The sequence below is a fragment of the Acomys russatus genome, chromosome 32 (genome assembly GCF_903995435.1).
Source record: "Acomys russatus chromosome 32, mAcoRus1.1, whole genome shotgun sequence".
Taxonomy (NCBI): Eukaryota; Metazoa; Chordata; class Mammalia; order Rodentia; family Muridae; genus Acomys; species Acomys russatus.
The window spans coordinates 45,208,831-45,353,009 of record NC_067168.1 but is presented as its reverse complement, the minus strand read 5'-3'; the positions used below and the strand labels follow the sequence as shown (position 1 = coordinate 45,353,009).

General features: G+C 47.3%; 1 protein-coding gene across 1 annotated transcript; it reads left to right on the top strand.

Moving 5' to 3' along the window:
- The first annotated feature begins 65,127 nt into the window (after positions 1 to 65,127).
- On the top strand, positions 65,128 to 136,203 carry Scn11a (sodium voltage-gated channel alpha subunit 11). Its single transcript, XM_051140166.1, has 26 exons — positions 65,128 to 65,394; positions 71,229 to 71,347; positions 73,465 to 73,557; positions 75,617 to 75,745; positions 77,835 to 77,929; positions 81,379 to 81,552; positions 83,999 to 84,065; positions 86,385 to 86,526; positions 87,535 to 87,732; positions 88,589 to 88,762; positions 96,689 to 96,818; positions 98,279 to 98,517; positions 99,932 to 100,114; positions 104,308 to 104,667; positions 107,952 to 108,350; positions 109,903 to 110,016; positions 111,100 to 111,217; positions 112,149 to 112,303; positions 117,031 to 117,204; positions 119,805 to 119,906; positions 120,329 to 120,598; positions 121,886 to 121,939; positions 124,080 to 124,221; positions 130,247 to 130,347; positions 131,731 to 132,001; positions 135,185 to 136,203. The coding sequence occupies exons 1-26, from the start codon at positions 65,128 to 65,130 to the stop codon at positions 136,201 to 136,203; spliced, it is 5,289 nt and encodes a 1,762-aa protein (XP_050996123.1).
- Positions 136,204 to 144,179: the final 7,976 nt, after the last annotated feature.

Genomic DNA, 144,179 nt, shown 5'->3' with positions numbered 1-144,179 from the left:
GTGGGATACTCTCCTGGACTGTTCTCATTCTGGACGCTTACTGATGTCTCACTTCCTCTCCTCCTAAGCCTGAAGTCACCTCAAGCAAGGCCTTCTCTGACCAGCACAAAAATTCCACTGCTGCTTAGCATGGTGGCACAGGCCCTTACAGGCAGATGCAGGAGACAGAGGCAGGCGGTCTCTGTGAGTTTCAGAACAGGCAGGGCTCAATAGTGAGACCCTGTCTCTTTAGTCTATTTGCTGTTTGAAAGAATTACACAATTTCCCAGTCATAGCCGCTGAAGCTAACACTGCCTACGTTCGCTGCTTTATTGAATCCGTCCATTCATTTGAATCATCCTATCCTCTCACATCTCTCACAACACCCAGCACATCAACGACACTGCTCTTGAAATGTGTGTCACTGTTTAGTTGCTTAAATCTTTACCATTATCCTCCAACTGTTCCTTCTGCCCAGCCCCGTGTTATGACTTTCTGTTTGCAACTCTATTTCAGCTGATATTTAAAAGGTATTTTAGGGCTGGAGAACTGGCTCAGTGGGGTAAGTAACTTTGCCTGCTGTGTAGTAAGCCCAAGCACGAGGTGGAATCCCCAGAAGCCACGCAACAGCAGGCTGAGTAGCACACATCTGGAATGCCAGTGCTGAACTAGTGTGATGGGAGGTGGAGACAGCAGAGGCCCCGGAAGCTCGTGGGCAGCTACACAGCACACCCACTGGCAAGTGACTGTCTCAAACAAGGTGGGAAGTGAACATGGACACCAGAGGTCATTCTAATCTCACATGTGTGCTGTGGCACACAATCCGCATTCACATACATGAAGGGACACGCATACACTCTTTAGGACACATTCTAGATTGCCTTTTCCCCCCTTTTTATTAATTCATTCATATTACATCTCAATTGTTATCCCATCCCTTGTATCCTCTTATTCCTCCCTCCCTCCCGCTTTCCCCCTACTCCCTTCCTCTATGACTGTGACTGAGGGGGACCTCCTCCCCCTGTATATGCTCATAGGGTATCAAGTCTCTTCTTGGTAGCCTGCTATCCTTCCTCTGAGTGCCACCAGGTCTCCCCATCCAGGGGACGTGGTCAAATATGGGGTATCAGAGTTCGTGTGAAAGTCAGTACCCACTCTCCACTCAACTGTGGAGAATGTCCTGTCCATTGGCTAGATCTGGGTCGAGGTTCGATGTTTACTGCACGTATTGTCCTTGGTTGGTGCTGTAGTTTGAGCAGGACCCCTGGGCCCAAATCCGCCAGTTGTAATGTTCTTCTTGTAGGTTTCCAGGACCCTCTGGGTCCTTCTATTTCCCCATTCTCTCATGCTTCTCTCACCTACAGTCCCAAGAGGATGTCCTCCCCTCTGTCCCACTTTCCTGGTAAGTGAAGACTTTCATGGGACATGCCCCTTGGGCTAGTGTCCAGATATAAGTGAGTATATACCATTTGACTTTTTCTGCTTCTGGGTTAATTCACTCATTATGGTCATTCCTAATTCAATCCATTTGTCCACAAATTTCGGAAATTCCTTTTTTTAAATAGCCGAGGAGTATTCCATAGTGTAAATGTACCACAGTTTCTTTATCCATTCTTCTACTGAGGGACACTTAGGCTGTTTCCTTCTTCTTAGTTTGCCTTCTTCTAAACCAGGAGTTAGTACTAAGTGCCCGAACAAGAAATCCAGTCTAAACCTTGTTTCTGTGAACTAGTCTTGCTGGAGCACAGGCATCCCTGTACAATTATAGGCTCTCCATGGCTGGATTTGAGCTGTAAGGGCAGATGCTACGGCACAGAGCTGAATGGCTACAGCACAGCAATGCCCCAAGAGCTGAGAACACTTCCCTCTCATACTCACACAGCGTCTACACTTGAGGAGCACTGTGTGTGGGCCCTTCCCCACTGTGTATTTAACAACATTACAATCCCAAGGCCTGTCTGTACCTTGGTTTTGGAACCCAGGGTTACTGTTTTCTTCACCCACGACACTTTAGCCAAAAGGCAAAATATGTTCACTTTCCCACTTTTCCAAAATGGAAGGTTTTATTTTTTTATAATTTACAAGCATAAACAAAAATACATGTAAAGTGATAAAAACCAGCCAAGTGAGGATGCCTATAATCTCAGGACTCAGGAAGCTGAGAGGGAAACAGCCAGCTAAAGGACAGGAGGGACCACATGGTGGGACCTCATCTCCAACAAACCCAAAATACAGCAGCAACAATAAAACACCAAAGTATATACTGGTGAATATTAAACAAAGATGTCTATTATTTTATGAGCATGTGCCTGAGCATACATATGTACACCACATGTGTGCACATATGCATTCCAAATGTGTGCTGCAGAGGCCAGAACAGGGTATCAGATGCCTGGAACTAGAGTTACGGATGGGTGTGAGGTACCATGTGGGTGCTGGGAACTGAACCCACGTCCTCTCAAGAGTAGCCAGTGCTCTAACTGCTGAGCATCTCTCCAGCCCCATGTTCTATTTACCCAGACCACCCGTCTTCCCAAGGCGCCGCACTGACACCTTCCAGATTTTTGTTTGTTTGTTTATTTTCTTGAGACAGTTTCTCTGTGTAGGCCTGGCTGTCCTGGAACTTGCTCTGTAGACCAGGCATGGTCTCTCAGAGTCTGAAGTTTCTCACTTCCTTAGGACTAGGTGGCCAGCAAACGCCTGTCCTCCTCCTGTCCCTGCCTTCTCAATGCTGACATTTTGGCACACAGCACCACACCTGGCTTTTTATGTGGCACCGATGACCTGAACACAGATCCTCATGTGGCATGCACTTTACCAATTACACAATTTCCCAGCCTCTGGTTTACTTTTGATAATTGCCATGTGACCTGCTACATGCATAAAAACTACATAGAGTTCCAAAGGTGGGTAATTAGTATCTTGTTTCTCACAATAACAATATTCCTGTAACAAATACCCTTAGGTAAATAGACAGATTATAGGCGTGTGTGTGATGTCGTGGAAAGGCAGGTCCTCACTCTGCAGCCCTAGGTGACCTAGAATGCAGTGTGTACATCAGGCCTGTTTCTGCTTCCTGAGTGCTAGGATTAAAGGACGGTGCCACCATCAGAGGAGAGACACATTTTTAAAAGTAACTAACTGGGGGCTTAAGGGGACACCTTTAAGTTTTGGCAAACAAGACACAAAGTAGCAAATGCTATGTCTCTGTTTAAAGTAACAGGTCAGGAAGGTGGCGCATGTGACAGCAACGTGGAGAAGCACCGGCAACCTGTAGCTGGGGAGTTTCCGGTGTCACCACCATGGCAGAACAGGGATCTGAAACAGCCGAAAGCACGTAGCACAGGATGCTCAGCTCCTGTGGGGAGACTGTGCTAAGGCAGAGTGAGCCGGCTGAGCAGCCCCAGGATAGCGGGACACAGGAAACGCCACACAGCTGCTGTCCTGGGACAGTGAAGGACAACTAGACTTTATACTTTTGTACCACTTCTGGGTTCATCTTGCAAGAAGCATGCACGTACCCTTCTCTGCACAAGGAGAGGAAATCAGTCTCCTTGGCTTCTAACTTTGCTTCTGTACCTACTAGACAAATTCTGAACTTTCTCTTTAGCTGGCTAATTTCAGCTGTTTTTTGTTTTTGGTTGGTTGGTTTTGCCACCACGCCTAGCTTAATTTCAACTCTTGATAGGGGTAGTGTCTGATCACAGTGAACGTGCTCACACCAAATCTAGCTTCCCTGTCTGGCTGGGAAAGAGTGGAATTACCTCCTCTCTCGCCTACACCCAGCTCGGCTAAACACCCTTTCCCACCCGCTGGGGCCCATTTTCACCTTCTCCACTCTTCTCTATTGCACTGTCTTGAATTTTTTTTCAAGACACTAAAGAGTGAAATAAAGGGCTTTGTGAAAGCCAGGCGAGTGCTCTCTACAGTGAGTATAAAGCATGCATATGTGTGTGTATGTGCCGTAAAACACCTTTGGAAGTCAGAGGCAACTTGGAACCAGTTCTCACAATTCTACCATGCAGGCCCCAGGAATCAAACTCAAGTCTTTTGGCTTGTCCACAAGCATCACCCTCCAAGCCCTCCTGCCAGCCCCTGTCTTTTAAATCTTTACCCCCAAACCGAGAGAATCGTGATCCTTACTCTATTAACAACCACCATCTTAGTGTGTGGAAAATGACTAAGTTAAAACTTAGCTGGAACCAGCATTCTCATCACCTGGCCTGGAAGCTGGGGTTACGTCAATCCCATTGAGGATGCCCTTTAAAAGAAAAACAACACCTATTCAGGGACAGCTAAGGGATTTTTAGATTCTTTTAATTTCACTCATTCTGTAAGATTTATTTGTGCATGTATATACACATACAGACACATGTATGGACATGCATGTGGAGGCTACAGGCTAACCTGGGTGTCTCCCTTTATTGCTCTCTCCACTATGTGTCCACTGGACCTGGAGCTTACCCCCCAGCAAGACCACCTGGCCATCACTCAGGGGTCCTCCTGTTTCTGCCTCCCTAGAGCTGAGATTACAATGCCAAGCAACATGCTAGCTTTTTAAGTGAGGGGACAGAAATGTCTAAGTGGGGTAGGAATTCAGACCCTCATGTTTGCACTACAGGCCCTTTACCAGTCTGAGCCATCTCCCCATCCCAGTTTTAATCACTTAACACCCATCTAGTGAGCATACAAGAGCAGTGAACTGATCAGTGAGACCAGCAATCTAAAGAGGACACTTATTCAGAAAACCTCACAACCTTACAACCTTATGTGGGGTTACTGTCCTTTGGACCTCACTTCCGAACACTTAGCACTCTGTGGAGTGTTTGGTGATCGATTGCTAAACCTTTTCAGTCTCTTCCCCTCCTTGGGGCCAATCTATGCACTCAGTACCCACCTAATGTCTAATGACTGAATGCATCTTTTCAAGCTGCATACAATATACCCGCAGGCAAACACCCATAGTGGAGCTTGAAAAAAATCTCCGGTCCCTTAAGATAAAAGGCAGCAGATAACTTTTTTTTTTTTTTTTTTTTTTTTTTAAACGCATAGGTCTCCTGTAGCTCAGACTGATCTCAAACTTGGTAGGGACTGGAGGATGACCTTAAATTTCTGATTCCCTCCACCCCACCCTCACTAAAGAAACACACACACACCCTTGGTAGGAGTACAGATAGGTACTGGGCAGGCCTGGTTTTAGGCGGTGCAGGGGGCACTGAACCTTGCTCAGGAGAGGAAGCACTCTGCCAACTGAGTTTCATCCCTAGCCCAAAAGGCAGCAAGCAGAACTCAGCACATACTGAACCAAAGTGATTCAGGGAAACCCAAAGCACCCACTGTGTAGGGTAGGGAACTCATTCATCCCTGGCGATTCCCATGTTTCGGAGACTAGGACTAAAAGGAAGACTGGAAGATGCACAGTGAGTATGGAAGGGGTCAGGTGGGAGGCAAAGCCTACAGCGAGGGAAGGGAAACTGTCATCTCCTCCAGCGCAGAGCTCCCACGTGCGACCCGGCCCCGCCACGCCCCCGCAAGGCCCCTCGCTTCCCGGCCTCACCCACCCGCGGGCACCGCGCGGCCTCCGCCGCCGCGTTGCGGCTGCTCCCGAGGAAGGCGGCCGAGAGCAGAGGCAGGTGAGCCGGCAGCAGGCCCATGGCGCCGCCGCACGCCCGGTGCCCCGGGACGGCGGTTCCCGGGGACAGCGGTTCCCCGCGACCGCTCGCGAGGACCGCGCTCCTAGTCCGCCCGCCACTGCCTCAGGCCGTTGGCGCCGCGGCCCCACCCCTCGCGCCGCTGCGCCCCGCCCCGCCATCCTCCGGCCGTCGAACCCCGTCGGTCGCGGCCCGAGGCGTCCGCCCGCCCGCGGGGGAACCCTACCCGACGGCAGCGTCGCCAGGGCCACGGAGCCGGGCCGCCATACCTGAACTTTCCTCCGCCCGGCTGTGTTCTGCCGGTGATGGGCCGCCATCTTGCATGTTGACACTCCAACGTCACTTCCGGAAGAGGCTAGGCGCCGGCGGATGTCCCGTCCCATTCCATTGGTTGCGTAGACGGTAGGCAGGGCGTGGGCTTTATTGGCGTCTTGCGAGGGAAAGTGCCTGTGGAGAAATAAGAGTGCAGAGCCGAGGGGCGCGTTCTTGTCTGGCTCCCTGTGACTGAGTTCCAGGGCCGCCCCAGACGCCAGCATGTAGAGGGAAGCGGTCAAGAGAAGCTTTATTATTATATAGTCTTTTAAAAAATATATTTAAATTTTATTTTGTACATTTGTGCTTTGCCGGCATGTATGTATGTGCACAATGTACACTCAGTACTCACGGTGGTCAGAAGAGGGCATCGGATTCCCTGGATCCAAAACTACAGCTGTTTGTAAGTCATTACGTTGGTGCTGGGAATAGAACTCAGGACATCTGCAAGAGCAGTCAGTACACTTAACTGCTGAACCATGTCTCTAACTCCATATTTATTGGTTAAAAAAAAAAAGTTGTTATTTACTAACTTAAAGCATGGTTTCACTCTGTAGTCTTGGCTGGCGAAGAATATGCTACATACACCAGGCTGACCTCCAACTCCTGTGGTGGTCAGAGGACAACTTGTGGTAGTCAGTTCTCTCTTTCCACTATGTGGATCTCAAGATTCGGGCTTGGCAGCAGGCATCTTTATCCAGTGAGCCATCTCACCAGCCCCCTCAGGATCTTGCCCCAGACTCAAGTGCTAGAATTACAGACTTGTGCCTCTACAGCTGGTAATATGGAGCTTAGGAAGTTAAGTGAAATAATGTTAGCATAGACCCTATATGTAGGAGATATATAGAAGACAATCAATATACTTTAAATGATCACCTTGGCCAAAACATGGCCAAAACATTATAGCCTCTATGGAAACCCACTGCCTTTGTAAGCTAACTAAAAAAATACAAAGGGGCTGGAGAGACGGCTGAAGAAGTTAAGAGCTCTTGCTGTTCTTACCGAGGGACCTGGGCTTGGTTCCTAACATACACAAGGAAGCTCATGAGCATCTGTAACTCCGGTTCTGAAGGTCTCCTGAGATACCAGAGGAAATAAAATTAGATTTCAGGGTCACCTGGAGCAAAGGTTAAGAAATAGGCCTACAGGAAATAATCTGGCCAGCTACAGGGAGTAACCAGGGCTGCATTCACTCTTGAGCTAACAGGATTCTGTTCCCTAGCAACCCACCTGGGTGGCCACTGAAACTATGGCCAAAGGCCATATAGCCAGGTAGACCGCCAGAACCACAGAACCACGTATGGCCTCGTCACCTACTTAAGCGTCATAAAGTCCTTTGAAGAAACAGAGATTTGGGCTCAAAGCTGCAAGGAAGAGCCCCAGGAGAAATAGCATTACCTAGCAACTAACCCGAAGGGTCCCACTGGAGAGAGTTGCTAAGAGACCCAGTTTTATTGCCACATTCCTTTCTGCCCACTGGAGATAGGGTTACTATGAAATCAGACACTTCCTTGGACAAGGTAGTGAACAAAGAGAACAAAGAAAGCTAAGTGATGGGCGGTCTTGGCGCCTTTTTCTTTGGCCTGTCACTTTAGACATTAGGCCTGCTTATGTTACACAACCAATAGGTGCTTGCCAGGCTGGAGCTCCCCTGCTTGGGGCACTGGAAGGGATAGGAACCTATAAGTTTACCCTTAGCTCAGAGTTCAGGACTCTTTCTGGATACCACTGTTGGTGACCACAAGAGCCTAGCTTGAGTCAAAAAAAAAAAAAAAAATTAAAGGTCCTTGCGTGTATTGCATCAGTATTGAGTCCTGGTGGTCTTTTTGGGGATTTTGCAATCTGGGCATGCTGGGGACCATCTCAGTCAGATATAGGTCCTTGGGAACCAGAGTTCATGAAGTGTCGGTGGGCAAAGATAGGCAAAGTGACAAACAGAGACAAACCCAAGGGAGTGTTTGAATCTGAGTGTTTTTTGCAGGCAAGCAAGCTAGGTTTTTATACATTTTTTTTTTTTTTTTTTTTTTTGGAATGGGGAGTGTTTTTGTTGTTACATTTTTCCATGCAATTCAAAATACAGGATGCAGAGTAATAATATTGTCATCAATCTTGAATCATTCTTAAGTCATTAGATTGGTATCAGTACTCATGTGCCCTCTTCATCAAAGGTCAATGTTCTCTCATTATGCCAAACATCTGTGAGTCAAGACAGTTTTTTCTTAGCTCTTCTCATCACTATCTGGAGCGTTCTTAAACACTTTATTTGTAAGTCATAATATAAACTATTAACTGATGACTAATTCTTAGCCATGTCTGTGTTAACAAGTGGAGTGGAACTTGGTGGTAAACTAGCCGGAATAACCCTTGGCTGTAGTCCCACGTCACGGTGTCTCATAGCAATAGAGTTATGTTTGAAAAGTTCTGATATGAAAGAAAAAACAAAGGCAGAATGTTCTAAAACAATGAGAAAAAGAAAGGCAGCCATCAGTTACTCCTGGCAGGAACATCAGACCCTTTTAGGAGGCTCTCCCCGGGTAGGGGTTGTCGCCTCGGGTTGTGCAGTGTCATTTGTCACACAGACGCCACTGGAGGGGTCATGACAGTTCTTCTTTTTTTATTTTTTAATCGTAGCTAGTAAATTTCTCGTTTGGCTGTGGAAATAGACATGAAGATTAGACAAAGCAAAAGTGAAAACACAACGCCAGCCAGGACTCCAATAGAAATTAACCAATGCAGCCAATTGTCAGGATTTAAGTTGGCAAGTCCCGCTCGTAACCTTTTATCTATAATTTGTTGTTCAGCAAGGGCCTGAGAAATATTTATGTTTAAGTTATTGACAAGATGAGCAGTTTGTACTTCTGAAACTAATGCAGCAGTTGACATTGCAAAGGTTGTAAGGATACCTATCAAGGTGCTAATTCCTAAAATATGAACAGCAACAAATCTCTCAGGCCTAATGAGTTCATTGACCCTTTCCAAAGTTTGCAGAGCTGCATTATCAAACCATGGATCTTCTTTAAGGTCCACTGGCAGCACAACATATTCTGGTCTTTTTAAAAGCAACATGGCAGGATGAGGTATGTCCAAAGAAGGATCTACACAATTAGTGAGAATACGCTCAGGACAACGTATATAGAAGGATTTTCTTACATTAGTGATATGAAAAATTTGAGGTTGTCCCATCAAAATACCATATGGATCCCCAACACAAGCTCTAATAGTGATGAGTCAGTGAAGAGTCAGGCTGAGCCTGGCTGAGATTGAGATTCTTCATCTGTAATATTGTTGCCTGAAGTTCTTTCTTCCTCTTTTTCTTTTCCCTCCTGGACAAAGGCCCTTTGATTGAAAGGTCTGGGATCCAGATGGGTGATTCTGCATTCTGTGGAAACACACAAGCATATCCTCTCCCCGAGGTGATTAAGACATCTGGCCCTTTCCAGGTGCCGATTAAAAGATCTTTCCATATTACCACAGGCATAGCAATGGATTGGGTGTTTCTGCATGGGAGTCAGACCTTTATCGTCCGTGTTAAGATGACTAGTAGTTGCCTGACCCTGTGGATTATAGGGAATACCTGTTGTGTGTTCAATTTCCCATTGTGCGCAGAACTTAGAAAAAGCTTGTGGGGTATAAGCTGGGCCACTGTCAGTTTTTATTCTTTTTGGTAGTCCCAAAGTAGAAAAACAGATTAAAAGATGTTGAATTACATCCTTTACAGTTTCACCAGCTCTAGGTGTAGCCATTAATGCATGTGAATAAGTGTCCACTGTCACATGTACATAAGCCAATCTCCCAAATTCAGGGATATGGGTAACATCCATCTACCAGAGGATCTGAGCCTTCACTCCCCTAGGATTAACTCCCATCTTTAGTGGATGATAAACATCAGGGCACTGTCCAAAATTTTTCACAATTTGTCTAGCTTATTCCTTGGTGATAGTAAACATTTTTTTAAAAAGCTAAAGCATTTTGATGATGTAAAGCATGACTATCAATAGCCTGTTCTAACAATCCTGTGATAATATGTTCTTTATTGAGCATATCTGCCATATGATTGCCTAAAGATAATGGTCCTGGTAGCTTAGTATGTCCCCTAATGTGTCCAATGTAGATCTTTTTTTGATTGCTCTTGTAACAACTTTTGCAATTTCTGTAACAGTAGGATGATTTTTGAGTTTCCAGACAATAAAACAGTTGCAATGTCTGGAAAAAGAGGAACTATATATCTTGAATCTGCATAAAGGTTAAATGTTTCATGTAAAATTTATAGAGCAGTGATAACTGCGATGATCTCTGCTTGTTGAGCAGAAATTTGCTGTGAGTTTATTATAACTGGGGGTCTACCTTTAACATATACTGCTGCAGTTCCATTTGAGGACCCATCAGTAAAAACCAAAAGGGCTCCTGCTATAGGATCCTTTGTTATTTTAGAAGGAAAAATAATGTCTGTCTCTTCCACAAATTTTAATATAGGATTCTGAGGCATATAAAATTTTATTTGACCCATATAATATGATAGAGCAATTCACCAATTGTCACATGTTTGTAAAAGAGTATCCAACTGTTCTTTATTATAAGGAATAATTATTTCTTGCATTTCTTTTCCAAATAACTCTCGAGATCTTAATCTTCCTTTTATAATTAATTGGCTACACATATATGGATAGGAAGAAACCATTTTTATTTACATATGAGGCAAGTAAATCCACTCTAAAATCCCATCCTGCCAGAGGCAGGCAGTAGGCATATAGCTAGTCTTTAATGAAATGAGAGACCAAGGCTTAGTATAATTAATTAGTTGCACTCTGGCGTCCTGCATCCCTTGATCTATTAGTTCTAGCTGTTGCGAGGCTTCTTGAGTTAACCGCCTGGGCGATCTTGGATCTGGATCTCCTTTCAGAGCTTTAAACAAATGATGTAATTGTCCAGTAGTAATTCTTAAATAGGGTCTCATCCAATTTATATTTCCCAATAATTTTTGAAAATCATTGTTTTTAATTTACCAATCGTAAGTTGTAACTTTTGTGACATAATAAAGTTGTCATGGATAGTTTTTCCCATGTAACTAATATGTTGTATTTTGTCAGGGGCAATAACCAATCCATATTGAGTTAAAGACTCAATCATATCTTTAAGAATGAATTCAGTCAATTCTTTTATCTTTTCTGCTATAAGAATATCATCCTATAGTGCAAAATAAAAGCCTTCCCATATTTACTTCTAGCAAAATTTAATGCTTGATCCACAAATTTCTGACAAAGAGTGGGAGTATTTTTTCATTCCCTGAGGCAAGACTTTCCACTGATATCTTTGATAAGGTCTCTGAAAGTTAACTGAAGATATGCTAAATGCAAATTTGTGAGAATGTTCAGGATGTAATTTAATAGTGAAAAAAACAATCTTTCAAATCTATAACAATAATATAATAACCTTCAGGAATAGCTACAGGAGAAGGGAGGCCAGGTTGAAGGGCCCCCATATCATGCATAGTCTTATTTACAGCTCTTAAATCTTGTAAAAAAAAAAAAAAAAAAAAAAAACTCCATCTCCCTGATTTTTTCTTAATAACAAACACGGGAGTATTCCATGGATTGTTTGATTCCTCTGTATGTCCTGCATCTGACTGCTCTTTAACAAGTTGCTCTAATGCCTGTATCTTTTCTTGTGTTAGGGGCCACTGATTAATCCAAACAGGCTCCTCATATATCCATGAAATTTTATCTGCATATAAGTCAGTATTCCTTGACTATGTTTTCCTTCTACCTTTGTGGTTATTAGAGGTCTTTGGATATTTTCTGAGTCTAGGCTACCACTTCAGTAGACCCAAGCCCCTCTTCGCCTCTGTCTTGCTTTAAAGTTGGATTAGGCCGTTGAACATAGGGAAGCAACAGAGTCTGAGACACCCGCTGGTTTTTGTGTAATTGCACAGTCTCTTTTAAAGGCCTAATCAGAATTTTTACTTCCCCCTGGAAGTCAGAGTCAATTACTCCCTCATAAAGAGAAAGCAGATAATCTTTGTCTACTGCAAAGATCTAACCCTGTGCTTCCTGGTGTTGCTCTTGGCAGATCTAAGATGTTAAATTCAGGAGCAAGAGGATTCAAGTTACTTTGTTTCTCCTCTTTATGCCCTCTTTTTACTTCGTGGCTGAGGGCTTGCCCCTCATCCAGTTTTTTGTCTCCCCATCTGTAAGGGGGAGGTCTCATCTTTGTGAAATTTTGATTTATACTCATGTTTCCAATGCTTTCCTTTCTTACACCGAGGACACAACCCCAGAGGCTTGTTTATCTTAGCTTTATTATTGGAGGTCTGCTTTCCCTTGGTGCAGTCACAACTAAAGTGACCCTACTGACCACAAGAAAAGCATGAAAATTTTTGGTTGTTACCTCCTTTTAAGTTCTGAAGGCGCAAAAATGGATTTTTCTTCTTCTTCTTCCTCCTCCTCCTCCTCCTCCTGAATAGCACTTCAGGATGCATTTAGCCAAATTGTTTATTTAGCACAAGCCCATCCAGGCTATCGATCAGACTCACAGAGAAACCAAAACCGGTATGATTTCCTTATAACATAATCTTCCATGAAGGAGCAAGGTACGGCGATGTATGACAGGCTATACAGTTGCCACTAAAGAGTGGTGAACATGCCAGGCGTTGGTGGCATGCACCCTTAATGTCAGCATTGTAGGAGGAGGTTTTCCCACCTGTCCTTACGCTCCCATAATAATGACTCATGAGATTCAATTACTGTCTTACAAATACCTAGGCCATTTAGCTAGGCTCCTCTCTGACTAGCTCATCACTTAAAATAACGCACCTGTTCTAATTCACACTCTGCCACATGGCTGGGTACTGAAGCTCAGGCGCTGTTTGTCCTTTCCTTCTCTTATCTTGCCGATGACTCCTGTGTGTCAGGCTCTTGCCCAGAATCCCTTCTGTCTGCCAGACTTCTCACTTATTTCCTGCCTCAGCCATAGGCCATAGGTTTTTTCTTTTTTCTTTTGTTTTTTGTTTTTTTTGTTTTTTTTTGAGACAGGGTTTCTCTATGTACCCTTGGCTGCCCTAGACTCGCTTTATAGACCAGAGTAGCCTTGAACTCACAATGATCTGCCTGCCTCTGCCTCCCGAGTGCTGGGATTAAAGGTGTGTGCCACCACACCCAGCTAGGTCATGAGTTTTTTTAATTGACAGGTGTTGCATCCGTACAATACACACAAGATTCCTTTTACATGTCAGCACTTGGGAGGCAGCGGCAGGCAGATCTCTGAGTCTGAGGACAGCCTGATCTACAGAGTGAGTTCCAGGACAGCCAGGGCTACAGAGAGAAACCCTGTCTCAAAAACCCAAACCAAATGAAACCAAACCAAACCAAAAGATGTAGAGGCCAAACAAAGTTGTATAAGCAACTTTAGTAATGTAGTATGAACCTAAACTTGAGATGTCGGAGTTTCTGAGTTTGTGATAAGAGTCACACCCACTACATTTTTTTTTTTTTTTTTTTTGGCTAGTATTTTTGGAAGTTTCAGCCAGTTCAACTTCTGTACAAAAGCTTACACTACATAAAAGGCACATTTGTGTTATTTTAATTTAACTTATTTAGTTTTTGTGTGCATGTGTGAATGAATATACACGTGTGTGTTGGGGTGGCCAAGGATGCCAGAAGGAAACACCTGCCTTACTCAGTGTTCTATATTGTGAAGAGGCATCATGACCAAGGCAACTCTTTTTTCTCCCCAGACATGGTTTCTCTGTGTAGCCTTGGCTGTCCTGGACTCACTTTGTAGACCAGGCTGGCCTTGAACTCACAGCGATACACCTGCCTCTGCCTCTGGAGTGCTGGGATTAAAGGCATGCACCCCAACTGGCCTCCAAGGCAACTCTTATAAGAGAACGTATTTAGTTATGGCTGCTTAAAGTTCCAGAGGCTTAGTCCGTTATTATCATGGCAAGGAACATGGCGGCACACAAGCAGACATGATGGTGGAGAAGGAACTAAGAGTTCTACATCCAGATACAGAGGCAGCAGGAAGAGAGAGCCAGTGGACCTGGCTTGAGCATTTGAAACCTCACAGCCTACCCCCAGTGACACACTTCCTCCAACAAGGCCACACCTACGCATCCTTCCTAAATAGGGCTGCTCCCTGATGACCAAGCCTTCAAATATATGGACCTGTGGGTTCCATTCTTATTCAAACCACCACAACACCTGATGCCATGGAGGTGGAGTTACAGGCAGCTGTGAGCTGTGAGCTGCCTGTCACAGCTGCTGGGAACTGACTCTGGTCTTTTGCAAGAACAGCAAAAGCTTTTAATCAGTGCGACATCTCTCTGTCTGCGTGATACATCTTTTAGATTGTTTATATTTTGCTCACTTGATAAATACAGTGCCCCAACTTTGCAATCTCTGTGGGCAGTCGGTTCTCCCACAAAAGTCTAAGAAGATGCTGGAGAGAGAGGTTTATGTAAAAAATAGTATGTTTATTTCTTGTCAGAGAGAACTGTAGTAAATGCTGTCTTGAAAATGTCCCTTCCAAGTGAAAAGAAGTCACAGTGTTTAGCAGGTAGCTCATTTATGACCACACTGAGAAGAAAACAGCCTCCTTGGCCTCTGTGTCAGTGTCCCTCTTTACAATGGCCCTATTAATAGCACACACCATTTCCCGGTCTAAAAATGTTCTGTCTGGTTTTCCCACTGGAGGGCAGTAGAGATCCGTGTGTGTGTGTGTGTGTGTGTGTGTGTGTGTGTGTGTGTGTGTGTGTGTGTGTGCGCGCGCGCGCGTGCGTGCGTATGTGTGTGTATACATGGCTCTTGATTTTGGAAGTCACTGGCTGTCATCTGAAAGACCTTAGCATGTTTGATGCCTGCTGATGAAACATCTCAATTAAAGCACTTCTACAAGAAATGGATTTTATCTATAAAAACAAAGATTTTTTTAAAGATAAGCTATATAAAAATAAACCACAATTTGTGTGTTTTTAAGGTCAGTGGGTCAGTGGGTTTTGGATTAAAGCAACCCTAGATTAACAGTGTTTGAAAAAAAGGTTACACTTTTGCCAAAAACAGTTTCTTACCATTATTTTTTTAAAAATCAGACCAGTTGTGTGTGTGTATGTGTATGTTTTCAAGACAGGGTTTCTCTGTGTAGCCCTGGCTGTCCTGGAACTCACTCTTTAGACCAGGATGGCCTTGAACTCAGAGATCTGCCTTTTTCTGCCTCCCAATTGCTGGGATTAAAAGCATGTACCATCACCTCCTGGAAAATCAAACAGTTTTTACATAGCATTTACATTTTATTAGATTATCCTAGGAGTAACCTAGAGATGGCTGAGAGTGTACGGGACATTTTACAGATATTCCATGGAGTTTCCACACTGTTTTGTATAGGACTCTTGAGCATCCCAGAATTTTGGTACCCAAGAGAGTCTTGAAAGTAGTCTGGATACAGGGGATGATGTGTACAAAATAACAATAATATAATAACTGTGCTGCAAATGTTTCTTTTTTGGCAGTATGGTTTTTACCCAGGATTTAAATGGGTAGAGGATTTCCAAAGTTTAGTACAAAAAAAGTGTAGTGGGTGTGACTTTTACCCAACACACTTGAATGTGTCTAAGTTGATGCCATATCAGGTTATTAAAATTAAGTGTAATTCTGAACCATCAAGGTGGCTTAGCAAGAACAGGTGCTTGTACCAAGCCTGATGACCAGAGGTCAATCTCTAATCCACATGCTGGAAGGAGAGAAGTGACTCCAACAAGTTGTCCTCAACCTCCACATGTGTGCTGTGGCATGCACGTCCCTCTGCCCCAGAAGTCAGAAGAAAAATTTAAAAATTAAATTAAGTATACTTCTGAGCTCCCACATAATCAAAACGATGGGGAACTCATTCTCAATGGTAGTTAATACACCTGTGGCTACGTCAGTCTATCTTAAGGTCACACATCAATTTTAGGATCACACTCGGGGACGGGGGCAGGGTACCAGGAATCCTGAAGCAACAGTGTTTAGAAATGTACTCTCTCGGAAGTGACAGGCCAGTGGCCTTTTCTTCCACTCTGAGTGGGCCATTATCAGGGCTGGGAATCCTAGAGCCTGTGACCTAGCCCTAAGAGTACCAACCATCATCTGCCTGGATGCATTCTTTGATGGTCATGGTTTTCTTTTCTTGCAGAACCTCTCTACTCTCACTAACTCCTCCTCTGGCCTCTTAAGGGAATTGGGTTGGTTTTCTGGTTCCCCACCCCACCCAACTTTCTAATGTAGTGCCTTCCGTGGTCTTGGGCTTTGACCAAAGTCCAGGTGACAACCTATCTTTAGGAGCTCCTGCTTTTTGCTGGGCAACATAAACACCCCTGAGATCAGCAAGCTCTGTGGATTGACGAGGGAAGGGAAGTTACATGCAGAGCTGGGACACTCTAGTGCCTTAACAGATTATCCTGCCCCAGAAGCTGGAGTTGAACACTATTTGTTCCTGGTACTCTCCCAGGGGAAACCGCAGGCATTCTGTATGCCTCCAAGCACCTTCAAACTGCATTCAAAGCCAGGCCTACAAGTCTGGAAATCTCTTAGCTAATTTGTTGTACATGAATGCCTGGAGAAGCCTTTGAATGGTAAATGCAGTGGGAGGGGCAGTTTCCATGGCAACAGTCCAATGCATCTTTTTTTTTCCCCCTGTAAGTCAATTAGGTCTTCATTGCTGAGCTGCTGTGCTGAGCAGGTGAGGCCTGTGTCTTGGTGCAGGGAGGAGGGGTTGTAAGAGGTGAAGTTCTAAGCATGTGGAGCTACATCCTGCACCCACTGAGCAGTGCTACCCGAGCTTTGGCTTCCTGTGGTTGCCCTGGACCATTTGGGGAAAATTCATTGGCAACACTCATGACAAAGAACCAGTTCCTTTAATAATACAAAGAATGATCACAAGCTAACACAGAACACAATAGAAAAGAAAAGAAAAAAAAAAGATGAGCAAAGGGCACTTATAGATACCTTACAGAAAAAGATGAGCAAAGGGCACTTATAGATACCTTACAGAAAAAGATGAGCAAAGGGCACTTATAGATACCTTACAGAAAAAGATGAGCAAAGGGCACTTATAGATACCTTACAGAAAAAGATGAGCAAAGGGCACTTATAGATACCTTACAGAAAAAGATGAGCAAAGGGCACTTATAGATACCTTACAGAAAAAGATGAGCAAAGGGCACTTATAGATACCTTACAGAAAAAGAAGAGGAACGGTTGGTTTTATATGGGAATGCCCTTAATCTCATTCATAATGAAGAAAATCCGTGCGGAAGGGAACACCACTTTTTTTCTCCTACAGCTCAGAAAAGACCCGAAAGTTTGGTGACTCACAGTGTTCAGGTGATGTGGGGAAGCTGTCGTTGCACTGGAGGGGTGAGAATGTAAAGCGTTATCATCGCCCAGGAACGTGACTCACAGCAGTTCTGTTTCTAGCAATTCATCCTCCGGCTGCACTTACAGTCAGTACAGGGAAAGTGCTGGGGACACGTGAAAGGAATGATTGACAGGTCCATAAGAATGCATGCAGACAGCTAGTGCTGGGACAGGGCAGAATAGGGAGACCTTGTCTCAAAACCAGAAACCCCAGTCCTGAGAAAAGCATCTTGAGGATGGAAGGCTTTATCTTGGCTCACAGTTCAAGGGATACAACCTATCATGGCTGACAACTGGTGGAAGGAGCCTGAGGGCACAGCTGACCACACTGGGTCTGCAGCCAGGATGCAGCTGGCTTTCTCTTCTCTGTTGTTCAGGACCCAGCCCCACATATTTGGGGGTGTTCCACCACCATCTTCTGACCCAGCTCCTAGGGGAGGCAAAGCCTGTACTGCTTGTTTAGAACAAGTTTTAAAAATCTGGAAAGAAGGCCAGGCGTGGTGGCACACGCCTTTAGTCCCAGCACTCAGGAGGCACAGGCAGGTGGATCACTGTGAGTTTGAGACCAGCCTGGTCTACAAAGAGAGTCCAGGACAGACAAAGCTAACACAGAGAGACCCTGTCTCAAAAAACAAAACAAAACAAAACAAAAACAAAAAACAAACAAACAAACAAAAAGAATCTGGAAAGAGGTCTGAGTCACTTACTAAAATATACAAGGCCTTCAGTGATTTTTTTTTCAAAGATTGACGCCAGCCGTAAATAGAATAATATCAGATTCAGAAGCCAGAGAAATATTGATTGAATCTTTGGCTTCTGAAAATGCTGATTCAGAGCTGGCTGCCTTTAATCCTAGCACTCAGGGAGGCAGAGGCAGGTGGATCTGTGTCAGTTCAAGGCCAGTCTGGTCTACAAAGCAAGTCCAGGACAGCCAAGGCTACACAGAGAGACCCGGTCTTGAAAAGCAGACAAACAAAGCAAAACAAAATGCTAATTCAGAATGCAAAAAGGTGATTAGCCCTTTAGAGGCAAGATCAGCACCAATAAAGGAATGGATTAGCATAAGGCTGACATTGGGTCTCATGTTTACGATGCTAATCTGATAGAAGTAATTTCTAAAAGTCTTCAGAAAAATAAAAATGGCAGATGTTTTAATTGTGGTAAGCAAGGCCTTTTGAAAAGGGATTGTAGGCAAGGGGTTCCTAGAAACAGTGTTGTTTTTTTTTCCCCCCTAGAAATAATGATTAAAAAAAAAAAAATAGAAAGAAAGAAAAAAGGCCCCAGCCTGCTGGAATATGCAGAAGGTGCGGCAGAGGCCAGCACTGGACTAATGAGTGCAGATCAACAAGGAATAGGCAGGGCAACCCTTTGCCATCCAGAACCGCCTGAAGGGGCCTGATATTAAATTTGACTTAGTCATTCCCTGTCAGCATCAGAGAAACTCATCCACAAAGCAATGAAAAGATTTAATGCCTGTTGTTTAAAAAAAAATTGCTATGTATATAATAAAGGACAGGTCAGCTTCAGTAGATAAAAAAAATTCAGGAGAGATCACAAAACACATATTTTGGTAAACTGCTATAAATGATCAGAGACCTAAGCTGAAAATACAAATAAATGGCATTGCGATAGAAGGTTTAGTAAGCATAAGAGCATATGTAACAATAATTTCACCAAAGTCTTGGTATCCAGATTGGCCTCTTTGGGATGTAAATATACAGCTTCTAGGGATTGAAACTTTATCTCAGATAAAATAGTGTGCAAAATGGGTCCAATGTATAGGCCAGAAGGACAAATAGGAAAATGAAAGCCATGTGGCTAACATAGCTGTGAGTTTATGGGGACATGATTTGTTGCAGCAATGGAAAACACAGATTAACATTTCTCCAATCTCAGAAACAAACCATAAAATAAAGAATTCTTCTGAGAAAATTATTAAAAGGTATTATCAAGAATAGTCACAGATTGTTTGGGTTTTCCATAACCAGGACATGAAAAAAAGCTGGTGGTCTTTCAAAGGTACCTACTGCACCATTTTTAAAATGGCTAGCTGACAAGCCTGTATGGGTGGATCAGTGGCTCATGACAGAAGAAAAATTGCTCAATACATTGAAGAATATACCAGCCCATGAAATTTCCCTATGTTTGTTATAAAAAAGGAATCAGGAAAATGGAGGGTGTTAACAGATTTAAAAGCCATAAATAAGATGATTGAGCCAATGGGCTGTTTGCAGCTTGGAATCCCGTTGCATTCTTTATTACCTAAGTCAAGGCCTTTGATAGGAATTGATTTAAAAGACTGTTTTTTCACAATCCCTTTGCATGAGCATGATAGGGAAAGGTTTGCTTTCTCAGTTCCTACTTATAATAATAGTTGTCCAATAAAGAGGTATCATTGGAAAGTCTCACCACAAGGAATGTTAAATAGTCCTACTTTGTGCCAATATTTTGTACAACAGCTGTTAGAAATAGTTCATGGTTTCCTCAATCTAAAATTTGCCATTATATGGATGACATCTTGCTGGCTGATTCAGATGCAGATGCCTTAGAAGAAAAGCTTGATGGGGTAAAGAGAATTTTGCCTTGCTGGGGATTACAAAATTATCTTGGGGAAAAAAAAAACAAAAAACAAAGAAGAGATTCTATCAATTATCTAGGATATAAGATAGGTTTACAGAAAGTTCTACCACAGAAAGTACAAATCAGGAGAGGCCAATTACAAACTCTTAACGATTTTCAAAAATTGCTGGGGGATATTAACTGGCTATGGTCCATAATTGGATTAACTACTCAAGAGCTAAGTAGTTTAGTTCAAGCCTTAAAAGGTAATAAGGATTTAAATAGTCCAAGAAAAATTACCAGCTGAGGCTGAGATAGAATTGGCTCTGGTGGAAAAGAAATGACAAGAGTCACATGTGGATTGCTTGAATCTAAAGCCGGGCTGTATTTTGGTTATTTTGCCCTTTTACTCATTCTCCCACAGGAATTCTTATGCAGAGAGAAGATAATATCTTAGAATGGATATTTTTAGCACATAGAGTTAAAAAAAATTAAAGACCTATGTAAAATTATTTCTGAATTGATTCTGAAAGGGACAATGATACTTCATCAATTAGCAGGAATAAACTCAGCAGAAATGGTGGTACCTTTTAATAATATTGAAATTGCCTCATTATGGGCAGAAAATGGCAAAGAGCTTGCAGTAATGTTTTGGGAGAGATTAACAACAAATGTCCCCAAAGCTACAGACTTTAACTTATGAAAAGAGCTAATTGGGTTCTTCCTCCGTATAGTAAAAAGTCATCAGTTTGTGGAGCACCTACACTCTATACTGATGCAAATAAATCATGAAAGGCAGGAAAAATAAGTAAAGTAGTTCAGAGCTCTTCTGGTTCAGTTCAAAAATCAAAGTTGTATGCCTTTTTTTGTATGCCATTCTTTTGACATGTGATTTTCATGAATCCCTTAATATGGTTCCTTTCTTCTTTCCTTCCTTTATCCCTTCTTTCTTTCTTTTGTCTTTTGTTTGAAGATTTATTTATTTATTTTTGGTTTTTCAAGACAGAGTTTCTCTGTGTAGCCTTGACTGTCCTAGACTCACTTTGTAGACCAGGCTGGCCTCAAACGCACAGTGATCCACCTGCCTCTGCCTCCCAAGTGCTGGGATTAGAGGCGTGTACCTCCACACCTGGCTAGATTTATTTTTATGTGCATTGGTGTTCTGCCTGTATTTATGTCTGTGTGAGGGCACCAGATCCCCCTGGAACTGGCATTACAGACAGCTCTGAGTTGCCATGTGAGTGCTGGGACTTGAACCTGGGTCCTCAGGAAGAGCCTCCAGTGCTCTTACCCAGGGAGCCATCTCTCCAGCCCAAATAGGTGCTTTCTGGTGTTTCTTCTTTGTACAGGTCCCTGAACTGAAGCAGGTACTTTAGCCAGCATCCCACACTTCATCTGTCTCTAGGGATTGCCCATGAACAGTTGAAGATGGTCTGCCACTAACAGCTGGGAAGTATGGTAGTTGCTTTCCTGACCTCGGTCGCTTATGACCAATCACTGAAAGGGAGTCCCTTTGGAGTTCCCTGTGGGATCAAGGCCAAGACAGAGCTCACCTGAATCACACTAAGTGTTCCTGCGTGTTAAGACTGAAGAACGAAGGAAGAGAGACTACAGGGTCCTATTCTTCCTCTCTGTCTGGGCGTTATCTCCAGCACAGGCTGAGTCTCTTCACAGCTGTAGCATTGAAACACTAATTATGACACGGGACATTTGTGTGTCCTATACCTTTGAAATGCTCTCTGGGCCACTTCAGTTCTGTCTGCCAAGGCAGCAGATCCGTAGCCTCTGCTATTGATGCCATCTGTTTGAGGCAGTTATCTCTAAGTGGTTTTATCACTGATGAATATCTTTTATTTTGGTCCTTTGTTAAAGAAGCAAGAAATGTGCCCCCACCTCTTCTCGTGCACTTTGATGCTCAGTGCCAACCGTCACCTGGTATTTATTTTCGGGAACCCCTAATTGCAGCTCATCAAGCATTTATCTTGCGTTTACAAGTTCTCCCTGCAGGTACATTTTTAGCCATCTTCAGTAACGCAGCAGCATAATTGCAGGAGAAACTGTAGAACTTAGCCAAAGAGGAAATACGTGATGATGCTGTTGCTTATTCCTTAAGCACACTGACCTCCGCAGGGATGGGCAAGACAAAACAGCATCTCCAGTGGACCACAGAAGCCAGGGAAGGAGCTCAGGCAAAACCACAGAGGGGTGTGGAAACCCACCCAGCACACTGGTTTTATTCGACAACAGGGCGCTGCTTTATTTAATTTGTGCATCTCAAAGTCCCAATTAGGCATGTTTTCCTTTTCTATTTTGAGAATGAAAAAGTTCCTGTGTGTGGATCAGCTTAACCTGCCTTTGCTGTTCAGAATGTGAGTGGTTGAATTCGCAGTAAGTTTTGGAATTGATTTTAATTCTGAGACAGCCATATGCAGTTGTCCACCTGGCTGAGGCCTGTGGTTAGTTAGGGGAGCAAGTGGCAGAGCTGGGACTGTGCGTCACTCTACTAGCTCTGCTGTCCTTGTTTCCCGTGGCCACAATAGTTCTTACATGAACAGTAGGGTTTTTCTTTTTTCACTTCAAACCACACCCGTGCTTAAGAGTCCCACCTCTGTTCTTTCACACTCATCCTCTCTCACCAGATGAAAGACTCACATTAACACCTTCCGTCTGCCGAATAAAATCTAAAATCCCAGCTTCTCTATGATAGCAGTCTGTGCCTGGAAAACTAGCTTGCTGTCTCTCTGGAGCTGGAGTTACAGAGGGCTGTAAATCATCTCATATGGGTCCTGGGAACCAAACTTGGGTCTCCTGCAAAAGCAGCAAGAGATCTTAACCACTGAACCACCCGACCCACCCACCCCATGGTGGGATCTTTTACCGTGACCTTTTGTGTAGTGTTAAGAATGGAATCCAGGACCTTGTGCATGTGACATGGGTGTTCTGCCCCTGGGCTGCATTCACAGCCCACTTTAAACTGCCCTGATCCATTCTCCAGGTTCTCTTCTTTTCCTACATGGAAAATAATAAACATGTTAAATAAACGGCTTGTCTCCAAAAGTCCGAAGCAAATTATGAGGTATGTACAAGTTAGGGAGTTAAAAATAACTTGAAAGGTTGTGGCAGGTGTGAGTGGTGCATGCCTGTGATTTCAGCTCTTGGGGGGAGGGGCTAAGACATCATGAATACCAGTCAGCGTGGGCGACATAAAGATCCTGTCTCAAATGAAAAAGCAAGGGCTGGCAGGGTGGCTCAGTGGTTAAGAGTACTTGTTCTTGGAGAGAACTTGAGTTTGGTTCCCAGCACCTACGTGGTGGCTCACAACCATTTGTTTATTTGTTTGTTTGTTTGTTTGGTTTTTCAAGACAGGGTTTCTCTCTGTAACAGCTCTGGCTGTCCTGGAACTTACTCTGTAGACCAGGCTGGCCTCAAACTCACAGAGATGCACCTGCCTCTGCCTCCCAAGTGCTGGGATTAAAGGCGTGCGCCACCACCACCTGGCTAGTTATTTATATTTTTAATGTGGGATCTTAGAGATGAATAAGAGAGGAAGGGTTATGGCCTAATAGTGATGTGTTGTGTGTCAAGTTGACAAGATATCAGTTGTGCTGGCTGGTCTTTTGTCAACTGGATATAAGCTAGAGTCATTGAAAAGGAGGGGACTTCAATTGAGAAAATGCCTCCATAAGGTCCAGCTGTAGGGCATTCCCTCTCTCTCTCTCTCTCTCTCTCTCTCTCTCTCTCTCTCTCTCTCTCTTTATTGGTGTTTTGTCTGTATGTCTGTGAGAGTATTGGATCCTGGAGTTACAGACGGTTATGAGTTGCCATGGGGTGCTGAGACTTGAACCCGGGTCTTCTGTCAGTGCTCTTAACCGCTGAGCCATCTCTCCAGACCCAGGGCATTCTCTTAACTAGTGATCAGTGGGGGAGGGCCGAGATCGTTGAGAGTGGTACCACCACTGGGCTGGTGGTCCTGGGTTCTGTAAGAAAGCAGGCTGAGCAAGCCATGAAGAGCAAGCCGGTAAGCAGCACCCCTCCATGGCCTCTGCATCAGCTCCCCGTTCCAGGTTCCTGCCTTGCTCAAGTTCCTGTCCTCACTGCCTTTGATGACGATCGGTGCTGTGAAGTGTGAGCCAAATAAACCCTTTTCCTCCCCACCTTGCTCTCTGGTCATGGCGGTTGATCCCAGCAACGGGAACTTTAATTAAGACACTAGGATCATCAAATGTCACAGCTACTTCATTTCTAGACATATTAACTGAAGAAAACAAGTGTATGTTCACAAAAACTTGTCCACTAGAGTTCTAGCTGTATTATCCACCTTAGCCAAAAGGAAGAAACAGCTCAAATGGCCATCAAGTAACTAGTGAATGGGCTCATCAAATGTGTATAGCCAAATGTGAAAGGCTATGGAAGGTGTGGCCTAATTTATAAGGAATATCTATAATAAGAAAATGAAAGGGCTACTGAGATGGCTCAGTGGGTTTAGGCACTTGCTATCAAGCCTGGTGACTTGAGTTTGACCCACAGGACCCACACGGTAGGAGCAGAGAACCAACTCCCAGTTATGACTTTCATGTGTGCTGTGGTGTTCACATGGGCACATGCACACACATTGGTAAGTAAATAAACACTGAGCAACTTAAAGATGCTACCACTTAGAGAGAAAGAGAGAGAGAGGGAGGGAGAGAGAGAGAGAGAGAGAGAGAGAGAGAGAGAGAGAGAGAGAGAGAGAGAAGAGAGAGAGAAAGAGAAGAGAGAAGAGAGAATTCATATAAATGAACTAATTTCCTTGTTGCTAAGAGTTGGAGGTTGAGGAGTCGAAGGTTGACTGTTAGGGGTATGTGCTTTTCAAGTGACAAAGTGTAGTGGATGTAAACATGTTTTTTGTTTTGATCCCAAGTGTGAGATTCGATCCAGACTTGTGTGTGGGTGAGCTGTGTTTGTCCACTGGAAACAGACTTGTGAGAAGCCATGTGGTGTTTGTCCACTAGAAGAGGAACTGCCTCTTGTGGACTGATAAACATTCTAGTACGGACTCTGAGAGGAGATAGATATATGCTTGTCTTTTTGGGTTTGGTATTGCTTCCTATTGTTTGGCTGTTCATATTCCAATTTGAGACGTTCCTAGAGAGAAACATTCCAGAGACTGCTTCAAGGTTCTGGGTTCCAACTTCTGCTCCCGCTTCCAGCTGCCTCGGTTGCAGTCTCCTTTGCTGAATTGCTGATTTGTTGTTTGACGGGTCTGCTGAAATCTTGACCACGAAGAGTGGAATCTTTGCAATGAGTCTAAAGAGGTCTGCTTCTCCTCTTCCCATTAACCTCTTTTCTCTCCTATCTAGGGTAGGCGAGTTGGAAGGGAGGTATAGATATTAAAGAACCCCAAATTAAGTAGGTTTGAAAAAGTTCAAAGCCTACAAAAAAGGTTTTAGACTAATGTAGTGATAATGCTGTGTGAGACTTAAAATACATTAAAAACCACTAAATACAATTGCATATTTTAAAGTGATTAAAAATGGTAAATTTTATGTTGTGTGGCTTTTGCCTCATTAAAAAAGTTGAGTTCTAGCTGGGTGTGGTGGCGCACGCCTTTAATCCCAGCACTTGGGAGGCAGAGGCAGGCAGATCTCTGTGAGTTCAAGGCCAGCCTGGTCTACAAAGCAAGTCCAGGACAGCCAGGGCTATACAGAGAAACCCTGTCTTGAAAAATCAAAACAAATAAACAAACAAACAAGCCCCAAAAAGTTGAGTTCTGTTCTAAGAGATTTGATTATACTGTGAACCCTGAGGTTGTGTATTGGAAAAACCTGTTTTTAGTTGTGGGTTAGCCCTAGCACACACCTTCAATCCAAGAGCTATCTGAACACAGGACTTAATAAAGTTAACCCTAGGTCAAGAGGTGGAGCATGAACGCAGGTGACAGGGATTAGTAGAAAGGAGGGACTTCGAGAGAAGAATATTTAAGACAGCATGGAGAAGATGAGGGAGCTTCTTGGGATTTTGGCTTTTGGCTTAATCCTCCTGGGCCTTCAGCTGAGCTAGCAAGCTCAGCCTTGAGCTTTTGGTTTTTGGCTTTTTCCTTTGGGATGTCAGCTGAGTAGGAAGGTCAGCTGGGCACTTTCTCTGCCACCCTGAGTTAGCAGGTTTTCACCCCAGGATCTGACTCCTGAGTCTTTATTGGGAAAATCAAACGATTTGGGATTTTCTTTCATTATAAGAACAGAGTTGAGAAGACTGATGTAGCTTTGACAAATCAAGGACCCTTTGGCACCATCATGGTTGTTGCTCATTATTTTAAAGGCAGGGTCTTGAGATGTAGCCCAGGCTAGCTTTGAATTTGGAAACTTCCCACTTTAGCATGGGTGCTGGAGTCCAGGTATGCAGCTCTGCACCGGTTAGGTCAGCATCCTTGGTGCGGAAGGTAGTGCGGGCTTGTCCTAAGAGTAAGTCCTGAGAGTCAGCTCCAGACATGGAGTCTAGAGGGGAAAATGAACCACGGAATGTTTAAGGTGCAGTGCTGTGATGCAATCGATAAAATTTGATCCAAAGCTACCCTCAAAAATGAGAACAGAATTGAGGGAGTTGAGGATGTCCTACATAGGACATTTGACCTTGAGTTCTTTCCTTTTTTGAGACAGGGATTCATTGTGCAACCTTGGCTGTTTATAGACCAGGCTGGCCTTGAACTCACAGAGATCTGCCTGCCTCTGCCTCCCGAGTGCTGGCATTAAAGATGTACACAAGCCTGTCTGGCTTGACCTTGGGTTTGAGGAAGTGTGAGAGAAGAGTGAACTGGTCAAGTGTCAGGAGCCCTTGTTTCTGACTTGGGTTCAGTTCCCAGCACCTCCATGGGGGCTCACATCTTCTAAATCCAGTCCTAGGGGAGCCAGTGCTCTCTCCTGGCTTCCCTCAGGAGTCAGGCGCAGCTCCCATACACGGGGCTGCAGATGCTTAGCGTGCACGAAGCCCTGGATTTGACCCCAGCCCTGCACAACGGGGCGGGGGCCACACGTCTGTAATCTCATTTCTCAGGGAAGGAAGGAAAAATACAGCGTTACCTTCAGCAAGGGACATTTGGGCTATAGGAGTCCCTGTCTTAAAAAAAAAAAAAAAAAAAAAAAAAAGAGGAGGAAGGGATTTAAAAACTTCTTGGCTTTTACAAAGGACCTCCTCATACTGTAACTTCATTTGTCACATGTATGCAACCTGTCATTCCACCTGTCACATGCATGCAGCCGTCACTCCACCTATCACATGCATGTAACCTGTCACTCCACCTGTCACACGCATGCAACCTGTCACTCCCACCTCTCACATGCAACCTGTCACTCCCTGGAGTGAGTCACAATGATGACAAAGTTGCTAAAGAGTGTTGTATTCAGCAGATGGCAGTAGCACAAAGCAGATTTTTACATTGCTTTACATTCTCAGTGTTCTCTCTTTAGATGTGGGACCCAATTGCAGGGTTTACATCTCCAGGCTCTGCCTGAAGGACAGCATTGCAGTCTAGGGCTGACCACCTTCCTCATTATTGGACATTTACTGTTGGACTATCCATAGTGCAAGTCAAGAAGCAGAGGCCAGCCTATGTAAAACATTCGCTCTCCAACAGATCTTGCACAGCTGGCTCCACGCACAGCTCTCTGTAGCTTCTCACTGGCACTCTCTGCTGTGATCACTATGCCGACCAACTGCAAAGTGAATTTGCCCGTGTGACAACAGATGCAGGGCTTCCCAAGGGAGGTGGCAGTGATGGCTGAGGGGTGATGTGGTAAGGGGATGAGGGTCTGCCGGAATGTCTGCTTACACCCGAGGAAGAATCCTCAAGAAGCCCTTGACCATCTTGCAGAATTTGCCCCCTTTAAAAATTGTGGGGATCCTGGGGAGATTCTCAGTGTGGCTCCTAGCACTCACATGGCAGCTCACAACCACCTGCAGCTCCAGTTCCAGGGGTCCAACATCTTCTGGCTTCTGTAGGCTTTGCATGCACATGGCGCGCGCGCGCCCGCGCGCGCGCGCGCGCGCACACACACACACACACACACACACACACACACACACACACACACACTCTCTCTCTCTCTCTCTCTCTCTAAATCTTAAACTCTTGCTGTGGTCAAACAAGCAATGGGTGTCATAGTTATCTACCTTTTAAAACATCTTTGCACTTATTTTTAGTTATGTGTATATGTGTGTGCTTGTGTGCATGTGTGCATGTGAATGCAGGTACCAGAGGCTGGAAGGGCTAGAATTACAGGTGTGGTGAGCCTCTTGACATGTGCACTGGGGACCACACTCTGATGTTCTGGCAGGGCAGAGCAGAGCAGGCTTTTAACTGCTGTGCCATCTCCCCGGCCTAGGAATCAGCTGTGCTACATTCGTCTTCTGAAAAAGCAAACCCCAAACAAGTCTTGATTTGTCTTCTGTTCCAAAAAACTGTCCCCAGGTGTAATTATAATAAAAATATGGCTAAATGTATATAATAAATCAAGATTCTTCGTTTCAGTTCCTTTTAAAATTACCCCCCCCCCCCCGCCTTATTCTCACTGTTTGTTATAAATGTCGCTTTCCGTCTCTGCAGATCTCTTTCAGTGATATTTTCCCCAGGACCTATTTTATCATCAAATAGACTTTCTCTAAGCCTTAAATCTTCCGCATCAGGGATCTCAGGGCCAAGGCACAAAAGCACCCCGGACATGTGTGTTCACTGGAAATTATAAGTCTGGCTTCAAAGTAACTAACCCCACTCCTTTGTGGAGCAGAGCAGACCTGGAGGGGATGAAATTTCCCTCCCTCTTCTCCCTGTGACACGGGAGGGACCAGTTTCCCAGGGCTTCCGAGTCCAGCGCAGCACTGGCCACAGCTCCTGAGAGTCAGGGACAGAGCTGGCTCATGTCCAGTATGTCCCCCACCCCTGCAGGGAAGAGAGCAACCATGCCACTCTCAGGGCGATGCCCTATGGTTTGCGGTCCAGCCGGGGATGGTAGTAGATGCCTGCTGTCTCAGCACTTGGGAGGTAGAGGTAGGAGGACCAGGAGTTCAAAGTCATCCTCAGCTATGGAGTGAGTTGAGTCCAGTCTGGGGTACATGAGACCCTGTCTTAACAAATAGACAACCCCCAAAATGAAAAGATTAAGGGTTAGGGAGATGGCTCAAGGCAGAAAGATGTCTTCCACCATGGCTGGTGACCTAAGTAATAATTCCTGGGACCCATGGGGAAGGAGGAGGGAATCAATTCCCACAAGCTGTCCTGTGGTCTCCACACAAGTGTTGCGTTATGCATCCCGCCTCCCCCTACGGATCACTATACTAAAATGTTTTAAAGGATTGATATTAGGCTGGTGAGGTGGTTTGCTGGGTAAAGGCATTTGCCACCCAGCCTGATGACCTGAGTTCAAACCCCAGCAGCACACGGTAGAAGGGAGAAGAGAACCGGCTCCCACAAGTTGTCCTCCACAGGCGTACACATGTGTATATGTACAGACGTATGCGGAAACACACACTAAATAAAAAGACACAAAAGCACTTCAGTAAGATAGGCAACCATGAGGAGAAGTTTGCTATTCAAAAGGAGTCAGGTCACCCTGCTGTAGCCGGGCATGTAGCTTAGTGGTGTAGACCACCTATTCAGCGCGAGTGAGGCCCTGGGCTTAATCTCTGCGGGGGCAAGCAAGGAAGGAGCGAGAATGATGTGGGCGTGTACACGTACAAAAACCTGCAAAGAATATGAAACAACAACAACAAAAAAATGTGTCTGCAGTTCTTTCTGTGATCGCTACAGACACAAGGTGTGAGGTGCGAAGTGGAAGCTCTAGAGAGGGGGAGGGGCGGGGGAGGGATGAGCCTGCTCTTCCAAGCCTGGAGCGGTCCTCTGAGCTAGTACACTGGACCCCCAGCTCCTTCTGGAACAGCCCAGAGCTCGTCACTCCTGCATACACCTGCAGCCCAAGGCCCGGCTCTGGCCACACTCCATACACTTCACACCTGCTTGTCTTAGGAGACTTGTACTTTGTATCTTGCTGCCTTCTCAGGGTCAGGCGCTGTGCCTTTCACTCCACTGCATCCTAACAGGCTTCGGGTCAACCATGGGCAGCAAATAAGCAAGGGCAGCCATGTCAGTCCAGCTGTGAGCCAACAGCACAGGCCAGTGAGATAGGACAAAGATCCAAGTCCCAAGGGGTCCTCAGCTCCAGCGCTTAGGACAGGAGAAAAAAAAAAAAAAAATAACACTTGCCTTACTTTGAGCTGTTCTGTTGGCTCCCTAGAAAGTGCTCTTCCAAAATGTAGGCCCATGGTTTTGGAAGCACTTTGCAAGTGCCAGGGCCCCTGGGCAGCACTGCTGCTAGGCACTTTCCCCTGCTCCCCAGGGGGCACCTCTGAGATCATCTCAGTAAAACTTTAATGCCTGGGAGTCAATTAGGGCAGAGCACTCTTCTGTAATCAAGAGGCAACCGATTTTATTGGAAAGGTGCAAACTGCTGAGGAAGGAGGTGCCTGTGCGAGGATCTGGAGAGCTAAAGGCTGGAGAAGGTTTTGACAGAGTTGGGGTGGACCTGCCAAGGTGAGGCAGGCAGGGAGCAGATGGTGGGCAGGGGGCTTCACAGCTCTTCCGAATGCATTTGCACCTTGCCTTTCCTGGACTCTCCCAACAGTTCCATGGAGGAGAACTCACTCCCTAACTTACTTTAGAGAGGAGGGGCAGGAGTTGGGAGGTTAAATTAGGAAGTAGAGTCCAGTCCCTGGCATAACCACTTACAGAAACCAGCCATGGATGGAGAAGATGGATGCAGAGGGGTTCCCCTAAAGTCTGCTCTCTCTCTGAGTGTGGGCCTCCCCAACAACTCCTTTTCCTACCTGCTAAGGGAATCCTGGAAACTGCAGGAGGAATCCCGTGTTACTCCTGCTGTGTGACAGATCCCATGTTACTCCTGCTGTGTGACAGATCCCATGTTACTCCTGCTGTGTGACAGATCCCATGTTATTCTCGCTGTGTGACAGATTCCATGTTACTCCTGCTGTGGGACAGATCCCATGTTACTCCTGCTGTGGGACAGATTCCATGTTACTCTTGCTGTGTGACAGATCTCAGGTTCCACGAATGGGTCAGGCATTTGGGCAGAACTGGGGTGGAGATGGCTGAGCTCTTCTCCAGGGCTTCTTCCAGGAGCTTCAGCTGGGAAAAATGTAGAGGCAAGGGGCTGCAAATGCAACCCACCTGGCTGTATCTGATCAGTCACCCAGATGTGGCCTCCTTAGCATGACAGGCTTAGGATAGTCTTTCAGATATCCAGCCTTGTTTCCCTCCCAGTGAGCATCCTGAGAGGACCAACAGACCTCTGAACTAGGGTTGTGCTCACCTCAGTCACAGCTCAGGGGGAAGGACACAAGCACAGAAGAAGAAGAGCCAAGATTTTGGGGGTGTGGGTGTGATGGGATGGGAGGGTCATGGTCTCACATACCCTCATACTGTGCAACCAAGGATGACATTGCTTTGATTCTCCTGAGTGTGGGATTACACGCATGTGCTATCACACACAGTGCATATGGCGCTGGGACTTGAACCCAGGCTTTGTGTGTATGCCAGGCAAGAACCCTGTCAACTGAGCTTCATCCCATCCCTCAATGATGCTTTTTTTTTTAAGCTGCTAGATCGTCCGTCCTACTCCTTCATGCCTGATCTTATTGTCTCTATGACTTCATCAGTCTCTAATTACCTTAGGAATTAGTAAAAGTTGGGGTCCCACCTTGGCTCTGCCACTATGTGGCCTGGAGTCGGTCACTTGGTCTATCTATATCCATATTTTCTCATCTTATAAAAATAACAGTGGCAATAGAAATCAACTTTTAACGGGTTCTCATCACGTACCAACGGTCTTTAAGATACAGTCACCATGATTTTCTGAGTGGGGTTTGCTGAGGGTTGAGGGCTCCCCAGCTTTAGTCTGGACTTTGCAGAACAGATGCTTGGGACTGCAGAGGGAGCAATGGAGGGAGCTGGAGTGAGAGACGGACGGATGGGACAAGTATTTATATAGGCTGCCTGAATGTCCCTTTTGAATCCACATCCAAGATATTTTAGCTCTCCCCCTCCCCCACCATGAACCGGTAGTTGGCACGGGGATGGGTGAGGGAGGGAGGGCATGGAGAGCTGCCGAAGGTGACTGGTATGGACTCTTTCCCAAAGCAATGGGATGGAAAGCAGTTAGAGACAGGGCCAGCAGGAATCACTTCAGCCGGTTCTCTCTGGAGCAAATCCATGAACTGACCCAGTCACCGGCAGCCAGTTTAGAACAAACCACGTGGGAAAAGCACAGAACCAGGACCTGGCGATGAATGACCGTCCTCGCATTCTCTGGGCATGCATGGGATGCTGGCTGGCTCAGACATCAAAGGTTTTGTCTTCTCATCACGGGATGGCAAACTGTCACAAAGGGACAAAGGATTAGGACCAGAAGCTCAACAGGCATAAACAACCCAAAGAAATCTGTATTCTGCCCCTCACAGCCTCCCCACTGGGCAGGGCAGTAACTTCAGATGACTCTGGGTACTGTGGTACAGCCTGTAATCCCAGTACTTGGGAGGTGAAGACAGGGTGATCCTTGGCTACTTGGCAAATTGGAAGGTAGCCTGGGCTATCTAAGACCCTATCTCCAAACAAAGACAAACATATCGGGAAACTGAGGCATGGTGACATTGCATACCTTGCTTTTATGACAGAGTCTTCCTTTGTCCTGTGAAGTTCAGAGGTTCTGTGTTCAGAGTGAGACTCCCAGAGCCTTCCCAGCACTGTATAAACTGGGAAGGTCAAAGGTTATCCTTGGCTCAGACAGAGACAGACAGAGAGGAAGAAGAAAAAGAGGAGGAAGAGGCAAAGAAAAGAAAAAGTAAGTGCTTGGAGTGTGAGTGGCATGTGGGAGGCACCTCTGACTAGGTGCTACCCTATCCAGCCCAGATGGATTCCCCTAAGACCAAATAGTGGGTACTCAAGGTCATAAGCCGCCTGGCTCCTGACCCTGGATGCAGGATGCTTCCTCTAGACCTCACCCTGTTTCTCAGCTGCCCCATTTCAGGTGACTCCACACTGCCTCGCTACCATATCCTCTCAGCATCGTTTGTGCTGATTCCTTGCTCTCAGAGACATTTTCTCCCTTTTAATACACAAAGTCTTTCTGTAAGCCTGTTTCAATGGAACAGGCTGCAGGGTGCCTTCATCTCTGCAGTTCCTGTGGAACTAGAGGCTTTACAGCAGCTCCCACCCCGCCTTATTAGCACCACAGGGCTGATTATCCAAGCCCAGGCTTTCCCATTTAAGTCAGGGGCTCACCTACTGTTTACTCAGGGCCCATTAAACTATTAAGAAAAAAGAAATGGTGCCTTCAGGAGCCAGGAAGGCTTGTGCACTTTGTTGGAGAGGAAGCCAATTCCCCTTGCTCTGTGCAAACAAATGCCCTGCACAGCCATTAAAAGTTCCAGGAATTCTGTGCCGTGGGGTGGTCCAGGTGCGGAGGTACAGAGCAGGCAGCAGGGGCTGCTGTTCATGCACAGCACTCAGCACCTTGGGCCCTCACAACTTCAAACGGGGCTGAGTGTGGTGGCGCACGCCTTTAATCCCAGCACTCGGGAGGCAGAGGCAGGTGGATCTCTGTGAGTTTGAGGCCAGCTTGGTCTACAAAGCGAGTCCAGGACAGCCAGGGCTACATAGAGAAACCCTGTTTCAAAACAAAACAAAACAGAACAAAAAACAAAAAAACAAACAAACAAAAAGGACAGCTTCAGATGGCTTAGAATGGCTTCTGTGGGCGTATTTGTGTGTGTGTGCACACGTGTGTGTGCATGCACACATGTGTTTGCCTATGTCTCTGTGGAGGCCAGAGGTGTCTTTCCCTATCACTACCAACTTTGTTTTGGAGCAGAGTCTCTCACCGAACCTGGAACTCCTTGATGCCGCGGACTAGCTGGCACATGGACTCCAGGGACCTGTGTGTCTCCTTCCTTCCCAGGGCTTGGGTTACAGACCTCTAACTCCGCACCTGGCTTTTTAGGTAGGTCTTGGGGGTTCAAGCACAGAAGGTGCCCCGCTGAGCATCTCCTCAGCCCAGTTAGCCAATTAAACAAACACGGATAGCGAGAAGCATAGGAGGCGATTTTTCCGTGTGCCCCTCAAGTCCGTGTCTTGGGGTCCAGACAGGAGGTTTATGGTGAGATATCAGCGAGGTCCTGGCCCCACTCACCACCATTGCCTGGGCTCCCGTCTGTCTGGCAGTTGTCAGAACTGTGTAAAATCTCTTCCTTAAGGGACAGGCTCCCCCTCTGCCTGGCACCAGGCTTCAGCCTTTTCCTCCTCCCATCATGGGATTCTAGGGGAAATTCCAGTCTATTTCAATAGTCTGATGGCCACAAGGAGGGACACAGCATCTCTTTAGACTGCTTACTTCTGCCAAGATGGCTATAACACTGGCCATTGTACTAATCTACTGTGCTGACCTATTCTGCTGGCCACTGTAGTGACCTACTGTGCTGGCCACTTTACTGTCCTACTGTGCTGGCCTACTGTGCTGACCTACTGTGCTGGTCACTATATTGACCTACTGTGCTGGCCACTTTACTGTCCTACTGTGCTAACCTACTGTACTGGCCTACTGTTCTGATTATTGTAGTGACTTACTGTGCTGTCCTACTGTGCTGGCCACTTTACTATCCTACTGTGTTGGCCTACTGTACTAGCCACTGTGCTGACCTACTGTGCTGGTCATTGTAGTGACTTACTGTGCTGGTCACTGTACTGACTTACTATGCTGGCCACTTTACCTTCCTACTGTTCTGGTTATTGTAGTGACTTACTATGCTGGCCTACTGTGCTGGTCACTATAGTGACTTACTATGCTGGCCTACTGTGCTGGTCACTATAGTGACTTACTGTGTTGGCCTACTGTGCTGGTCACTATAGTGACTTACTGTGTTGGCCTACTGTGCTGGTCACTATAGTGACTTACTATGCTGGCCTACTGTGCTGGTCACTATAGTGACTTACTATGCTGGCCTACTGTGCTGGTCACTATAGTGACTTACTGTGTTGGCCTACTGTGCTGGTCACTATAGTGACTTACTATGCTGGCCTACTGTGCTGGTCACTATAGTGACTTACTATGCTGGCCTACTGTGCTGGTCACTATAGTGACTTACTGTGTTGGCCTACTGTGCTGGTCACTATAGTGACTTACTATGCTGGCCTACTGTGCTGGTCACTATAGTGACTTACTATGCTGGCCTACTGTGCTGGTCACTATAGTGACTTACTGTGTTGGCCTACTGTGCTGGTCACTATAGTGACTTACTGTGTTGGCCTACTGTGCTAGTCACTGTAGTGACCTATTGTGCTGGCCTACTGTGCTGGCAACTGTAGCTGCACTCAGCCTTTCCCAGTGCACAGAGCAAAGATCACATTGGAGCCAGCTTTAAGCCACTTCCAGCTTTCTGAGTGACTTCTTGGGGTCAAAGGAGATGGTTGCTTTCAGACTTTGCTCACCAGCTTGGGAAGTGACAGTCCTGAAGACAAACACACCGGACAAGAGCCTCTCCTTGGAGGAGGAGGCCTGTAAACACATGGCAGGAGGCTCGCGTTAGGACTTCCTGAATCAGGAAGATAAGAAAGAAAACCAAGAGCTACGTCAAATCAATGGTAGTCCTGGAAACTATGAGTTCCTGCTGAAGGATGCTGGCTGCCGCTGGGCGTCTTCCTGAGGGTGGATGAAGGAAGATCAGAGAAAGACAGAGATGTTCAGCACTGGTGACAGAGTGAGGCGCTGAACTCCAGCGCTGCATTCTGGCCATAGACAGCCATCACTCACTGTGTTGGAAGATTTAGGTTTTATATATATATGTGCTCTATTGCATGTATGACTGCATGACAGAAGAGAGGATGCCATCCCATTTTATATGGTTTGTGAGACACCATGTGGTTGCTGAGAATTGAACTCAGGACCTCTGGAAGAGCATCCAGTGCTCTTAACTGCTGAGCTCTCTCCAGCCCAGATATATTTTGGTTTTAAAACTATGTCTAATGCTGGAGAGACAGCTCAGCTGTGCAGTCCTGGGGACCTGAGTCTGGCTCTCCCAGAATGCATGTAAAAGCTAAGTATGGCAGCACCTATAATCCCAGACCTGGGAAGGCCAAGACAGGAGAATCCTGGAGTTCTCTGGCCAGGCATGTAGGCCTTCCTGGTGTCCAGTGACAGACCCTGCCTCAAGAACAATAAGGTGGAGAGAAGAATCGAGAAATACATCCTAGTGTCAACTTCTGTACTCAACACAGGCCCATACCAACAAGTGAACCTCCTCCTCCCAACGTGTGTGCATTAAAAACATTATTAAAGTTTATTCAGAATACATCCTGAATGTTATCTTCTCACTTTTATTTTCCTGTTCCACCCTCCCTCCTCTTCTGCCCTATTCTCCTCCCCCAGGCCTCTGACAGAAGGAGACCTCCTCCCCCACACATATGGCCACAACATATCAGGTCTCATCTGGATAGCCTGGTTCCTCTTCCTCTGTGTGCCACTGGGCCTCCCCCGCAAGGGGAAGTGGTCAAGTTGGAGGCACCAGTGTTCATGTCAAGGTAGTCCCCCCATAACTGTGGAAAATGAGCTGTCCGTTGGCTATATCTGAACGGTGTGTGTGTGTGTGTGTGTGTGTGTGTGTGTGTGTGTGTGTCTGTCTGTCTGTCTGTCTAGGTTTACTGCATGCATTGTCCTTGGTTGGTGCAACAGTTTGTGCAGGTCCCCCTGGGTCCAGATCCACCAGCCTTGATGGTCTCCCTGTGGGGCATGCATGCATTTTAAAATTATGTGTACATATTGTGTCTGTATGTGGCTATATGCATGTGAGTGCAGTGCCCCAGGAGGCCAGAAGAGGGTGCCGGATCCCCTGGAGCTGTAGTTATAGGGGCTGTGAGCCACATGACATGGGTGCTGGAAACTGAGCCCAGGGCCTCTGAAAGAGCAGTAAGCACTCCTGACAGCTGCACGACCTCTCAGGATCCCGGGGTAAAGATCTTCTAAAGAGACTCATGCTCCTCCCTTTGGTTATCAGACTCCTGAGGCAATGGGCATCAAGGCATTGGAATTCCCTAAAAACTCTCCTGTGGGGAAAGGAAAGGGCTGAAGCCTAGGTCGGGGCCAGAATGGGAGCTCGTCTCTCTCATCTGACAACTTGTCAGAACACCTTGACGACAGAGTGGGGCTGAGAATGATGAGGGATGATGGGACCACATGGTGACAAGGACTGCTTAGCTGTGCTTAGCCCTTGCTCTCTGTTTAAACCTAAACCTTGTCAGGGCCCCCAGTATGACTTGGACGGGTAACTCAGCCTGTTTGTCCATTTTTCTCATGTGGCCATGCTGAGCAATGTCCCTTTTCCTGCTGTTGGCTCTCACTTGTTTGTTTAACTGGCCTGTGGCGAGCAGAATCTTGTCCAGACATCTCTGCTAACATCCAGATGCTCAGAAGAGACTCTCTACCAGCAGCCTTGTACATGAGTGTTCTGTCATGTGAACACAATGCTCTGGACCCCAAAGCTGAGGACAAGATTCTGGGGCTGGCTTGGCTCACCCACGATCTGCTCCCAGCCAAGAACAATCATCAGAGGCCACTTGGAGAGCTGCCAGTTCTCTGGACTCAGGTGCACCAGGTGTCCAGCTACAGTTCACACAACCTCCTCCAATGTTCATCCTGATCTGTGAACCTTCCCAGTGGGGGTAAGTTCTCGGTGACTCTGGGAAGCCTGGGCTCCAGCTGTGGTGCGGAGGCTGTCCTGGTTTGCCTCTCTGTTGCTGTGATAAAACACTCTCACCAAAATCAACTTGGGGGGATGAAAGGGTTATTTTCCAAGTCACAACTCAGCATTAGGAAAAGTCAGAGCTGGAAGAGCAGACCCTCGGGGCAGGACCTGAAGTCGAGACCATGGAGGTACACTCTTACTAGCTTGCTGTCAGGCTTGCGTTCAGCTGCCTCCTTATACAGCCCAGGCCCACTGGTCTAGGGATGGCACCACCCACAATGCCTTGGGCCCTCATTTATTAATCAGCAATCAAGAAAGAGCCCCCACATATGCCCACAGGCCAATCTGGGGGTAGCAATTCTTCTAGCCAACGATGTCCAGAAGATTACCCAGCCATCACAGAAGCTAAGCATCAACTCTTCATTACCATCCATCTTGTTTTCTTTATTTATTCACTTTACATACAGATGGAAGCCCTCTCCTTCCTCCCATCACAGTCCCACCTCCACCCCTTTCTCCCTCATTCCCCCTCCCCTTCTTCTCAGAGCAGGAACCCCCCTACATATCATCCCACCCCGCCCCTTCATGTTGCATCAGGACTAACTGCATCCTCTCCCACTGAGGCCAGCCTTGCTGCCCAGCTAGGGGAAGGTGATGCAACGTCAGGCTCCTGCATCCATGGTGGCTCAGTTGACTCTGTTGGTCTTCTTGTGAAGTCCTTGTTCCCTTTGGTCCCTATGTCCTTCCCCCCAATTCCTCCTCCTGCTCCCAGATCTCTGTCTAATATTTGGCTGTGGGTCAGCCTGCCTACAAGATGGGCAGGGATAAAGAGGCAGCAGAGTTTGAGAAAGTAGCCAGTTAATGGCTGGCCCAGCTTGAGACCCACCCCGTGGGGGAGAGCCGCCCCCTGTCACTGTTAATGACAACTCTGCTGTACTTGCAGACATGAGCCTAGCTCACTGTCCCCTGCGAAGCTCCATCCAGCAGCAGATCACTTCCACCAGTCATGTGACCTCTTGCAGATTACGTACAACCTGCAGAAACTGAGGCGTGGAAGGGTTAAGTAATTTCTTTAGACTGTCTAATTTTTATTTGTTGTGTTTGTTTAAGACAGGGTCTCATGTAGCTCAGGACAGCCTGGACCTCACTATGTAGCTGAGGATGCTGACTGAAGTACTGTTCGCCCTGCCTTTGCCTCTCAAGTGCTGAGATGACAGGTATGCACCACCTCACTTGGCTCTTGGAACTTTGTTTCTGTCTTTCTTTTTGTTTTTGTTTTTTGAGACAGGGTTTATCTGTGTAGCCTTGGCTGTCCTGGACTCCCTTTGTAGACCAAGTTGGCCTCGAACTCACAGCAATCCACCTGCCTCTGCCTCCCAAGTGTTGGGATTAAAGGCGTGCACCACGTCTGGCCTCTTTTTTTTTTTTTTTTAATTTATTTAAAAAAAATTATTCACTGCACATCCCAATTCCCTCCTTCATCTCCTCCTGGTCTCATTCTCCCTCCCTTCCCCCGCCTCTATCCCCTCCTTTAGTCCTCAGAGAGGAGGAGCCCCTCTCCCCTACCAACTGACTCCAGCCGATCAAGTCTCATAAGGGCTGCCTGCATCCTCTTCCTCTGTGGCCTGGTGAGGTCCCCCACAGGGGGGGACTGATCAGAGAGCAGCCAGCAGAGCCCATGGCTCCCCTTAGTAGGAGACCTCTATGGAGACTGAGCTGCCTATCTGCGACATGGCTAATCTGAGCTGGGGACCCAGGTCCTCTCGATGCATGGTCCTTGTTTGGCGCAGTCTCTGGCAGCCCCCGTGGGCCCAGGTTTGTTGGCTCTTGTTGGTCTTCTTGTGGGAGCTCCTATGCCCTGACTCTTCCACTGGGACTCTTTTTGATGTTAGTGAGAGAGCCTCAAAATCTCAGCAGTGACCTGGGCAGGACAGAGCCAGGGAGAACAGAGACATGAGGGGAGAGACCAGAGGAGACCAGGGACACATTTCAGACATTCCTGAGAGCCAAGCTGAAGCGGACACCACTGTTGGTTGTTCGTTTGCTTTGCTCTTTCTGTGGGCTTTCCTGTGTGTGAGGGTACACACATGCACATGGAGGCCGGAAGTAAAAATTTTGTTTTGTTTTTTGGTTTTTTTTTTTTTCTCAGACAAAAATAGCTCTTAGACTTGACAGTTGCCAATTTGGCTCTCCATCTCCAGGTATTCACCTGTCTCTACCTCCCCAGAGCTGGAGTTGAAGGCTGCAATCACAATGCCTGGCGTTTTAAAATATATATATACTTTATTAATTTATTCATATTACATCTAAATTGTTATCCCATCCCTTGTATTGCCTGGCATTTTAAAACATAGGCTCTGAGGACAGAACCCAGGCTTTTGTGCTTGCAGGTGTGCCATCTCCCAGACCTTTGTTGTCACTCATATGGAGGCCACAGCCTCCTCTGCAACCATGGTTTCTTTTATATTTTTTCTTTACTGGCTAACAGATGTGTGTGGCTCCAAACACACACAGAAGGAGTGTGCAGAGAGGCATCTGGATGCTTGCTGTTCACTGCTGCTGACACCACAGCTTTCAGCTCTCCGCTCTGACAATGTTACATGTTAAATGACACGCTAACGTTTTCCAGAAACTTCTAATTCTGCACATAATGTAAACCATCATCTCCCATGGGGGAAGACCCTGTTAGGTAAGGGGCCTGTTGAGGTACACATAGGGTGAGAGGGTGGTGTCTGGAGAAAGGCAGATTGCCTGACCCATGGGCCAGAAGAATTAAAGGCCCCGGGTTCAAGTGGACAGCACAGGATGGATGGAGCAGGGACAAGCCAGTGAGGTGCCATATTGGGCCAGAGATGGTATATATATTGGTATTTCTGTAATGAAAAGTTCATGTCATTTCCCCAGACATTCCTGAAGTCTGGTACATTTAAATGTCTTCAGGGGCCAGAAAGATGACTCAGTGGCTAAGAGGCCTTGCAGCTTTTCCTGAGAACCTAAGTTCAGTTCTAGAATTCATGGGATCTGATGCCTTCTTCTGGTTGCTGGCACAGTGCACATGTGACCTACACATACACACACACAGGCATGCGCACGCACACACACACACAATGTGAACAAATCGTTAAACAATATTGCAGGATGTTGGGTAGGTGAACCCTAAGAAACAGGGCCTCACAAACACACTGTGCAGATGTCCAGATTTTTATTTTCTGCCATTTTAGCTGGATTTTTATTTGTTATTACCTATTTGTCTTGTGGCACCAAGTTTCAGACCCAGGACCCTGTGCATGACTGATGATCTCTTTCCACTGAGCTAGACATATAACCCTAATGATTTTAATTCTGAGTAAAATTCAATAGTGTTGTTTGAATTGCGTTGTTCAACTATTTACCTTACATATTTTCTGCTCTCTTATTATATGTGCTTGTCCTTTGTTTTTAAGCATATTTAATTTTAAAAATATTTTCTTTTATGTGTATTGGTATTTTGTTTGCATATTTTTACACATCTGTGCACCATGTGCATGCAGTGCCCGTCCAGGCCAGAAAAGGGCATGAGACACACTGGAACCCAAGTTATGTGTGTGTGTGTGTGTGTGTGTGTGTGTGTGTGTGTGTGTGAATCCCACTGCGGTTCTCAAGAAGAGCAGCCAGAGCTTTTAACTCCTAGCCTCTGAATTAAAATTTAAAATTAGTTAAATACACCATTTCCATTAGTTACTTTTCTTATTTATTTGGCAAAATACACAGCAACTTAGAAATGGACAAAAGACAGCTAGATGCAGTGGTGGTCTCCTTTTTTACTTAGTCGTGATGGGTGGTGTCACCCACGCTCTGGGTAGGTTTCCCCTCCTCAGAGGTGTGTCTCCCAGGTGGCTCCAAGGGCAGTCGAGTCGACAATGGAGACGTAGGTCACATCATCTAGCCATTTCAAAAATAGGGTCTAAGAGTGTAAACTGCACAGATTTGGCTGTGAGACCGATCACCATGCTTGCCTGCTCCAGTACGGAAACCTTGTAGCCATCAAACAACTTCCGGTCCTCCCTTCTGTCCACCCCCTGCCAATGTCCATCATTTCCCTCTCTATCCAGTGGAACAGCACAGTCCTTGCCTTTTTCTTCTCTCTCTGCCTCTCTCTGTCTCTGTTTCTGTCTCTCTTTGTCTGACTCTATGTCCCTGTCTTTCTGTGTCTGTCTGTCTCTGTCTCTGTCTCTGTCTCTGTCTCTGTCTCTCTCTCTCTCTGAGACAGGGTCAAGGTCTCAAGTAGGACAGGTAAACTTGCAATGTAGCTGAGCCTGGCGTTAAACACATCTCCCAAGTGCTGGGACTACAGAGATGCACCATCACACCCACTTGTTAAGTAATAAGTTTGTTTTTGTTTTTGAAATTTATTTATTTATTGTATATGAGTGCATTATCTGCAGAAGAGGGCATCAGATCTCATTATAAATGGTTGTGAGTCACCATGTGGTTGCTGGGAATTGAACTCAGGACCTCTGGAAGAGCAGGCAGTGCTCTTAACCACCGAGCCATCTCTCTAGTCCTTGTTTTTGTTTTTTAAAAAAAGATGTGTGTGCGTGTGCGTGTGCGCGTGCGTGCGCGTGTGCGTGTGTGTGTGTGTGAGAACAAGCATGTATGGGTCCATGCCCCTGTACTCTGGGGCCAGAGGAGGGCATCGAGTGTCCACCTCTATCAAGCTCAGTCTCTTCCTCTGAGGTAGGTCTCTCCATGAACCTGGAACTCAAGTTTTCTTGGTGAGACTGGAAGGCAGCAAGCGTCCGTGATCTTCCTATCTCAGTCTCCTCTCCTATCTGGGCTACAGGCTCACATGATGCGCCTGCCTAACTGTTATGTGGGTGCAGAGAGCTGGTCCTCAGGACTGCACAGCAAACTCTCTTGACCTCTAAACTGTCTTTCTAGATCCCAGCATTTGCCATTTTGTGATGGGCTTATGGCTCATTTCACTTTGCATAATGCCCAACAACCCCCATGCCTAATATCTTTTCTTATTATTATTATGATTTCCCTCTCAGCACCCTTGGAGAAAGCTAGGCAGTCTGTCTATTTCTTTGGCTACTTATTTTTAGCATGCTAAAGTCAGCCAGCATGTTAATCCTCCTGCCTAATTAGACAATACGAGGGTTCCAAATGCTTCAATGCCATTAACCTCTTGTAACTAAACTGTTTTTTTATCATCCTGTATGGCCCTCGCAGCCTGCCTCTTCTAATCAGACTCTAATCAGATGCTGTTGTGGCTATTGGGACTGTCAGCAGTGTGTGCTCAGCAGCCTCCATGTGTTAACATGTTTTCCTCACCGTCCCTCTGACTAACCACGTGAGACAGCTTTTATTCTGCTTGAAGGAGTTGTTTGATTACCCTCTTCTTGGGGGTCTTTTGGTGACTCAACTTAGTTCTTGTTGGAAGTTGTCTGTATGTCACTATTGTTCTTGAGGGATGGTTTTGTCAGCACAGAATTTCAGGTTGGCAGTTTTGACTGTCTCCCCGCTTTTCTCAGTCCATTAGGCATTTTACCTATTGTTCTATGGATCTGGCTGCTGCTGCTGAGATGTCACTTGTCAGTTAAACTGCCACTCACTGGGATAAGATCTGTCTTTGCTCTAGGGCGCTCTCAGATGTTACTTTTGAAGTCTTGAGATTTCACGCTTATGTGCATCATTACTAGCTCCTTAAACTGTTCGCTTTGTTTAGGATTTACTGAGCTTTTTGGATTTGTAAGGTATGCGGTCCTATCAGTTCTGGAATGTTCTCCACCTATTATCACAATGCTTTATTACACTCTCACCTTATCTCCATGCCCCTTATTGCTTCTTAAAATTTTTAAACCAGGGCCTGGAGAGATGGATCAGTGTGCTGTCCCCTGGCAGAGGCCCACAGTGTGTTTCCCAGCACCCACATCTGGTGGGCTGCAACTTCTTGCAACTAAAGCAACAGGGCATTCAATGATCTCTTCTGGTTTCCTTGCTGGTGTGTGTGTATGTACACATAGGCACATGAGGCACACACACATAGAGAAAGAGAGAGAAAATAATAAAAATACATCTTAAGTTTTTTTGTATCTCTGTGTGGTATTTTAATTTAGTTTATTTTTGTCAACTTTCTAGATTACTAATTTTCTCTTGATGTGTGTCAAATCTGCTATTTAAGTGTGATGTGGTGTGTGTGTGTGTGTTGGTTTCACATCCCATTACCACGCGAAAATACCCTGACAAAAGCAACTTAAGGAATGAAGGTTTTTTTGGCTCTCAGATCTGCAGGACAGGACATTGTCCCAAGGAAGTCATGTTGACACTGAACTTTGTAAAATCATTCTTTACAGTTTCTTGTATTTTATTTTTAAGATTTTCATTGTTTTAAACTTGTTCTATTTGCAAGTCTAATACATAATCATCCAGAAAGGGTTTGCATTGGCTTCTCCAGCTTCCTAGAAGCTGATGGCTGCTTGTTTCACCTTCCACTCCAGCTGCAGTCCTTGGTGCTACGCCTGGATCTTGGATTCCTCTAAGCGTTTGACTTTAGAGGGCCCTGGGCTTTCGGCCATCCTCTCTTGTGTAGTCATCTGAAACGGGGTACCCCGGCTCCAGGGCTTGTCAGAGACCTGCTAGCTGAAAACTACTTCCAACACACTCTTCCTCCCACAGATGATAATTCTAAGTGTCAGCTTGACACAATGTAGAACCAATCACCTGGGAGGAAAGTCTCAAGGAGAAATTGTCTAGATCGGATTAGCCTATGGGCGTTGGGCCTGTCTGAGCAGACACAGGCACAGACACAGGCCTGCTTGTTAACTGACCCAGCCCACTGTGGGCAGCATGATTCTCTAGGTAGGGGTAACTGTGTAAGGGTGGAGAAGTGAGAAGACTGCAGTCATCTGTGTGTTAACCCATGGCTCTGTGCTTATGACTAGATGTCTTGCCACCAGCTCCTTCGAGTTCACATCACCATGACTTTCCTGAGATGATGGACTGTCCCTGGGATTGTGAGCTCAACTAACCCTTTGTCCCTTAATTTGCTTCTGATGGGCCGTTTTTATCACATCAACATGCAAGGAAACAAAGACACAAAGGAGCCGGCATCTTTCATATGTTGCTCTTTAAATCACTGCAGCTCTTAAGATGCTTTAAAATTTCACCTTCTATTGTTTTATCCATTCTGTTAGTTGTTTTGATTGCAGGAATTATTCAAGGTACCTGATCTCCGTTTTGATGGGAATATTATTCTAGGCTCTTTAAGCACCGTGGTTTTTAATTATAAAATCTCTTCACTAGCATTTTTACTTTTACACACACACACACACACACACACACACACACACACACACACACACACACAGCATCATACCCATCTGGGATTGGTGTTGACTTCTGATTTACAAGGAGAAGCTGTGAGCCTCTAATTAACAAGCTTGTGAGAAATCTTTTCTCCCGAAATAAAAGCTTCACTCAAAGGATTATGGTTCGCGGAGATGTTTTAATGTTTTCTGGTGACAAAACTGGAGAGCAGTCTTTAAACATGAGACTAAAGACAAAATGTAAGTAAAATCCAGGTCTTTAAACTTACACCTGCGCGGTGCCTCGGAACCCTGCTTTTCCACTGCAGCAATCACAAAATTGCCTCTCCACCGTGTTTGTTCAATATCGTGCAGACGTGTGGATCTCAACATTTTGATGTTGACTCCTCCATGGTGTCACTCAAACTCTTCAAGAGTTGTCAAGTAAACACTGTGCGCGAGCGAGATTTTTTTTTTCCTGTCGCACAGCTCTGTGTGTTCCTGAATTTCTCTCTCTGTTGATGATGTTATCAGGCCCACTCTGCCTCTTCTCCCATCCACCACAGGCTTATCAATAAAACCCAAGACTGACAGGCTATTGTCAAAAATCCCTCTTCTTCCCTCCCTCCATCCCTTTGTCTTTTCTTCCCTTCCTCCCTCTTTCTTCTTTAGTTATTGAGACGGTTCAGTGACTAAAAGTGCATACCGCTTTCTTGTAAGAGGATCCAAGATCAATTGCCAGCTTCCACATCAGGCCGATCACCGGCACCAGAAGCTCCAGCTCCAGAGGATCTATATACCCTCTTCTAACCTCTGAGGATACCTGCACTCTCAAGCAAATACCCACACACAGATAGACACATAATTTTTTAAAAGTAAGAGGAGGATGGAGAGTTGGTCCAGCGGTTAAGAGTGTCTACTGCTCTTACAGAGGACCCGGGTTTAGTTCCCAGAACCCACATAGGCAGATCCTAACCACATGTCACTCTAGCTCCATGGAATATGAAGCCTGACACTTCCAGGTCTCCTGCACTCAACTGCACATACCTACCCTCCCCCACATAATTAAAAATAATTTTAAAATAACATTAGTTGCCTGAATGTCATCGGTGTACATGTATGTGTGTGTATGGGTATGCATGTTACAAGCATGTTACAAGCATGTCACAAGCATGTTACAAGCATGTTACAAGTATGCATGTGTGTCTGGAGGACAGAAGTCACCTTGAATGCTGTTTCTCAACGAACAACTATTTGATTGCTTTTTTTTATGTGTGTCCGTATGTGTATATTTGCACACATGTGTATTACAGTCTGTGTGCCTGTGTTCATATATGACAAGCACAGGCAGGCATTGGGTGCCTTCCTCTGTCTCTCTCTGCCTGTGTCTTTGATGCAGGGTCTCTCTGAACTTTAGGCTTGTGATTTCTTGGTTAGGCTGGAAGCTAGCAAGTCCCAGAGATCCTCTGGCCTCTCTTGGAGCTGGCGTTACAGGCATGCACAGGATGCCCACCTAAGTCCTGCCACTCTGATGTCCCTGCAATGATGGACACAGCCTGGAACTGTGAGATGTGCTCTTCACTGTGGACCTAAGTCTCCAGCATCCTGGAACTGTGAGATGTGCTCTTCACTGTAGACCCAAGTCTCCACCATCCACTTTATTTTTGAGTCTGGGTCTCTTACCCTCCCAAATCCCACCCAAAGGAGGCCAGTGAACCCTGGGGATGCACCTGTCTCTGCGACCCTGGCACTGGGATATGAGCATGCTACAACACCCTGTGGGCCCTGAGGGCTGAGCTCAGGTGTCGATACTTGCAAGGCAAGCAGCTTGTCCATCACCTGTCTCCCTAGCTCAGCGTTTACTGTTCTTTATGGTGAGACAAGGAGTAGGGCACAGCCAGGGAATGGAGGGTCCTCAGAGCCAAGATCCCAGCACCTTTTCAGTCTTCTCTTTGGGCCTCTGTGCCTGTCAATGGCTTGAGCTTGTTTAGGGGACCACAGCATAGGTAAATTGGGTCCGGTCCCTGCTGGAGGCTGGGAACTGAGCAGTTCCCCCCCTGCCCCTACCCTCCCCCCCTTAGCAGAGCTACCAGGTGGCTCTGTGGTTCCTGAGAAGCTACAGGTGTTCTGTCCTCTCACTTCCCACAGAGGCAGGCCAGCTCTAAGGCTTTTCTCCAAAGCATTTTCTTCCTTCCAATTAACTGTTGGTAACAACAAAGAGCGAAACCAAGTGATTTAAGTAATAATTCATCATATTCAGTTCACCATTAACAGCCATCTAGTGTTTCCTTTTAAATGAGCTTTTGTTCTGATGCTTAGCTCTTCTGTGTATCACACAAGCTTTAGTGAGTGCCTCCCCTCCCTGCCTCCACTCTCTGCTTCCCTTCCTCCCTCCCCCCTCCCTCCCTTCCATTCCTGCCTTCCCTCTCCCCCTTCTTTCCTCCCTGCCTCCACCTCTGAGAGCCATGGTTACAGGTGTGGCCCATCTCTCATGTGCTATGATTAAAACCATGCTTGGATCCAGCATCTTTTTAAATTTAAATTGAATACAAAGTAACAACAAACTAAACAATACAGTGTTATAGCTAATTTTAAATGATGGTGGTCTAGGGAGCTGGGATATATTTCTAGACATTTTGGTTGTGAGCCTCGACTTTTCTAGTGACTCAACTATCTCTCCTTTATAACAATTCCTTTTTGTTAAATTTTTTTTAATGTGCATTAGTGTTTTGTCAGATCCCCTTGGAATTGGAGCTACAGGCAGTTATGAACTGCCCTGAGGCTGCTGGGAATTAAACCCAGGTCTTCTGGAAGAGCAGCCAGTGCTCTTAAGCACTGAGCTATCTTTCAAGCTCCAGCCTGCACAACTTCTTTTGAGAAAGCATCTTATTTGTTTGAAAGAAATGAATAGCTTGCTTGTTGTGGAGATTTAGAACCAAGGCACTGTGCATGCGAAAAAATTGAGAGGATAGTCTTGTTCCTTTGTGTGTGTGTGTGTTGTGCATATATATGCATGTGTGTGTATATTTGTACATGTGTGTGCAGTGTGTACAGAGGTCAGAGTGGAGTTACAGGTAGATGCAATTGTGAACTGTCTGAAATGGTCACTGAACTTCAGCCTTCACAAACATATCCAGTGCCCTTAATTGCTGAGCAATCTCTCCAGCCCCTGTGGTTTTGGTTTCTGTTGCTGCTTTTGATCGAGTCTCATGTTGTTGTAATTGAACTTGTGATTCTCCTGAGCCTATCTTCTGGGTTCTGGAATTACAGGCGTGAGCTGCCATACTCAAATGACAGGGACAGCTCAAAAATATTATTATGATGGCTCAGTGGGTAAAGGCAAGCCTGACAAGCCCAGTTTGATGCCTGAAACTCATGAGGGAACCAACTCCACAAAGTTATCATCTGGCCTCTACACATGCACTGTGGTATGTGCACACACACATTACATACACACACACACACACACACACACACACACACACAGAGACAGAGAGACAAACAAAGACAGACAGACAGACAGAGACAGAGAGAGAGAGAGACAGACAGAGAGAGACAGAAACAAAGAGTAAGAGAGACAGAGACAGAGAGAGAGAAGGAAAGCATATTAATATTTTTAAATTTTTAAAAAATGTTATGCTCAATGGCGATGATGTAGCTCAGGTGGCAGGGTGTTTGCGGAGGGTGTGTGAAGTCCTGGCTTAGATTCCTGGTGTGGCATACACTGAGTGTGGTGGCATATACCTGCAGTTCCAGCAGTCTAAGGTTATCCTCAGGTACATATAGGTTAAAGGCCAACCTGGGCTACTTGAGCCCTTGTCTTTAAAAAAAAGTTATGCTGGAGATGTTGAAAGACAAATGCTTTATTGCTAAAATGGAGGATAGTGGGAGGAAACAGAAAGAGCTGGGGGTCTAGTACACCCGAGGAAGGCCAAGAGGGGTTCCCCTTTCTTGCTCTGTCCCACACAGAAACTCCAGAGGGAGGCACGATGCACCTTAACACCTTTGGGGCAACAGAAGGGTCAGAAGCGAGGGCATGAGGAGTGGGTAGGAAAGGCATTGCAGAGACAGCGCTCTGCCCGCTGAGATTTAAAACTTGTATTTCTTCTCTGAGAATCCCGTAACTTGTGCGTTTGGCTACGTCCACCTCTTTTGTTTTTGTTTTTGTCTTTGTCTTTGGGTTTTTCGAGACAGGGTTTCTCTGTGTTAGCCTTGGCTGTCCTGGACTCACTTTGTAGACCAGGTTGGCCTTGAACTCACAGCGATCCGCCTGCCTCTGCCTCCCAAGTTTAAAGGCGTGGCTTATCTCCACCTCTTACAACCTCCATCTCCTCCCTGGCCCCTTCCTGCCACATCTCCTCTTCTTGCTCCTTCTCTCTTCCTCCCTTTGCTCCTCCCCCTTTTGTTCTCTATTTCACACTGCACTGAGTCATAGTACCACCAGTGTGCACAGGGGTTCAGGACCCACTGCAAGACCATGGGCAGTCTAGCCGGGGATCACACCTCTGGAGAACAATGGCTAAAAGGAAATATAATTCTAATGGTGTCACATGGCCGGGGTTGAGCTTCCTGGAGGTTTCCGGGTGGGGCCACTTTCCTGGCAGAAGACATTTGTGGCAAGTGTAGTGTTCCTAGAGCCAGAGTGGAGGGACTGGCTCTGGCGTTCAGCAATTAGCTCAAGGCTGAGCGGGTGAGAAGAGCAGCCTCACCTCAGTTGTTAGGCTGCCGACCTTGGACTTGGGCTACCAGCTGTCTCTGCTCCCTCGGGCTTTGTGAAGTCACTAGATTCACTTGCAGAGGCCTTTGAAAATTCCCCAGGAGCTCCAGCAGTCATGCGTGCTTCTTCCTGTCGCTGAAGCTCAGCTCCCCTGTGGCCCCCACGGAGTGGTCATGCAGATGTATGGTGCCATGGCAGGACACTGAAACACACACACACACACACACACACACACACACACACACACACACACGTGCATTGCCCACAGGTGTGCACACCAAAGGCCCACCTGAGTGTTTTCCTCTATTGCTCTCCACCGTTTTTTCCCCCCCAGAAAGAATCTGTCACTGTGCTTAGAACTTGCTTGTGCGGCTAGGCTGGTTGGCTGGCCAGCTCCTGGGATCCCCCTGTTCAGGCCCTGAGCTCAGGTCCTCCTCCTCCTGCTTGCTCCACAGCTTTCTCCACGGAGTCATCACCCCAGCTCCCTACTGAGATTTTGTTCCTTTCTCCCTTTATAAAGCTGGTGGTGCTGCCCCTTTAAGGCTCCACCTCCTACACCTCCCCAGTTAGGGCCAGCCAGGAAGAATAAAGCCAGAGCAAATTGAAATATTAAAGCCTATTTAGCATGGCAACAAGTTTACTGTGATTGCTAAGCTGATTATAGCCTTTTTGACTTCTAGCCAGTCCCTTCACTGGGCTTCCATATAGACTTGGCCACCTATCCCAGCCTCAGGCTGACTGCAGGCCTGTCTGGCTTCAGAGTCCCTGCCCTTCTTCCTACCCTCTCTTCCCTGCAGACCTCTGCTCTGGTAAACCAGTAACCCATCGCAGCAACTCCTCACTAGAGGTTGGTGTGAGAGGCATTAAGTATGTGTGCTGGGGAGACAGCTCGGCAGGTAAGAGTTCTTGCTATGTAAGCATGGGATCCTGAGTTCAAATCCACAGCACCCACATTAATAATAATAATAATAATAATAATAATAATAATAATAATAATAATAATAGTAATGGTGATGATGATGATAACAATAGAGAGAGCAAGAAAGACATAAATAAAATTAATTTTTAAAAAATAATAAGATGGAATGAGACCAAGGCTTCTACAAACATGCACACACAAATGTGCACACATATATGCATACATACATATTCACATTAAGAAAAAGAAGAAAAGAGAGAGACCACAAATGGCAGTAGCATCCCATTTTAAGAGTCTAAGGAGGAAACATATGTACATTCTCTGTTCACTGAGAGGTACAACTTGACTGTTCTTTGTGAACTACTAGAGTTTTTATAGCTTGCATTTATTTATTTTTAAAGATTTATTTATTTATTATTTATATAGTGTTCTGCTTGCATGCCAGAAGAGGACACCAGATCTCATTATAGATGGTTATGAGCTACCACGTGGTTACTGGGACTTGAACTCAGGACCTCTGGAAGAGCAGACAATGCTCTTAACCTCTGAGCCATCTCTCCAGCCCTATAGTTTGCATTTTAAATACACCTCCAAAGCACAAGGCGATAGGCTTTGTCACAGCTGAGAGGCGAGGGAACTTCAGAAGATGGGGTCCAGTCAGAGAAAGCAGTGGCTGGGGCATGCCGTGATCTGAATGTGAAAAGTTCCTACAGGCTCTTGTTGGGACACGGTTCACAGCTGGTAGTGCAGTGCTGGGCGGCTGTGGACCCTGTAGGAGATGGGGCCTGGTTTAAGAAAGTGGGCCCCACTAGTGGTTACAGCCTGCCTCCAGTCAGACTCACTCTCCAGGGGTGTGCCGAGCTGTGCTGTGAGTTTTTGCCCAGCCACCACACACACCCCACCACGGTAGACTGTATCCCCCCCTTTACCGCAAGCCAATATCAGCATCTTCCCGTCGACTTGTGCTTGCTAGGTATTGTCTCCCGGCTGCTAGGAACGTACCTGACACATGGAAGAGCCCCGCCTCCACTTTCCTTCTCATGCTCTGGCCACCCTGAGATGGGCAGCTAACTTCCTCTGCCGTGAGTGCCTTTGCACTTGCTCTTTACCGGGAGCTCAGAGCAGTGGGAGGCGACATGGTCTGAGACCTTGAAACCCATGAACTAAAATGAGTCCTTCCTTTTCATGTATTTTGTGTGTGTTCATGTTCACCTACACATGACTTTCACATACGCGGAGGTCAGAATACAACTTTCTTGGAGTTGTCCTTCTTTCCCACCAGGTGGGATCCATGGATGAGACTTGGGTCACTGGCCAACACCCTTATGCACTAAGTCATCTCGCCATAACATTTGCTTCTTCTAAGTTATTAATCTCCGATGTTTTGTCAGAGCAGCAAAAGGCCAGTCAACAGAAAAAGTAGATGCCAACCAGGTGTGGTGGTGCACGCCTTTAAACCCAGCCCTCAGGAGGCAGAGGCAGGTGGATTGCTGTGAGTTCAAGGTCAGCCTGGTCTACAAAGCAAATCACACACACACACACACACACACACACACACACACACACACACACACACACGGAGGAGGAAGAAGAGGAGGAGGAGAAAAGAACAAAACAAAATAGATGCAAAACACACATACACAGACTTCAGAATTAAAATTAAACCTGGCCTTGCTTCCACACTGCTGTGCTGCCTTGGTCTTGGTTTCTTCAGTGGTAGCATCTAAATTCATCAGATTTAAATAATTACAGGATCAGGTGAGAATGGATTCAGTAACTTACAATGGGTACAGGAGCAGAGGCAAGGCAAACGAAATGTCTGTGGCCACAGTAAGAGTTAGTGTTCCCGTGTATGATCTGTCTGCCACCACATTACACAGAGGCAAGCCTCCTATGTACGTTCCACATTTTTGGTATGTGTGTGTGTGCACGTGTGTCTACTTGTGTAAAGGTATGTGTGCATGCCTGTGTGCACGTGTACAAGCAGAATCAGTTTCTCACTGATTCTGAGCTAGGCTGGTGGCCAGAAAGCCCAGCTATCTTGCCTTCAATGCTGGGATTATAGGTGTGTGTGTGTGGCCACAACTTGCTGTAGTAATAATAATAATAATAATAATAGTGACAATAATAATTATTATCATTATATATATCTGCTGTGTGTGTGTGTGTGTGTGTGTGTGTGTGTGTGTGTGTGCGTGTGAGAGAGAGAGAGAGAGAGGCCACACCCCTGAATCCTTTCCAGATTTACCAACTGAGGGCAAAGCGTGAACATTTATCAGTCTATAGGGGTCATTCTCATTCAAAATACCACAAACAGAAATGACTCAAAAACAGCTGCCTCACAAAAAGCCTACCCCAGCATGTGAAAGCTAGAAGCCTGGGGCACACTGCACAGCCTACAGGCTCAGCATGTTGGAGAGTGGCCTTTCCAGGGATCTCAATTGGTCAGAGCCTCTTCCAGACAGCCAATCTAGTGCCTGCTTCTTTCAGGCTGTTCGGCTGCAATCAGCTTCTTCCAAGCAAGTTGGCTGGTCTGAGGATGTCTCTTAGCAGTCCTTAGCGCCTACGTAAGCTCAGGGAGGGAGGAGTCTAGTGAGTCTAGTTGGTTTCAGGGACTTCCTGAAGCCTTTGAGTTATGTGCTTCCTGAGCTTCCCTGAAGGATGGAATGTTTCTTTTTCTCTTAGAACACCGTATACCTTAAAGAGCTTCCCTCATTGATGGGTAGGTTTCACCTTGAAGGAAATTATTACTCTCTCTCTCTCTCTCTCTCTCTCTCTCTCCTCCCCCCCCCCCCCCGTCTCCCTCTCCCTCTTTCCCTCCCTCCCTCTTTGTTTTTCTCTGTCTTGTGCTTAGATCAAGATGTGAGCTCTCATCTACTGCTCCAGCCTCATGTCTGCCTGCCTGCTGCCATGCTCCCTACCATGGTGGTCAGGGACTCACCCTCTGAACCTGAACACACCAAATGGATAAACCTTTTCTCTATAAGTTGCCTTGGTCATGGTGTTTTATCACAGCAATAGAAAAGTAACTAAGAGCAGAGCTGGTGACAGACAATGGGCAATTGCTGCCGCAGGCCTGACCCTGCCATGAAGACCTTGGGACTTTGGACCAGGAAATGAGTGAATGCTGCAAATGGGTCTTAATGGACCATCCTGTAAGTGACCCCTCACCCAATGCTCCAGTAACTAACCCCAATCGAATTCATTGGTTCACCAAGTTGTACTCTGATGGTACCCTTACTTTGATCTGCTGTTGATAGCTACAGTGGATGCCTGTAGTTGCCAGAACATGGCGTCAGATTCCTCAGAGCTGGATTTTCAGGCAGTTGTGAGCTTGTGGTGGGTGCTGGGAGCCAAACTCAGGCCTTTGGAAAAGCAGCAAGTGGCTTTTTACCACTGAGCCATCTCTCCAGCTCCGTTAGCTTTTTTGTTTTGTTTTGTTTTTTGGTTTTTTGGTTTTTGGAGACAGGGTCTCCCACTGAATCCATGGATTTGGCTAGCCTGCATGTCCAGCAGGATTCAGGGGCCCTTCTGTCTCTGTCTTTGCCAGCACTGAGCTTACCAATGGGCAGTGCTTGTGCTTGATTTTTTTTTGTTTTTTTTTTGATTTTTTTTTTGGCAAACATTTTTTAAAATTAATTTATTCTTGTTACATCTCAATGTTTATCCCATCCCTTGTATCCTCCCATTCCTTCCCCCCCCCCATTTTCCCATTATTCCCCTCCCCTATGACTGTTCCTGAGGGGGATTACCTCCCCCTGTATATTCTCATAGGGTATCAAGTCTCTTCTTGGCTACCTGCTGTCCTTCCTCTGAGTGCCACCAGGTCTCCCCCTCCAGGGGACATGGTCAAATGTGAGGCACCAGAGTACGTGAGAAAGTCATATCACACTCTCTACTCAACTGTGGAGAATATTCTGACCATTGGCTAGATTTGGGAAGGGGTTTAAAGTTTACCTCCTGTATTGTCCTTGGCTGGTGCCTTAGTTTGAGCGGGACCCCTGGGCCTAAATCTACCTATCATATTGTTCTACTTGTAGATTTCTAGGACCCTCTGTATCCTTTTATTTTGCTATTCTCCCATGCGTCTCTCATTTAGAGTCCCAATAGGATGCCCTCCCCTCTGTCCCAGTTTCCTGGTAAGTGAAGGCTTTCGTGGGTTGTTTTGTTTGTTTGTTTGTTTTTTTAAACGTAGGTTTCGGGGTTCAAACTCAGCCACACACTACACTGACAGGGCTATCACCTGACTTGAATTTGGGGTTCTGTAAGAATCAGTTCTTCCTAATCCATCTGGTGGGTGGCACGCTGTCCTGACGCCATCTCCTTCCCTCTATACATTGGCTCCTTGTTGGTCTCCTGGCTCAGATAGGGTCAGTCGGTCCCTTCTCCAGGAGTTTTGTGTCTGGAAGTGAAAGAGGTGAACATGTAAAGACTGTCGCAGAGAGGGTCCATATTTCTGTTAGGACTGCCAGGAGCACAGGGAGAAAAGAAGCCAGAGAGAGGCCATCACATAGCTACAGAAACAAGAGACAAGCAGAACTTGACTTGACCCAGTGAGGACCATCGGTTTCATTCCCTTTGAATTCTGTATGACACTTCAGCTTCCTGCCAATGAAGTCTATTTTCTGCGTGTATTAGCTAAGGTTAGGATGTCAACAATGTGCACCCAGAAGGATTTTTAATAATAGATAGATACCAGCAACTGGGAAGTGGAGTGCACGAAGCTTTAAGTAAAGGTCCAAGAAATGAACTGTGGAGTTGGAGGATGGAGCACTTCCTCCTGTTGTGCCGCAAGTGGGGTGTCAGAGCTGGGGTTTGATGCCTTGAGAAGCACTGGTGTGCAGGCCAGAGGGCTATCTCAGGTGCCATCCACCTTATTTTTTGAGCAAGGATCCCTCCGGAAACCTGGGATTCTTTGGTTCTGCCAGGCTGGCTGGCATGAGCCTTCAAGGTCCTCCTGTCTCTGCTCCCCTTTGCCTCCCACTGCCACGTTTATGACTATTCTTTTATTTTTTCAAAATATATATTGTTATGTGTGTATGTCTGTCCGTGGAGGTCAGGAAAGAAGGTCACAGAGAAGGTCTTGTGGGTGAGCCTCCTGACTTGGGAACTGAACTCGGGTCCTCCATGACCAGCTTCTTACATGGATTCTTGCTGACCTATCTCCCAAGCCCCCTGTGACAACTGCCCTTTATGGTACTTCTGAGTACACTAGCTGCTTTTGGTGGCCCTCAGCATTCCCTCAGCCTGCCATTGATTTCAGCTAGCCTCATGCTGGGTAGTTTTCTTGTATACTAATAGCCTAACGTTGTAAAGGTTTGCCTTGCCCCTGCAAAGCTTTGAAAGCTCCGCCTTTGGACAAATTGGAAGTGGAAAGGGATTAAGCCCTCACTAACAATGGAGAACTTGCTTCAAAGGTGACTTGTCAAGAGGCCTAATTCCTCCAAAACAGACCATGTAACAGCTAAGTGTCTTCACAGTCCTGTGGCTAGCTTTCTACAGAGCGGGCAGGCCAAGAGAGTGGCACAGAACAGACACTGCCTTCAACATCTAAGCTTCAGGGACCACACCCGGTCACGCCTTTAATAGCCTGTCAGTGACATGGGTCAGTCTGCTCATTCTGAGGAGGACACTACTTAAGGAGATTGTCTGTCAGATTCTGGGACTCGCTACTGCGACTCCAGGCAAGAGTGGTGTGGGAGAATGGGGAGATAGAAGGACCCAGAGGGTCCGGGAACCCTACAAGAAGACCATCAAGGCTGGTGGCTCTGGACCCTGGGGGCCTGCACAAACTGCTGTACCAACCAAGGACAATGCATGCAGTAAACCTAGACCCCCTACTCTGATCTAGCCAATGGGCAGCTCATTCTCCACAGTTGTGTGGAGAGTGGGGACTGACTCTGACATGAACTCTGGTGTCCCCTATTTGACCACTTCCCCTTGGTGGTGAGGCCTGGTGGCACTCAGAGGAAGGGGAAGCAGGCTATCCAGATGAGACCTGATAGGCTGTGATCATATGGTGGGGGAGGAGGTCCTCTTCTGTCACAGGCCTAGGGGAGGAGAACAGGGTGAAAGAAGAAGGGAGGAGGGACAGGAAGACACAAGTGAGGGGAATAACAATCAGGATGTAATCTGAATAAATTATTTTAAAAGAATTAAAAAAAAAGATTGTCTGGATGTCAAGGCCATTGAAATCCCCTGGGGGTGAGGGGGCTGTTACCTTGCTGCCACTAGGAGATGTGAGTCAGAGGGTAAGTGTCCCAGACTCCTAATATGCAAGCGCATTCTTCATGGCTCCTCAGATGGTCCCCAGAGAGACCGACTACCTTAATACTCTCAAAGGAACTTCTTGTTTGTCTTCTGCTCTTTCCCCTACCATCCTCTCGCTCTCCTGTGGGCCTGTTTCACGTATTCAAAAACTCCTGCATGCTGAAATGTCTGTCTAATGCTTTAAGAGGAACACAACCCCAAATTGAGAGAGAAGGTCTCGAAGGACATTGAGATGGAATGGCGCTGACTGTCACAGTGCTCTATGTGCTGACCGAGTGTGGGCAGCTCTCTCTCCCGTTGTCTGGCTTGCTCTCTCACCGCTGTGATAGAACACCCTGGCAAAAACAGCTGAAGGGAAAAAGAGTTCATGCTGGCTCACAGTGTGAGCTCTCAGTCCATCATGGTGGGTGGTCATAGCTTGAGGCAGCTGGTCACATCATATCCTTAGTCAAGAGGCAGAGTGTGACGAATGCATGCTTAGTTGGCCTTTTCCAGTCTAAGATCTCCTGCCAGGAAATGCTGTCACCCATATTAGGCAGATCATCCCACCTCAATCAATATAATCAAGGCAGTCCGCCACAAGTGTGCCTAGAGGCCTGTGTCACAGGAGGTTCCATCAGCTGACGGTGCCAACCACAACCCAGGTCAAGAAAGGCTTCATGGGAGTAGCAGGAACAGAGAGGCCACGAGGTTGGGAAAGCCAGTGAGAGGGAGGTGAGGGAAGAGACAGGCAGCAGTGTTGTCAGGGCTCAGAGTACTTGCTCCTCAGCTGTCAGAGACAGAGGGTTTGCTCAGGGAAGGGAGCAGCACAGAGTGCGAGATGGCCAGGGTAAGGTGGTTAAGACATAGGATAGTTTATGCAGAAGATGGAGCAGACTGTTCTGGAAGGCCGTCATGGTAGTCCATGAGTGAGAAAGGCTCATCAGGGGACGTTGGCTGGAAATGAAGGATGAAATTGAGGAGGAAGGCCCTACAGAGGAGGACCTGGCAAGATATACCTCCCCAGAAGCGGGCTCACAGGATCCAGGAGTCTGGGGAGAAGGTGAGCCACAGCCTCTTCGCTCAGGTGGCCTCTGGTTGTATATTTCTTTCTGTCACTAAGTAAGCTCTTACACTTGAAATCTTTTGAATGTACTTCAAAGAGGAGTAATCCCGAATACAACTTAACAGCTTGGAAAAAATATTTGAAACGAATTAAGAAATGGGCTTAGAGGCCTCCTGCCTCCTCAAAGAAGCGTGCTTTCCTTCACATGGAAACATGCTTCGTGACTCTGAGTACTTTTCCCTGTCTCTGGCTTTCTTTCACTCTGACAGCCTCTCCGACATAACACAAAGGCTTACAGTTCTAATTCATTCTTCAAAAAACCAGGCTATGTGTGTCATGTTAGGCCTCGGGCTGCCTCCATATCAGTGCTCTCAGCTCCTCTCCACAAGATGGAGGATGTTGGCTTTGTAGCATGAAAAAGTAACTAGGCATTTTCTGCCTTAAAAGCCATCAAGCAATGAACTGAGAGATGGCTCAGTGGTTAAGACCAGTGCTATTTTCCTAGGGGACCTGTATTTAGTTCTCAGCCCCTATATGATGGCTCACAGGTGGCCAGAGACCAAATGCCCCTAGCCTGGACAGACACTTGCACTCATGTACACAAGCCATGCATCATTTCTGTACATGGTGGCACACGTCTTTAACCTGGCAAAAGCAGAGGCATAGGTAGAGGCATGTGGATCTCTGAGTTTGGGGCCAGCCTGGGCTACATAGTGAGACCCTGTCTCAAAAGAAAAACAAAACTAATATTAAAAAAATATTCAGCAGGCAATGCCAGGTATTGTGGTGGTTTTACTCCTAGCACTGGGTCCCTGGGGCTTATTGCCCAGTCAGTCTCAATACTCAGAGAACCAGAACAGTAAGAGACTGTCTCAAAAAAAAAAAAGGGGGGGGGGGCCTGAGGATCAGCATGAGATATTATCCTCTGACCACTACACACAGTGATGCTCTCTCTCTCACGCGCGTGCACACATGCGCGCACGCGCGTGTGTGCACACACACACACACGCAAACACACAGGCACACACGCATATATGCTCTGTAACTAGAGTGTGAGTTTGCCAGTTATGCCCACATTCAGCCCTAACAGTAAGAGGCCTGGAAAGAGTTATCCCATTTTCACATGGAGAAAGCTAAGACCTGGGAACTTCAATATCTGTCCAGCACCCCAGCTTATGACCTGGGAGCAGGAGGTGGCCATTGTGTCCCTGTGACAGGGCCAGTATTTGCCAATTCCCAGCCCACTTGCTTTAGACACCTACTCCTACCGACTGTCCGCTGATAAAAGCCAGCTGTGCAGCTGCTGTTCTCAGGACTATGACAGTGCCTGAAAATGCTTTATCGAGAGACACTTTCCAGTTAGATTTTTTTCACATATATGAGTACATTAAAAAATAATTTCTATCCCCACATCTCCTCTTAATCATTCTAGATCCATCCTAACCCTTCACAGCTTCATATCATTTTTTAATTTTAATTTTTTTTGAGACATGCATTCTCTGTATAGTCTTGGCTGTCCTGAAACTCACTGTGCACACCAGTCTATCTTCAGACTCAGACATCTGCCTAAAGTTTTTAAATTTAGTGACCCACTAAGTGCACTCTGTGCTGCCCATATGCTCATGTGTGTGCGGCCATTCACTGGAGCACGGTTGATCTATCAGGGACCACACCCTTAAAGACAGCCTTTCTCCCAGCAGCGTCAACCATCACTATCTCCTCAGCCAGGAGTGGTGGTTCAGGAGCTCCTCCCACCTCCATCCTGGACTGCTGATTGGCTTGCTCTTGTGCAGACCCCCACAGCTGCTCTGAGTTCATGATCCATCAGTCCTGTCATGCCCAGAAGACACTGCTTTGCTGAGATCCTCCCTGATCCACAGCCTCTTCATTGATGGTGCCTGAGTGTTGGGGTTGGGGAAGTGCTACAGATATCCCCTTCATGGCTGAGCACTCCACTGCACCTATTCTCTGTACACTGACCAACTGTGAGCTTCTGCACATCCACCCTCCCCTGCACAGAGGACCCTCTCTGATGAGGTCTCAGAGCTGCATTGAGCTGATTCCTGGCTGATTTAAATCTTCTCCAGAAATTGAAAAAAGAAAAACAAACAACGACCACAAAACAACCCAGCAGCTTTCATGGAGGCAACTCAGGCCTTGGTGAAAGAATCTCTGTGGTATTGATTCCGTGGCCAAGGGCATCATTTGGCATCCCTGTGGCTCCCATATAAGAAATGTCTACATTTCTCCAAAGTCTGGATGATGGTACAGATAGCACAAGGGAAAGAAAGAGGGGGTGAAGATGCCTGCATGGATATCTCGTAAGGGACAACATGTTATGTGGTCTCAGCAGCCAGGCCTCAGGTGGCTCACATAGGCTTAGGTGGCCACAGGTGAAGCCCAAGGCAAAGCACAGTGTGGCTTCTCAGAGAGAATTTCCTGTCTTCCCTCATGCTCTTGGATGAAGCTAAAGAGAAAAACCAACCTGTTGTTTTATTAATGATGCTTTCTACAGAGTTAGATTAAGCACTGATTAAAGGCAAGATGTGAGTACCCTCCCAGTCACTTCTCTGGTTGCAGGGCTTCCTTCAGGGCTCTTTAAAATCACTTTGGCTCTCTTCCCGCTAGCTAGCTCGCTGCTGTCCTCCTGGAGCTCCACCCAGCTTCCCAGCTGCTCCTCCCAGAGCTCTACCCCACTGCCAAGAGCAGAGTCTCTGGAGCCAAACTGTGCCTTGTGCCTCCTTACCAGGAAGACAGGTAAGCCATGCGGGCTGGGGCTACCCCAATCCTCTGACTTTTCGAGCTGGGGTTTGTCACGAGAGAGCTTCCTTGTTTGTGTCAGGCTGGACAGCAAGCCGCTTTGTAACCATATCCCACTGTAGTCAGAGGCGCAGACCACTGGGAGATGCATGGTTAGCTGACAGAGCTCATCAGCTGCTTCTCAGAGGGCCTGGGGAGCAGGCAACAGGAGGAACTGGCTGCCCTGCTCTGATGGGTGCTCGTGAGCCTGGGGGTTCGATGCCAACAGTTGGCGTTTTCTAGACAAGGTATGCTGAAACCTTATCTACACCCAAGACTGGTACAAATCTCCCAAATATATTTTGGGCTTACTGGGGACACTTAATCAGAAAATATTGTGTGGGGTAGTTGTTGTTGTTGTTGAAGAGCTAACCTTGTGATTGGTTTGGCCAGGGATCACTGTGTGAACATTGGCTCATGCTTGCTTGCTCCCTGGTTTCCTTATGGAATCTATTCATTAATGGGGAGATGATATTCTTTTTGTCACAATCTACATTAATAAACATGGCTTAGGGGTCACCAAAGGTAAGAACGTGGATAAGGAGGCGGCCTGGATGGTGGATGGGTGAAGGTGAGCTGGTAGGGGCAGTGGGATGCTTGTGACAAGCATGGGAACAGGGAGGAGGTCCTGGGAGGCATGTCACACACAGTGATGGAGCCATAAGCCTTGCTCAGCCCTGTTGGAGGCTGTGTGGCTTTCTCCCCCTGATCGCATCCCCTGCCCTCCTTGGGGATGAACAAGTAGGTTGACTTGCAGGGCAGCTGAGAGCTTGAGACCTGGAAAGTGGTGTGATTGGGCTAGAGGTAAGTTCTTTACAACTTGGGTATAGGACATAGGCAAGGGTTGATTTCTCTAAGCCCTGATGCCTTTAGCTGTCAAATTGCATTGTTTGACTACTGCCTGCCTTATGGATGTTCAGAACTGATCTCTGGAGAGCTTGGCCTACAGCGCTTATTGACTGATGATGTCAGTGTGACCTGTGGCCTTCTGTAAGGACAGGATCCCCTCCTAAGTGTGCTTGGCGGGGAGTTGCAGACCTCTCATGATTTTCTGATAATTTCTCCCACTGGTTGGGGGTAAAGTGCGAGGCTCAAACCAGACAGTTGCCTAGAGTGAAAAGGAAGGCAATCTACTTGTTGGGAGCCATCCTCTGAGATGGAGTAAGGATATTTACCTTATGAGATGGTTTCTAGAATGAATTGAGTTGATGCATGTCACACACACACACACACACACACACACACACACACACACACACACACACACACACAGAGTTTTACCTGGAACAGAATAAGCACTATTAAATGTTAAATGGTTCTATGGCTGTTACAGTGTTTGTAATGTAGGGCCCAGGGAGAAGATGACCACGTACAATTGCGTGCAAGTGACAATGACAGCAATGTAAAACATGAGCATGAGAAAGGGACTGAAGGGAAGTACGCCAGCGCACGAGCCCTGCATGTGTTCAGTGTCTGTGGCTTGTGGGGGATGATTTCCTTTTTTGTGTCTTGGAAATGTTATTGAATGAATGGCTTTACTAGCTACAGCAGGAAACAGGTGGCCCGTTCAAACTGGGCAGTTTGAGACTGTTTTATTAAAGGGACTGTGTAAAAAGGTGCAGGCAGGCCTCAGTGACAGAAATGGGCAATAGTGCAGTTCTTCCCCTGGTAAAGATGGGGGCTACAACACCCCATATTGGAAGGGGTGAGGGAAGGCAGGCAGAACTGCATGGGGAAACATGCAGATGGCAGCCTACCCAGTGTGGCAGGTAGCCAGGGCCTGGAAGAGAGGCGAGGAGGCCATTCCTACCCCCTCCCCTATTCCTTTCAGGGTTGCTTATGAGTGCTTTCACTGTTTAGACACAACCCGAGTATGAGGGACCCCCAACTGTGAGCTAAATTTGGATCACCTCATGGTGCAGAGCGGGGCTAAGAGGACGAAGGATGGGCTGGTGGTGCACCAAAGGTGACCGGTACAGTGGGTCATGCGACTTTGATAAACTCTACAAATGGAGCCCCTGTGCAGGCCCCAGTGCCTTCACTGTGACTCGCACAGTCCTGTCTCCGCCTGGTGAACTCACTTCAGCTCTTTAGAGCCACCTTCATCCATGTCTGCAGCCTCACCATTACCAATTCAGTGCTGACTTCGGACCATTGATGTTTGAACTCCCAGTTTTTTCATTTATCAAGCGTTAAGTAGAAGTCACTTAATTGTCTGTTAGTGATTATGGAATGCAGTTTACTGACAGTTACTTCTCCACCTCCTCCTCCCGTTCTTCCTGTTTTGTTCTTTGCATTTTTCTGCTTGTTTATTGTTTAATACTTTTTGTTAGTGCATGTTGACTGCACCAAACAGTGGGTGTCGCTGTGCTACTTTCTTATGTATCCTAATAACCTTGATCCTGTTCACGACTCCCCCTTATTCTCCCCTCACTCCTTTCTTCCTCCTCCTCAATAACCCTCCTTTTATGTGTCTCTCCCCTGCCCAGGCTCACATATGAGAGAAAAGAATGTAATACTTGTCTGAGTCTGGCTTTTCTCAGTGAACATGGTAGTCTCCAGTTCAACCTGCCTTGCTGCCGACAGCATGTTTTCCTTCTTCTTTGTTGCTGAACAGCACACACATGTTTCACGTAAACATGTGCTTATTCATCGCTGAGCTTTGGGGTGGATTCCACAAGCCGGATATTGTGAGTGGTGGTCCCAGTAGCTGTGGGTGTGTAGTTATCTCTGCTGGATGCTGCCTTTGAGTTGTTAGGATGTAAATTCGGGAGTGTTGTTCATGGTCCATATGGTAGTTTTATTTTCACAGGAGCCTTCCACACTCCTTTCCATACTGGCTTAACCAATTTCTGTTCCCACCTGCAGTGTGTAAGGTTCGCTTTCCCTGCCTCCTCAACAGCCTTTGTTTTTGTTTTGTTTGTTTGTTTTTTTGGTTTTTCGAGACAGGGTTTTTCTGTGTAGCCTTGGCTGTCCTTGACTTACTTTGTAGACCAGGCTGGGCTCGAACTCACAGAGATCCGCCTGCCTCTGCCTCCCGAGGGCTGGGATTAAAGGTGCACTACCACTGCCTGGCTGTTTCTGTTTTTAATGCTAGGCCATCTAATTGGGGCAAGATAAGATATCTCTCTTTCTCACCCATCTCTGTCTGTCCCTCTGTCTCTCTGTCTTTCTTTGTCTGTCTGTCTGTCTGTCTGTCTGTCTGTCTGTCTCTGTCACGCCCCCATCCCCCAGCTGCGGATTACATTTAGGGCTTCACACCTACTAGGCAAACACCCCACCATGGAGGTGTGTGTCTAGCCTTAGATGGAATTCCAGTGTGCCTTTGATTGACATTTCCTTGGTGGTTAAAGATAGTGAACATGGCCCATCTATTGGTCATGTGTACCCACCCGTGCTTTTGAGAGTCGACTGTTATCCTTCACCTTTCTTGACTGCGTTGCTCATTCACACGGTGTTTGGCTTCTTTATGTGTGCTGCGTGTTGCTCCTGTGCTGGATGAACGGCTGCGAACCATTGCTTCCCATTCTGTGGGCTATTTGCCTGCTCACCCTGTCTGTTTCCCATTGTTATACAGACACTTTTCAGTTGGACTGTCAATCCCAGTGGTCAGTTCTGGCTACTACTTTCTGAGCCACTGGCATCCCCACAGCCTGGTGTGGAAGTTAATCAGGGGACAACTTAGGAGGTTGCTTCTCGCCTTCCACCATATGGCTCCAGGGGAGTGAACTCAGATGACCAGCGTTGTTGGGAGGCAGCACTTTTCCCCACTCAGCCATCTCCCCAAACCTCATGTCCCTTCTTTTGGGCAACTAGTGTACTATCAATCAATATAAGCCATGTTAGATTGCTCGCACACTTCTTTTTCTGTGAGTCTCATAAGAGTGTGGCATTATAGCAGGCCAAACAGATAGACCATGGGCAGTGTGCTTCGCTGTCTGTAACTACAACTCTGTGTTGGCGTTGATCTGGTGTTCTATGTATTCACACATATATGTGTGTGTGTGTGTGTGTGTGTGTGTGTGTGTGTGTGTGTGTGTGTATCTGCGGCTTTTGTTTCCCCCATTCTTTTAAAGTATTGGGTGAAGGTGACCGTGTGTCCAGATGCCAAATCTTGGGGCTGAAGAGATGGTTCAGTAGTTAATGGCACTTGTCGCTTTCCCAGAGGACCAGCTTAAAACACACAGGACACATTCTTCAACATGAAAGCATGTAGAATACAGAGTCTGCCTGTCCCACCTATCCATTCTATGCCCCACGTTTCTATTGTACACATGTGGTGGCCCTTTCTGGACTGCCCCGCACACAGCATCTATGTCTGTAGACCTCCAGGACATTATCCCTTGAGAGTGAGTCCAGGACAATTTGAGTTGTGTCCCCACCCTGAGAGCTCTGCTTCTGTCACACGTCTCTGTCCCAAGGGTGAAGATGGAGGACAGATACTACCCAGTGATCTTCCCAGATGAGCGGAATTTCCGCCCCTTTACTTCCGACTCTCTGGCCGCGATAGAGAAGCGGATCGCCATCCACAAGGAGAAGAAGAAGTCCAAAGACAAGGCAGCCACTGAGCCCCAGCCTCGGCCTCAGCTTGACCTAAAGGCCTCCAGGAAGTTACCTAAGCTTTATGGTGACATTCCCCGCGGGCTGATAGCAAAGCCCCTGGAAGACCTGGACCCATTCTACAGAGACCATAAGGTACTCACTCCCACGTGAAGGTGCCGGGGAGGAGGGCCCACACTGTGCCCACAGCTGCACTTCTGGTTCTGCAAATCCAATCTTGGGGTCTGTGGGAGGCAGGCAGCACCCCCTTCTCCTTTGCTGTCACCCCTGTCTTTGTAACTCTGAGTCACCTTGGGCTCTTACCTGCTTCTCTAATTTGTGTGCTGGGAAGGAAATGAGGCCAACTCAGCAGAAAGGTTATAAGGTCAACCTCCCCCCCCCAAAAAAAAGTCACGTTCTAAAAGAGCGTGGCAGCCAGGGATGGGCACTCAGGCCACTGCTTGAGACTGGCTTCGTGACTGCAGAAAAATGGCCACCCGGATCCTCACTTCCTGTCTCGAGAGTGGGAACAAATGTCTGACCTCCCTACCCAAGGAGAGGCATGCTGTGAAGCGCTTTATGAACTGTAAATCATACTGACAGCACTGTGAAGGGATGCCCACTTCAGCCAGGGGGATGTCTTAGAGAACATCAGAGGATAGGCTTTCCGGGCTCGGAAGTGAGACAAACGAAGGTCAGACTCATAATTGATATAAAGTAGGTGCTCAATCCATGACTGCTAAGTCCACGTTCATCAAGTGGCCACATGCAAATTATGTGTAACCTTCACACAAGCGTGTGGAAGCCACCATGATTTATCTACTACAGATAATTCCGCTTCTAAATTTCTTACATTTATTTATTTACTATTTTGTGTATGTGCATGCATATGTGTGTGTGTATGTGTGTATATATATATATATATATGCCAGAGCACGTGTGTGGAGGTCAGACGACAATATTTTGGGAGTTGGTTCTTTCTTACATATGCACCCTGAGATTAAGCTCAAGGTATCAGGCTTGGCCAGTGTCTTTAGCTGCTCAGCCACATCACCATCCCCATATGTAACTCTTATTTTTATTTATGTGCATGAGTGTTTTGTCTGCATGTGTGTCTATGTATCGTGTATGTGCAGTGCCCATGGAGGCCAGAGGAGGGGATGAGAATGCCTCGAACTGGAACTATAGGTGGCTGTGAGCTGCCATGTGGGTGAGCCAGCCCTCCAGCCCTCTTAGATGTAGCTCTTGCTGAAAATTCTAGAATGACTTCAGAATGAGGAGGTCTGATTTCTGGGCTTTCTTTGGCTCCATGAAAGCCTGGGCTGTGAGGCCATCCCCTTGAGAGGATTTCCTCTTTTAAAGGCTCAGAAGACCTTGCTGTCATCATCTGTGTGGTTCAGGAGAGGACGGAAAGCCTTCCTCATCAGGCCAAGGAGATGTTTAGTATAATGACTGTGGTGCTAAGAGCATCTTTTGCTGAGACCAATGGAAACCTGACCTCTCGAAGAGTAGGTGCCCGGGTGCATGCCCTTTGCCTTACTTAGATCTCACTCATGCTGTGAAGAGGCATCATGACCATGGCAACTCTTATAAAGGAAAATATTTAATTAGGGCTGGCTTACAGTTTCAGAGGTTCAGTCCATTTATTGTCAGGGCAGGAAACATGGCTGCATACAGGCAGACATGGCGCTGGAGGAGCCGAGAGCTCTACAACTTGATCTTCAGGAAGCCAAGAGACTGTGCGCCCCACTGGGTGTAGCTTGCGCATAGGAGACCTCAGGTCCCACCCCCACAGTGACACACTTCCTCCGACAAGGGTTCATCTCCTAATTGTGCCACTCCTTATGAGAAAAGCATTCAGACCCAGGAGTCTATGGGGACCATTCCTATCAAAGCACCACGCCCCTTAAATGGGAAGACCAGAGTTGCCAGACCAAATGGGGATGGGCCGTTAGAGGTGACTGGGAGTACATCTGGAAGGGACAGAGAGACGAAGGAGAAACAAACAAACAAAAAACCGCTCATTTCCCCTTTCACTATGCTGCAGAACCCCAGGCCCTTCTCAGAGGCACGGTTGTCAGAGGAGAGTCAGTTGTGAGAGTTCTGTCTGCCCCAGAGCTGGGTAGGAAGCCCACAGGACTGGCAACAGCCCTGTGAGCTGAAAGCTCCTGGAGGCCAGGCTCTGGTTTGGGGCCACCACTTCTTAGCTGGCCTCGTCCTCCACATTGGAAGGCAAGATACATGCCCTGCGCACCTATGATCTCATGGGCTATGTGTGCTCAGCATTGGAATGAGAGCACTCTACCTTACAGGCAAGGAAGCCAAGTGTATAAGGTAAAGCAACGGACCTAATCTCAAGAGTTCCTTGGTTCTTAGCCACCTAGCCACCCCCTCCCCCGACTCCCACCCTTAGAGGCTCCTACAGAGGAAAGAGGTGGAGGTGTGTCAGCAAGCAGGTAGGATGAGCTGGTCCCTATTCTTCTAGTCATTAAAGCCCTGGCGAGTGTTGTTAAATGTATCACTAGCTGAAACATTTAAAGCAGTGAGAGGAAGCGCCAGCAGAGCCACAGTGTACAAGAGCAGAACTGTACTGTTCTCCCTGGGGTGACCATCCTCCCTCTATCATGGGGTAATCATCCTCCCCCTGTATTCAAGGGTGACCATCTTTCCCTTGTTATTGGGGGTTACCATCCTCCCCCTGTAATCAGGACTGACCATCTGCCCTCTGTAATGGGAGTGACCACTCTCCCGTGTTATTAGGAGTGACCAATCTCAAAGGGAAGGTCACTCTCTGCCCTGAAATGGTCTGTTTACTCAAAGGAAAGGCACAGAGCCCTTCTAACAGGCCTTGGACTCATAGGCTCCTAGCACTGAAAGAGCCCCACGTCCCTTACATATTGTTGTGTGATGTAAGACAGACAGACAGACAGACACTCTGGTCATACTTTCCCTTGCAGACAGATGGCTTCCAGATCAGTGTGTCCAGCAACTCACTGACAGGCAAGAAGTGGCTAGAAAGTCTGTTATAGAGCCAGTGCTCCACTACTCTTCTAGCTTTGGCCATGAGCATTGTGGTCTGTCCTTACCTGAGACCATGCTAGACCATAAGGTCAAGTGGCCTTTCCCTTAATACCAGAGGAGCAGGACTGGACAGGAATGGCTCTGGCTCCGTGACTGTCAGCCACAGAACAACTAGGAAAGCATATCCACTACTAAGTGGAAAATGGAGTGGCGGATGGCAGAAGCTGGTGAGCGATAGGCAGCTGTGCAGAGCCCCTTTGGGCCCAGAGGCACATGTCAGGAAGAACTGGGCACAGAGCGTGTTCTGGCTACTTCTTTGTCAACGTGACACAGCCAGGGTCATCTGGGAGGAGGGACAAATTAGTTGAGAAAAATGCCTCCATCCGATTGGCTTGTGGCAAATATGGGGCATTTTCTTGACTAATGATTGACGTGGAGGGGACATAGCTCACTGTGGGAGGTGGCATCTCTGGGTTGATGGCCCTGGGTGCTATAAGAAAGCAGACTGAGCAAACCATGGGGAACAAGCTAGCAAACAGCATTCCTCCATGGCCTCTGCTTCAGTTCCTGCCTCCAGGTTCCTGCCTGGAGCTCCTGTCTGGAGTTCCTGCCTGCCTTCCCATCATGATGGATTGTGATCGGGATGTGTGAGCCAGCCACATAAACCCTTTACTCCCAAGTTGCTTTTGGTAATGAGCTTTATCACAGCCACAGAAAGGAAACTAAGATACCTCACTGGGATTTTTAGAGGTGGGAACTCCTCATTTGGCAGGTCTGTCCTGTGTCTAGCATCTGTGGATCTACCTCCTAAGGGTTGGTAGAACGCTGATCGCTCACAGATGGCAAAACCTCCATGCATAGGGCCAGTACTTGTTTTGAGCCCTGCACCCCTATGTGTGCTCAGCTGTGATGTGAGAGCACTCCACCTTACAGGCCTCAGGTAAGGATCACGGATAGATTTGCCCTGTTTGTGTCAGGGGATGAGAGTGCATGCCTTTGTATGTTGGTTACTCTCTGTAGAGTTGTGATCAAACATCTGGCATGAAACAAGCTAGTGGAGGAAGGCCTCATTTTGATTTACACCTTGAGGGACTACAGTCTGTGAGGCTGGGAACATGAGGCGGCTGGAGTGTGAGGCGGCTGGAGTGTGAGGCGGCTGGAGTGTGAGGAGGCTGGAGTGTGAGGAGGCTGGAGTGTGAGGAGGCTGGAGTGTGAGGAGGCTGGAGTGTGAGGAGGCTGGAGTGTGAGGAGGCTGGAGTGTGAGGCGGCTGGAGTGTGAGGAGGCTGGAGTGTGAGGTGGCTGGAGTGTGAGGAGGCTGGAGTGTGAGGAGGCTGGAGTGTGAGGAGGCTGGAGTGTGAGGAGGCTGGAGTGTGAGGAGGCTGGAGTGTGAGGAGGCTGGAGTGTGAGGAGGCTGGAGTGTGAGGAGGCTGGAGTGTGAGGCGGCTGGAGTGTGAGGCGGCTGGAGGGTGAGGCGGCTGGAGGGTGAGGCGGCTGGAGTGTGAGGCGGCTGGAGTGTGAGGCGGCTGGAGTGTGAGGAGGCTGGAGTGTGAGGAGGCTGGAGTGTGAGGAGGCTGGAGTGTGAGGAGGCTGGAGTGTGAGGAGGCTGGAGTGTGAGGAGGCTGGAGTGTGAGGCGGCTGGAGTGTGAGGCGGCTGGAGTGTGAGGCGGCTGGAGTGTGAGGCGGCTGGAGTGTGAGGCGGCTGGAGTGTGAGGCGGCTGGAGGGTGAGGCGGCTGGAGGGTGAGGCGGCTGGAGGGTGAGGCGGCTGGAGTGTGAGGCGGCTGGAGTGTGAGGAGGCTGGAGTGTGAGGAGGCTGGAGTGTGAGGCGGCTGGAGTGTGAGGCGGCTGGAGTGTGAGGAGACTGGAGTGTGAGGAGGCTGGAGTGTGAGGAGGCTGGAGTGTGAGGAGGCTGGAGTGTGAGGAGGCTGGAGTGTGAGGAGGCTGGAGTGTGAGGAGGCTGGAGTGTGAGGCGGCTGGAGTGTGAGGAGGCTGGAGTGTGAGGCGGCTGGAGTGTGAGGCGGCTGGAGTGTGAGGTGGCTGGAGGGTGAGGAGGCTGGAGTGTGAGGCGGCTGGTCACATTCCATCCACAGTCAGGAAGCAGGGAGATAAATCCTGGTGCTCCGCTCACTTTCTCCGTTGTACTCAGTTGGAGTACCAGGCCACTGGATGGTGTCACCCTCATTTTGGGTGGATAATCCTACCTTAGTTAGCACAGTGTAGATAGTCCCTCATAGACATGCACAGAAACATGTGTCACACTTGATGACTTGCTTCCCGGGAAGGCTCTACATTTATTTGTTCAACCAACCAACCAACCAATCAATCAGTGAGTGTGTGTGTGTGTGTGTGTGTGTGTGTGTGTGTGTGTGTGTGTGTGTGTGTGTATCTTAGCACATGTGGGTCCTCAGGATCAAACTCAGGTCTCCAGACTTGGCGGCAAGCCCCTTCACCTGTTGAGCCCTCTCCCCAGCCCCTGAAGTGTGTTAAAGGTCAGAAACAGATTGGTTGTTTCATCAGAGCTGCTCAGACCCGCTACCCAGCCACATAATCTCTTTGTATCATAAGACAAATTACAAAACTTTCTTTGAAAATGGCTGTGCTTTAAGATACAGCTATGCACGTGCGGCTGTTCAAGCTCAGGCTCTGTGTAGACTCCTTCCGGTCCTGTGTCCACTTGTACACACTGGGAAGTGCAGCATCAAAGGGCTGCTTGCCCGGATATGGCCGCACACCCTATGTCCTCCAGTGTGCGCTGTGTGATGGAGACAGCTCACAGCATAATGCTAATCTTGAAGCCAAGCCCACAAAATGGGAGCTGCTGTCCTCCAGAGTCTGCTCAGCGACTCTGCCGCCAGCGACTGCAGTCATTGATCAGAGCCCCAGACGGGGTTCCCTAGAACTTTCCCTACACAGGTCTTGAAGAACGCTGTCTGTCGGTGTGTTAATTTCCGTGCTGTGATCTTTTCACAGACGTTCATGGTGCTGAACAAGAAGAGAACAATCTATCGCTTCAGTGCCAAGCGGGCCTTGTTCATCCTGGGGCCTTTCCATCCCATCAGAAGTTTAATGATTCGGATCTCGGTCCATTCATATCCTTTCCCTCGGTCCAGGCTGGGAAGCACGTGCGGGTCTCTGGGGCCCGTGTGTGTACTATTGCTGTTACTATCATTAATGTAGTCAGGGTCCCATAGCTCAGGCTGTCCCTTTGTAGCAGAGGATGATCTCAGACTTCTGATCTTCCTGTTGCCACCTTCCAAGTTCTGAGATTATAGGACCCCCCAAATCTCCACACACAGGCTGAGCAGTGGTGGGGACTGAACACAGGGCTTCAGTGTGCTAGCCAGCACTCTGTTGGGTCATTTCAGTGGAAGCAGACTTTGTTCCCAAAGGGCTCCTGGGTTGTGTCTGGCACTGTGTGGGGGTGGTGTGTGTGTGTGAGCAGCTGTGCCCAGCAGCCTCAGCTTCAGGAGACACAGGCAAAGGTATCGGATCTAAGTGAGCGCAAGAGGACAAGCAGACGCTTGGGAGGCATCCCGCAGGAGGCGCATCTAAGAGGATGCCCAGATGAGAACTGTGCAGGGGCAGCCTGGGTGGCACACTGAGCTGACAGCTGCATTCTGTTGTACCCACAGTTTTGGAAACATTTTGGAGACATTTTTTTAACACAGTCTTATTTCCAGCTTCTCTTTAAAAAAAAAAAAAAAATCTGGTGGCACACGCCTGTAATCCCAGCACTCAGGAGGCAGAGGCAGGCGGATCAATGTGAGTTCAAGGCCAGCCTGGTCTACAAAGTGAGTCCAGGACAGCCAAGGCTACACAGAGAAACCCTGTCTCAAAACCAAACCGAACCGAACCAAACCAAACAAAAAAAAATCCTCTGGGCCGGGGAGATGGCTTAGCTGGTGACGTGTTTAGTTAGCGTATGAGGGTGCGGACCAGAATTCAGATACCCAGCACCCACATCCATTCTGGGCAGCCCTGGCAGCCTGCTTGTGATCTCAGCTCTGCGATCTCCGCAGCTGAATGGTGAGCTCTGGGTTAACTGAGAGACCTTGCCTTGGTGCAGAAGGCGGGGACTGATTAAGGAAGACTCTTGAGGTCAAGCCACGTGTGACCTGTGCACATGTACCACCTCTGTCCACATTTGAACACACGCTGGTGAATTCTCCCATATGCATCACACACACACACACACACACACACACACACACACACACACGCATGCACACACGGATCCATATGCAATCATACCATACACACACACACACACACACACACACACACACACACGCACGCATGCACGCACACACTCTCTCGCAAGGCTGAGCCTGCGTTCCCTCCTGGCAAAAACGGTGTAGTGAGAGAGGCCTCTGTCTCCTAGAGGGGATTGTGATGGCCATTCTGCTCCATCTCCCACACGAAGCCCAGTTCATAGACACACATGACCTTCCAGGCTCTTAAGGTGCAGCATTTGTGGCCTCCGATTTAAAGGATGGAGGCAGACGAGAAGATCATTAAGCATTCTGCATGTATGGGAGCTGGGGAGAGGCTAGGCAGTTTTGGACCCGTGAGAGGGAAGGCCGGTGTGGATCCATACACACAGGCACACTGCTGAGAGTGCCCGTGAGTGTTTGGGTTGGATCCCCAGAAATAGGGTCTGCGGTAGGGACTCCCACTGAGATGATTTAGTGGAAAAGGAAGACAGGAAGCAGACGGCAAAGGGGGAAAGGCCGAGCATGCGGCCAGAGGATTCAGTGGTGGGTGCTTGCTTAACCTGCAGGATGCTCTGGGGTTTCCATCTAGCACTGCCAGGGGATGGGATGAGGATGAGCCAGGCCAGGCTGCAGCTAAGTCAGCCCAGGCCCAACTCTGTGGGGAGTTCCTAGGTCACATGGCACCAGGGGTTCATGCCGCCCAGGCTGACTTCAGACTCTCTGTGACCCAAGGATGACACAGAACTACTGATGTTTATGTCTTCTCCTCCTTGGTGCTGGGATTTCAGAGTGAGCCACCAGAGGTGTGGAAGGGGAGAGTAGCTCTACCTAGGAGGAGGCTGCTGTTCAGAGGTGGGGCTAGCACTGAATCGCTTGCAGCCAACTCTCACTAAGAACAGATGCACCCACATGCGAGCAGCTCGAAGATGCCCATCACAACGGCAGTCTCCATCACCTCCTGTACCGTATGTGCCTTAATCGGTACCTCTCATGCTCTTTAGCATGTTCATCATCTGCACAGTGATCACCAACTGTATATTCATGGCTTGTTTTGTGGAAAGAAGACAAGTCTCTGATGTTTCTGAGTGAGTATTGTCCCCACATCTGCGTGCCCTAAAGCATTTTTTAAAAGCTAGCTGACTGAGCTGGGCATGTGGCTTTAGTTGGTAGAATGTTTGCCTGGCGTCAATGAAGCCCTTGGCTCCATCCCCGGCACTACACGAACTGAGCACGGCAGCGATGCGTGCTGTGGCCTCAGCAGTTGGGAGGTGAAGCTGGAGGGTCAGAGTTCAAGACCACCCTCAGACACATGCTGAAGTCAAGGCTAGCCTGCGCCTCAGCAAAACCCTCCTCCAAAACCCCTAGTATAAGAAACAACCAAAAGGTTTGCTTGAAAGAATGACTGTCTTAAGCTGGAGTTGAGCTGGGCGTGGAGATGGATCCCGCTTCCTCACCATAAATACTGGCAGAGTCAATTTTCTTCTTGTTGATTAAAAACAACAAGCCAATTGTCTTTAGAAGAACTAGAAATATTTGTAGCAAACAGCACACATAAACTTTTAATTATTTACTTGGGTAATTTCTTTCTTTCTTTCTTTTTTCTTTCTTTCTTTTCTTTTCTTTTCTTTTTTTTTTTTCTTTTTTTTTTTTTTGTGGTTTTTCGAGACAGAGTCTCTCTGTGTATATAGCCTTGGCTGTCCTGGACTTGCTTTGTAGACCAGGCTGGCCTTGAACTCACAGAGATCTGCCTGCCTTACTTCCCTTTGTTATGGGATTACAGGCGTGCGCTACCACATCTGGCTATGTTTTTGGTTCTTTCTTTTCTTTTCTTTTCTTTTTTTTAGATTTATTTATTTATTATTGTGTATACAGTGCTCTGCCTTCATGCACACCTGTAGGCCAGAAGAGGGCATCAGATCACATTATAGATGGTTGTGAGCCACCATGTGGTTGCTGGGAATTGAACTCAAGACCTTTGGAAGAGCAGCCAGTGCTCTTAACCTCTGAGCCATCTCCCCAGCCTGTAATTCTGTCACTCAGGAGGTGGAGCAGGATGGTCATAAATTGGGGAGAAGCCTGGACCACATAGTGAGACTATGTGTTTGAAAAAATGCATACATTTCACTGCAGCTAGAGAGAAGGTGGTAGAGAGAAGGGCATGCACTGCTTTTGATGAAGAGCCAGGTTCAGCTCCCAGCGCCCACATCAGACGGATCACAACTGCATATAGTCCTGCTCTAAGGGAGCTAGCGCCCTCTTCTGGTCTCTGAGTGCACCCGCGCTCATGTGCACATGCCCCCGCCCCCACATACACAGCTAAATAAAATAAAAGCAAACCTTTAAAAATACTTGTTTATATGGGGCATGACAGCACATGTCATCCCAGAACTTGGGAAATGAAACAGAAAAATTGTGAACTTGAGGCCAGTCTTGGTCACATAGTGGGATTACATTTTTAAAAATTAATATTTCTTTACACGTGGAATGGATGTTTCAGCTTTTTTTGTTTCGTTTTGTTTTGTTTTTTGGGTCAGGGTTTCTCTGTGTAACATCCCCTGACTGTCCTAGACTTGCTTTGTAGACCAGGCTGGCCTCAAACTCACAGATATCTGCCTGCCTCTGCCTCCCGAGTGCTGGGATTATAGGCGTGCGCCACCATGCTTGGCTTGTTTCAGCTTCCTTAACAGTCTTTATGTGGTACATCATTTTCTGTATTTTAATTTCAATTCTTATTTTTCTACATTTAGAGTACGTATTTTATTCTTATTTATGTTTTATGTATATGGGTGTTTTGCTTGCATGTGAATCTGTGGACCACATGGATGCCAGAGGAGGGCATTGGATTCCCAAAATTAAAATTACACATAGCTATCAGTCTCCATGTGGCTCCTTGGAACAGAACTATGGTCTTCTGGAAGAACACGCAGTTCTCTCAGTCACTGAGCCGTCTTTCCTCTGACACGCCTGTTCTAGTCCATCCTACCAATGCTGGGACCACAGGTCTGCACCACTAAGCATGATTTATGTGGCACTGGGGCTCAAACTCAGGGCAACCACCCTACCTGCCGAGCACATCCCCAGTGTGGCTCCTTTCTTTTCCCATCATTTATCACATCCCCTTTTTATGAATGATTTGTTTTGTAGATATATCTTCACTGGAATTTATATTTTAGAAGCTATAATTAAAATCTTGGCAAGAGGCTTCATCCTGGATGAGTTTTCCTTCCTCCGAGATCCGTGGAACTGGCTGGACTTCATTGTCATCGGAACAGCGTAAGACTGTTAAAAGATTTTTTATGGAAGATGCTTAGGGTGGGAAAGAAGTCCCTTTGCTTCCTTTGGGGATTCTGTGCAGATCGGCAGGACTAGCTGAGGTGGCCTGAGGTTGCCTGCATCTCTCAGTGTAGCACTGGCTGGTCCAGAGCAACACCAGGCAGCCACCCATCTCTCATGCTTTCAGCCACCCACTGACCAGCTGTGGCCTCTTACAAGCCAGGCTCTGTAAGTGCAGGGCTGTAAAACCAAAAGACAAAATAACAGCAAAGCATGGCCCTCACCACCACGAAGCTCTCAAGGCAGGAGAAAGAATGGGCTAGTAATGGTTACAGTATGGTTGTAACTATCTTACCAGGATGGGGCTGCACGTGCGTGGGTGTCAGGGCCTGTGAGGGAACCAAGGACTCTGGCAAGTATGTTTGGCTACTATGAGATCACAAAGGGTTTCCTTCCAGACATTTTCTAGTTTGGGCTTTTAATTTTAATTTTGGGTTGATTGCTGCATGTGGCATGAGGTCATTTCCCACTTGGGGCTTTTGTGTTAAAGTCCGCGGTCGTGTGTTTGTGTGTGTGTGTGTGTGTGTATGTGTGTGTGTGTGTGTGTGTGTGTGTGTTTAGGGAACAGTGGCAAGAGTCTGTATTGCTAAGATGGGGGCAATCTTACCAATCTTACCTGGTCTTAGAAACCAACCCAAGGACCTCATTCAGTCTGTATGTTAAGGGTAAGAGGTAGGAAGCTGTGAAGCATTTACGAAAGAGAATGCGATGTGTGTTTTTGTTTGTTTTGATCTTCTGAGACATGACTTTTATGTGCACGCACATATGTGTATGCATGTTATTTGTATGCATACACGTGTGTGCATATAGAAGCCAGAGATTGATGTCAGGAGCCATCCACATGCTCTTGCACCTTACTCCTTCAGGCAGGGCCTCTCAATCAAACCCAGAGCTCATTGATGTGGCTACTCTGCCTGGCCAGCTTGCTCTAGGATCCCTTGCCTCTGCCTTCTGGGGCTGGGATTACATTACATGAGTTCTGGAGGTCCAGACCCTGGACCTCATACTTGCAGGGAAAGCACTGTAAACACCGAGCCACCTCCCCAGACCTCCCACCCACCCAACTTTTTATAACACAGACTTCAGGTGGAGGCCAGAGGACAACGTCTAGGAGTCTGTTCTTGCCTTGTATGTTAAGGCAGGTCATATTCTTGCTGCGTAGCGTATTCCAGGCAAGCTGGTCTGGGAGCTTTTTCGTGATGCCTGTCTCTGTCTCCTGTGTGGCCACAGGAGTGTGGGGATCACAGATGTGTGCCGCTGCGTGTGGGGGTCTGGGCATTGAAGTCAGGTTGTCAGACTTGCATGGCTGGGACCTCTAACCACTGAGCCACATCCCCAACCCCCGTGTTCCATTTTGAACTAGTTGTGGATGACTCAAGGTGAGTGCTGAAGTCCTTCCTGATGGGAATAAACCCTGTTCTGACGCCTGGATGATGGAGTCAATAAACTAAATCAAGCCAGCCCGACAATGGTGCATCAACTGAAACGTTCGTGTCAGGCTTTGTGGTTAGCATTTTGCCAATATTTCCCCCCACCCCCACCCCACTCCCTTTTCAGTCACGGACATTATTAGAGGCAGGTGCTATTCTTCTCAGAGTTTTACATTTGAAGGTCATCACTTGCATGCTCTTGGCCACTCAAGATGGCGGTTCGGGGATGAAGAACATGGGTGCCAGGGCTCGGGGACTGCTCAGAGAAGGCTCGGGAATGGCTTGGGGCTAAATGCTTCCTGTGCAAGTATAAGGCTCCTAGGACTGATTCCGGCACCCACATGAAAGCATCTGGCTGTGCTGGCATGTGCCTGTAGCAACAGCTTTCGGGAGGCAGAGACAGAACGGTCCTTAAGGCTTCCCCACAAGCTAGTTCAGCCCAACTGGTAAGCCCTGGGTTCAGTGAGAGACCTTGTCTCAAATAAGTAAGGTGGGCAGCCATTGAAGACACCTGCCTCCAATCTCTGGCTTCCATGGAGATGTGTGATGTAGCCAAGACACTGAGCAACCGTGGGCTCTCCCTGTGTTTTGTCTCCTAGGATCGCAACTTTTTTTCCAGGTGCCAAAGTCAACCTTTCTGCTCTTCGTACCTTCCGAGTGTTCAGAGCTCTGAAAGCAATTTCTGTTGTCTCAGGTAAGCCACTGGCTCTTAGCTAAAATGTCCTCTGACATTAAAGCATTTTCATATGGGGCTGGAGAGATGGCGCCACAGTAAGGAGCTCTTACTGATTCCCCAGAGGAATTGGGTTTTGGGTGCTAAGCATCTCCATGGGTGGTTCACAGCCACCTATCCAGTTTGGCTATTTTGATGACACCACCAAAAACATGCATGGACAAATACCTCTATTGTGTGTTGAGCTCAGGTATACATATCCCTAGGAGTGGCATAGCAAGGTCATATGGTGGTTCTATTGACTTCAGGTATACATGTCCCTAGGAGTGGTACAGCAAGGCCATATGATGACTCTACATTTAGTTTTTTAAGATCCTCCATGTCCCAGGGGTCCCGCTCAAACTAAGGCACCAGCCAAGGACAATACAGGAGGTAAACTTTAAACCCCTTCCCAGATCTAGCCAATGGTCAGAATATTCTCCACAGTTGAGTGGAGAGTGTGATACGACTTTCTCACGTACTCTGGTGCCTCACATTTGGCCATGTCCCCTGGAGGGGGAGACCTGGTGGCATTCAGAGGAAGGACAGCAAGTAGCCAAGAAGAGACTTGATACCCTATGAGAATATACAGGGGGACGTAAATCCCCCTCAGGAACAGTCATAGGGGAGGGGAATAATGGGAAAATGGGGGGGGGAATGGGAGGATACAAGGGATGGGATAAACATTGAGATGTAACAAGAATAAATTAATAAAAAAAAGTATAAAAAAAAAAAAAGATCCTCCATGTCAATTTCCATAGTGTCTACAAAAATTTATATTCCTACAAACAATGGACAAGGATTTCTTCTCCCACCACATGGGTTCTTATCACTCCCTCTTGACACTTTCCCTCTCTCCTTCCTTTCCTTCTCCCTGTCCATGTCTTCTGTCCCTCCCTCCCTCCCCTCCTTCCCTTCCCTTTCCTTCCCCTCCCTCCCTCCCTCCCTCCCTTCCCCTCCCTCCCTCCCTCCCTCCCTTCCCTCCCCTCCTTCCCTTCCCTTTCCTTCCCCTCCCTCCCTCCCTTCCCCTCCCTCCGTCCCTCCCTTCCCTTCCCCTCCCTCCCTCCTTTCCCTCCCCTCCCTCCCTCCTTTCCCTCCCCTCCCTCCCTCCCTTCCCTCCCCTTCCTCCCTCCCTTTCCCCCAAGCCAGCACTCCTATTATCAGTGATCAGAAGCAAAGCCTCCAGCCAGTGAGTCATGCACTGGCACACTCATCCCCTCAGGAAAGTTTTTGTCTCTCTGTGAACTTTCAACCTGCATTTTCCTTACGGCTGAGGATGCTGAGCATTCCCTGACACACGAACTGGCCACTTTGTGCTCTTTCTCAAGCAGGAGGAACCAGTCACATCCAAAAGAACCCAGCATGCGTTACTGCTCTGAGGTGGCAGTTGTAGGCACTAGGTTTCTTTTTAATTCCCTGGACCATTAACGCAATTGGAATTCAGACACACACGGCCATCACCGAATGCACTTTTCACGCTGATGTGCTAAGGAACGTGATTTTCTTTTTAAAGTTTGTTTTGACAAACAACTTGAAATGTTCTCACTTTTTCTTCTGTTTAAGACTGTATGGCCAGGCAGGTGGTGCGTGTCTTTAATCCCAGCCAGTACTTGGGAGGCAGAGGCAGGCGGATCACTGAGAGTTCAAGGCCAGCCTGATCTACCAAGATAGTCCAGGACAGCCAGAGCTATTACACAGAGAAAAACAAAAAATAAACAAACAAACAAAAAAGACTGTATTGGGTATCAGGTGATGGCAACACCCCCCCTCCCCACACACCCCCACACCAAACAAGGAAGAAAATAAATCTGAAGTTTGATTGCTTTTTCATTGTTAAAAAATAAAAACCAACCAAAAAAACCAAAACATAATCTATCTTCTATTTCAGTCACTAGAGCTAATAAAGTGGCATAAGGAAAAAAAAAAAAAAAGACTGTCAAATCAGTCTTAGTTTAAAAGTATGATTTGAAAAACTAAAATGCATTTAATTTAATGTAAAAATGTTCCTTATTTTAGGACAGTGGGTTCTACACATAGAAACCATGACTCCAATAATAAACAAACAAATATTTCTTGCATTTGTTGAATTAATTTGCTCACTTACTCATGGATGCTTTTATTAGGGCTTAATTTTGTGAGTTTCTGCATCTTCTCCAGCCTGTTCCTCTGTCAGCTGGGCAGTGGGCAGAATCTGTTCCCTGCTTTGCAGGCTGCTCCTTTGCTGTCATTCCTGACCCTTTGCTTATCAGGAATTGTTTCTCCCTCCATCCCTCCCTTTTTCTCTGACAGGTTCAGAAACTCAGCTCTCTCAGTAAGGTCGGTCTCTGAATGTATTTGTGCGGAAGGTCAAGTCCGGTTTTGAGCCCGTCTTTGTGGACCTCCACTTTCCCAAGCTTCCTTGTTTAAGGCATAGACATTCCTTATCTGATGTTTGTCTTTAATGCATTTGTCAAAAAATGAGGTGGCCGTGCCCGTGTGGTGTTATTTCCTGGCCCCGTATTCTGTCGTCCTGGTGACCGTGCCTCCTCTGGTGGCCTTTGTTACTATGGCCCTGCCATGTAACTTGAGATCGAGTACAGTGACTGGACAGATAGCACTGCTCTCTCCACACAGGGCTGATTGCGTTGGCTGTTGGGGTCTTTGGTGCTAGAGTGGGAAGGTTCAGCTGCGTCACGTTTATAGCCTGAAGTCTGCAGGCAGCTCAGAAAGGAAGGGAACCTCTAAACGCTACAAATCAGGGCTTTTCCTGTCCTTTGGAGACCTGATCTGAAACACTTGCTAGGGCATCTCAAGATAATCCCGTCTGTATGCATGGTGTCTGTGCCGCATGTGCCGCACGTGCTCAGTAATATTTCTCCAGTGACTTGGTGGATGGAAAGGAAAGTGCCTCATCGTAACTGACAATCTAAGACACCCCTCTGGGATAGTCCCATTATGTAGACTTAGACCTCACCCCCCACCCCAGCCTGAGCCTCTGCTCCCACAGCACGCCTATGCCTTATAACACTCCCTGTACCTTGACAGTGGCCAGTAACTACTAAATGAGAAATGCAAGTCTGTATCATTCTCTGATGTGGGCTTCCTGTGAGCCCCTGCTGTGGAGGTGTCTTCACAGCCAGCCCCAAGAGAGACTCCCACATCTGTCTGACGGGATTCCCCTCAGAGTCTGCTCACTGACTCCTCAGAGCATCCCCGAGTCAGGCAGGCAAAGGGCAGGGCTGAAGACCTAGGGCTCCCCGCTCTGACGATGGCATCTAAGGTTAGGAACTCAAGGCATTAGAGCCTTAAGCAGGTCCATGCTCAATGTTCAGCCTGCAGCTGAAAGGCTCCCAGATCACCACCCCCGCCCCCCCGGTCATCCCTCCTTGGCCCTTGCCTATGTCTGGTCAGGGGCTGAGGGACGTTTCTCCCAAAATATATCGTCCCCTCAGGTCTGAAGGTCATTGTTGGGGCTCTGCTGCGCTCTGTGAAGAAGCTGGTGGATGTGATGGTCCTCACTCTCTTTTGCCTCAGCATCTTTGCCCTGGTTGGCCAGCAGCTCTTCATGGGAACTCTGAACCAGAAATGTGTTAAGCAAAACTGTGGCCCTAACCCTACATCCAACAGTGAGTCCCCGCCATTTATGCTTTGGTTTGTGAGTGGCTGACTACCATCGACTACCCACTCCTACTGTCTGACTGCTCTGTCCTTGGGAGAAAGGCCAGACTGTCTAGCCTGGGGTTCAGAGACGTGTGCCCATGCATGTACACACATGTGCGAGCATGTGCACAGGCATATGCTCACACACACACATACATGCACACACACATGCACACATGTTCATACACACATATATGCACACACAAACGCACACACATGCACGAACATATTCTCTCTCTCTTTCTCTCTCACACACACACACACACACACACACACACACACACACACACACGCTCATGCACACACAATGCACAGAACCATTTCATTCTTTGAGCTTCTCTGGAGAAGGCAAGTCTCAAAGGCTGCACCCTTCTCTGCCATTTAGATCTCAGCCCACTGATTTGTCATAGTTTCCAGGGTGAGTTCAGAATGCCTGGATTTGGCCCAAGAGAAGCAGAAATTGTTGAGATTCCTCCCTCCTTCCAAATATTATTGTTATTTCAAATGCTAATGTCAATGCTTTTTCTGTGCCCACCTTCCCTGCCTGCCCTGAGCTCTAACGTACTCCTTTGTGGTGAGTCCTGAACCTCTGCATGTCTTCATGTCAGTCATAGCTGAGTCTTGCCCAGCTTCTCCAGGGACTGGCCTCTGGTGCACCTGAGCAGATGTGGTGATGGCCTCTGGTGCACCTGAGCGGATGTGGTGATGGCCTCTGGTGCACCTGGGCTGATGTGGTGATGGCCTCTGGTGCACCTGAGTGGATGTGGTGATGGCCTCTGGTGCACCTGAGTGGATGTGGTGATGGCCTCTGGTGCACCTGGGCTGACGTGGTGATGGCCTCTGGTGCACCTGGGCTGACGTGGTGATGGCCTCTGGTGCACCTGGGCTACGTGATGCCTCTGGTGCACCTGGGCTGATGTGGTGATGCCTCTGGTGCACCTGGGCTGATGTGGTGATGGCCTCTGGTGCACCTGGGCTGATGTGTGATGGCCTCTGGTGCACCTGGGCTGATGTGGTGATGGCCTCTGGTGCACCTGCTGATGTGGTGATGCTGGTGACCTGGTGGGTGATGGCCTCTGGTGCACCTGGGCTGATGTGGCGATGGCCTCTGGTGCTCCTGGGCTGATGTGATGGCCTGTGGTGCTCCTGGGCTGATGTGATGATGGCCTCTGGTGCACCTGGGCTGATGTGGTGATGGCCTCTGGTGCTCCTGGGCTGATGTGGTGATGGCCTCTGGTGCACCTGAGCAGATGTGATGATGGCATCTGGTGCACCTGGGCTGATGTGGTGATGGCCTCTGGTGCACCTGGGCTGATGTGGTGATGGCCTCTGGTGCACCTGGGCTGATGTGGTGATGGCCTCTGGTGCACCTGGGCTGATGTGGTGATGGCCTCTGGTGCACCTGGGCTGATGTGGTGATGGCCTCTGGTGCACCTGAGCAGATGTGATGATGGCCTTTGGTGCACCTGGGCTGATGTGGTGATGGCCTCTGGTGCTCCTGGGCTGATGTGGTGATGGCCTCTGGTGCACCTGAGCAGATGTGATGATGGCCTTTGGTGCACCTGGGCTGATGTGGTGATGGCCTCTGTGCTCCTGGGCTGATGTGGCGATGGCCTCTGGTGCACCTGAGCAGATGTGATGATGGCCTCTGGTGCACCTGGGCTGATGTGGTGATGGCCTCTGGTGCACCTGGGCTGATGTGGTGATGGCCTCTGGTGCACCTGGGCTGATGTGGTGATGGCCTCTGGTGCACCTGGGCTGATGTGGTGATGGCCTCTGGTGCTCCTGGGCTGATGTGGCGATGGCCTCTGGTGCACCTGAGCAGATGTGATGATGGCCTCTGGTGCACCTGGGCTGATGTGGTGATGGCCTCTGGTGCACCTGGGCTGATGTGATGGCCTGTGGTGCACCTGGGCTGATGTGGCGATGGCCTCTGGTGCTCCTGGGCTGATGTGATGGCCTGTGGTGCACCTGGGCTGATGTGGTGATGGCCTCTGGTGCTCCTGGGCTGATGTGGTGATGGCCTCTGGTGCTCCTGGGCTGATGTGGTGATGGCCTCTGGTGCACCTGGGCTGATGTGGTGATGGCCTCTGGTGCACCTGGGCTGATGTGGTGATGGCCTCTGGTGCACCTGAGCAGATGTGATGATGGCCTCTGGTGCTCCTGGGCTGATGTGATGATGGCCTCTGGTGCACCTGGGCTGATGTGGTGATGGCCATGGTCCACCATCCTTTTTCTCCTGCCTCTTTCCTTTCCTTCTGTTCTCTCTAAGGCTCCGCTCTTCTCTGGATGCTCACACTGATCACTCTGGGGTTTGAAAACAAGCTGCTTGAAAAGTAGTCTGCCATATTTTCTATTCTTTTTCATGTTAGTCTTTTGTTTTTACCTGAATCTATGACTTTCTTCTCTTAGCGGATTGCTTTGTAAAGGAAAAGGAAAGTGAAGACTTCATAATGTGTGGCACCTGGCTCGGCAGGAGGTAGGTGTGCTAGACGGTGTTCCTCCCGCGTCAACCACCCAGGAGCTTTTGGAATACGTGTGAATAGTTTTCACGCGATGACTAGAGCAGTGATGCGAGTCCCCAGTGCTGAGTCTCCTGTGTCTAAGCAGGCTTACTTAGTTGCATTTCTGTGTGAGTACCATGTGCATGCAGTACATATAGAGGCCAGAAGAGGGCGTCAGATCCCCTGGGGATGCAGTTGCAGGTGGGTGTGTGTTGCCATGTGGGTGCTGGGAATGGAAGCTTGCTTCTCTGGAAGAGCAGACCATGAATGCTCTTACCTCTATCTTTCCAGACTCCCTACTTTTGCTTTTTTTTTTTTTTTAAAGATTTATTTATTATGTATACAGTATTCTGCCTGCACATATGCCTGCCCACCAGAATAGGGCACCAGATCTCATGATAGATGTTTGTGAGCCACCATGTGGTTGCTGGGAATTTAACTCAGGACCTTTGGAAGAACAGCCAGTGCTCTTAATCTCTGAGCCATCTCTCCAGTCCCCATACTTTTGCTTTTAAAGACAAAGTCTCATCACACACCCCTCAAACTTAGGATCCTCCTGCCTCAGCCTCTCAAACGGCTAGGACTACAGGCATGTGCTGCCATTCCTGGCTTACATAAGCTTAGATTTGTGTTATTTGAATGAAAATTATTTCCTAGCCAGGAGGTGCTGGCGCACACCTTTAATCTCAGCACTCCGGAGGCAGAGGCACGAGGATCTGAGTTCTTGGCCAGCCTTATCTACGTAACAAGTTCCAAGACAGCCAGGACTACACTGAAAGACCCTGTCTCAGGAAAACAAACAAACAAACAAACAAACAAACTACAAGAAACCTTGTCTTGAAAAACCAACCAAACAAACAAAAATCCCCCAAAACAAAACAGAAAAAAATTATTTCCAAGTGTTGGTAGCAGGTTTCCCCTCCAAGTTATGTGAAATTTGTATCTCACAAAAAATATATAGAAAAATCAATGATGTTTCAAATTTATGGAATGGATCGTAAAATCTTTCAAATGTAATGGAGTAGTTAAATAAATAATAGGACTATAAGACACAAGAAGAAGCAGCTCCTTGTTTCATCATAGAATAAGCTATATTTATCCACAAGAAAGCAGGCAATATTCTTTTGTGAGAAAGCGACACAAGAGTGGTTAAGATATACTCCCATGGGTTTATTATGATAGATGCATATGGATAAATAAATAAATAAATGTGTGTTTCTCTCTCCTTGGAAAACTGAAAGCTTATAAATCTAATTATTAACTGGTACCTGCAGTAAATAGGACCAAGGGACTCAGGAGAGAGACTTGCTAACTATTATGTATACTTTTTTAAGCTACAAAATGTTTATTTTAAATTATGCAAATCATCCGTGTCCCAAAGTTCGTTCTTTTTTGTTCTTTACTCTAATTTCATTTTCGTTTTCCAATTTATCTTATTATTCTTTGACAGTTCCATACATGTGTGTAATGAACTTTAGTGATATTCCCCATGTCCTCCTTATCCCGCTCCTTCTAAAACCTGTCTTCTTTCCAACATGTCCCCCTCCTACCGTGTGTGTGTCAGTGTGTGTGTGTGTGTGTCTGTGTCAGTGTGTGTGTGCATGTGTGTGCATGTGTGTGTCTGTGTCATTGTGTGTCTGTGTCAGTGTGTGTGTCTGTGTGCATGTGTGTGTCTGTGTGTGTCTGTGTCAGTGTGTGTCTGTGTCAGTGTGTGTGTCTGTGTGCATGTGTGTCTGTGTCAGTATGGGTGTGTGCATCTGTGTCTGTGTGTGTGCGTCTGTGTCTGTGTGTCTGTGTGCATGTCTGTGTGTGCGTGTGCATGTGCATGTGTGTGTGTGTGTGTAGAGTTGCTTACATGAACACATGTAGGAGGTTACTTACTGGATCACTGGCAGCTTACAAGTGGCTAGACCACGGAAGAAAGGGACACCCCTTCCTCAGCAACCACTAGCTGCCAATAGTCACTCACGGGGAGGGCGGGGCCTCACAAACTCTTCCTATTTCCATGATGGGATGACAGGTCCCACCTTGTGCACAGCTGTGCTGGTACCCCGCTCCCATGACGTGGGTTTTATGCTGCTATTATGTATTGTGTCTGTCTTTGAAAGGCTGGCTAGTATGACTTCTTTTCATCAACCCACTGGAAGGGCCAATGAGATTCCTACGAGGGGACATGAGGGAGGCTCAGTAGGCAGGGGCCTGGTGAGATGGCCACCCTTCCTCGCGTTTCCTTGAGGGGAGTCAGGCTGCGGGAAATATAATCTCTTCTCAATTCTCTTGTTTCCAATGTCTAGCTCCTGCCCCAATGGTTCTACATGCAATAGAACCACATTTAACCCAGACTATAATTACACCAAGTTTGACAACTTTGCCTGGTCTTTTCTCGCCATGTTCCGAGTTATGACTCAAGACTCCTGGGAGAAGCTGTATCGACAGGTTCCTCTTTCATTACATTCTTTCTTCCCTCCTTACTCCACCCTGAGCTCCCCCTGCAGTACCAACCCACTGTCATTTGTTTAAACCTACCCTCCAGCTCCTACTTGACATCCATAGCTTATCCATAATGACCGTGCAATCGAATTCTGCTTCAGAAACTGTTAGAAACCCCAAGACAATGAAACAAGATGCCTGAAAAAATGAGCACAAACAAATCTCTTTCTACATGCACTCCCCCTGCCTGTGTACCCGCCTGCAGCACACACTCTCTTTTCCTTCTGCCTTTTCTATTTTGAAAACCTGCAAACATCACTAAGTGACTGACTGATGGACAGTATAGAGCGTAAGGTCCAGGAGATTGGCCTTTCTATGAAGAGAGGACATCAGGAGTTACTGTGTGACTCGAGGCTGAAAGGGGTGCCCAGACTTTTGGCTTTTTTGGATCACAGTGGACCAAGAGGAATTATCACGGGCCATACATAGGTGTTCAAATGTGCTTGCAGGTTGCAAGATCACACATGATTTTTTTTGTTTTGTTTTGTTGTTGTTGTTGTTTTTGCATGACATTGCAGCAGGACTTTGTCATCCATAAAGTTCACTCTTAAAACCCGTGCAGTCAGGGCTGGAAAGATAGCTCCACGGTTAAGAGCACTTGCTCTTCTTGGGTTCAGATTACAGCAGTCGTGTTGTACAACTCACAAGTGCCCATCACTCCAGCCCTAGGAGACCTGACGTTCATTTCTGGCTACACACACATTGCACACTCCCTCACAGACATACACATAAAGATAAATAAATCTTTTTAAAAGGACCATATGACTGAGTTATAAAGCATTGCAAAATACCTCACATTTCAAGTAGGTTCACAATTTTGTATTAGCTACCACGGGCTGGTGGTTAGACACTCCTGCTAGAGACCTGGATGTCTGGGACAGTGTCAGTTTGCTGGTGTCAGCTTGCTGGGCTATAGAAGATGTAGCAGGTACAGGCTGTGCTCTGCTCTCACAGATCCTCCGGACCTCTGGGACCTACTTTGTCTTCTTCTTCGTGGTGGTCATCTTCCTGGGCTCTTTCTACCTGCTTAACCTAACCCTGGCCGTCGTCACCATGGCTTATGAAGAGCAGAACAGGAATGTAGCTGCAGAGACAGAGGCCAAGGAAAAGATGTTTCTGGAAGCCCAACAGCTGTTAAGGGAGGAGAAGGAGGTGAGGCTGAGACAGGAGGACCCGCCCTAGGGGCAGTGTGATGAAGGCTGCCTCTGGGGGCCAGGGCTCCTCGGCCCTTTCGTGTCCTGTGTTTTCCTGAGAATCTGGTCCCTATGCGGGCTGCCTCTGCTGCTGTTAATTCTCACACTGGTCTGGACACAGGGTTCTTGAGAATGTGGTCTCAGTGCTTTTTGAATGCTGGAAACCTGTACAGTCTAGAACATGCACCAAAGTACTAGCCACAGAATGTAGCTCATTTATGTACAGATTTAGGCTCCAGTTGCAAAGTTTCCCTTGCAAATTCGTAGGTGTGCTTCTTCAGAACCTTTGCATGGCGGAGGGCCGGGCCGCCACTACATGAGGCAGGCTTGTTTCTCCCTTCCTGGAATCCCATCACAGCTACAGGCCATCACAAGACGTCCCCGGCATCTTATAGCCTCTGCTCCAATCCTAAGATTCTCAGGGTAGGAACCATAGTTTCACCCTCTGCTAATCTTTGCGGGCTACAGATTGTCCGAGGGAAGCCTATCGTAAGCCCTTAGTGTCCTTAGGCGTAAGTGTCTACAGAGTCCTTAGCTTTTTCTAGGTGTTGTGCTAAGGGTTAGCCACGGGGAAACGTGCAAGAGTTAATCCTGCCTTTGGCAACTGGGAGGCTTGTGAAAAAGCAAGCCACTCCCTGGGTAAAGGACAGCCTAGCAAAGAGCGATCTAAAGGCTTCAGTGTGTATGACGGGAGAGAGAACAGCTTCCTGAGGCTGAGGTCATCTACATGTTCAGGGGCAGGTGAGGCTGAGGGCATCTACGTGTTCAGGGGCAGGTATAATCTATTCATTAATTGTTTCTGTTCTCTCTCAAAGGCTCTGGTTGCCATGGGAATCCACAGAAATTCCCTTAATTCCCTTCAAGCATCGGCCTTTTCCCCGAAGAAGAGAAAGTTCTTTGGAAGTAAGACAAGAAAATCCTTCTTTACCAGAGGGTCTAAAAAGGACCCAGCGTCAGTATCAGACTCAGATGATGAGTCCTCGAGAAACGTAAGTCCGCTCCCAGGGGTCAGCAGTACTGTTTCGATTGAAAGAAGAAATAAAAAGCAAAGGACAGGGCATGGCTGCTCCTAGGTGTGGTGGAGGAGGATGAGGTTTATTGTAGATCTATGTGAGAGCACAGCCAGAGACAGACACATGTGGGCGAGCCCAGAGTGGACATGACCCTGAACCAGATCAGGAGAGGGGAAGCCAAGAACAGCAGCCAAAGGTAAAAAGGAGCAGAAGAGGGGCAGGTAAGCAAAAATGTCTGGATTATATAGGGAAGAGCCTGTGGGGGAAGGGCAGCCCAGCCCCTGGGCAGTAGTGTCCAGGATAGAGGGTGGGGTATGCCAGCCATACCCTGTAACAGGTAGGGGCTGAGGGATATTGGGAGAACCTGGAGGCCAGGTCTGCTTTGCTATGTTAAACAGGCACCTCAGCAGCTTGTCCTGGCTTTGACACTTAACACTAGTGTGCATCCAGGAGCGGGGATCTGCGGCAGTGTGAGGAAACCATTCCTCTCTTCACTTGCTCATTTCTCCATACGTGCATTTGTGCATACTCTCTCATCCATGCAGTGATTCCAGCACACGATTATGAACATCTGCGTGAACAGTTACAGTGTATGTTGTGTGAGTTATATTCTTTGTCACTGTGACAAAATTCCCAATGGAGCAACTTCGGGGACTAAAGACTTACTTGGGCCCACAGTTTTAGGGATGTTTCTGTCCATCCTGGCAGGGAAGCCACAACTTCAAGATTGGCTCTGACTGGGTTAGCTGGGGAGTGAGGCAGCATGGGAGACTGGCCATACTGTGGCAAATGACCTAGAAGCAGAGAGTTGGGACAAGGGGTATGACCTTCAAAGCCTATAGTGGCCTGTGTCAACCAGCAAGGCACAGTGTTGAAGAGGACCCATAACATTCCACACATAGGACCAGCATCTGGGCATGAAGTCTTCAAGTGCACGAGCCAGCGGGGTATTAGATTTCTGAGACAACATAAAAGGACAGAAGGCAGGAAGGGACTATGTCTGTCCTTCAGGCAGGACTGTGTTTATTAGCACACACAGCGAGGGAGCCTCCCATCTGCAGGGAGTTGAAGGGTCTTCTTGGGGAAAAGCTGGCTGTGACCCTACAGGGGTAGGAGACGATGGAGCCTGAGGAGGAGGGAAATGCTCCTCTAGCCTTAGCGCGGGCCATGGGTCTCTCCTGCAGCGTCTTCTTCCTGAAACCGCTTGCCCAAGGTGAGGCAGATGATCCTGGAGATGAGCCATCTCCACAGACATTTCTTTCTGTGCTCACTGATGAGGCTGAGGCAAAGTCACCTGTGGCCTCATAGGAATGAGGCACCCTACCATTCCACACCCTAAAAAAGGATAGCTAGAGGTAGGGTGCGAGGACGTCAAAAGAAGTGGGAAACAGGGCTCGTTGCTAGGAGGGCTAGTTCCAGGTCTGTTAAGGAGAGTCCTCTGGTCACTTAGCAGGAGAGTTTTGACTTGATTGGCTCTGATGGATCGTGTGGTTGCTGCCGAGCATTCCTGGAGAACGCCAAAGCTAATCATTAGACGATTGTGAACAGATGATTTTGTTACAGAGGAAAACAGAGATGGCCCAGGGAGGTTAGGGAGAGGGAGGAATACAGATGGAAGAGACAGAGTAAGCTGGTGAGGTTGAGTGGGTCTAGAGTTGGCTCAGGGCGATGGTGACTGGTCCCTCAGCCAGGACCTCTGCGCCACGGTGAGAGCCAGTGAAGGAGAGATAAACCTGTTTTTTAGGATCCCAAGTGTGGGATCAGAACGGTCTTGTGAGAGAACAGGTGATGTTAATCCACTGGAAGACCAACCACCAACCACCTCCTGTGGGAGCTTGATTGTTGCCAGCTGAAAAGATCCTGTGAACAGACTCTGGGAGGAGATATGTAAATGAGCCCAGACCTGGAGGCGGGGCTTTTGGGAGACTTCAGATAGTTTTGGCTGTTAGTCACTCCACTTTGGGATGCTCCTAGAGAGAACCGCTCAAGGGAAGGCTTTGGGGCTCCAGCTTCTGCTGAGGTTCCAGGTTCTGGTTACTCCAGGTTCCAGCAGAAGAAATCCTGCTGATTACGTCAAGAGAATCATTCCTTGGAACTGATATCCTTACGGTTTTGTTATTGTGTTCCTTAATCCTCTTTTCCTATGGTTTTGGTTATAAGTGATGTATACTTGGTTAATAAGTTGTAATAAAATATATTGGTTAAAAAAATTGAACCTACAAGCCAGCACAAGCAACAGGGAGCTGCAGAGCATCACAGGAGGGGAGCAGGAGGAAACTGAGGACTAGTGTTAAGAGTTGCTTCTGGCCAGGGCCAAGGGAGAGAGGTCCCTGCAGCCAGAGTTTCTCCACAGTGTCTGAAAGGTACTTTTCCAGATGCGTCAGGAGCAGAAAGAGCTCTTGTAGGGTGAGAGCCACTCAGAGAGCTTGCACGGAACAGTTTGTTTGGGTATAGGCGAAGTTCAGTAAGTCAAACGTTTTAAAGACAGGGTTAAAAAAAAAAAATGTAAGTATGGAGATAAAAAGGAAGGAAGTGATCAAAGGGAGGAGCCAGAGTGGGAGGGAACCAGAAGCTTACACAGAGGGGGAGTGTGTGGCTGACTTCCTGTCTGGTCCCTGTGCCGCAGCAGGGGGTGGGGGGTGGGGCACCCCATCTCATCCAGTTAGGATTTGTTCGTGGGAAACAGCATTGCTCATGGAGGAGGGCACAGAACACATCCCAGCAGCAGTCAGATCGCGTCCAATTGGCTCTGAAGGATGTGAAGCTGGGAACATGTGGGGTAGTTGAGACAGAGGTGACCTGATAAAAAAGAGGGTCCCAGTCCTGCTGTCTAAGTTCTGGGTCCTGAAAGCAATGCTGAGAGTGACAAGAGTGGGGCGAGTTGGGTGTCCCACTAGAGTCCCTTCAGAGACACTTGAACTGCTTCCAGTGGCTTGGGGGTACCGAGCTCTCCTGACTGCTTCACAGTGACAGGACTCCCAGCACTGGGGCGGAGGAAGCAGATGAATCTCTGAGTTTGAGGTCAGCCTTGTCCACAGAGCACGTTCTAGGATAGCGAGGGCTATGCAGAGAAACCCTGTCTCAAAAAACTGAATAGAAAAAACAAAACAAAACAAAACACCACGAAACAAATCATTGTAACCCCTATGATGTAGTTTACCTCTTAGCAGCACACAATGCCGTTTCCTGAGCTGTTCTGTTGTCCTCCTCCTCCCTGTCACAGAGTCACAAAAAGAGGCTTTGAGGAAACTTTTAGGCAAAACATGCTTGAGTCTAAAGTGGATAGGCCAAGTGCCATCTCTAGAGCCAGCTTTTCAGTGAATTAAAACACGTGACAGTTTTCTATTCTCAAAAGACATTTGAATCTTTGTCAGACTGACCCCCGTGATCTACGTATCCATAACTAGTCTGTGTGTGTCTGCAGGTGGAGGGAGGCAACGTGAAAATCTTATGAAGACACTAAGTTGCCAATTATAAAAGTACCTGTAGCTCAGAGGACATTGAACAGAAAACTATGAAAATACAAGCCAAAGTGTCCAGCCTTGGTGGAGCTGAAACAAAGGAGTTCATAGACGTAAGAAAAAGGAGTGGCAGGGACGGGAGGACTTAAGTCAGTTACAGGAAGCAGGCCCAGAGACCCAGTAGAAATGTCTGGCTTTCAGGCCCCAGCATAGTGGGAGCTGAGTGGCTGGGACGAGAAGGGTTAAGATGAGCTGAGAGTTATAGGGAGGAGGACCCTGGACCAAATCCATCCCACTTTTCCACATTACCTACATCAGTTTAGATATTAAAATAGAAAGTTCTGAACTTGGGCTGGCAATGGCCATTGTCCAGTGTATATTGAGGCCAGGTTGGGACAAGACTGAACAAGGGAGACTGCTCTGAGGTCTGCCAAACGAAACTCTTAGATTAGTCACAGATGGGAGAAGGGTGTGTCCTTTGGCACAGACAGTTTGAAAAGGGCACCACTGGCTCACTCTGAAGTAAAGCAAAGGCAGTAGATGGCACATAGGTTGCCTGAGCAGTTGGACCTGGCAGAGAGGAGTGGTGTGTGTGTGTGTGCGCGCGTGCGTGTGCGCGCGTGGAAAGGAAGGAGTCCAGCAAAGCATGTTACATAGCTGCTGCCACCTATGGTTGGCACCCCATGAGATTGAACCCCATATCAATCCATCATTGGTTACAGACTGCTAGGGACTGTGATCATACATAATTTTGCTGGGATTTTTACTTGTTGTGTAATGGGATGGAGGAGTTTGGGGCTACCAGAGGAGATGCTTGAGGTAAGACCCTAAGACCTATGCATAGGGCAACCAACAGCATCTGTTTGGTACAAATCTACCTAGGAGTGAATGGAGTTGGATAGTAGTGAATTACTAGCAAATCAGAAAAGATTCCCAGGAGGGCAGTGTCTAAGCCCGGTGGGAGTCACCAGGCCAAAGGAAGAGAGGGAACTGGCAGTGGAGAGAGCAACAGGTGCCAAGGCCTGGGACAGGAGAACACAGAGCACAAAAGAATGTATGTGTGTGTGTGTGCACGTGTGTATGTGACTGTGAGTGGGTTTGTGTTTGTGTGGGCATGTGTTTGTATGCATGTATGTGCGTGTGTGTGTGTGTGTGTGTGTGTGTGTGTGTGTGTTTGGGGGAATGGTAAGCAAGAGCTTGTATTGGCAAGATGGGGCAATCACAGAAGGTCTTAAAAATCAAGCCAATGCATTCACTCAGTCTATATGCCAATGATAAGAGGTAGGAAGCTCTGAAGGGTTAAACCAAGAGAACAAATTGTGCGGTTTTGTTTTGTTTTGTTTTTTGAGACAGGGTCTGACTATGTAGCCCTGGCTGTCCTGGCGCTTACTCTATAGACCAGGCTGGCCTAAAACTCACATCGATCGGCCTGCCTCTGCCTCCCGAGTGTTGGGGTTAAAGATATGTCCCTCCAGACACAACTGCAAATGTGTGTTTTACAATCCTGGATGTAGGTTGATAAAAAAGCAACTGTGATTCTGCATTTTTGAAATTTACTGCTTGATATTGGAATACAATCTTTCCCCGCCCCCCACCCCCCCCCCCCTGTTTTTTGAGGCAGGGTTTCTTCTCTGTGTAGCCTTGCCTGTCCTGGACTCACTTTGTAGACCAGGCTGGCCTCGGACTCACTTTGCTCCGTCTGCCTCTGCCTCCCTCCCGAGTGCTGGGATTAAAGGTGTGCGCCACCACTGCCCGGCTTGGAACACAATCTTAACGAGCAAGGATCTGATCACATTGATTTAGTGCTGATTTCCTGCCTTATGTTTTCTTGCTAATGGTTTATTACTTGTTCATATTTTATATTTACATTATATCAGTGGTCCTCAACCTTCCTAATGCTTCGACCCTTGAATACAGATCCTCATGGTATAGTGACCCAACCATAGAATTATTTTTATTGCTGCTTCATAACTGTAAATTTTCTACTGTTAGGAACCATCATGTAAATATCTGTGCTTTCTCATGGTCTTAGCTGACCCATATGAAAGGCTTGTTCCGCCCCTAAAGGGGTTAATACCCACAGGTTGAGAACCACTGCCTTCAAAATGAAACTCTGAACGGTTTTCTTATTTGATTTCTAAATGGCTTGTAAAGCAACAGAAATGGCTCGTGACATTAGTGACCGGCCAAGGGACTCCCAGTGAATGTGCAGTGCAGTGCAGTGGTGGCCCAGCAAGTCTCCTAAAGGAGACAAGAATGCGGAGGTGAAGAGTGATTGACAGCAACCATCAAAGCCCATCAGCTATCAAAGTCCGTCCTCAACCAGCTTGAGAAGAGGTTGTCTGTGGGTTCAGTGTGGAGCACTAAGGCCATCTGACACCCAAAGCACATTGGAGAGCTGACTCAAGACACAAGAAGAACGGTGCCTCATGAGCTGACTAAAAACTCTGAAAACCATGTCCTTCTGCACTCTCATGCTATGCAACAACAGCAGCAGACCATTTCTTTATTGGATTATGACATTTGAGGACCAGTGGATGTTAGAGAGCAACCAGTGATGACAGGTGATGACAAGGCGCTTTAAAGAGCCAAACCTGCCCCCCAAAAGAGGTCCTGGGCCCTCTTTGGTGGTCTGCTGACAGTCAGATCCTGTTTAGTCTCCTGAGGCGAAATCATTACATCTGAGGTGTGCACTCAATATAGGACGTGGGCCCAAAACCACTCTGCCTGCTGCTGCCATCGACCAATGGCAAGAGCCAAGTTCTCCACAGCACTTGGCCACACACACATCACACAACCAACCTTTCAAATGTTAAACAAATATGGCATCAAAATTCTGTCTCATTTGCCGCATTTGCCTGATCTCGCCAGCCTTCTGTCACATCTTCAAGCATCTTGACACCTTTTTGTAGGGAAAATGCTTGCACAGCCAGCAGGATGCACAAAACGCTTTCTGTGAGTCTGTGGGACCCTGATGCAGGGATTTGCACACTACGGGGATAAAGGACCTTAGCTCTCGTTGACACAAACACGTTGATTGTAATGGCTGCTGTTTTATTAATGAAGGTATGTTTGAGCCTAGTTGTAATGATTTAAAGCTCACGGTCTGAAACTGAAATTTCTTTTTCAACAAGCTAAACACACTGAAGAGAGGGAGTTGGAGGAAACTAGAGGAAACCAATTAAGACGTTGCCACGGTAACCTGAACAAGAGATGGTGGCAGTTTGCATGAGGGCTGGAACAATATGTTAACTTTTCCTGGGGAGAAGAAAACATCTCCTTACCCAGGTAGGCATCAGTGACAGACCAAAGAAAGAGTTCCACCAAGCCTAGCTTAGTGAGTCAGTGAGTTGGGTTTTTTTTTTTAATAGGCACATGGGGTCTTATGGAAAAGCCCTCCCCAGTGTGGGTGAAGGTCCACAAAAGCCATACCCCTGGAAATCCATGTGCGACTGTGGTCAGCCAGAGCCTGCTCATCCAGCAGCTGTCTACTGTGTTTCGATCCATGAAGGCTCATCAGTAAGCTGCCTCATGGGTCAGGGACTGTGCTCCTAAGCCTGACAACCTCAGCTTCGACCTTGAGACCCTTATGATGGGATAGAAGAAGAGAACCAACCCCTTCCAGTTGAACTCTGACCTCTACTCCTGTGCTGTGACACATACACATGTAAAATAAATTTAAAAAATTTTTTGTTTTAAACTTCCTGACTGGGCCTCCCTCCTGGATCTCTTAGCTTTCAAATCTCTTGCGTCTTGGGGGTTTCCTTGGCTTTACATGCTTTGCTCCTTCTTCAGGGAGAGGGTATTTGAATTTGTAGGAAACAGCTAAAAACAAAGATGAAGAGAGATGAGCCAACTCACCCACAGAAGGAGATGTCTGGCGGTCGAGTTGAACAGGGCTTGTGGCTTATTGAGTTGATGATTTGTTGAGGCAGGAAAGGACATGCTTTATGGGAGGAAAAGGCAGCCAGTTCCGTTTTGGAACAGTATGTATGTAACTTTCCGTGGGGAGACTAAAACATCTCCTCACACAGATAGGCCACCAACGACTGATCAGAGAAAGAATCCCACCAAGCCTAGGTTAGTGAGCCAGTGTTGAGGAGCCCATGGGGCATCCCAGCAAATATATGGAGAGGACCGTGTATACACAGAAGTAAGGCATGGGTGATGCTCATTAGTTAAACATGACTCTTACCATCAAAGTAGAGAGTTCTGTTTGCTCTTGGTTGAAAGTGAATAAAACAAATTTTCTGTAGGTCAGACTCTAGAAACGCACAGGTAGGAGAAGAATGAGTGATCCAAGTGTATTTCTCTGGTCTATTCCACGTGGACAAAGAAACTGAATGTTTAACATGCTGTGAGGATAGAGTGAGCCTCTCTGTGTAAGATGCTCTGCATCTTCATTTGACCTTTAGAAGGGCCACCATGCTTTCTCTTACAGCCACAACTCCTCGAGCAAACGAAACGACTGTCCCAGAACCTGCCAGTGGACCTCTTCAGTGAGAACATGGATTCCTTCCACAGGCAGAGAGCTCTGAGCGCAGTCAGCATCCTGACCATCACCATGCAGGGTAAGTTCCCACTGCAGGAGAGTGACTTCTTTATGTGTCTCTGCCCCGAGTCCCTCCAGAAGCCCTCTACAGAGGACACTCAGTGGGAACCAACCCACTGTGGCCTCCCACAAAGACAGACTCCCCTCATGTCACAGGAGCATGCAAAGAAAGTGGCTAGAGGGAAGCGGGCCTTCCTGAGAGCTCTGCTGCCCTGCCCAAGTGGGCCTCCGGTGCGGGAGTTGGCCAGAGGTCAGAAGAGACTTTAACCTGAGAGTGTAGACAGTGTCTCACAGCAGGCTAGCCAGCCTCGGGAGCTCTGAACAACAACAGCCAAGAGGGTTTGCAAGACCTTGCCAGGAAGAAGCAATCCTTCTCAAGTATAGACCCAGGAATCTGGTGTGGGCCAAAGACCATATAGAGCCTTGCTAGCTCTGATTAACAGCAAACAGTGGAGCTCCAGGAAAAGGTTATACGCTCAAGAGCATGGGAGGCTGGGAGTAGGTGGGGCCTTTGGCATGCTTGATTTATTACATGACCTTACTTGGCCTGCACTGGTCCCTGAATTGGTACCCAGCAAATCAGGGCTGCAGGCAACTAAAGGCCTGAGCTCAAGCAGCTGACAAAATACCTTTGTCTGTTGCTTTTTAAAGAAAATTTTGGTGACAAAGTAACATGACAAAAGCAAACTTAAGCAAGAAAGGAGGGAAGAATTTTGGGGGCTCACAGTTTGGGGGTACACTCTTTGATGGTGAAGCAAGAATGAGAGGCAACTGGTCACATTGTGGCTATAGTCAAGAAGGCGACAGGGATGCGGGAGGGTGGCCGGCCTGCTCACTTTCTTTTTTGTAGTCCAGCTCTCTGTCCCATGTCATGGTGCCGTCTACATTTAGGATAGGCCTTCCCACCTCCACTAGTCTGGGAATTCCCTCGCAGAAATGCCCAGAAGTTTGTTCCCTTTTGTCCTCTGGTGTTTCTGAGTCCTCTAAATTCATAGTCCACACTGACCATCACAGCACCTGACTTGCCTACCTTCTTTCCTTCTCCTAAGCCCTGGCTGTCCCCCGTGTGGCTACAACCATCACCACGGACTCTCTTAAGAAAGTAGAGCCTGTGTCTACCTCCCTGGCTGTCTCTGTCTATCTGTCCATCCGTCCGTGTCTCTCTCTCTCTCTCTCTCTCTCTCTCTCTCTCTCTCTCTGGATCATAGCCAATCAGTGTTCGCCTCTGCTTCTGTGTCTTAGATACTTTGCCACATGCTAGCTCTATGCAGAGGTCTCTTCCTCTGTACTGCTTGACTGGCCATGTATCTCTCTCTCTCTCTCTCTCTCTCTCTCTCTCTCTCTCTCTCACACACACACACACACACACACATTCCTGTGGAAAAGAGAGGAGGGGACACATGTGGACAAAGAGACATAGAGCAGCCAGTCTGGTTCAGAGCAAGCACCTCAACCATCCATCCGTTCTCTTCCTTCCAGAACAAGAAAAGAGCCAGGAACCTTGTTTCCCATGTGGGAAACAGTTGGCATCCAAGTACCTGGTGTGGGACTGCAGCCCCCAGTGGCTGTGCATTAAGAAGGTCCTGCGGACTGTGATGACAGACCCCTTTACTGAGCTGGCCATCACCATCTGCATCATAGTTAACACGGTCTTCCTGGCCATGGAACACCACAACATGGATGATGTTTTTATAACCCTACTGAAAATAGGAAACTGGGTAAGCTCAGGCTCCTGAAACATGTGAGGTATTTTGAATCATAACTGTTGAAGTGCAAGCATTTTCAGTAACATGACCCAGACTGCAATCTTGCTTCCTGTAAATGGAACGAAGGTGAAGGACAACTTTGGGTCTGAGGTTTGCTGGGGTCGCCTTTATGGTTTTCCACAGGTCTTCTAGCAAGTTAAGGCCTCTTTAGCCGTGTAGGAGAAGTCATAGTAGACAATCCTGAAAGGAACATTCTGAGTGTTGGAGAAAATTAAGAAGATGCTAATCAGGGCTGGGGTGTAGCTCAGTTGGTAGAGAGCCTGCCTAGCATGCATGAAGCTTTGGGTTCAGTCCCCAGCACTGCTATATAAATTGGCGTGGCGATGATGTCTGTGATCCCATCACTCAGAAGGTAGAGGCAGGAGGATCAGGAATTCAAAGTTATCTTCAGTCACTTAGTAAGTTCAGTGCTAGCCTGGACTACGTGAGACTTTGTCTCACAACATCCTCTTTGTCCCCAAGGGGGAAAAAACATCTCCAGAGACCCACAGCAGTGAACTCCATGGTCCTTGTTCTGAGAACACCATGTGTCATAAACCAGTGCAACTTTTGATCCATAGATAAATTCTCAGGAAAGATGAGCCAGGCTTGGCAGGTGTGTGTGTTGGGAGGGGGCATGGTCCCAAATGAGTGAGGATGGGGTGGACTTCCTGGATGCCTGTCACTATGTGTTACTGGTTCTTACTGAACAGATTGAGCCTCGATTAAATCCAAGGTAGGGAGGAAGCCGTACTTTGAACAATTGTTCACTTTCACTCACGCTTCCTGTGGGAAGCATTTTTTTTTTCTCAAGGGAAAATGGGTCTCTCATATGTCAGAAACACAAACAATTAGTGAGTGGGTGCTTTACTCTAATTAGCTAATGGATTAATGGATTGAAAATCTTACAAGAAATGGCCAATCTTCTTGTAAAGTGCAATACAATACATACTTTCTAAATTTTAAAATAAGGAAACTCCAGTTTTGTGGATTTTTCTTGGGGTGGGAGGCTAGCAAGAGAGAGCAGGAGGAATTGGGGAGGGAGTGCAGCAAGGGGGGGCAGGATGAACATGAAAAGTTATGAGGACTTAAAAAGTAAGTAATAAGATAGTTTAAAGCAGGTATCGAGTTGGAGGTGGGATCTGGGTCTCCGGCCCCCGGGCCCAGCAGTCAGCAGATGCTGCCGTTAGCGCCTCCTGGTGCCACACGGCTGTGGTAGTGCAGGCAGCAGCCTGGGCCTGTGTGCCAGGTGCCAGGACCTTAGGTTGGCCTTGACAGCGTGCCGACTTAACGACTTGTTTGTAAGGGCTGTGATTCGCTCTGGGCACCCTTAAGCAGGAGCCTCCAAAGCGAAGCTGGTTTGCGACTGTGCTTTGCCCCATTGCAGGTCTTCACTGGGATTTTTGTGGCAGAAATGTGTCTGAAGATCATAGCGCTGGATCCTTACCACTACTTTCAGCATGGCTGGAACATATTTGACAGCCTTGTTGCTCTTCTGAGTCTCGCTGATGTGCTTTACAACAACCTGTTCGATAAGAGCAATCGCTCCTTCTTGGCTTCCTTCAGAGTGGTAAGGCGCTTTCTTTTCTTTCTTTCTTTATTATTTATTTATTTATTACATTTTAAATGTACTTCTATCGTGTGCCTATGTGTGGGTGCATGTGTGCAGTCGTACACAAGCGGAGGTCAAAGGACAGCTTGCAGGAGTTGATGACGACGTCCTACCCTGCGGATGCTGGGGCTCAAATCCAAGTCAGGAAGTGCCTTTCTCCACTGAGTCATTTCACCTGTACCATTCTCCTCTTCCCCTCCTCTCCCTCCAGTCCCCTTTCTTCCTTCCTTTGACAGGGCCCTGTCCATCCTGGAACTCATTATGTAGACCAGGCTGGCTGTGAATTCCTACAGATCTCCTTGTCTTTGTCTGCCAAGTGCTGAGGTTATGGGCATGTACCACCACACCTGGCCATGGCCCTGGTGCCGCTTTCTCATTTCACTGTATAACAACATTCTGAATAGAAAAGCAGTGAGTGGGTTCAACGGATATCTCAGACTGAACCTTAATTCATCTCCCCTTAACATCAGGACAAATCTGTTGTTTAGCATCTGGTGGGTGTCCTGAGTCCCTTGTCTGGTGGGTGTCCTGAGTCCCACGTCTGGTGGGTGTCCTGGGTCCCACGTCTGGTGGGTGTCCTGGGTCCCACGTCTGGTGGGTGTCCTGGGTCCCACGTCTGGTGGGTGTCCTGGGTCCCACGTCTGGTGGGTGTCCTGGGTCCCACGTCTGGTGGGTGTCCTGGGTCCCATGTCTGGTGGGTGTCCTGGGTCCCACGTCTGGTGGGTGGCCTGGTTCCCACGTCTGGTGGGTGGCCTGGTTCCCACGTCTGGTGGGTGGCCTGGTTCCCATGTCTGATGGGTGGCCTGGTTCCCATGTCTGATAGGTGGCCTGGTTCCCATGTCTGGTGGGTGTCCTGAGTCCCATGTTTCTTGAGTCCCATGTTTCTTGAGTTGGTCCAGCAACTTCTTCTCTCCAGATAAGAACAGAGGGACCTCGAGATCAAAAGCCTCAGGGTCTTATGTTATTGCTCAGAGGCGGCTTAGAGCACGCAGGGTGAGGCCCGTGGCCTGGGCGCACCAGGTTCCTGGTCTTTCCGGAGGAGGTAGAAAATAAATTTTCCATGGAGTGTTACAGTTTAGCTCTTTTAGAATGAGATTGCTGGTATCAGAAGGCAGTGGGGACTTGGGAGCGCCACAAGGCTGTGATGATACCAGAAGCGTTACAGCTCCTTGTTTGAGCTGCTGTGGTAAGGGCGGCAGGGGAAGCAGGTGGATGTGGGAAACCTGCTGGCGGCAGGCAGGTCAGGTTGGCACAGGGTTGGCAGTGCTTTACTAGGAGTTGGGGGGAGGTCAGCACCAAGCTAGCAGCAGTGTTGGAGCTGGCTCCAGGGGCTGCAAAGGCAGTTCCACCATTGATGCCTGACCACTGGGCATCCAGCAGTGGTTCCCCCTGGAATAAATGGACGGTCCTGGTGGGGGACTGGGAAGCAACAGCCCTTGAGCATGCCAGCCAGCCTTTAAAATAAAATAAAATAAACTTTGAGCAGTGGGGACGGGTTTTGAGGGTGAATGGGTCTTATCCGATGGGGCTAAGGGTGCCAGGATACTTAATCTACATACAGTGGTACTGTATCTCATTTACATGCGGTAACATGGGGGGCAGGCTATCACAAGAAGGAGAAGGCAGCACTTAATTATCCTATGGTTGAGGTGATGACTTCTAGGTATGATTAAAGGTCACTTGCTGGAGGATAGGGTTGCCTCAAAATAGAGTGAGTACTTTAAAGAATTCCCTGTGCCTGTTGAACAAGTTCCTTATCAGGAAAGGGTCAGACCTGTAATCTTCTTTGAGGGTACTGCTTATAAAATCTGGGGCTGCCAGATCAGCTGGTGTTGAGATTATTTTTATATAACTGTGTTTGTTCTTTTAGTTTATTTCTTAACCTGGCTATCACACAATTAATTGAGACTCTTTTATATTTGTTTTTAAAGCTGTGCAACAGGGTGGTGAGCAGTTTGAGTCTGTTCTTAGCCCTCTGTTATTTTGTCTTAATCTCAGCAGACATCCCAGCAGTGCTTGTACTTTGTAGCATTTCTCCGCTGTAGCTCCTTCCTCCTGATCTTTCTACCCATGGCTGAGTCCCCTGCTTCCTCCCCTAACTCCTCTTCCTCTGGCTGGCAAGAAGTCCAGCCCTATTCTCTTCCATTGGCTGTAACCTGCTATATTGACATATCAAGGGGACAATTGAGGAGCAGAATTTACACAACATTTAGACAGGAAATCAGAATTAAACTGTACAATAACATTATGCCTACAAGGTGGAGTGGGAACCCTGCTGAGAAAAGGAAGTCCACCTTTATAGGCAGCACATAAAATGGCTATCTGGAAAAGCCAGACTTCAACCTTATCCAACAGAGTCCCACACGCAACCACCTCCCTGGGTAGCCCAGGCTGGCCTCAAATTCCCAATCTTCCCAAGGCCTAGAATCAAGATTGATTTCTTAAACAATAATCTTTAAATATCTTATGTATGTGCATGAATTCATGTCACATGTGTGCAGGTTCCTGGGGAGGCCAGACGATAACATCAGATCCCCTGGATGCCAGCCACCCACCGAGGAATACGCTCCAAGACAGAGTCATGTGCTCTTGACTGCTCAGCCATCTTCCCAACCCCAGAACAAGATATTTTCTATTTAAAAATAAAAATAAAATAAAAATAGTGAGATTGCTGAGCTAAGGTAGTGGTGCTTGCTTTGGAGCCTGATGATCAGGGTTCAGTCCTTGGGACCCACATGGTAGAAGGAGATAGCTGACTCCCGTGAATTGTGATTTTTATTTCAATCTCTCCCTCCGCCCCCCCCTCTCTCTAAAGCACTGTTCTAGTTCCATTCTGTTACTTCATTGTGATAAAACAATATGACCCTGAAGGAGAGATAACATGTTTTTTGTTTAGATCACAAGTGGGGGATGAGAAAAAGACTTGTGAAAGAGCAGGTGATGGTTATCCCTTTAAAAATCGAACCACCATTTGGGGGAGATTGGTTGCTAACCAGCTGAAAAACATCCTTGAACAAATTCTGAAAGGGGGTATAAATGTGAGCCAAAACCAAGAGGTGGGGCCTTTGGAGACTTGGGATAGTTTAGGCTGTTCATTGCTCCACTTCAAGACACTCCTAGAGAGAACCTCTTGGGGAAGGCTTCAGGGTTCAGGGCTCCGGGCTCCTGCTAAGGTTCTGGGTTTTGGTTGCTCCAGGTTCCAGCCGAAGAAATCCTGCTGAGTACTCCAGGAGAATTGTTCCTCGGAACTGATATCCTATGGTTTCATTGTTGTATTCTTTAATCTTCTTTTCCTATTGTTCAGGTTAGTCGGGTTATAAGTGAGGTACTCTCGGTTAATAAGTTCATAATAAAATATATTTGCTAAGAAAATTGAGCCTACATGACCCAGAGTAACTTGGTGAGAAAAGAGTTTGTTTGGCTTATATTTTCAGGTCATAGTTCATCACTGAGGTAGTCAGGGCAAGAACTCAGTCACAATGAAGGAATCAGAGCAGAAGGCACTGAGGCACACTACCGACTGCCTGTCATGCTCACAAACCCGTGCTCATCCAGTTTGCTTGCACAGCACACGCCCAACTGTATAGGGCTGATGCTGCCCAGAGTGGACTCATCAACCAAGACAGTCCCTCCTGGTCCTATCTCACCAGGACAACCCTTCAACTGAGACTCCCTCAGAAAACAGCTGAGGCCAACTAGGACAACCACCATATGTGGATGCCCCTCGTTCCACAAACAAATGAACAAATATACTTTTAAAAATATTTAAATAGGACCCAGACAGATGACCTAGAAGTTAGGAGCACTAACTGCTCTTCCAGAAGATTCAGGTTCAATCCCTATATGGAGGCTCATAGCTGTCTGTAACTTCAGTACCAGGGGACCTGACTCCCTCTTTCGGCCTCCAATATTGCACACATGTACACTCTTACAGGCAAAGCACCCATACAAATAAAAATTTAAAAAATGAAAACAAGATTTAAATAAGAAAATAGAATTTGAGATAGGAAGCTGGTGACTATGGCCCAGGTGAATGCGACAGGTTCTGAAAGGCCTAAACACTGTGCTTGAGGAAGGTCATTTGCTTTCTAGACGAGCTCCCTGTTTGCGTGGACATAACTTTCCTTTTTGTTTGTCATCTGTTGTCACAGCTGAGGGTCTTCAAGCTAGCCAAATCCTGGCCCACTTTAAACACTCTCATTAAGATCATCGGCCACTCGGTGGGAGCGCTTGGAAACCTGACGGTGGTCCTGACCATCGTGGTCTTCATTTTCTCCGTGGTCGGCATACAGCTTTTTGGTAATAAGTTCAACCAGACTGTCCACATTACGCAGGCGACGCAGTGCAGGCGGCGCTGGCACATGGGCGATTTTTATCACTCCTTCCTGGTGGTGTTCCGCATCCTCTGTGGGGAATGGATTGAGAACATGTGGGAGTGCATGCAGGAGATGAACGACTCCCCACTGTGCATCATTGTGTTCGTGTTGATCATGGTGATAGGAAAACTCGTGGTGAGTCAAAGTTCCGGCTGTCCTGATCATGTATATCCTCCCCGGCACCCCTCCCCCAACACCCCTGCCCCCACGTCTACCCAATTCTTTTGTTTTTCTTTTTAACCTATCAAGTCCAGTTTGGGTTGCTCATGTATTCTTGGATGTGTGATCTTCTACCGAACTGTGGTTACTTACCAGGAGCGACATTTTTAAAGGAAACAGACACTCTCTCTCAGCAGCATCAATTGCAAATATCTCCTTGTCCAGGGACTGGGACTTCATGGCTCCTTTCCTGCTCCCAGCTGGAATTTGGTCCAGCTTGGGCTTGCATGGGTCTGGGCAGGCTGTCATACGAGCTGTGAGTTCATGTGTGCACCTGCTGGGCTGTGTGCAGAAGCACAGTTTGCTCCTAAGTCTTTCCACGATGATCTGTGAGCCACAGGGCAAGGGATATGACATAGATGTCTGGATTAGGGCTGAGCACTCCACAGTCTCTTAAAAATACCTCACAAGTGAGCATTGCTATTCAAAGTATGACACAAGTGACTCTTTTAACAATCTCCTTTCTATGGGGCCGGAGAGATGGTTCACTGGTCAAGAACACTGGCTGCTTCTCCAAAGGACCGGGGTTCAATCCCCAGCACCAACATGGGAGTGCACAGATGCCTGTAACTACAGTTCCAGGGATCACAGCTGTCTGTAACTCCACTTCCAGGGAACCTGATGCCCTCTTCTGGACACCTCAGGCACTAAGTAAGCACATGGTGAACAAACATAAGCGCAGCAAAACACTCATACACATACAAATGAAACTGAAAAAAAAATCCTTTTGATTTCGACCTGAGGAAGGTATAGGCATGAGACAAAACCTCTTTAATGCATGGGACATGTGTTATTGTATAGTTTACTGGCTGTGCCTGTGACCAGTCTGTCCCTGATGCTTGTTGTAAGAAAATCATGTTCTCTTGGTCAGTGATTGGCTAAGACAGTGGTCTTCAACCTTCCTAATGCTGCAACCCTTTAACACAGTTCTTCATGTTGTGGATAACCCCAACTGTAAAATTATTTCGTTGCCACTTCGTAACCATATTTTTGATACTGTTATGAATAGTAATGTCTGATATGCAACGACCCATAGGTTGAGAGCCACTGGGCTAAGGGAAGGCCACATGACTTGATTTGGTGGATAAGATACAAAGAGATGTCCACTGGGGGGATCACAGGAAGGACTTTTCATTCTTAAAAATATGCACAAGAGGGCTCGGGAAAAGAGCCACATAAGAAAGTTCTCGATGTACAAACACGAGTGCCTAAACTCCAATGCACAATGAATGTGAGCAAAGAGCCTGGTGTGGTGGCTGGCACTTATGCACCAGGGCTGTGGGAACGTGGAGTCAGGCGACCTCCGAGACTTGCTAGTTTGTCTACCTGGTGAGCTGCAGGCAGTGAGAGACGCTGTCTCAAAAAATCAAAGCCACAGGAACAAAATCTGAGTTTACACAAGCACTCCCAACAACACACGCATGCAGGTACACACGTACACAGACACAGAGAGAAAGGGAGAGGGAGGGGGAGGGAGGAGAGGGGAGGGAGGGAGGAAAGGAGAGGGAGAGGTGGGGGGAGATGGTCCTTTACTTCCTCTGGGTCTTTTCATGACCGTAATTCCTAGAGGAGCCATACACATTCTGTAACGATGTGAACGAATCTGTCCGCAGGTTATAATAGCCCCTGCTCTTTCTTCATGCACCCTGTACTGTTGAGTTTCCTTATTGTGTAAGGCAGCCTGTGTCTTGTCCTTCACTGACTAGATGCAATACTGGTGAAGATACTGAGATATAAAGATGCATAGCATCCTTGGCTTGGGAGCTTCAGAATCAAGTAGGGGTCATGGGGCAGATGTGAGTAACGGTCTACACAGATAACTTTATCCTAAGTGCCGAATAAATCGTCTGCAGAGCTGGTGAGTGTCACTAATGGGAGTTGGAAGAGAGCCCTGATTAAGGGTCTATGGACGGCTGTGGTACGTGAGAAGGCCACTGGAAATGCAGGGAGGGCTTGATGTACAGAGGAAAACTTGAGCAAAGGTCCAGGGAGAGGAATTCTGCTGGCAAAGCTGAAGATCTGTGGCTAGGGCCATTCATAGCCTCAAAGCACCTCCTGACAGAGGGCAGCCCACAACCACCTGCAGCTCCAGGTGCAGGCGATCCTGTGCCTTCTTCTGGGCTCTGTGAGCACCTGTGTACACTTTACATGCACACACAAACACACCAACAGGGGAGTGAAAACAATAAATATTAAATTAAAAATCAATTAGTGTACAAAACATAATTAATTGAATTGCGATGTTTACCATGTGGATGCGGTGTGTCATTGGAGTGTGTATGCAGGTTCATATGTGTGTGGGCACCTGTATGTGTGGGCACCTGTATGTGTGGGCACACATTGTATGACTGGGTGTCCGTGTTGGGGGGAGGTATGTAGAGGCCCTAAGGTCATGTCAGAAATCGTTTTTGCCCACTCTTCCATCTTGTTCTTTGAGGCAGGATCCTCTCAGTCAGTCCCAGAGCTCACAGAGGTGGCTGCTCTGGCTAGACAGTTTGCTCCAGAGGTTTCCCAGCCCTGCCTCTGCGGCTGGAGTCTCAGCTGGGTTTCCATGCCCACTTGGCATTCGTGTGGGTCCTTGTGACTTGAACTCTAACTGCTGAGCTGCCTTCCAACCCCGCCCCCCACAATTTGCTTCTGTTGACCTCTTTTCCAGCTCTTGCCCTTCCCCCCCCTTCCTGGTGTATCCTTCCACCCCCACTGGGACCCTTTCTGCTTCCATGTAACATGTATCCTATCATACAACTTAATTTATTTATTTATTTATTTGTTCCGAGACAGGGTTTCTCTGTGTAGCCTTGACTGTCCTGGACTTGTTTTGTAGACCAGGCTGGCCTACAACTTTCTTTTTTAAATCTCCATTTTTCTCCACCTTGCAGTTTCCTTTCTATTTCATGCCCGATACCTACACTCACACCCACATACACATGTGTCTACAAAGCCTTAAAAGTGGACCTGCATATGAGAGAGAACGCTTGACCATTCTGAGTCTGGGTTCTCTCGGTAGGGTAATTCCCGGAGATGCCCCATCCTGTGCTTTCCTTCTGAAACTAACACTTCATCTTGTCACCTACTGTGTAGCTTTCTTGGGAGAGAGAAGGGAGTCTCATTTGACTGGAATTGAGCCTTGAGGGAAAAGGTTGTTCTAGGAGCTCGAAGCACCTCTTCCTTTGCTAACTGTCCCCTGTTCCCCACCTCAGGTGCTTAACCTCTTCATTGCCTTGCTGCTCAATTCCTTCAGCAATGAGGAGAAAGACGGGAGCCAAGAAGGAGGCACCAGGAAAACCAAAGTGCAGCAGGCCCTGGATCGCTTCCACCGGGCCTTTTCCCTCTTGCTTCGCGCTCTTCGGAATTTTTGTTGCAAGAAACGCGGGAGGCACAACCCCCCGAAGCCGAAAGGGACCATGGGAAGCTTTGCTGGTGAAAGCAAAGACATGATTCTTCTGGACGCGCGACCCTGGAAGGAGTTTGACGCGCAAACGACCTTGGACACCGGGCAGGCCTGGGCTCCGATGGCCCCACTTGCAGAGGAAGAAGATGACACCGAGTGGTGTGAGCTCACTACCCAGCCCGTCTCACAGCTTAGCACTGGGGTTCAGGTATGGAAGGTCCGCATGTCAGATTAGACGTGGTTGAAACACACAGTCCTCGCAGGGCTCACGGCACTCGTCACTGTCATGTTCTAAGTATTGTTCAGGGACACACGGTTATAAGATGTATACGCTCTCTGACACATCAGGCTAATCCCGGGGTAGGTTTCAGATGAGTGCTGTGTTTGCAACATGATATGAAATGTCAGAAAATCCCCCAGAGTAGCCAGCAGCTTGGACTTTAGTTGATCGGATGTGGTCAAGTTCATAACCGGGATTAGCCGTCACACACCGTTTTTAGGTGTCCCCGAAGGTCATCACACCAAGCTTTCCATTTTAATGAAGTGGTGTTCTTGTATTGTCCTTTGTGCTTTTTTTATTTCCTATGTGTCTTAGTCCTCTGTTGCTGTGATACAATGCTCTGACCAAAGCAACTTAAAGGAGAAGGTTTATCTTAACTCACAGTTCAAGGTGTAGCCCACCACGGCGGGGTGGACAAGGCCGCAGGAGCTTGAAGCGGCAGCTCACATCACACCCACAGTCAGGATACAGAGAGGGATGCGTGCAGCTGCTGCTCAGCTGCCGTCTCCACTTGCACAGCCCGGGGTCCCAGCCAGGGAGTGGCACTGCCCACAACGGGCCATCTCTCATGCAATGAGCACAATCAGGGTGACCCCACATACATGCCCAGAGGCCACATCCCCGGCAACTCTTGACTCTGTCAAGATGACACCGTTCTGACTTGCTAGGAAAATCTCTGCAGAAAAAGGATAAAAATTACTTTTCATTTTTCTTACTCTTTGTCTATCAGGTAGTAGTGAATGTTACTTTTTACTAACTTGTGGCAATACATGCCAGTTTTGTTTAAGTGACTTATTAGTTAGCTATTGAGTTGAGTGGGCGTGTTTTAAAATACATTAAATCTTCATATTGCTGCTGGGTGGTAGCTCTGAGAGTAAACAAGCAAACAAACAAACAAAACAGAAATTCCAGGCGTGGTGGCACACTCCTCTAATCCCAGCACTAGGGAAGCAGAGGCAGTTGAATATCTCTGAGTTTGAGGCCAGCCTGATCTACAAATCAAGTCCAGAAACAGCCAAGGTTACACTGAGAAACCCCATCTCAAAAACAAAACAAATCAAGCAAAACCAGGTATGGTGGTAAGTGCCTGACTTTTGGGCACCGGGAAGATGGGGCCACTTGCAGCCCAGACTGTCTAGCCGATTGGAGAGCTCTGGGTTCAGTGAGAGACTCTATCTCAAAAATAAGGTGGTAAAACAATTCAGAAAGACATCAGGCCTCTACATGATCTCTCTCTCTCTCTCTCTCTCTCTCTCTCTCTCTCTCTCTCTCAGGGATAGTTATCTCTGAGTTGGTCAGATAGGGTGAGTTTCAATACTGGAACCACACTGCTTTACGATGCATTCCTGTTTCTGTTTCATTCAGTAGTTTTCTCAGTATATTTCCATGTTGAGTTTTTCAGAACAGACTTCAACTTTGCTTCATGTCAAATGAACTGGCCAGAGAAATATTAACTCCACTCTGGGTTTCTGTGTGTCAGACCTGTGATCTCCCTCTGGAAACCAAGCAGCCCCCCAGCCCAGATGGCCAATGTGTGGAAATTGAAGTGTTTTCTGAAGAAGACCCGAACTTAACCATTCAGAGTGCTCGAAAGGTAACATTCCCAGGGTGTCCTGAGGAGGAGCATGTGACTGCTCCACACAGTGTCCCCAGAATAGCCTTGTGGAACAATTATCAGATTGAATGAAGAAATGATTTCCAGAGTTGAGTCACAAGCAAATGTGTAAGTCAGTGTCTTTCAGTTTTGCTACATTGATAATTGGGATAAGACAAATGATCACTGTGGTGAGGTTTCCTGCGAATTTTAGAATGCCTACTAGTAACCCCTGGCCTCCATTCATAGATATCGGGAGTGTCCTGCAGCTGTGATGATTTAAAATGTCCCTAGTTAGGGGGAGAAGAACCAATGGGTAGGTTGCTTGCCTTGCATGCATAAAGACCTGAGTTTGATCTCCAGAGACCACAAGAAAAAGCCAGGAATGGTGGGGGATGCTTATAATTTCAGTGGTGGGGTGGGGCGGGGGAGGAGAAGTAGAAAGCTCCCTGGGGCTCCATAGTTAACTAGACTGGCCCACTTGGAGACCACCAAGTAATGAGAGACCCTGTTCCCAAAAAACACCCAAGATGGTCAGATCCTCAGGAATAGCACCTAAGAATGTGTTCTGGGCTGAGCGCACGTGCACATACACACACCACATGCATATGCACACACATGGACACACAGGCACATATACACACTTGCACACAGGCACACAGGCATGCATACACACCCTTATTTTATTTTATTTTTTTTAAGTCTGTAGACATTGCTGAAATGTCTCTACAGGGTTAAGTCAGACAGAGTCACTGACCAAACCTACTATTCTATAACTTGGGATAGCTGAAAATTAGTCTTAGTGGAGCATTTTTCTTATTGCTGCCCCTCTAATTGGCAGCCTATTAGGGTTATGATTTACACGGGGGACGGGCTGAGCTAGTGTGCGCATGTAAACCTGGCTGCTCCTTAGCGATGGAGATGGGATAATTCTTCCTGGAGTGGGGCTGGTAGAGAACTTAAAAGCCCCAACAAGAGAGATGTGTTGTTAACATCCTTACATCCAGAAGCCTCCACTAGTGGGTTTTGGCCTGACCACCTTGGTGGCTGATGCTCCTCCCTTCCCTCTGTTCTCACATGCAGAAGTCTGATGCTGTAAGCGTGCTCTCAGAATGCAGCACGATTGACCTGAACGATATCTTTAGAAATTTACAGAAGACTGTTCCTCACAAGAAGCAACCAGATAGATGCTTGCCCAAAAGTAAGTGGTCATACGCTTGCACATGGCTCAAGGAACCTTTGGGTGGGATTTGTGTTCTCTGTGGCCTGTGGTTTGGGCGGGTGCCTCACTTCTACCACTGCTCTTAATTAGATTACTGGATTCTGGTGGACAGATTTTTTTTAAAAAGAGACTGTTGGTTTAGGCATGCTCCACTCACACAACCCAACAGAGCAAGTATCTGAACAGCCATCCTGGGGAACTTGCTGGGCCAACATGTCAGCCACTCTGTAGAGTCCCTGGGACAGCCACTGTCAGAAATGAAGGAAAGTGAGGGTCAAAGGGCAGTGTCCTCTGTGGTGTGCCTGTGTTGAGAGCAAAGGCAGCTTGTAAACCTCTTTACAATTGATCAAGTTCTTCCATGTGTGGCTTGAGTCCACAAAACCTTGGGAATACTTCATTTCTGGGCACTGTGCATTATGTTACATACCTTCCCTGCTCCCCCGCCCCCAGTTTTGGCGTAACTAGTAACCATAGGTCATTGAAGGCAAACGGTGGTAAACAGACCCCCATATTATTTGACATGGGGTGGGTGTCTCTGCTGCAGCTGATGGCTTTGCTCATGTGAGTGGCATCAGTGAGGGGACAGCAGGTCTATCTTGAGCTTAACCGAGCAAGCTGGCTGTGTGGCACATGGCTCACTGTCCTGTGAGAACCAATGGGCAGACCTGAAGATGTCTCCTCTAAGCAGATGGTGCAGGGGGGCAAATGGAAACAGGGTGCAGGGGGGCAAGGCTCAGAGTTGGCACGCTGTGGCTTCACCTCGTCCTGTTGGCCACCATAGTGGAGTCCAGATTCCAGGCTTTGGAAAGGGACCATCTCTGTGGGAGAAGCTGAGGTCCACAGGCAAAGGACATCAGGTGACCAGTGTGATTCAATCCTGACATTAACGCTAACCAATGATTCCTTTCAGGCCTCACTTGTCACTTCCTATGCTACAAAACACACAAGAGGAAGTCCCCCTGGGTCGTGTGGTGGAACCTTCGGAAAACATGCTACCAAATCGTGAAGCACAGCTGGTTTGAGAGCTTTATAATCTTTGTCATCCTGCTGAGCAGCGGAGCACTGGTAAAAGATGCTCTTGGGGAGGAGACTGGGGCAGGGGCACTGCATCGTGACTGTCACTGTGGGGGAAGGCAGCGAAGAAAGGTCTTCACTGATGACTTCTCACTGAGCCAGGTTTACACAGTGTCTAGAGTCAGACTCCCAATCTGAAGATGCTTCCCTAGCCGAGGAGCTAGCTCAGGCCAGACCTTAAAAGTACCTTCCAAGGTCTAGCCTTGAACATCTCCACTGCATCCACATAGTTTCTTCTCAGACAGTTCCTCCTCTCACCTTCCGTGGAGACCATGGTGTTGCTCTGACAAGATATTAGGGGACAGGTCAGGCTATAACCAGCTGCTCTAAGGTTTCCCATCACGTGTGGCCCCTTAAGAGATGAGGAGACACTGCTCTGTTCATGGTTCTGCCTGGTCCAGGTGCTGTGCACATCCCACTGAAGCGAACAAGGAACCGAGTCTGTCTGCCTTCAGGTCAGGGTCCCCAATGCCTTTCTGCCCCCTCTTCACTCCTTGCAGCCTCTCCCGTCCTCTCTCCAGCTTCTCTTGTCACTTCCGTACTTCCCCTTTTCTTGACACCCCCTCTTCCTCAGTTTCCTGTCCCCCTCCCTCCATTTCTCTTGTGTCTGCCCTTAGAACGGCTCAAATATGAAACTAAACTTTCACTGTTTTTCATGCTAAGTGAACAAAATCTTCCTTGGTTTGGAGTGACAGATCACTTCACAGTTCATTTGTAGCAAACATGGATGCTCTACATACAACAATAGAGGTTATTCCTCAAACAGAAATGCAGGTTTCTCTAGAGCCATCCTGGGACACCCACCCCCAGCCCCCACCCCCGATGGACTTTGGTTGTGAGTCGTTGGTAATTGCGTCTCCATGCTTGTGTGTCGTGAAAACCCTTATTTGAAAAAAATGGTGCCAAGCAGCAGAAAGGCAGTGGTGCAGTCAGAAGGCCATAGGCGCATGCCCTGTGGTGTCAGGGAAAGAAGACACCAGCAGAAACCTACCAGCAGGCAGCCCTGCAGATCTAGGCTGGGTGGAGCAGTTCAGAACGTGCCCAGTAGAGGGCGCCAGAGGTAAGACCCAGCCAACCTCATAGTGTACATGCTTGGGTAGAGATGGAAATAAGAAAAACCCAATCCATCACCGCTGCCTACAGCCTAAGGACCAACATCATCAACATCCCTGGAAAGCTTGGTCTAAAAGCTGAGTCCTGAGCCCGTTCCAAACCCCTGGATCAGAGTCTACTTCGTGATAAGTTCCCAAGCTGACGGCAGCTTGTTAGACTCCAAGAAGGTCAGTCCAAACAAACACAACGTTAGCAAGAACCTCTTATTAGAAATGGGCCCAGGTATCACATCGGAGCCTTCGAAACTCAGCTGCATGCCTCAGATCTGCTTAGCCAGCTTGTGGTTACACTTTCAAAAGAGAAAGCGAGACTGTACTGCTGTCCAGATTGGCCCGTCCTCTCCAGACTGTTACTGTAGACAAGCGAGTGCCTTGGCCTCCAGGAGCGTGGAGTCTAGATGGGAAGACGGACACAACGATTGTGCACTATGGTTGTGAGTGATGGGCTTGGAGCAGCAGAGAGCGGGGACTAGCACTCTAGCCAGCCTTGTGGGAACAGGGTACTTTCCATAGAGTGTGCACAAGTTCCCAAGGCTGAGCAGGAAGCAAGAGGGTAGAGAAGAGACGAAGAGCTGTGTTAGCCACTTTTCACCTTTTTCTGATCTAAGCCACGATGCAAACAACTTAGGAAGGATGTGTTTTAGTGCAGTCCACGGTGCAGCCCTTCGTGTGAGGAAGGCTTGATGGTAGGAACAGCTCTCTGCTATGGTAGCAGGGGCATGATGCTGGCCACAACCTCAGGGACCGGAAAGCAGGAAAAATGACAGAAGGAAGTGGGACCACCCCATAAACCTGTAGGCTCAGGGTTATAGGTGCTACACTTTCTTTCAAGTTCACCCTAACCTCCCCAAGGTTCCATAACCACCCCCCAAACAATACAAAACAAAAAACAAAACAAAACAAAAAAGCCCAGCCCCAGACCAGCTGGAAGCCAGTTGTTCAAATACAAGGGCCTATGAGAGACGTTTAACTTCAAACAATTCTAGAACTTTTTTTCTAGTCAAAACTCACTTTGGTAGGAAGTGAGTTGGTTGGATTTTTGTGGACTCTTTTTCCTTAGGATGTGGCCCTACTTTGTACCTACGGCGGGACTGACTTTCTGCCCCTTTTCAGTGTTTGCTTATTTGTATTTGGCAGGGTTATTGCCAAGCCCTCTTCTGTCATCTCTTTTATTCTTACTATGTGAAGGCTGAAATGATAGACAATACCCTAGCTCTACAGACCTGGCAGAAACACGCACACACACATGCATGCACACACACACACAACACATGCACACACACGCACGTGTGTACACACACACATATACACACACATGCACACATGCACACACGCGCATGTGCACACACACACGCATGCACACACACATGCACACATGCACACAGTGCACGCACACACATAGGCACACACATACACACATGCACACACGCGCGCACGTGCACGCACACACATATACACACACATGCACACACGCGTATGTGCACACACACGCATGCACACACACATACACACATGCACACACGTGCACACGTGCATGCACACACATACACACACATACATGCACACATGCACACACACATACACACATGCACACACACGCACATGTGCACGCACACACACACATACACATGCGTGCGTGTGCGCATGCACCCACAGCACCTGAGGGAAATGTTTGCATGAAGCATGGAAAATGGTCAGAGCATCAGGTCTCATTTCCATAGTCACACTTCATGGGATGTTTGAGTGTCCAAGAAATTTGCACCGGGAGCTTTGGTTCAGAGCCTCTCAATTTCAGTGTGTCACAAAACAGTTACAAAATGATATTATCTATACAGCATGTGTGTGTGTGTGTGTGTGTGTGTGTGTGTGTTTTGTGTGTCTGCATGTGTGTGTGTGTTTTGTGTGTCTGCATGTGTATGTCTATATTTGTGTGTATATACATGAGTATGTGTCTGTATCTGTGTCTGTGTATCTGTACGTGTGTGTTTGTGTCTGTGTATATGTATGTATCTCTCTTTCTCTATGTGTGTGTCTATATCTGTGTCTGTGTGTCTGGAATGTGTATCTGTGTGTTTGTATCTCTGTGTCTCTCTCTGTGTCTGTGTGTATGCCCCTCTTTCTCTTTCTCTCTCTCTGTCTCTCTCTGTGTTTCTGTATGTCTGTGTGTGTGTCTGTGCATCTCTGTGTGTGTGTGTCTGTGCGTCTCTCTCTGTCTCTGTGTGTGTGTGTCTGTGCGTCTCTCTCTGTCTCTGTGTGTGTGTCTGTATCTATGTCTGCTTGTCTCTCCTCTCTCTCTCTCTCTCTCTCTGTGTCTGTCTGTCTGTCTCTTTGTGTGTGTGTGTGTGTGTGTGTGTGTAAAATGGCTGAGGCTGTTAGTCATGGAGATGGTGGACTCTGGGCCTGCTGAGCTGTAGAGTGTAGAATTAGGAAAGCAATGGGAAGGCACTGGGTACAGACGTGAAGATGACCGAGAGGGTAAAGTGGCGGCCTAGGCCACGGGTATTCCTAGGAAAATTGAAAAGATACATTGGGCAAGAGTTGGAAGGATTAGGAAGCCCAGAACATGACCTGGCAGTCTCTGATGTAGGAAGGCGCCCTTCTCTTTAGAGGAGCATTAGTCACTTTCTTATTGCTGTGGGAATACCCAACAGAAGCAGCCTGAGGGAATGTTCTGGTCGCATTTCTGCTGCTATGACGAAAGTGCCATGGCAAAAGCAACTTTAAAGAGAACAGATTTATTCAGCTTATAATTCCAGGTTACAATCCATCATTGTGGAGACGTCAAAGCAGGAGCTTGAGGCAGCTAGTAGGCCCACAGACCACAAACCGAGTAGGCTACAGTAGAGAGAAACGAATGCATCCATACTTACTTAGCACCAACTCAAGGATCCCCTCCCTGCCTAGGATGTGTGCAGTCCACAGTGGGCTAGCTCCTTCCACACTAACTGTAGTCACGATTGTTTCTCATAGACACGTTCGTGGGCCACTCTGATCTACACAGTCCATCATGGATGCTCCTCCCAGGCGATTCGAGACTGTGCCATGACATCTATAATTAACCACCACAGAGAGTCGGCTTTATTTGGGCTCACACTCTGAGCATACAGTTGTCATGGCAACAGGAGCACCAGGCAGCTGGTCACATCGCAGCCACGGTCAGGAAGCAGAGAGAGATAACAGTGGCCCTCAGTGTGATTTTCCTTTGTGATTTAGTTTGAGATCGCAGCCCATGCGCTGGAGGCACCATAGGTCTTCCCGCCTCAGTTTACCCAGCCTATAAGCTCTCTCATAGATGTGCCCAGAGGTGTGTCATATGGGTGATTCTAGACTTGGTAACTTGGCCACATCCACCATCATTGGGGGCCAGTGAGGAGAGACTAAGAGATCCCTGGAGTAACAGAAGTATGGACACAGAATTTTCCATCTTCCTTTAGTCAAGACCTCCACTATTTTATTGGAAAAGGCCTGTCTTAATCTTCCTATAGCAAAGCTTTGTCATTAGGATGCTGCTAGCTTTTATTCATATACGATATAAAGCGTCAAAGTCATCATCAACGAGGCCCTGCAAACACTCAACCTGGCCTGTGTTGTGCTTCATTCTTTCAGATATTTGAAGATGTCAATCTCTCCAAGCGGTGCCAAGTTGAGCGATTACTAAGGTGTACTGATAAAATCTTCACGTTCATTTTCATCCTGGAGATGATTCTCAAGTGGGTGGCCTTTGGGTTCCGGAAGTATTTCACCAGTGTCTGGTGCTGGCTCGATTTCCTCATTGTGATTGTGAGTTGCCTGACTCTGTGCCCTGTTGGGTGGGGCAGGGATTAGAGAGAGGGCTGCCGCTCCTGTGGTCCTCATAAGAGCGCCCCTCGAAGTAGTCCTGTGCCCAGTTACAGTGCCTACTGCCAACTGTCATCTGTTCGCCTGTGGTCCAGCCCTCCTGAGCCCTGCCTCTCACAGTTGCCTTTCAGCAACACGCTGCCCCAACTGTCTCTATGATGACCTCCACCTCTATCTCTGAACCAGGCTTATGTCTGGTGATGACCTGGAGGAACTTTGGGCATCCTCTATTTTTTCCCTCTTTCCTTCCAACTTATTTTTTCTTCTTTTCCAATTTCGTATGTGTGTGGTGTCCATGTGTGTGTGCATGTTATTTGTATGCATATACATGTGCTTGCATGTGGAAGCCAGAGATTGATGTCAGGAGCCATGCACATGCTCTTTCTTATTCATCCAGGCAGGGCCTCTCAATCAAACCCAGAGCTCATTGATGTGGCTACTCTGCCTAGCCAGCTTGCTCTGGGATCCCTTGCTTCTGCCTTCTGGGGCTGGGAATCGTTTTACGTGAGACCCTGAACCTCATGCTTTCTGGGAAGCACTGTAAACACCGAGCCACCTCCAGCCCGCCTCTGGCCTCACCTCCAACTTCTCATTTCTGCTTTTTAAAGACTTCTCAAAGCCGTCTAGAGGTCAGATCGTTAGGTGGATCCTGATGCGGGTGTGCAGGACGTTGGGGAAGAAAGTTCACATCTGTTCTCCCATCCCGTACACACTACAGTTCTTGGGGGTTCAGCGGCATGGCATGGCATCTGTCCCATTACAGCTACAAAGGATCCCGCAGCTCGGGTTCACAGCCTGCTTCAGGACACAGACCACACTAGCGATGCTGGGCTTCGCACCTCCGGGGCTGCTGTGCTAACCGTTAGTGATAGCAATGGTGGACCGCCTTCTGGTGTCTTCTCTGCACTCATGCTCCTTTAACTTCCGGGGGAGAAACAGCTCTTGTCTTACTCACCCCAGATGGGCACCCCAGATATTCTAGAGAACGCTTTCTAAGTCCACCTCGGAGACCAATGAGTCATTGGGCTTTCTTACCGACTGTGCGCGACCCGGAACAGCTGCATCATTGCACAGCCCCGCCCCTCCATAGCAAGGTGTCAATCAACCTGGTCTGGTGGAAAGAATGCGCCTGCGCAAGCCATGCACTGCTTGGCCTTGCTGAGCTATTCTCGTCCACTGAATACAGAGAAAATGAAAGTCCCTCCCACAAAGAGTGACTATGACGAGTAGAAGAAAGGAAACTTGGTACAGGTGGCAGAAAGTGTAGGTCTTGGGAGTTTCTTTTACCCCTAGACATAACAAGATGCCATCTTGGGCTTTGTGCCCGGTAGCCATGGCAACTAGAGCAGACAACTATAGTGCTATCTAGGTCTATGGGATGGAGCTATGGGATGGGACACTCCCTGGAGGGTGGAAGAAGGAGACCTGAGACCCTCCTCCTCCTCCCAGCACAAGTGGTCTTAGGAGACAATAGAGTATATAGGGAGTGGAAGGTTGATTGACACCTTCCTATAGAGGGGCGGGGCTTTGCAGTGATGCCGCTGTTTCGAATCACGCACAGTCAGTAAGAAAGCCCATGTAACTGCGGCTTGCTTACAGTTTCAGAGGCTGAGTCCTTTATTATCATGGTGGGGAACATGGCAGCTGACACCATACTGGGCAGGCATGGTGCTGGAGATGTAGCTGAGAGCTACATCCTGATCTTAAGGGAGAGAGAGCAAGACTGGGTCTGGCATGGGCTTTTGAAGCCTCATAGCCCACCCCAGTGACACACTTCCTCCAACAAGGCCACACCTTCTAACCCTTCTGATCCTATCAAACAGTTCCTCTACTGGCAACTAAGCATATGAGCCTATGGCGCCATTCTTATAAAACCACCAAGATGACATACAATTCGATCAAAATTACATCTGCAGGTTGTTCTCTGACCTCCCTAGCTCCACACACTGCCCTGACAGGATAAATAAATAAATGGGGAAAATTTAAGAGGCCATATAAAGATCTTTATTAAAAGAGGGGGTTGGAAAAACACAAACTACAAATACAAATATGTGTAAGTCCAACACCGTTAAAACGGACAACTTCTGTCTTCTACTCAGCAATGTTAAATTATAATTAAAGACAAATTAGACCCCAGGACTTAGTGCTGTGCACATGACAGGCATTAATATGTATTCATAACATATAAAACATCATACAGATCACAGGGAAGTGAGGCTAAATCTGAGAGAGTGAGCCAAGAACTCAGACAGGAGAGGCGGGAGAAACCCAGGGGCCGACGTGAGTAATTACCAACCCTCATGAGTCAGTGCCAGACACATTTGAAGCCGAGGGTCTGCCTAATCACTGACAACCACTTTTACAGGGAAGTGAGAGCTGTGTTGGAAGAGTGTTGGAAATTAAAGTCTCTAATCACTGCTAACAGTTTAATTGGGATAGCCATTGTAGGGAAAGTTTTGCGCTACCTGGATAAAATTACAAGTAGTGCCAGTTTACAGTCCAGACACACCGTCGCCTTCACTGAGCAGCGTTTCCTCCCACAGGTGTCTGTAGTCAGCCTCATGAACTTACCAAGCTTGAATTCCTTCCGGACGCTGCGAGCACTGAGGCCTCTGCGGGCGCTCTCTAAGTTTGAAGGAATGAAGGTACATGCCTAAGGGACTTGGTAGGACCCAGGTGACAGGACAGGACGGGGCCAATGGCCCTCGGGCCCCAGTCGAGGTCTTATTGGGGTCCTGCCCACCCAGACCAGGGCCTGGACTATGGGACGTGGAGATGACTATATGACGGTCTGCTGCTAGAAAGCCAGGGGCGCTCTCTCTGCTCCTCAGCATTCCAGGGGAAGGTGTGCCCAAGTGACTAGTGTTCTTCTCACAGGGCCCTTCCAAGGTCCTTGGTGGCCACATGAGCAGAAAGCAGAGCTCATTATGGGCTGGGAGAGGGATATTCAAAATAAAGACAAAAGAACTGTAGGGTCTCAGTCGCATATGGAGTTCTTCCAGAGAAGATGGAGACATTGTTGGGTGCCCTCTGTCTGTATCCTTCTCTCTTGTCTCGCCTCCCCAAGGTGGTTGTCAATGCCCTCATCAGTGCCATACCTGCCATCCTCAACGTCTTGCTGGTCTGCCTCATTTTCTGGCTCATATTTTGTATCCTGGGAGTAAGTTTTTTCTCTGGGAGGTTTGGAAGATGCATTAATGGGACAGACATAAATAAATACATCGATCGCAGTGAAATTTCAAACCAAAGGCAATGTGAAGGTCGTAATTACTCCTGGGTGGTCCCTAATGTCAACTTTGACAACGTGGGCAGTGCCTACCTCGCCCTGCTGCAAGTGGTAAGTGCTGTGGGTCTGTCTTCATCAAGGAAGAGAAAATTTGAAAGAGTATCAGCCATTAGCAGCATAGTGACTCCGCTGAGACTAGATTCCAGTTCTGTTCACAGGGTGGGGTTGGGGTTGGGGTGGGGGTGGGGCAGCATCTTTGCAAATTAGTTTTCACCTACAGTCTCCAACTTAGTTACTTTTCTATATCCTTGACAAAATACCTGACATAGTAGTCACTTTTCTGTGGCTGTGGTAAAGTCCCCAACAGAAAGCAAGTTTGGGATGAAAGGTTTTATTTTAGCTTATAGCTAAAGGGAAAATTCAGCCCATCCCAGAGGAGAAAAGCATTGTGGGAGGATCAGGAAACTGGCTGATCACATCTCATCTATACACTATGTACCATCTAGAGGCTATAAGTCTGCAAAGCCCATCCCCACCTACCCACTTCCTCCAGCAAAGCACCACCTGCTGCAAGTTCTGTCATCTCCCCTGACTGCACCACCAGCTGGGGCCAAGAGTTCAAAAACAGGAGCCTACAGGGGACATTTCTCATTCCAACCAAAGCACCTGACAGAAGCAATGTAAGGCAGGGCTCCAGGGACTAGACCACCATGGTGGGGACGACATGGCAGTAGGGGCATGGGCTCTACAGTCAGGAAGTGGACAGAAAGAGGCAGGTGCTGGCGCTCAGGTCACCGTTTGCTTTTTGTTCGCCAGCCTGTGGGATGGTGCCACCACACTCAGGATGAGTGTACTCTGAGGTGAATCTCCTTAGAGTCCCCTTCACCACAGGCCCTGACACGTGTCTTCTGGGTGATTGCAGAGCCAGTCCAGTCAGCATTGAAGATCAGCTATCCACGTAGTAGTACCCCTCAGGGGTCTTGGTCAGCTTGCCTTGTCTTCCATGATGCCTTGCTCGCTGTTCACAGCACCTGAGAGAGAAGAGTGGAGAGCCTTTGGTGCAGGCCATGACATTGTCACTGGTTCTCTTTTCAAGCCACAGCAGCCAGGTGTCAGGCAGTTAGCACAAATCATGTGCTTTCAGGAAGAACCTTATCTGCCTCTCCCCCAAACAACCTATAGAGTAGAAATCTAGAAAACCTATGGCATCCATCCTCATAGTCCCTCCTACTGTCCTTTTGTGTGGACCTCTCTCTGGGGGGGGGGGGCAGGATGGAGTGTGTCAGCTCATGTACACCTGCCCACAAGGCTTGGCAAGCTTTTGCATGGTTTGAGTTTGTTTCTGGAAAAAAAAAAGTGTCTACAGCTGTTGTCTGGGTTTTTCTACCTCTCTTTCAGGCAACATATAAGGGCTGGCTGGACATTATGAACGCAGCCGTTGACTCTGGTAAGGTGAGTCATGTCCTGCTGTGTCCTAGAATGTTGTGCTTAAACCAGAGATAATGTGAGTACACACACACAGCCCCAAACTTCCTGCATGACAGCATAGCTAGGTACCCCAGCTTCCCTCTAACTTATCTCCAAATGATGGCCAGGAGGAAACCAGCCTTCAGTGTCTGCTTGTCTTAACTGTGGGGGAGTGTTAAGACTGCAGTAAATCAGAGTGAGAGAGGAACATCTCATGGCTTCAGCCTCCCCTGAGAGTAGAGGTGGCAACTGGCAACTGTAGAATCTCAGTGAAAGAGAAAAGTCAGAATTGGGTACTCACTTGGCAGTCTAGTCTGCCTCTTGCTCCACGTTAGGTTCCATCCAAGGACGGGAAGGGGTTCACCCCAAGCTGAAGATGGTTGAGTCAAGAATGGAACCAATGGAGGGTGTTTGCTTAGTTCCCTGTCACGGCACGTGTGTGGTCAGTGTCCTGGGAGTCTACAGAACTGGTGCCTGAGAGGCGCTGCAGACAGGTGGGCTGGAGGCAGGGCAGATGAAGCTCTGAGGAAGGAGTGTTGTCACGGCTCCCTGTGCTCATCAGAGCTCGGCAGATGCCATTTATATTGCTTAACTTAATTCTCAGTACATTAATAAAATCTCATTCCTGGAAAGCCAGAACTGATAGTAGATGCTTAACTGCTAATGTTAGAATTTATTGTAATATTTATGTCTGTCTCATAATTACTTATGTGACATATATAATTTAAGTGTTTAATTTTTACTTGATTGTGTGTGTGTGTGTGTGTGTGTGTGTGTGTGTGTGTGTGAGAGAGAGAGAGAGAGAGAGAGAGAGAGAGAGAGAGAGAGAGAGAGAGAGAAATGTTTGCATGAATAAGGACCAGAGTTAGAATCCACATAGATGCCGGGTTGGCATGGGAACGCCCCCTGGCTGTAGTTCTAGTACTTGGCAGGTGGAAATGGGAGCCCAGGAACAAGTGGGCCTGCTAGACTAGCTCTTCTGGGGAGCTCTGGGTTCAGATGAGAGACTGTGATGAAGGTCCAGAGGGCCAGAAAGATGGCTCAGCGGGTAATTCGCCATCACACCTGACAACCTGAGCTTCATCTCTCTGTCCCACAGTGTGGAAGGAGAGAACCAGCTCCTGCAAGTTGTTCCAGTCTCCACACACATGCCGTAGTGCACTTGTACATACACATGTGCTCATGCTCTCAAGCTCCCTGTCTTACACACACACACACACACACACACACACACACACACACACAGAGAGAGAGAGAGAGAGAGAGAGAGAGAGGTGTAATTAGATAAATAAACAAAATTAAAAAGGTGAGGAGTGATCCAGTAAAACTCTCAATCTCCCAGTGTCAACCCCAGGCCTCCACACGCACACACGCACATGTGAACATGAATATGCAAATACATATTCGTGAATAACACAGTGCACTTACAACAAATTTATAAAATCTGTTGGGTAGATAAATAATAAAAAAAAGTGAGAAACGTCCTGAGACATGAGAAATGCGAGTGCTTTGGGGCAAACCCTGAGCTAGAAAGCATGCTGTCATCAGCTAGCATCCACACAGGAGCTCACTCACTCACTGATTCGTCTGCCTGTTCAGTCCTGTGTCTTGGGAATCTAGTTATCAGAAGATATGTGCCAGGCACTGGCAGGTCACCATGATAAGACACAACTGCAGGCAGAATGTTGCATCCAGGAGGACTGTGCAAGAGCCGTGAAGTCCAGTCACCTCTGCTGGAGGTGGACTGTCCAGTGCTAGGCTCATCTCCAATGGCATATCCACACAGACACTTGAACATTTGAGAGACTTTCAAAAGACAAATGCCACCATGTCCCTCCCCTCTCTTTTCATCCCCTAAAGCTTCTCATTGTTTGTGAGAAACACCCTGACCCCCTGGCTCCCACCTCCCCACTGTGTGCACCTTGAGCTAAGCAAGGGACCCAAGGGAGGGGTGTCCAGTGGTGCACAGTTGCCGGAAGGATGCTATGTGGTTAAACCTGCTGGGGAACTCCATTCTGGTCTTCTGGACAAGGCAGCTAGGGTAGCTTGATTTTCGTTCAGTAATTGTTTTTCTCTCATTAAGCTTCCCCGCTTCCCCCCCCTCAAAAAAATCTTTCCCCAGGAGAAAGACGAGCAGCCGTACTTTGAGGCGAATGTCTATGCATACCTTTACTTTGTGGTTTTTATCATCTTTGGCTCATTCTTCACCCTGAACCTCTTCATCGGAGTTATTATTGATAACTTCAACCAGCAGCAGAGAAAGATAAGTATGCTGGCCGAGCTGCGCTGTTCCACGCAGCTTGCAATGCTTTGTGTGTGTGTGTGTGTGGGGGGGTGCTAACGTAGGCGGCTGTTGACGGCAGCCATTCCGATCTGCTCAAGAGTGGCCAGGAAGCCCACCTGCTTTAGCTAAGAGGAGACCAGAGTGCTCTCAAAGACAAAGGCAAGAAATCTGGGTTCTGCTCGGCCATGGAGTGCTGTCTTAACTCAGGTTATTACTGTTGTGTCTCAGGCTGCTGCTAATTGGTCTGAGGAGACCAGCCACCTGCATGGTCGGCATGTGTGCACGGCCGTTATAGCTCAACAGTGTCTCAAGAGTGTTGTGTTGTTCACAATAAAGAGAAACAGGTTTTCCTCTCTGAGATTATTGTGTCCTAGCTCCTGAACCCGCTTGGACAGATGACCGAGGAAGAGGCGAGCTTAAGGGGTCTCCCCACAAGGCATTATAACAACCTAATAGCTCTTTTCCTGATCCTGAAAGCTGCTGGAGCTCTTGGCTAACTTTTCAAATTAAGGAAGATAAAAGAAAATTTAGATCTGCCTACATCAGTCATCAAATGGTGACCATTTTAGACACTGCTGCATCATTTTGGTATAGTTTGGTATAATTCTCTCTAGTTAAGAAACTAAAAAGTCAGGCTGGGTGTGGCGGCACACGCCTTTAATCCCAGCACTCGGGAGGCAGAGGCAGGCAGATCACTGTGAGTTTGAGGCCAGCCTGGTCTACAAAGCGAGTCTAGGACAGCCAAGGCTAAACAGAGAAACTTGGTCTATAAAAACAAAACAAAACAAAACAAAAACCACCAAACAAACAAACAAAAAGAAACTTAAAAATCTGGGCTGGAGAGATGGCTCAGAGGTTAAGAACACTGCTCTTCCAGAGGTCCTGAATTCAATTCCCAGCAACCACATGGTGGTTCACAACCATCTATAATGAGACCCGGTGCCCTCTGCTGGCAGGCAGGCACACATGCAGGCAGAACATTGTATACATAGTAAATAAACAAATATTTTTTGTTTTTGTTTTTTTAAAGAAAAACAAAAACTAAAAAAAAAAAAAATTTTTGTTTTATGTGTGTTGGTGTGCCTGAATGTCTGTGCACCTCATGTATGCAATGCCCACAGCTGCCAGAAGAGGGCGCTGGATCCCCTGGAACTGGAGTTACAGATAGTTGGAAGCCACCATGTGGATGCTGGGAACTGAACCTAGGTCCTCTTCAAAAGATACAAGTGTTCTTAATGACAGACCCATCTCTCCAGCCCCCAAGTTTGTAACCATATATATACATGGTGTGTGTGTGTGTGTGTGTGTGTGTGTGTGTGTGTGTGTGTGTGTGTGTGTGTGTGTTTGCATCACTGGAATTATTTTATACTTTTAATTTTGGGGTATTTGAGCTCATTAATAGTATCCTATTTTATAAAATAATTATTTACTGTAAGAATTTTCAGGGCAAGGGAGATGACTCAGTGGGTAGGAATGCTTGCTATGCAATCATGAAGACCTGAGTTCAAATTCCTAGTCCCCATGTAAAAAGCTGGGCACGACTTCTCATACCTGCAATGCTAGTGCTGTGAACACAGAGATGGGACGGCTTCTGGGACTTGCTGGCTTCCAGCCCGGATCAGTGAGAGACCCTGCCTCATGGGGATAAGATGGAGGGCACCCAAGGCCCTTCTCTGACCTCTGCACATACGTGGATGTACATACCTGCACGCGCATGCGCGCGCGCGCGCACGCACACACACACACACACCACATTCCTTTCCTGGAAGCTGCAGAAAGCGTTCACTATGGTCTTATTTCCTTCACTTGATGCCTAGTGAGTCTGCTGGTCTTGTTACAGATGAGTGGTCCTAACTACTAGTAAGGACCAGCTGCTCACCTCCTAGTAAGGACCAGCTGCTCACCTCCTCTGGCGATTTTAATAACATTGTCATTCCTTTCTTATGCATATTTGATCTACTGGGTCCATTTTGTGACTTTCTTCTTACATTGTATGTGTGCGTGCGTGAATGTGTGTGTGTACATGTATGTGGAAGTCTTGACATCAGGGTCTTCCTCAGTGTTGCTCTACTTTATTTATTTATTTATTTATTGTTTTTTCAAGACAGGGTTTCTCTGTGAAGCCTTGGCTATCCTGGACTCACACTGTAGACCAGGCTGGCCTCGAACTCACAGCGATCCACCTGCCTCTGCCTTCCGAGTGCTGAAATTAAAGGCATGCGCCACCACCTCCCGGCTCTACCTTATATTTTGAGGCAGAATCTCTTATTGAAACCAGAAACTCACTGATTTGTCCCCAGGGATCTGCCTGTTTCTACCTCCCCATTGGCGAGGGGCGGGGGGGGGGGCTCACAGTCACGCGCTGCAACACTCAGCTTGCATAATACTTTTATCTTTTCAGCCTTGGGACAAAACCCAAGGCCTCGTCCATGCAGTGCAAGTCCCCTACCACTTAGCGCCAATGACCAGCCGCACACGTGGCTTTTATGTGGGTTCTGGGCATCACACTCAGGCCCCCACTCTTGCACACCAGACACTTTCCTCACTGAGCTGTCCTCCCCATCCCTACTTCTTACATTTTTGTATTAACATTTAAAAAAAAAAAAAGCTTATAGACCTGAGTATTTGTGTGGAATCAAATTCCCCCTTTAGACTTTCTCTCCTTTAGGAACACGAGGCACTGCTTGCCCTCTCCCATCCCCCCATCCCCCCCATGTGGCTCAGCGTTTGATCTTTGGTTGTTATAAGCATGCTAAGGCCTTTCTATAGATTTCTGTTAACCTCTTCTAATTCAGCAGAGCTGTCCCTTGGTACCAACTAACCTCCTCAGTCTATGGGGAAAGTCCCGTGCTGTTGTGACACTGCCTTTTTGAAGCTGCTGCTCAGGTCAAGGAGGAGGGAATGGCTGTGGGTCCCACTGTAATGCACGTCCTGATTTCAGTCAACACCAGCAATTTGGATGTCAGCCTTGCGGCGTTGACTTAACCCTGCTGCAGGAAGCCTTGTGTGGATCACACCACAGCAACCTTTTGTTTTATTATTTTTTTTTATTATGGAAAATATTCTAGAATGAACCTAAAACATCCAGCACCCAGCATAACATTTGCTACCAAAGAACATCCTCCTGCCAGCGATGCCCCACAGGCCCCTACTGTGAAATTTGTTTCATTTTATTCATAAATGTTTTGGAACATACCTGTTTTTTTTTCTTTTTTTCGAGACAGGGTCTCTCTGTGTAGTCTTGGCTGTCCTGGACTCACTTTGTAGACCAGGCTGCCCTGGAACTCACAGCGATCCGCCTGTCTCTGCCTCCTGAGTGCTGGGATTAAAAGCATGTGCCACCATAGCCTGGCTCAGGCTTTAAATTTTTAGGTGTACAAAATAATGAGTTTCATTTTGGTAAGGTTTTGGGGGGTATGTCTCTCTATATGTGGCATGCAAGTGTGCTTCCTTTCTGTCTCTAGCTCTATTAATTTGGGGTTTTCTCTTAGAGAGACTAATAGTGACTAACAGTTTTTCAGTCTTGTTTATCTTTTCAAAGAACCAAGTCCTAGTTTCTTTAATTCTTTGCATTGTTCTCTTCCTATTTCATTAATTTCTGCCATGATACATTGTATCTCTTCCCATCTACTGATTTGTTCTTGTTTTTCTAAGTCCTTTGGGCAGACACATCATGGTGTTCTTTCCCTGAGATCACTGACTTTTTAAAATATAAGCATTCACGGGTATCTTTAATTTTCCTGAAAGACTTATTAATTTTTATCTTTTTTTTATCTGCTTCTTTCCATTAAAGTCTTGGATCCAAATCAGGATTCAAGTAAAGTAAGTGCCCCCTGTTTGACAGCATTTTTGTGTCTAGAATGACAAAAAGACCCAGGCTTAAGTTGAAACCCCCTTCTGCAATTGGACAGTTTACTAATGAATTCTGGGGGGTTTCAAAACCCTGTTCTGGCACACACTGTCATTGTTTCTAGCTCTTTCCATAGAGAGAGCCAGTTCAAGTTCAAGGCTACAATGAAACCCGATGTAGAAACAGGCATCTAATGGGTCAGTTCCCCTCTTTTCTGATGCTTTTCTTTCTCTTTTCTACATGGAGAAACTTGGTCTCAAGAGCGCAGAGGATGATAACAAATTAAAATTTCCAAGTTAGGGGCTGGAGAGACAGCTCAGAGGTTAAGAGCACACTGCTCTTGGAGAGGACCTGGCTTTGGTCTCTGGCACCTAGGTGGAGCAGCCCAGCTTCAACCCCAGCTCCAGAGTATTATTCGCCCTCTTCTGACCGCTATAGGCAACTGCACTCACATGAACATACCCACACACAGTCACATACACATAATTTAAAACAAAATAAATATTTTAAATATCCAAAATTGCTCATTGTCTTTACACCAAACACATCCATCACAGCCTCAAGAGTACCTTACTGCTAGTGAGAATTGAGTTTCTTGTTGTATTGTCAAAGGACACTTTCCTTATGTAGAGGTGTGTGTGTGTGTTTGTGCACGTGTGTGTGCATGTGCGCACACCTGAGGAGGCCAGAAGAGGACATGGGATTCTCTGGGAGCTTGAGTTACAGATGCTGTGAGCTGCCAGACATGTGTGCTGTGAACCAAGCCCAGGTCCTGTGGAAGAGCAGTTCACTCTTAGCTACTGAGCCAGCCCTCCAGCCTCCAGCAGTGGTTTTGGGACTAATTTTCCATTTTGTTTTTTATCTCTTAACTGGAGACTTTTTTTTTCAAACTTCTGTAAAAGTTCACTTACATATTTCTAAGGAATTTTGTTCTATTTTATCTGATATTTGAAGGGTTTTTTTGTTACATGAATTTCTTGTTTTGGTTTTTCGAGACAGGGTTTCCCTGTGTAACGTTGTTTGTCCTGGAATTCTCTTTGGAAACCAGGCTGGCCTTGAACTCACAGAGATCCACCTGCCTCTGCCTCCCAAGTGCTGAGATTAACGGTGTGCGCCACCACCGCCCGGCTGTTGCATGAATTTCTAAAAATGAAAATACTAGCCTTTTTATTAGTAGTGAAGATATTTAAAACTCATACATTTCTGCATTTTTTTCTAAGATAGAATTTCTCTGTGTAGCCTTGACTATCACTTTATAGACCAAGCTGGCTTCAAAACTCACTGAGATCCACCTGCCTCTGTTTCCCCAGTGCTGGAATTACAGGTGTGCACCATTGTGCCTGGCTTCATAGATTTCTTCTTAAGAATTGTTCTTGGAAATTTTAAAATTAACTTTTACTAATAATGTTACACTAATTATTTAAGACAACCTTAGTGCCATTTTATTGTGTTTTCTCTCTCTCTCTTCAAAATTTCACTCATTTGTCCACATTAATTGTGGGTTTCACATTTGCTGACATGTTCATGCATGTGCCCATACATGGATATAGTGAGCTTAAGTCATACCCCTTCCCTTCCTTTACCCTGTCCCATATGTCTCCTGCCTCTGCTATAGGATTTTATTCTATGGTTTTTGTTGCTAATTTCTATTATAGATGTATTATGGCTTAATTTATGCATCCTGAAATGTATTTAGGATGCACTGTTCATCAGTGTGTTCTAAAAAGTGAGCTATAATTTATTGAAATGACCTTATTTCTCTTTTATACCTGAAACCATCTTTCCTTCTGGTCCCTAAGTCCAGATTCTTTCAATTCCCTTCAGAACAGAAACTATTGATAAAAGTGACATATAACATGAAAGTTGTTAGTAAGAATTCAAGACTTGACTTGTTAAAATGGCTAGTGGTAACTAAGTAGCTGCTGATTTCTCCATAGCGTAGCTAACTACCTGTCTGTTTCTCCTTAGTAGTAACTATCTGTCTATTTCTCTTTAGTGGTAACTAACTAGCTGCTGACTTCTCCTTAGTGGAAACTATCTGTCTATTTCTCTTTAGTGGTAACTAACTAGTTGCCAATTTCCCCCATGGAGTAACTAGCCAGATGCTGATTTCTCTGTGGCAGTAGCTAATTAGCTGTCAATGTCTCCATGTACTTAGGTGGCCAGGACATTTTTATGACAGAAGAACAGAAGAAATACTATAATGCAATGAAAAAGTTAGGAACCAAAAAACCTCAAAAACCTATTCCAAGGCCACTGGTAAGAGCAACTGACACTAAATACACATGTGAGTTACAAGATTTTGAGGGACACAGGTTTATAAAAACCCTCTGGTTAACTTTTAAAGGAAGAATTCTTTGTATTGTTTTATTGTTTGTATATGTGTGTCTTTGTGTTTTTATGTGCATGTGAGTGCAATGCTGACAGAGGCCAGAAGAGGGCACCAGATTCCCCCAGAACAGAAGTTACAGGCAGTTGTGAGCCACCTCACTTGAAGTTTTGGGAACTGAGCTCAGGTCCTCTGCAAGAACAGTGTACATTGTTAACCAGTGAGCCATCTCTCTAGGCCCCAGTATATTTTAAAAATATGTACATGTTATCTTAGAAATTAAAAAATTAAGATGTCTTGTAATTCCAGCACTGAAGGAGGCAGAGGCTGGTGGATCTCTATAAGTTTGAGACGAGGCTGGTCTGCAAAGCAAGCCTAGTACAGCCAAGGCTCCATAGAGAAACCCTATCTTGAAACAAACAAACAAACAAACAAAATTAAGATGCCTACAAGTCCTTAGGAAAGCTAGACATGAGTGTTCATTACTAATCATTACACCCAAGAAAAATAAATCATAAAATTTAAAACTTCAAAACAAGGAACCAACAGCTGGGTGTGGTGGCGCACGCCTTTAATTCTAGCACTCCGGAGGCAAAGGTAGGCAGATCGCTGTGAGTTTGAGGCCAGTCTGGTCTACAAAGTGAGTCCAGGACAGTCAAGGCTACACAGAGAAACCCTGTCTCAAAAAACTAACCAACCAATCAAACAAAGAAACAAACAAAAAAGGAACCAGTGTTCAACTTCATTCTCAGTCATCCTATGAAATCATCAGGTCTCCACCTTTAGTAACTGCTGGGCTGGACGCTGTTCTTCTAGCCTATTCCAACTGGAATTAAGCACTGACATCTGAGTGTTGCTTGAATGTGGAGTTTAGTTAAGGTTCTGATTATTCTGAACCAGTAAACAGAGCCTTGGAGATGTCCGTTCCATCCTGCCCACGGTGAGCAGGTGCTCTCTGCATCCGTCTCTTGGGTAAATGCCGATGTGGATACTGAGGCCATCTTTTTATTGTTGAAGTCTCCAAGAGCTGTTTTATCTCAACCTCACCTACCGTCGGTGGCATCAAAGTTGTGTTGCTACTGAGGGTATTTTTGATTATGCTTCTGTTTTAAAATAGAACTAAAAGCGCCAGCCTAAGCAGAGAAAGGCAGTCACCCAATCAGTTTTGAATAAAGCAAATAGGGGGGGGCCTAAAAGAACTTCTTGACTTTGAAGGGGTCTGTGCATATTTCTAGGAACTGCCTTCATTGTAAGAGAAAACAAATTTTGTTGTTTTTAACGACATAATTTTCTTCTCTCTTCTTCCTCCTCAGAACAAGTGCCAAGCCTTTGTGTTCGACCTGGTCACAAGCCAGGTCTTTGACATCATCATTCTGGGTCTTATTGTCCTAAATATGCTTATCATGATGACTGAATATGATGGGCAGACCAAAGACATGAAGAAAATCTTTGACATCCTCAATGTAGTCTTTGTGGTCATCTTCACTGTAGAGTGTCTCATCAAAATCTTTGCTTTGAGGCAGCACTACTTCACCAATGGCTGGAACTTATTTGATTGTGTGGTCGTGGTTCTTTCTGTCGTTAGTAAGTAAAGCCCGTAGCCAGGACTTCCCTGAAGAGGCAGGAGCAAACCCTAAAACTAAGCATTTGGAGGTGTGCCAAGCTTCTCCGCAGAGAGCAGATTAGGCTCAATGTAGGGTCTGGAAAAATCCCTACGTGGTGGTGGCCGGGCTACGGCTGCACAGCCCATTGGGAAGCACCACAAGGCATCTATTTCCGTTCTCTTGAGGGATTTGCTTGCTCACTGGAGAAGGGAAAAAAAGTCTCCCCAGCGACAGCTTTTGTGGTGGTTCCTGACATCTCAGGGGGCTGAGTTGGAACTCCACCTCTTCTGTGTCACCGTGAGCCCCATGGGCAGTTTGTGGTTTTTACCAGCTCGGCCGTTAGTGCTGATGTTGTTGGTGTCTGTGCTCAAAACCCACCGGGGTACCAGAGGAACTCTGGGAACACGCACCATTGCTGGGCTCCTTTGCCTCCCACTCAGGTGTCAAGACTGCCTCAATGACAAGCAGCCCTCCTCTTTATCCTGAGTCTTATGTTTATGTGACCCACGGGATGGCACTCTGAGCCCCGCTCACGAGCAAGCCTTGTTCTATAACCAGTGGATTTTCATAGCCACAGACTTGCTGCATAAGCCATAAAGCTTATGGAAGAAAGAGAATTATCATATACTTTATCCTTTCTTATTTTCTGTTTTCTTTCTTACCTTTTAAGATATGCGGGGGGGAGGGGGGTTTCGAGACAGGGTTTCTCTGTGTAGCCTTGGCTGTCCTGGACTTGCTTTGTAGACCAGGCTGACCTCGAACTCACAGTGATCCGCCTGCCTCTGCGCCTGCGCCACCACGCCCAGCTTGAAATAATTTATTTTTATCATTTTAAAATGATGTTTATGGGTGACCAAAGAGACCAAGGCCAATGACACTGAATCTCTCTGGAGTTGGAGTTACAGCCCGCCCCCCTATACCACGTGAGTGCTGGGGAATCCAACTCAAGTGCACTACAGCAGTAGCTCATGCTCAGAGTCTGGGCCATCTCTGCGGCTCTCTTTCTTACTCTTTTTTTTTTTTTTCAGTAATGAGAATCAAAACTCAACCGTGTGCATGTTAATATACTCCTTCATGGCTAAGCCATTAGTTTATTTGGGTCTTTGAAGTTTCATTTGAACTAACACATTAATTTGACTTTTTCTCTTTCTCCTTGTTGATGAGGGATGATAAGATGGGGCACCGCCCTAGTCCAGGTTGACCTGGGCCTTCTCACGTAGCCTAGGCTGGCCTCAAACCCATTTAACACTCCCACATCAGCCTCCACGTGCTGGGACTATAGGTGCGAGGCATCGCCTGTGACTTAACATTGCTTTTCACCGTGTGTAGGGGGCGCCCGAGAGCCTCTCTCAGTCCAGAGAGCATCAAAGACAAGGAGAAGTGGATTTACAAATGGTTGCTTCGGTCCTGTCTCAGAAAGGCTGCATGCCAGGTGTTAGGTCTGAGTGTTTAGTTTTTCCTGCTCCCAAGGGATGCAGATTGAGTCAGTCTTCTCAGGTTCTAAGGTGTGTGTGTGTGTGTGTGTGTGTGTGTGTGTGTGTGTGTGTAGGTAGATGGTTGGAAGTAGACCTATGATCTTTATTGATAAGTCCCAGTCGTAAGTGTTGGTGAAAGTGATATTGACAAAAATTACAGAATGGTTATCGGATGAGTCTGGGGAAGGTCACCATTCCCACCGCCCCTTCCAGGACATGCCCAGGGCATTGTGCGGCTTCTAGAAGTATCACTGGAATCCTCCCAGCATCTCCTGGGGGCGGCGGCGGGGGTGGGGGTGGTGGAAATCACACGTGCTTCTAGAAAGTTTGCTCCAACACAGGACATCTTCACAAGAAGCCGAATTCTATTCAGAAGTGTGGGCAGAGTCCCATGTACCTTTCTGTGTCCACATCCAACACCTGGCCTCCACATTTCCCCCAAGCCCCTGCCTCAGCTTTTACAGTAATGCAAAATGAGTGTGAGAAGAAGTGAGCTGCCTCTCGGAGTTCGCAGTCTAATTGATGAGTAAGATGCATTACAGGTGCACACCAAGTCATGCGTTTGCAAAAGACAAACGCTGCACTTAGAACACGGATTCAGATGGGCCTGGTTGGTCCATAAAGTACTCAGCACTGAGCCTGTAAAGGCTGGTGTCACTGAGTGGGCGCCATCCTTGCCAGGACTGTCTGCCCAACTAGCATGCTGCTTGTTTACAGCCAAGTGATGAGGTTTAGTGAGGGAGTTCTCTGTAGTCACTAGGAGACTGGCAAAATCATTTCCACTGCCGTGATCCCCAGTGACCGCAGAGCAAGGGGAAGACCATGCCTACACAAGGCAAGCATGTTCCAGCCATTCTATAATATTTGGGCCAAAAATGTAAACTCCTTACCTCCCCAGAGCACTTTGCCTGATGAGTAGAACGTGAGAACACAGAGTGACATTTTAGGCCCAGATATTCATCGGTCTGTGCAAAGCTCTGTTTGGGACACCATTTCTGGCGTGTCCACAGCAGAGAACAGGTCTCCCACCTTCATGTGCAAGCGTTGTGAGGCTGGAGACCTCAGTGGTCCTTACAGCGAGCAAAATGTCAAACAGGAGAGATCGGCGGGCAGCTTTGGACTAAGGAGAAGCACCTCAGGGTTGCCACCTCTATGTCCCTCCACATAGCCTGCCCTCACTGCAGAGAGCTGTGTTGGAGCCTCGGATGAATAAACACCCATCCCATTTAATAAACTCGGGTCTCTCAGGCTCCACAATTTCCCTCTGTAGCTCGATCAAAGCTTAAGCTAATCTTCAGGAGAAATTTCTCCACACGCTCTGAAAGACTCGATGTGTGGAAAAGAGTTTGTAGGGAAGGGCGCTGTTTTCCATCTGCACTCAGTAAGTAGGAAAACTATGGTAGGTGCTGACCCATAGGTAGCTAAAAAGAAAATGCAACCTAGGTAATAGCCCTTTATAACTGCCATATTTTCCTTACTTACCTTCAATGGTATATGCATCCATTCTCCATCCTAAACCCCATCTAGAATAGTATGGACCTTGGAAACACAAGTGGCCATTTCTTAGTTGTGTGTATAATGGACAAAGTGTGGGTAACATGTTGGCCCCATTAGGATTCTTAGGTGGAAGACTGGCTGGGTTTGGAATTGCAATGCATTCTGGGAACTCACTGGTCCTTCCTCTCTAGGTACCATGGTTTCTGGCTTGGAGGACAGTAGCATTCCTTTCCCACCCACGCTCTTCCGAATTGTCCGCTTGGCTCGGATTGGCCGAATCCTCAGGCTGGTTCGGGCGGCACGAGGCATCAGGACGCTCCTCTTTGCCCTGATGATGTCTCTCCCCTCTCTCTTCAATATTGGCCTGCTGCTCTTTCTGGTCATGTTCATTTACGCCATCTTTGGGATGAACTGTTTTTGCAATGTGAAGAGGAGCTCCGGAATCGATGACATCTTCAACTTTGACACGTTTTCAGGCAGCATGCTGTGTCTCTTCCAGATAACCACGTCGGCTGGCTGGGACTCACTCCTCAGCCCCATGCTGGACTCAAAGGCCAGCTCCAACTCCTCCCAGGATAGCTGTCAGCAGCCACGGATAGCCATAATCTACTTCGTCAGCTACATCATCATCTCCTTTCTCATTGTGGTCAATATGTACATTGCCGTGATCCTAGAGAATTTCAACACAGCCACAGAGGAAAGCGAGGACCCTCTGGGTGAAGATGACTTTGAGATCTTCTATGAGATCTGGGAGAAGTTTGACCCCGAAGCAACACAGTTCATCCCGTATGCGTCCCTCTCTGACTTTGCCGATGCCCTGCCTGAGCCATTGCGTGTGGCCAAGCCTAATAAGTTTCAGTTCCTGGTGATGGACCTGCCCATGGTAACAGGGGATCGCCTCCACTGCATGGATGTCCTCTTTGCCTTCACCACGAGGGTCCTGGGGAGCTCCAGCGGCTTGGATACAATGAAAACAATGATGGAGGAGAAGTTCATGGAGGCCAATCCTTATAAGAAGTTGTACGAGCCCATAGTCACCACCACCAGGAGAATGGAGGAAGAGCTGGGCGCTGCCATCATCCAGAGGGCCTACCGAAAACACATGGAGAAGATGATGAAGCTGAAGCCGACAGACAGGCTGACTTCGTCATTTTGCAATGGAGACCTGTCTGGCTTGGATATGGCCAAGGCCAAGGCTCACCGTGACTGAGGCCTCTCCTCCACACCAACCTCACAGCCTCCAGCGTCTGAGCTCTGGGCGTCAGAACTCTGGCTGCAAACAGGTGTGGGCCCACAGAGAGTTTTCTTGGTGAAAGAGGTGACCCACTAGTGATTAATCTATCTTCTTAAGTGATTCTTGCAAAGGTTTAAGATAAGGCTACCTACCAACCACTGGGACTAATTTAATGAAGGAAAACGTTGGGAAGGGCTGCAAAGGCCATCTACAGGAGTGGGAGGTCTGACGTACGGCTCCCCGCTCTGTAGAAATAAAAGAACAAGGAGGAAAGATCACACGAAAATCTTAGAATCTGATCTCTGTACACTCCCCAACATGTCTGTTTAATGTTTAAGCATGTGACCTGTCACATGTAGCTCTTTTGCATGTTAAGTGAGAAGTCAAAACCTACGATAGGTCAATAGCCCGTTGCAGCTGTTCCCACCAGCACTAAGTATCTGTGGTTATTGGCTCAAACCTACAAGCATGGCCCCGATGTATCCCTTGGCATCCTGCCTTTCAGAAGCTCCAACCCCTGTCGTGGGGTTTTAACCAATAAACAGATGAGAGAAACTTCTCGTTTGCTGACGTGCCCTCCTGTTTGGAAGTGAGCAGTGGCTTGGTGAAGCGTGGTGCCATCATCTGTAGGGGAAGTGTTTGGCTGGTGGCTCTTTGGGAGAAAGTGGGCTTGTGGCTCTGCAATCTCTGACCTGTGCGGTGTGAATGTTCCCTCCGTGCCTGGTCCCAAGCCACAAACACAGAGGTTACTGGGTGATGACTTGGGAAGAAATAGATGTACTAAATGCTCGGGAACCAGCCTGAACTGCCTCCCGCTCTCCATTTACTGGACCCCACAAGGAAGTCATCTGGCTGAGTGGTTAAAGTACCTGCGGAGTTAGAGCAAGGAACAGGGATGGTTCCGTTGGGAGCCTTGTCGCCAGGCAACCCTGAGGACCCGAGTTTGACCCCCAGCACTCCTAGAACTCTCAGGTAGGGGTGTGGCCACCCATCTGGAATCCCAGCACTCGAGAGAGACATGGGGTGCTTAGTTAAGTTTTTATAGTTGACTGGACACACTGCAGTTTCTTGGGAAGAGGGAATGTCGAGTGAGGAATGGCCTCCGTCAGACTGCTCTTTGGCCATGTCTGTGAGAAACTGCCTGGCTGGTGGTTGATGAGGGAGGGCCCAGCCCACTGTGGGCAGCACCCTTCCTAGGAAGGTGGGCCTGCGGTGTATAAACAGCTGGTCAAGCATGAGCCAGAGAGGGAGCTGCCAAACGGCACTCCTCCATGGCCTCTGCTTCCGTTCCTGTCTTGACTTCTTCAGTCATGGGTTGCTACCTGGAGGTACAAGCTGAGATCAACCCATTCCTCACTGAGTTGTGTTGGTTCTGGTGCTTATCACAGCGGCAGAGGCGGACTGACCCTTGGTATGTTGATGGAAAGAAGGGGGAGGAGTCTGAGGGACCAGGGATCTCTTGAGATGATCCATGAGGCTTTCCCTTCTAGGACTGGAAAGTCCCTGAGGAAGTCACCAGTTCTAAAGTCACAGTCAAGGTGTCCTTCTGGTCCAGTGATAACCAATGGGCATGCTAGACAACGGCTCCGAGAGTGAGAACTTATAGATCCCTACTGAGGTCTCTTTTAAATTGAAAATATCTTAGACAATATATTCTGATCACAGTTTTCCCTTCCTCATCTCCTACAAGATTCTCCCCACATTCTCGCTCATCATCATCCCCCCCCCCCCGTAACAAGCAGACAATTAAAAGTAACGAATAAAAAGAAGGCAAAAAATGAAACATACAAACAGAAAAACACAGACAAATGCACTTGTGTGCATACACACATGCATATGCACACACAAAACCCATAAAAACACAAAATTGGAAACTACAATATACAAACAAAAGACCAGTAAGACTTTTTTTAATGCCCAAACGAAGCAGTGTAATAATAATAATAATAAAAATCTACAAAATGCCATTGAGTTAGATTTTTGTTGGCCATCTACTGCGGAGCATAAGGTCGACCCTAGTGCAGTTTATATATCCAAGGAGGCTCTGTTGGCAAAGCCTAATTTTTTCCTTTGCAGGAAGTTGTCAACTGGAGATAGCTTCCTGGTTAGGAATGGGAGATCATGCCCACCACACCCACCTCAGTGCTGGAATTCCCCAACACACACACACACACACACACACACACACACACACAGTTTTCTAGACCGAGGTGCACTATCCTTCCTGAGGAATGCCTTGAGCGGGCAGTGGGAGAATCGGCAAGGCTGGGCTGTTGCTCCTGTAGAGCACCATTCACAGTCCTGCATATGGTTTTCTCTGTGCAGAAGCTCCACCCCACGCGAGTCCTAGCTAGGAGTGGGATCCTAGGGCTGCTTCTGAAGGCGAGCACCTGGCTCCAGTCACAGACTGAACCACACTTCCTTCACTAGATGGCAGCAAACACCCAGCTCTTTCTTTCTAAGTGCCCCACAGTGATCCTGGAGAGCCGGGTACTCCCACAGCCAGGAAGCTGAGGGAAGAGACCCAAGGCAGGAAATGGAAATCACTCAAGCCTTGGCGAGAGCTGGAAGCCCATCCTCTGCCCTAGAGATGGCTGTCTCCCTGAGCGTGCACTGGGATAGTAGAACAGCCAATAAAGTGTTCACACTGCAAGCAGGAAGACATGAGTTCGACCCCCAGAATCCTTGTGGGAAGGCCAGGGTAGTGCCCTGTGCTTGTGATCCCAGAGCTGGGAAACCAGACGTTGTCCAGGACAATAAAATGATGCCCTGAGCTCTTTCCTCCAGGGTGGGGACACACTGCATGTCTCAATAAACAGCTCTACAGACGTGAAAGCCTCCCGTGCCCACTTGTCTTCTGTGCCCTCTCTTCCAGGTACACCTGGGTTGGCTCAATTTAGTCAACAGTCACGTCCTAAGCACACACCTGGCACACATTGTAACAGCTGCTAACCAGTGGCCCTTGACCTCTAGGGCATCTATACTAATTAGGAAGAGGATCACAGGAGTATTCCCAGGCTGATAAAACAGCGCACTGTAACAAACGCCAGTGACCCGCACAGTTCTGCTCTCAGGATGTGGCTGAGGAAGGCTTCAGGAGAGAGTGACAGCTGGCTGAGCTGAATGGATGGGTAGGACCTTGACAGGCTGAGTGGTTTGACAGAGTGTTTGCAATGGAGAAGACAGCCCCAGCAGCACCATGGAAGCTAGGAGACAGAAGGCAGTTTGAGTCACCCAGCTGACTGTACACGGAAAGCAGAGAGTGGGCCAGAGGCAGCAGGACCTCAGGAAGGACTGTCTGGGTTGGGGGATAGCTCAGTCAGTAAAGCCTTCATGTTTTAAGCACAGGGATGTAGGTTAAATGCCTAGAAGCTGTGAGGAAGGGCCAGGTGTGCCATGACACACTCGCAATCCCAGTGCTAAGAACGGAGATACAGGGCACCTGGGGTTCACTTGACAGCCAACCCAGAGGGCAAGTTCCAGGCCAGTGAGAGACTCTTAAAATACAAGAAAGACCTGAGTTGACATGTGATCTCTACATCCATGCACACACATACATGTGCTGCATACACACATCTGTATACAACCACACACAGATCACACACACCGACACACACACACACACACACACACACACACACACACACACGAGCTGGTTGTGACAAGTCTCAAATACCAGAGTTGGTAATGGGGAGGCATGGAAAAATTTGAAATGGTACAGAGAAAATACCTTGGGTGGTAGTGGGCAGAGAGGAGAAAGAACAGTGACATTGATCCTGTGACGAAGAAACGTTGGGCTGGGGAGGCCACTGGGACAATGTCGTGTGTGATGCTGGGGCTAGCTGGCTGCCATAGAAGGAGGTCCTTAGAGTTGGGGACCGGTAGCAAGACAGGTGGCAGGAAAAGCTCCCCAGGTAGGGCTGGAGAGGTGGTTCAGTTGGTAACAGTGCTGGCTGCACACGCCTGAGGACTCGAGTCTAAACGCCAGCCCCTGTATACAAAACTGGGAATGGCCTGACCTGCCTGTAATCCCAGCATAGGGCAGAACCAGGACAGTGGCCAGGGCTTGCTGGCCACTGGCCTGGCTCCAGGTTTAGGGAGAGACTCTGTCCAAAGGAAATATGGCAGGGGGTGATGAAGAAGGCCACTTTGTTCCTTGACCCCCTCGTCTGACCTACACACACACACCACCCCCAACAACATGCACACATGCTTCACACACTAAACAAACAAATCAACAAACAAATAGTCATCTAAGGGGAAGAAAGCCAAACAAGTTACCAAGGCAATGAGGATAGGAAGATCCGAGTTTTGTTCCATTTCTTTTGCTTTCATGATCAGAAAGAAAGGACCCCCAAAACTAATACAGTTTGGTTCACGATGCCGGGTCCAATGTGTCTATCTCTAGCCAGGCACAAAAATACAGTGTGGGCAGTTGTCTGCACAGGCGGTGTCTGAAATCTCGGGAGCAGCTGCACCACGGCAGAGAGGGCACAGTTGGACCCAGGAGGCAGGGGACTTGACCTGGTGTGGTGAACGCAACAAGGTTAGGGTGTACGCTGGGAGCTGAACCCACGTTCCCATCCCTCCCACCAAGCGCCAAGAGCCATGCCCTTACATCTGTGTGCTCTGTGGGGGCAACGCTAAGCACTGGCCTTACAAACAGCCAGGCTCAGGAGCCAGCTATGCCAGGCACCGCCCTGGAATGCCAGCTTCGAGCACCCCAGGCTTTAGGAAAAGTTCAAGTCCCATACACTCCCTGTTGATGGAGGAGGAGAGACAGCTCAGGTAGCCTGTTGCCTAGCAACCAGGATAGAGCCTCTGGGGTCATTCAGTGGGCAATCCTGTCCCTCACACACAGGAGTAATCAAAGCAACTGCGAGGAGGGAGAAAGAACATTTGCTGCGCGCTTCTTCTGGGCCAGGTCGTCACGCCATCTCTGGCACCTCGTTGGGCTTTCACTGAAGCTCAATTAGATAGAAATTGTCTTTCACTTCCCTCATCCAGATGAGGAGACTGAGGCATGTATAGTCAGTAAGAGACTTATTCAAGGCCACATAGCTGTGCCAGGATTCAAGCACACATACAGGGCTGCAGCTTTACAAGGCAGAAAGCAGGGGCGTGGGTAAAAGCTAAGGAGAGTGCAGGCTCTTCCTGTTGGTGCCTGGGAACTTTTGCCATCTGTTTCTTCTCTTGGAAACACGATGCAGGTCTACAAAGGTTTTTTCTTTTTGCAACATGGAAGTGTACACTGGGGAGAAGCAATGCTCCCTTTCCGGGGTCTCATGTAGCCCAGGCTGGCCTAGAACTTGGTGGTCTTGAACCTCTGTTTCCCCCGCCTTCACCACCCAAATGCTGGCCGTACAGATGTGCACCTCCACAGCCAGCGCATGCAGTACTCGGGATTGGACCCAGGGCATGTGCCTTATAGGCAAAAGCATTATCCACTGCGGTATAGCTACAGCCCTAGGCAATAGATTCTATCAATGTGAACTCAATTCTGCCAGTCAGACAGTGGGTGTAGCAAGAGGCATCTTTGTGAACACTGATTTAGCCTCCCTTCATTTCCCCCACCAACCCTCTAGCCCAGTTACCCTGCACAAGCCACGGTGCCAGCACAGCATCAAGTCACTTATTCTCTGTCCATATGTTAAGTTCTGGTGTTTTAAATCACTTCTGGAGCCAAGTCACTCAAATGCCTCATACTTTTTTACTCATGAGCCTAGTCAGACTTCAGATCTTTTTTTTTTTCACCATAAATTCATAGCACTAAGTACCTTCATAAAGAAATTGGAGAGATCACATACTAGCAACTTAACAGCAAACCTGAAAGCTATAGAACAAAAAGAAGCAGACACACTCAAGAGGAGTAGATGGCTAGAAATAAACTCAGGGCTGAAATCAATAAAGCAGAAACAAAGAGAGCAATTCAAAAATTAAACAAAACCAAGAGCTGCTTCTTTGAGAAAATAAACAAGATAGACAAACCATTAGCCAAAATAACTAAAAGGCAGAGGAAAAGTACTCAAATCAACAAAATCAGAAATGAAAAGGGAGACTTAACAACAGACACTGAAGCAATCCAAAGAATCATTAGGTCTTACTTCAAAAGCCTATATGCCACAAAATTTGAAAATCAAAATTGAAATGGACAATTTTCTTGATAACTACCAATCACCAAAATTGAATCAAGATCAGGTAAACAAATTAAATAGTCCCATATCTCCTAAGGAAATTGAAGCAGTCATAAAAAGTCTCCCAACCAAAAAGAGCCCAGGGCCAGATGGATTCAGCACAGAACTCTACCAGACCATCAAAGAAGAGCTCATACCAATTATCTTCAAAGTATTCCACAAAATAGAAACATAAGGAATATTACCAAACTCATTCTATGAGGCCACAGTGACATTGATACTTAAACCACCCAAAAACTCAACAAAGAAAGAGAATTTCCAATCAATTTATCTTATGAACATTGGTACAAAAATACTCAACAAAATACTTACAAACTGAATCCAAGAACAGATCAAAGATATCATTCACCATGACCAAGTAGGCTTCATCCTAGACACAGAGGAATAGTTCAATATACAGAAATCCATCATATAAACAAACTGAAAGAAAAAAAATCACACAATCATCTCCTTAGATGGTGAAAAAGCATTTGACAAAATCCAACACCCATTCATGCTAAAAGTCTTAGAGAAATCAGAGATGCAAGGCCATACCTAAACATAATAAAGGCAATATGCAGCAACCTTATATCCAACATCAAACTAAGTGAAGAGAAACTTAAATCAATTCCATTGAAATCAGGTATAAGACAAGGCTGTCCACTCTTTCCATATCTCTTCGATATAGTATTTGAAGTTCTAGCTAAAGCAGCAAGACAATTAAAGGAGATAAAGGGGATACAAACTGGAAAGGAAGAAGTCAAAACTATCACTATCCATGGGTGATATGATAATATATATAAGTGACCCCAAAAATTCTACTAAGGAACTCCTACAACTGATAAACACCTTCAGCAATGTGGCTGGATACAAAATCAAATTTTTAAAAACCAGTAGCCCTCTTGTATACAAATGACAAAAGGGCTGAGAAAGACATTAGGGAAACTACACACTTCACAATAGCCACAAAAACAATAAAGTATCTAACCAAGCAAGTGAAATACTTGTATGAAAAAACTTCAAGTCTCTGAAGAAAGAAATTGAAAACGCTATCAGAAGATGGAAAGATCTCTCATTCTCTGAGATTGGGATAATCAACATAGTAAAAATAGCCACGTCACCAAAAGCAATCTACAGATTCAATGAAATCTCTATCAAAATACCTACGCAATTCTTTACAGACCTTGAAAGATCAATTCTCAACTTCATATGGAAAAACAAAAAGCCCTGAACAGCGAAAAAAAAAAATCCTGTACAATAAAAGATCTTCTGGAGGAATCTTCATCCCTGATCTCAAGCTTTAGTGTATAGAGAGCAATAGTAATAAAAACAGCATGGTACTGGCGTAGATATAGGCTAGTTGACCAATGGAGTTGAATTGAAGATCCAGAAATAAATCCACACACCTATGGACACTTGATTTTTTACAAAGAAGCCAAATCCACACAAAGGGGAAAAAGACAGCATCTTCAACAAATGGTGCTAGACTAACTGGATGTCTACATGTTGAAAAATCCAAATAGATGCATATTTGTCATCCTGCACAAAACTAAAGTCCAAGTGGGTTAAAGACCTCGACATAAAACCAGACACACTAAATCTGTTAGAAGAAAAAGTGGGAAAGAGCTTTTAACTTATTGGCACAGGAGACAACTTCCTGAACAGAACACCAACATCCCAGGCTCTAAGGTCAACAATTAATAAATGGGACCTCATGAAACTGAAAGTTTCTGTAAGGCAAAGGACACTATCAACAGAGCAAAGCAACAGTCTACAGAC

What these genes read in the sequence shown, in the direction of transcription:
- Scn11a (XM_051140166.1), top strand. Translation starts at nt 65,128, where the DNA reads ATGGAGGACAGATACTACCCAGTGATCTTCCCAGATGAGCGGAATTTC. An exon ending in CCATTCAGAGTGCTCGAAAG is followed by an intron (nt 110,017 to 111,099) that starts GTAACATTCCCA and finishes TCTCACATGCAG; the next exon opens with AAGTCTGATGCTGTAAGCGT. An exon ending in TCGATTTCCTCATTGTGATT is followed by an intron (nt 117,205 to 119,804) that starts GTGAGTTGCCTG and finishes TTCCTCCCACAG; the next exon opens with GTGTCTGTAGTCAGCCTCAT.